The 116,577-nt window shown below is 51.7% G+C and overlaps 5 protein-coding genes across 10 annotated transcripts; 3 read left to right on the forward strand and 2 right to left on the reverse strand.

Annotated features, from left to right (window-relative positions):
* The first annotated feature begins 1,975 nt into the window (after positions 1 to 1,975).
* Positions 1,976 to 16,334, forward strand: PSMD3 (proteasome 26S subunit, non-ATPase 3). The gene is made up of 12 exons (XM_084749348.1): positions 1,976 to 2,385; positions 5,950 to 6,140; positions 6,426 to 6,563; positions 7,944 to 8,080; positions 10,189 to 10,379; positions 10,658 to 10,761; positions 13,621 to 13,735; positions 13,818 to 13,937; positions 14,056 to 14,159; positions 14,403 to 14,558; positions 15,626 to 15,676; positions 15,878 to 16,334. Exons 1-12 carry the CDS (start codon positions 2,178 to 2,180, stop codon positions 15,953 to 15,955), a joined length of 1,593 nt encoding a protein of 530 aa, XP_084605474.1. The 5' UTR covers positions 1,976 to 2,177; the 3' UTR covers positions 15,956 to 16,334.
* Positions 16,335 to 18,636: 2,302 nt separating this feature from the next.
* Positions 18,637 to 23,669, forward strand: CSF3 (colony stimulating factor 3). Of its 2 annotated transcripts, XM_084749375.1 has the most exons (5): positions 18,637 to 21,408; positions 21,497 to 21,669; positions 22,006 to 22,113; positions 22,237 to 22,383; positions 22,683 to 23,669. In XM_084749375.1, exons 1-5 carry the CDS (start codon positions 21,366 to 21,368, stop codon positions 22,845 to 22,847), a joined length of 636 nt encoding a protein of 211 aa, XP_084605501.1. In that variant the 5' UTR covers positions 18,637 to 21,365; the 3' UTR covers positions 22,848 to 23,669. The 2 variants fall into 2 exon arrangements, with proteins under 2 accessions (XP_084605501.1, XP_084605502.1); XM_084749376.1 differs by lacking the exon at positions 22,006 to 22,113.
* A 1,170-nt stretch (positions 23,670 to 24,839) lies between these two features.
* MED24 (mediator complex subunit 24) lies at positions 24,840 to 71,458 on the reverse strand. 5 transcript variants are annotated; one of them, XM_084749351.1, is made up of 27 exons: positions 71,228 to 71,458; positions 49,406 to 49,600; positions 49,228 to 49,310; positions 40,674 to 40,712; positions 40,401 to 40,474; positions 39,047 to 39,279; positions 38,846 to 38,902; positions 37,435 to 37,546; positions 37,188 to 37,338; positions 36,815 to 36,928; positions 36,357 to 36,404; positions 35,710 to 35,792; positions 35,358 to 35,444; positions 33,809 to 33,914; positions 33,208 to 33,350; positions 31,885 to 31,922; positions 31,375 to 31,457; positions 30,930 to 31,108; positions 30,712 to 30,811; positions 30,280 to 30,455; positions 27,862 to 28,126; positions 27,423 to 27,604; positions 27,101 to 27,191; positions 26,664 to 26,763; positions 25,776 to 25,856; positions 25,410 to 25,558; positions 24,840 to 25,313 (listed from the first exon to the last, which is right to left on the reverse strand). In XM_084749351.1, exons 2-27 carry the CDS (start codon positions 49,533 to 49,535, stop codon positions 25,197 to 25,199), a joined length of 3,021 nt encoding a protein of 1,006 aa, XP_084605477.1. In that variant the 5' UTR covers positions 49,536 to 49,600; positions 71,228 to 71,458; the 3' UTR covers positions 24,840 to 25,196. The 5 variants fall into 5 exon arrangements, with proteins under 5 accessions (XP_084605477.1, XP_084605475.1, XP_084605476.1 ...); XM_084749349.1 differs by lacking the exon at positions 71,228 to 71,458 and adding an exon at positions 49,930 to 49,993; XM_084749350.1 differs by lacking the exon at positions 71,228 to 71,458 and adding an exon at positions 49,867 to 49,968.
* THRA (thyroid hormone receptor alpha) lies at positions 61,821 to 88,592 on the forward strand. Its single transcript, XM_084749372.1, has 9 exons — positions 61,821 to 62,024; positions 74,633 to 74,999; positions 77,537 to 77,604; positions 78,685 to 78,785; positions 82,204 to 82,351; positions 82,904 to 83,109; positions 84,255 to 84,401; positions 85,041 to 85,299; positions 85,888 to 88,592. Exons 2-9 carry the CDS (start codon positions 74,947 to 74,949, stop codon positions 86,136 to 86,138), a joined length of 1,233 nt encoding a protein of 410 aa, XP_084605498.1. The 5' UTR covers positions 61,821 to 62,024; positions 74,633 to 74,946; the 3' UTR covers positions 86,139 to 88,592.
* A 952-nt stretch (positions 88,593 to 89,544) lies between these two features.
* Positions 89,545 to 97,198, reverse strand: NR1D1 (nuclear receptor subfamily 1 group D member 1). Its single transcript, XM_084749356.1, has 8 exons — positions 96,538 to 97,198; positions 93,594 to 93,935; positions 93,212 to 93,300; positions 92,937 to 93,081; positions 91,887 to 92,533; positions 91,375 to 91,560; positions 90,694 to 90,904; positions 89,545 to 90,056 (listed from the first exon to the last, which is right to left on the reverse strand). Exons 1-8 carry the CDS (start codon positions 96,566 to 96,568, stop codon positions 89,857 to 89,859), a joined length of 1,851 nt encoding a protein of 616 aa, XP_084605482.1. The 5' UTR covers positions 96,569 to 97,198; the 3' UTR covers positions 89,545 to 89,856.
* Between the last annotated feature and the right edge of the window lie 19,379 nt (positions 97,199 to 116,577).

A 116,577-nucleotide genomic window follows, 5' to 3' on the forward strand; every position in this document is an offset into this window, starting at 1 on the left:
TTGGATGTATAAAGGCCTCCTCAGATTGCTCCCGTGGAGCCTCTGCCACAGAGACTCCACCCCTCCCCCGGTCCCCAGAGTGCACAGCATCCCAGAGCACTTTCCTCTAAAGGTCTCTGTGGTACCACCCCTGCTGTTGTCATTTCAAAAAGATGATGATGATGTGTTTGTCATGTCATACACACACACACACACACACACACACACACACACACACACACAGTGGAGGTCAGTGGAGTCAGTTCCCTCCTTCCACCTTTACCTGGTTTCCAGGAATAGAGCTCACATGCCCTCAGGTTTGTGGCAACACCTTTATCTCCTGACTCATCTTGTTTGGCCAGTTGTTTTGAGTTTTTGAGAGGGCAGCAAGCTCTCACAGGCGTTCCTGGGACTATGGAGCACAGGCCGACCTCCAACTAATGAGAGTTCTCTCAGCCTCGTAAGTGCTTACTGGAGTGGAGCATGCCTGATATTATTATTATTATTATTATTATTATTATTATTATTATTAGTAGTAGTAGTAGTAGTAGTAGTAGTAGTAGTAGTAGTAGTAGTAGTAGTTTTTTGAGACAGGGCCTCTCTGTGGAGCCTTGGCTGTCCTGGACTCACTTTGTAGACCAGGCTGGCCTTGAACTCATAGCAATCTGCCTGCCTCTGCCTCCCCAGTGGTGGGATTAAAGGCGTGCGCCACCATGCCCAGCACATTTTTTTTCAAAAAACAAACAAAAATGTGTGTCTGGCGGTACTGGCTCACACCATTAATCCCAGCACTCACTCCGGAGGCAGAGGCAGGCGGATCTCTGTGAGTTTGAGGCCAGTCTGGTCTACATAGTGAGCTCCAGGGCTACACAGAGAAAGCTTGTTTTGAAAAACAAAACAAAACATTTATATACTGGGGGGGGGGATGGGGGGGGTGAGGGTAAGGAATGCCACAGCCTGCTTGCGGAGGTCAGAGAACAACTTGCGGGACTCGATTCTCTCCTTTTACCACGTGACCCAGGGAACAAGCTCATGTGTTCACACTTGGTGGCAAGCACCTTTACCCAGGTCATATTTCACCTACCCACTTTTTTTTTTTTTTTTTTTTTTTTTAGACAGGGTCTTTCTATGTAGTTCTGCCCGTCCCAGAACTTACTATGTAGACCAAGCTGGCTTCGAACTCTGAGATCGGTCTCCCTAGTGCTAGGATTAAAGGCGTGCACCACCACACTGAGCCTGCTGGGTTTTTCCCAACAATCCTATATGTACTGGCCCTGAGCCGTATAGAAGTGGACTCCTATTATTAAATTTGACTTTTTTTTTTTTTAGATAAGTGTATTCAGTGCTCTGCTTGCATGTACACCTGCAGGCCAGAAGAGGGCATCAGATCACATTATAGAAGTTGCTGGGAATTGAACTCAGGACCTCTGGAAGTGCAGTCAGTGCTCTTAACCTCTGAGCTATTGTTCCAGCCCTAAATTTGACTAATTTTTAAAAATTAACTCTACCCAACACACTCCCAGGCTGCAGAGATAGTATGCCTTATATTCAGCACTATACAAAAGTTTGACAAGGAATTTCAGATGTCATACGGTTGAGCTCAGTTTATTGCAAGCCCAACAACCTGACTACAAGTCCACAAGCTCCTTTTCTTCCTGGTGGTGGAAGCACCTGGCGGGCGTTGAGAGCGCGAGACTGGCGGATTTCACAGGGAACCTGGCCAGCGCAAACTAGGAGAGCTTGCCAAGGAGAAAAACTCACCCAGCAACTCGTGACGTCATCGGATCTGCGCTCCCATAAGCCCTACCCACTTACGTATTAGAGTCTGTGGTAGCCCATGTAAGTGTAAGGGGACCTCTCGCGGACATCCAAAGATATGCACTCGAGAGGAAGATAAAAATCACTCTCAAGCCCTACCAATTCCTGCGGGCTCCTCCCCGTTCCTAGAAGATCCGCCTCCAACGTGCACCTCGGCTGTTGATTTCTTTCCCCTCCCAGGACTCGGCCATCGGCTCGCCGGGCCTGGCATTTCCCAGAAGCCCCAGCGCCGGGAAGGAGTTTGCAGCTGCTCGGTCATCGTGCGGCCCGACGCGAGCCCGCGCTGGTGTGCAGGCCCGGCTCTGTGCCTGGTCTCTGGTGTGAGGGTTTACGCGAGGCCCCTGCCTCGGTCCCCGGACTAGGCCGCGACCCCGGGAGCCATGAAGCAGGAGGGCTCGGCGCGGCGCCGAGGCGCCGACAAGGCAAAGCCGCCGCCGGGAGGGGAACAAGAACCACCGCCGCCGGCCCCCCAGGATGTGGAGATGAAAGAGGAGGCAGCAGCCGGGAGCGGCTCGACGGGGGAGGGAGACGGCAAGGGAGCTGCGAGCGAGCACTCTCAGCGAGAGCTGGACACTGTCACCTTGGAAGGTACGGGAGCCCGCGTCGCGGACGGACCGCGATCACGGGTGACAGCGGCCACGGTGATGCGACTTCTCCCTGGGACCTGTGCGCAGCTTCCACCTTCTTCCTCGGTTCCGTGTGTTCGGTCAATGGGACTGGGGTCGGAAGTGCCCGCCCTGATGCTCTCCACCCCAGCCGGCGACCGACCCTGTTCTCCGGGCTGCGGACTGCGCTCCTCACGCTCACTCTTCTCTTCTGGGCTTGCATCTTGGTCTCAGCGAGCCTTTTCTTCCGCCTTTAATACTGCTCTCCCCATCCGACCGATTTTGGCGCCTCCGAAATGCTATTGATCTCTAGAAATCAGTGTTTGTATTTGTGTCTAAGGAGGCCAGGGTTACCAGATAACTAACTCTGCCCCTCAGTTTAAGAGTGCATCAAAGGGTTCTGTCGCGTTAGCTTCCTTAAGCGAACTCCCTCAGAAAGCCATTCCTGTCTTGTGTTGCTTCCTTTATTCTGTAGTTGAAGTATCTAAACTGTCCCGTTGCTCTTTTCCTCTCTCTCTCTCTCTCTCTTAAGGTCCTTTACCTCTCCTTTCTTTAAGAGTTCAAGTGCATATACACACTTTTAATTCTGACTTGTCTTTTCTTTCTTTTTCTTTTTTAGTTTATAATGCTTACCTGTGGCCCCTAGTCCTAAAAGCTAACACCATCTCCATCTTTTTTTCTTCCAGAGGCTAGTTCTCGGATTCTTACTCCTTTGGGGGGGGGTTGTGTTGTTGTTGTTATTTTGAGACAGGGTTTCTCTGTGTAGCCTTGACTGTCCTGGACTCGCTTTGTAGACCAGGTTGGCCTCAAACTCACAGAGATCCACCTGCCTCTGCCTCCCAAGTGCTGGGATTAAAGGCGTGCGCCGCCCGGCCTCCACTGTTCTCTTAAGTTGCTGTTTTACTTTTTTCCACTTAGTGCATCTTGACCATGTTCGAAGTGGGTGAGGTGAGGCTTCTCACGGTGATCTGCAGTTTTCCAAGTTCTGGTTCAAATGGGACCAGACTCCTTACTAGATACTCATAGTCAGTCAGCCCCTCAGCCCCCCAGCCCCTCCACCCCCCACCTCCCGCCTCTCTCTGCTTAACTGCAGGTATGCTCTGAGTGGTACTCTTGAGGATGTTTGTGTTTTGTTTTGTCTTTTTTGGTTTTTCAAGACAGGGTTTTTCTGTGTAGCCTTGGCTGTCCTGGACTCGCTTTGTAGACCAGGCTGGCCTCGAACTCACAGTGATCAACCTGCCTTTGCCTCCTTGAGTGCTGGGATTAAAGGTGTGTGCCACCATGCCCGGTTCGAGGACATTTGTATGGCATGCATTAACTCCCACTCTAAAAGTTGGCAACAAGATCCCTACACAGCAAAGGTATTTTACCTGAAATAAAAGTCACCAGTGGCAGAGATGTCACCTATCATTCCCGTGTGTGTGTGTGTGTGTGTGTGTGTGTGTGTGTGTGTGTGTCTGTCTGTCTGTCTGTCTGTCTGTCTGTCTGTCTGTGTGTCTTTCATTGTGGTTTGTATTCATGGTAGAAATTTTGGAACATATGAGAATCTTAAAGTAACAGAGTTGGGATTAAAGGCGTGCGCCACCACCACCAGCCTCTGTGTATTTTCAAACTATTCCATAATTGAAATCACTGAAGCACACAGTTTAAATTGGGGTAATAGTGTGTAAAGGTGTTACTTTTTTTTTTTTTTTTTTTTTTTTTTTTTTTTTTTTTTTGTCTGTTTCCATTTAGCATATCCATGAGCGTAGGATTCAATTGATTCAGGAAGGGTTTGTTGACTACTTAGTAGTGACTGAGACTGCAAACCCCAGGATCAGTTTCCCTGTTTGTGTGGGTGACGTTAATAGCATTATCTGTTCTGTTGAGTTACTGTGAACGTAAGAGTGTGTGAACTGTGCCTAGCACATGGTAAGCCCGCAGTAACGAGTGGCTGCTACTGTTTGTAATGAGCAGTGTCGCAGACACCCATTGTTACGTGGGAAACGTGACTAAGAAACTGCCAGTTGGTTGCATTCTCTTCATTGCTGTACATTTAAAGGTTTCCTTGTTTCTTGTTCTTTTGAGTAGTTTTGCAATCATCACTACTCCCAGGCTTTTAATCGACTTGTTTTAGTTTTTTTCTGTTTTTTCGAGACAGGGTTTCTCTGTGTAGCCTTGGCTGTTCTGACTCACTTGTAAACCAGTCTGGCCTCGAACTCACAGCTATCCGCCTGCCTCTGCCTCCCAAGTGCCACCACCGCCCGCCTTAATCAACTTTTAACTATTTAAATGAAGCTTCCCTGCATTTATATGCCTAAGTCAAAATGGATAAACATGTCTGAATTTAAATTTGAGTGTGTGAGTGTTTCGCCTGCATGTTTGTAAGTGCACCGCCTGTGTACAATGTCCAAAAAGGCCAGAAGAGGACATTTGATCCCCTGGAACTCTGGTTTTAGACAAGTGTGAGGCACCATGTGGGTGCTGGGAATGGGTCCTCTGGAAGAGCAGCCAGTGTTCTGAACCACTGAGCTGGCTCTTCCAAGCACGTTTTTCTTTTTTAAAATTTTTTTTCTTATTTATTATGTATACAACATTCTGTCTGGTTGTACTCCTGCAGGCCAGAAGAGGGCATCAGATCACATTATAGATGGCTGTGAGCCACCATGTGGTCGCTGGGAATTGAACTCAGGACCCCTGGAACAGCAGTCAGTGCTCTTAACCACTGAGCCATCTCTCCAGCCCCTGTGCATATTTTTTTTATGTTCTAAAAATCTGATTTACAGTATAAAAGCCCTTTCCCTTTACTGTTTATGTTTCCATTTTTACAAATATTGCTATTTTGGTATTATAAAAATGTTCCCAAGCTGTGCATGGTGGCGCACGCCTTTAATCCCAGCCCTCGGGAGGCAGAGGCAGGCGGATCTCTGTGAGTTCGAAGCCAGCTTGGTCTACAAAGGGAGCCCAGGATAGCCAAGGCTACGGGCTACACAGAGAAATCCTGACTCAAAAAATGGGGGGGGGGACGACAAAAAGGTCCCGTTTTCAGGTCTTTGGATGCTACCAAAATACAGTCCCCATGTCTTTCAGCGGTTTGCCATCTTCTGGCTATGTCCACGCCCACTTCTGTTTTGAAGTTATGGTAGTAGTTTCTCTTAACCAGTTACCTAAATTCCTCATGAGATGAAATGGGAATCTGGCCAAAATTGTTGTAGATAGGCTCATCGTGTGTACGTCTCCGTGAGATGTCTTCACTGGCTACAGACGCTTTCCCTGTTTGGAGCTTTGATAAGTCTCCGTGTGTTTCTTCTACTTCCTCAACTCTTCTTGTCTGTGCCTTTCTGCTCTCCTCTACCCTGGCCCCCCGCCCAGCTGCCTTTTTCCTTGTTTCCTGGTTATGTCTGAAAAGAGTGTGATGCATCCATAAATATTGCTTAACTCTATTGGGCCAGAAGGGGTGAATAACGTACTGCTCCCTGGGAAGCTGCTCCATGGAATTGTGCCCCAGAGCGGTGGGGGAACAGGAGGAACTGGCAGTGACATCTTGTTCTTCTCTGGTCTTCTGCAGACATCAAAGAGCACGTGAAGCAGCTAGAGAAGGCTGTCTCAGGCAAGGAGCCTCGCTTTGTGCTGAGGGCGCTGCGGATGCTGCCCTCCACGTCACGCCGCCTCAACCACTATGTTCTGTATAAGGCCGTGCATGGCTTCTTCACCTCCAATATCGCCACTCGGGACTTCTTGCTGCCCTTCCTAGAAGAAGTGAGTGGGGCTAGCTTCCAGGTGTCTCATAGGATTTGCAGTGGTCCCAGGTGTGGTGGCTTCGTCCTTAACTCAAGCCTTCTGTGAGACTGTGGCAATCTTTATTGTATTCTGTTGTCAGCCTCCTTGACACTCCAGGAAAAGGGTTCTGTTTAATTTTGTATCCTCAGCACCTGGCATATTAGGCGCTCAGTAAATGTGTGTTGAAACACATAGCAGGTGCCCAGGAAGCTGTTGTTGACTGATTTGGCTGCACTTACCCATGGTAACCCTGTCCTCTCCTAGCCCATGGACACAGAAGCCGATCCCCAGTTCCGTCCGCGCACAGGAAAGGCGGCGTCAGCACCCCTCCTGCCCGAAGTGGAGGCCTATCTACAGCTGCTCATGGTCATCTTCCTGATGAACAGCAAGCGCTACAAAGAGGTACCCGGGATGCGGCGGGAGTCATTAGCCAGCCCCAGGGCAGTTAGGTCTCCAGTGAAGTAGAGGGGATCAGTGTGAACCCTCTGTGCCTCCACCTCCCCGTGCCAGGCATGGTGGTGCACACCTGCCATCCCACTGCTCAGAAGCTGAGGCCGACTAGAAATTCTCGGGCCAGCCTGGGCTGTATAATGAGACCCTCCCTCACATTTGCACAAACAAACGTTCTTAGATTTTTAAGAAATGGCAGCCAGGCAGTGATGGCGCGTGCCTTTAATCCCAGGACTCCGGAGGCAGAGGCAGATGGAATGATATAGGGCACATGCATACACAAGTAAAAGTAATAGTTCTTCAAAATGATATTTTCAAAAAGCCAACTCTGTGAGGCTGGAGAGAGGGTTCTGCTGCTAAGAGTACAGGCTGCTGCTGCAGAGGACCCAGGTTTGGTTCCCGCACCCACACAGCAGCTCACAACTCTATGTAACTCCACTCCCAGGAGATTGAACATCTTCTGGCTTGGGCACCAAGCAGACATGCGGTGGGCTTAATATAATCCAGGCAAAACACTCATACCCATAAGATAAAAATAAAATCAAAGCCTCTCGCTGCTCACCAGAAGCTTTTGCTGTATACAGTTGGTGCTTCTAGCTGTATACACAGTGTACACAGAGGGTTGTGGGGCCATTAGCACTAACTTCAAGGACATGTTCCTTGCGCTAGCACACACACCATGTCTGCTAGCAGCCCCTTGCTACCCTCCACTTACCCACAGCACACCAGTGTGCTTCCTGTCTCTGGAAGCTTTGCTGCTTGCACTAATACAAGGTTTAAAGAGTGTGCACAGGGTAATGGCACGGCATGGATCAACAACATGCCACTCTGCTTTCTTTTAACTGAAGATGGAGCCCAGGACATTTACATGCTAGCGCTGGGCAAGCGCTGTTCCGCGGAGCCATACCCCTAGCCTGACAGATTTTATTTTGTTTGGTTTCAGCATTTTACTCTATAACTCAAGCTGGCTGCAGCCCAGCAAGTAGAACCACATTTTTGTGACTGGCTAATGTTCTGAAGAATATGTCTTTTTGTTTGTTTTGGGGGACACTTGTCTCTAGGCCAGCCTAACCTCCATCTGGGTCTTCCCCCTCATCCGCCCAAGTACTGGGATTACAGGCTTGCAGCGCCACCCTTGGTTACTTGTGCGTTCTTCAGCTCCCAAGAACTACTTGGGTCGTCTTGAAGGATGCAGACACTGGCACTTGTCTGTAGCTTTTGTAGCTGTTTCCAGTTCTCTTGGGTTTATACCCAGGAGCAGAGTTGCTGGCTCATGACAGTTCCTCTTTGACCTTTGGAGGAATTATCTCTTTTGCCCCCTACCCCCACCAGGCCCAGAAAGTCTCCGATGACCTGATGCAGAAGATCAGCACTCAGAACCGCCGAGCCCTGGACCTCGTAGCTGCAAAGTGCTACTATTACCACGCCCGGGTCTATGAGTTCCTGGACAAGCTGGATGTCGTGCGCAGGTATGGGTAGCCAGGTCTACGCGGGATCGGAGCCCTGGTCCTCACTGTGGGCCTGGAAAGAGTGCGGCACTGGGGGTACGAGGTTCTGTTTTAGGCACTGCTCTATTCCTGTGAAGAGACACCATGACAAGGCAACTCATAAAATAAAGCTTTTCGCCGGGTGTGATGGCGCACACCTGTAAGCCCAGCTCTCGGGAGGCAGAGGCAGGCGGACTGCTGTGCGTTTGAGGCCAGCCTGTTCTACATAGTGAGTCCAGGACAGCCAAGGCTACACAGAGAAACCAAAAAAAAGGAAAGAGAAAGCTTTTCACTCGGGGCTTGCCTACAGTTTCAGAGCTTTATCATGATGGCAGCAGGCTTGGCTCTGGAGCAGTAGCTGAGAGCTACATTCTTATCCAGAGGGGATAGGGGCTGGCATTGGATTTTAAAACCTCAATGACACACTTCTAACAAGACCACATCTACTCCAAGAAAGCCACACCTCCTAATCCTTCTAAGTCTTTCAAATAGTGCCACTCTGTGGTGACTAAGCATTCAAATATCTGAGCCTGTGGGGACTTTCTTGTTCCAACCACCAGAAGGCCCCAGCAGGCAACAAGGGTCATGGCTAACCTACCCTGAGCTGTAGGAGTGGCAATCCTGGCTAAGTCATGGAGCAGCCCCTGGGCTTTAATGAGCTGTCCCTAGCTCTGTCACAAAGGAGGATGGGTAGAAGGACACCTAGGAATACTTTGGCTCTCTGTTCAAAACCTGCTACAGCCTCCCCCACCCCACCCCTGTGCCTTTGGGAAAGGCCTCCCAGTAGTTTCTGAGAACTGAACTGCCCTACTGCCCTCCTTTCTGAGCCTCCCTTCCCTCCCTGGTGCCCTGTTCTTTCATGAGCATACCAGACTTGCCTCCTTAGAGCCTTGCCTGACCTCTCTGCCTGGAACCCACTCCTCGCCGCCTTCAAGCCCGTGCCTCCCTGTAGCCATCTCAGTGCTGTGGTCACCAAGCTGTGTAAAATCCAGGCCTGGGCCGGTGAAATGCCTCAGTGGGTAAAAGTCCAGATCTTAGTTCCAACCCTGAGGTCCACATGGTAGAAAGAGAAAGCCAATTCCCTAACATTTTCTCTGGCCTCCATATTTATGCTATTGCATATGTGTGTGCCTCACACACAATATTTTTAATATAATAAATTTTTAAAAAATAAAGTCCAACGGCTGCTGAGGAATGATGGCTCAGCAAGTAAAGACACCTGCTGCCAAGCTTGGGCCTGAATTTGATCCCCAGGACCCAGACCATGGGATGAGAGAACCAGCTCCCCGGGAGTTGTCCTCTGACCTTGTTTACACACTGGAACATGTGCACACACAGGCAGTGTATAAAGAACAGCAGCCGAGAGGGACAGCTCAGAACCAAAAGCACAAAGATGACAGGCCAGCCTGTTGTGACTCCTGGGTGCCTGATGCTCTCCCTTGGTTTCCTCTTTTCCTCTGCATTAACCACGTTCTTAACGTAAGCCCAAGTTTTGTCCTCTGTAGAATAAGGCCAGACATAAGTGGATATTGGTAAATAGCACAGGTCAGGGTTGTGTTTTGAGGGGTTTTATTGTTTGTTTTGGAGACCTGGTCTCTCTGTAGTCCTGGCTGTATTGGAACGAGACAAGTAGACCAGGATGGCCTCAGGCTCACAGAGGCCGACCTGCCTGTGCCTCTTGAGTCCTGGGATTAAAGGTGTGCCCTGCCATGCTCAGCTTTTTTGTTGTTTGTTTTTGTTTTTCAAGACAGAGTCTCTCTATGTAGCCTTGGCTGTTCTGGACTCACTTTGTAGACCAGGCTGGCCTCGAACTCACAGAGATCCACCTGCCTCTGCCTCCTGAGTGTTGGGATTAAAGGCGTGCGCCACCACTGCCCAGCTCACTCACCTTTTTTAAATCTTTATTTATTTATCTTTGAGGCAGGTTCACTGTGTAACCCTGGCTGGCCTGAAACTCTTTGTAGATCAGGCTATCCTCAGACTCATAGAGGCTCTCCTGCCTGTGCCTCCCAAGCATCAGGTTAAAGGTGTGAACCGCCAAGCCTCACGTGGTCTGAGAATTCGATATCCCTTTGCTTTCCTGCTCAAAGCTTCTTGCATGCCCGGCTCCGGACAGCCACGCTGCGGCATGACGCGGACGGACAGGCTACCCTTTTGAACCTCCTGCTTCGGAATTACCTTCATTACAGCTTGTATGACCAGGCTGAGAAGCTAGTGTCCAAGTCTGTGTTCCCTGAGCAGGCTAACAACAATGAGTGGGCCAGGTACCTCTACTACACAGGTAAGCAGGGGTCCCCACCCACAGAGCAGGAGGTGGTTCTGGCCGCCTGGTGCAGACTTTGCAGGGTTGTTCCATTTGGCAGACAGCGCTCATCCCAGCTAGGCAGGTGCAGGACCAGCCGGGGCTGGTTAGCGCAATCTAGGCCTGCACATGGAGCGATGTTCAAATCATTAGGCAAGCGAGAGGGTGCAGTATCCCTAAGCCAAGGTGTTTTCACAGAGAGGGTGTAGTGGTGGGTGACACCACACTTGACCCACCCTCCTCTCCTGTAACCCCAGGGCGAATCAAAGCTATCCAGCTGGAGTACTCTGAAGCCCGGAGAACGATGACCAATGCCCTTCGCAAAGCCCCACAGCACACAGCTGTCGGCTTCAAACAGACGGTAAGCCACAGTTACCTTGTCCCTCGTCCCTTGCTGATCTGGTTCCCCTTAGGTCTGCTTTTCTGCGCTGGAGACAGAGCCTCTTGACCCTTGTCCCTGAGGCTCCTCCAGCTGAGTGTCAGAGCCGCCACAACACTTCAGCCCCTGTCAGCTTATGTGCAGATGCATTTGAAATGTCCCTGATTCCCAGCACTGCGAACAGTTAGCCTAGGCACGGGGCTGGGTTGTGCTGAGAAGCCCAGGCTTTTACTTTGTTCCTTAAGGATCTGTCTGGATGAGTGCTTTGTGGCCAGGAAATCCAGAGAGTCTCAGAACTCAAAGCTGAGGGGCTCGTGGCATGTAAACCTTGGCCTCTTCAGAGCCTCAGACACGGAAAGTCCCTGGGTTGACCTTGGTGCTTTCAGCGCCGTGAGTGACAGGAAAGGATGAAGAGGACATCTCTCAGCAGTGAGGTTTCAGAGAGGGTAAGGATGTTGCCTCCAGGGATCGTGGGCCCATGGAAAGTACCAGAGCCCAGCTCGGACCCAGTTCTTCCAGCCTGTGTGCCTGCCTCAGCATGGCACTAGCCTCCATTGCTCCTTTGTCAGAGTGGGTGAGCATAGTCGGTGATGGTCAGTGCTCTGAGGGCGTAGTGTTTCTGCTCGGAAGTTTGGACTGGGTCGACTTAGTTTTAGAGAATAAGAAATCTGCCAGGTGGTGGTGGCACATACCCTTAATCCCAGCAGAGGAAGTCAGATCTCTGTGAGTTCGAGGCCAGCCTGGTCTACAGAGTAAGTTCTGTCCTGTCTCAAAAAAAAAGAAAGAGAAAGAAAGAAATCTTAAATTTGAACTGATTTTTGGAATATTAGTAGGTTTTTCACACAAAGGAATTCCCAGATACACAAGCAGCCTGGTAGATTGCTCACAATATAAGTCAATTCAAGCTTCTTTTTTTGTTTTTGTTTTGTTTTGTTTTTCGAGACAGGGTTTCTCTGTGTAGCCCTGGCTGTGCTGGACTCGTTCTGTAGACCTGGCTGGCCTCGAACTTGTAGCAGTTCGCCTGCCTCTGCCACCCAAGTGTTGGGATTAAAGGCGTGTGTCACCATGCCCGGCTTTCAAGCTTCTTTTAAAAGTCACTAAAAGGTGGGTGTGGTGGTACCCAGTAATCCAAGCAGTTGGGAGGCTGACCCAGGAAGACAGCAGATTTGAGGCCAGCCTGGAGTACATAGTGTAAGACCCTGTCTGAAACAAAAATCCTCACAAACACAGATAATGAAATAACGTGTCACATGCTGGCGAGCTCCATGGAGTAAATCTGGTATCTCACTAAGGTGTAAGGCTTCCGTAGGGGAGGGACTAGGGCGGGATGGAGCAGTGAGTTGGACTGAGGTCTTTGGCCAACATTTAGTTGATGAAGACGCCTGGGACGACGGGCGGGAATGTGTGTGTGTGTTTAAGGAGTGGAGGACCTGCCCACAGCTGCACACCCAGGCACAGGCAAGAGCATTACAAGTTTGAGGCCAGCTGGGACTGTGGAGCAAGACCCTGTTTATAAAGAAATGTATACATTTGTGTGTCTGTCTGTCTTTGCCTGCCTGCCTGTCTCTCTCCGTTATTCCCTTCTCTCTTAAGACGACTCTCACTGTGTAGCCCTGGCTGGCCTGGAACTCACTGTGGCCAAGCTGGCCTCTGCCTCCTGAGTGCTGGGGCTAACGGCGGGCACCATCCTGCCCCAGCCTGCACCTTAACTGTCTGTGAGGTGCCTGAGCTGCTAGTTCATGGGGACGGACTCGTCTAGGAACAGATGAGTGCCAGTTAGCACTGATTACTACAGCTGCCTTTCCACCAAAAACCTTAAAAGACGTACATTTGGAAGTAGACCTAGAAGGAGTTAGAAGAAGGGAACAGGGAACGAATGTGACCAAAATACATGTTATGAACATTTCAAAGAATTAATAAAATATAAAGTAAGAAAAAGCACATAATTGAGCCAGGCCTTGTGGTGTGTGTCATATCCCAGCACGTGGGAAGCTGGAGTGGGAGGGGTTTTTTCTAATTCTATAACAAGTGCAGGGCTAGCCTGGGCTATATAACCTAGACTATATAAGGAGACTCTAGATTTTTGAAAAGGCAAACACAAGTGTGTTCCCCTTCCACTTCTGAGGTCTAAAGCTGGGGGTGAGCTGGGCTCCTTTCTGGGGACCCTGGTGAGTCTGGCATGTTCTCCTTCAGTGCCAGGCTGCACCCTAACACCGCACTGTGTACTCCGGCCTCGGCTTCCCTCTCACTGTCTTACTTTTTGAGTTCATTGGTTGTTTTGGGGTGTGTGTGTGTGTGTGTGTGTGTGTGTGTGTGTGTGTGTGTGTGTGTGTGTGTGTGTTTGAAATAGGGTCTCTACATAGCCCTGGCTGTCCTAGAACTCAGTATGTAGACCAGGCTGGCCTCAAACACACAGACCTGTCTCTGCTTCTCAAGTGCTGTGCCACCACTGCCCAGCACTTTTTTTTTCAAGATTTATTTTTATTTAAATGTGTGTGTGGGTGTCTGTCAGTGTTCAACATGTATTTTTGAGTTCCCATAGAGACCAAAGAGGGTCAGATCCCCTAGAGCTAGAGTTACAGAGTTGCAAGCTACCATATGAGATCTGGGAACGAAACTCCTGTCCTCTGCTAGAGCAGCAAACATTCGGAACTGCTGAGCTGTCTCTGCATCGTCTCTTAAGTTTAGTTAACTTAGCTTATGCATCCGTCTATCTACCTGCTTAACTATGCAGGTCACAGTTTTGCCCGCCCTCCCCCTGGGCATGATGAGACCAGGCCCTGGTCAGTTGTCCCCATGAGTGAGCTCCTGCCCACCGGCTCCTGTCACTCACACCTGCAGGTGCACAAGCTTCTGATTGTGGTGGAGCTCCTGCTGGGGGAGATCCCAGACCGCCTGCAGTTCCGCCAGCCCTCCCTCAAGCGCTCTCTCATGCCCTACTTCCTCCTCACCCAAGGTAAGGCTGAGCTCCCAGAGCCCTGCCCTGTGGCCTCATGTGCCCACCTTACGTCCACTAACCCGCCCCTGTCCTCTCACAGCTGTCAGGACAGGAAACCTTGCCAAGTTCAACCAAGTCCTGGATCAGTTTGGGGAGAAGTTCCAAACAGACGGGACCTACACCCTAATTATCCGACTTCGGCACAATGTGATCAAGACAGGTGTGGATGGGGGTCTCAGCAGGGTGCAGGTGCTTTCTTCCTGGGATGGGCAGCCTCGTGGGCAGGTGGGCGGTGACCCGTTCATGTCCACCTGACCGTCACTGCTCCTCCTTCCCAGGTGTGCGCATGATCAGTCTGTCCTATTCACGAATCTCCCTGGCGGACATTGCCCAGAAGCTGCAGCTGGATAGCCCAGAAGATGCAGAGTTCATTGTCGCCAAGGTGGGGCTGGCCCGGGAGCCACAGTGGCCTAGGATGTGACCTCCATGGCTCTTACAGGGGGCAGGAGTAGAAGGGAACTCGCCAGAGGTTCAGCGGTAATCTGGTCTCTCCAGAAAACACCAGTCACTGTAGCAAAGCAGGGGGCTTGCCAGAAAGGATGAACCTGGGTGTGAGCGTTAGTGCAGAGGACCTGAACAGCAAAGTCTGACCGGAGATGACCTTTCTCCCTTTGGGAGCCCACAGGCCATCCGGGACGGCGTCATCGAGGCCAGCATCAATCATGAGAAGGGCTACGTCCAATCCAAAGAGATGATCGATATCTACTCCACCCGGGAGCCCCAGCTGGCCTTCCACCAGCGCATCTCCTTCTGCCTGGACATCCACAATATGTCTGTCAAGGTCAGACGCCCGTGGCTACTGAGGGTCTCTTGGGCAGTATGACCCTAGCTCCCCTAGGCCTCAGGGAAGCCAGGCATCCTTAGCTGATTAGTAGTGCCCAGTTCTCAGCCTGTGTCTAAAGTCCACTGATGAGCCAGGCAAGGTGGCGCGTGCCCTTAAGGAGGCAGAGGCAGGCGGATCACTGAGTTCGAGGCCAGCCTGGTCTACAAAGCGAGTCCTAGACAGCCAAGGCTACACAGAGAAGCCCTGTCTGGCGGTGGAGGGTACGGAAAGTCCACAGGGACAAAGGACTCAGCCAAGGCCCTGTAGCCCCTGCCAGCTGGACTGTAGGCCTGTTCCTGTAGCAGGTCAGGGAAGTCACCAGGGAGGAGCAGTTCCGAGTTTGCTCCACCACCTCTTCTGAGTCTCAGGATTGCCTCCTGTGTCAGGGATTGCTGACACTAGGCCAGGCTGCCCTGTGTAAAACGGGAGGTGGCATTTAGTTTAACAGGAAGTTTTAACCCCTTCTGTGCCCAGACACTGAGTTTGGTGCTGTTGTCTCCTGGCCTTATCCCTTCCCCCAGGAACCAGAGTATTGCTGCCTTGGGGGGGAGGGGCTCCCCTTTTCTGAGGAATAGGGGAGAGGTGAGGGGAAAAGAGGGAAGCGGGTGGGACCAGGAGCAGAGGAGAGGGGGCTACATTGGAATGTAAAGTGAATAAATAAATTAATTTAGAAGAAATCTACCAAAGTGCACTGGGCAGACACACAAGGTCCTTCGTAGCCTAGCCCTTTCTGTCCTCGCCTTTAACATCTGGTAGTGTAAAAATTCACTTCTAAGTCACTGTGATGGTGCACACCTTTAATCCCCACACTTGGGAGGCAGAGGCAGGTGGATCTCTGGGTTCGAGGCCAGCCAGGGCTGTATAGAGAGAACCTGCTTTGAGGTAGGTAGGTAGAGCAATGAATGAATGGGAGAAAGATCACTTCCCGCCTAGACGGGAGGGTGGCCATGGCCCGTCCATCATGCTCAGACCTTGGTGTCTGGGCATGTGAAGGGCACGCCAGTGACTCCTGCTTCTGTGTTCAGGCCATGCGCTTCCCTCCCAAATCCTACAACAAGGACCTGGAGTCTGCAGAGGTGAGCGAGAAGGACGGGTGGGCCTTCCAGGGGGGAGTGGGAAAGGGCCTGCAGGGCGGGGGTGAGCGAGAGCAAAGGGTGGGCCTTCCAGGGGAGAGTGGGGAAGGGCCTGCAGGGCGGGGGTGAGCGAGAGCAAAGGGTGGGCCTTCCAGGGGGGAGCCGCCCTTCCCTGGGTGAAGCCACCAAGCCCTCTCCCCACAGGAGCGGCGGGAGCGGGAGCAGCAAGACTTGGAGTTTGCCAAGGAGATGGCGGAGGATGATGACGACAGCTTCCCTTGAGCCAGGGCCTGGGGAGGGGTGGGCTGAGTGGAGACTGGCTTTTCGTCTTTTCCCTCAGGGGTCCCCCTGCCCAGGAAACTAGCCTCCTTTCCCCACACACAGCTCATAGACTGCATATGTGCAGGGGTCCGGGATGCTGGGAGCCAAACATCCCTCTCTTGCTACCATGCCTCTCTGTAGCTGGTGACAGTACACTGTGGCAGGAGAAGGAGCGGCAGCCTCCTGGAAGCAGGGCCCGGCCTGATGGCGGTGTAGGCAGCAGGAGGGGCGGACAGAACCATGGATTAGGGTGTGGACTAGGGCCTGGAGTTGGGACATGTTGGGTTGTATGTTTTTGAAGCTTCAATTATGATTTTTAAACAATAAAAAGTTATCCAAAGCTCCTTGTACACTGTGTCAGTTATGCAGAGCATTCCCTTGGCTGTGGTGACAATAAGCCCAGGTGGCTTTATTTTTCTTGGTGTCTTAGCTCCAAGTGTGTTCAGGATCCAGCATATCTCCAGGGAAGGAGGCCAGTGTAAGGGGCACTGAGGTCGTGGGGGCCCAGGTCTGGGGCTCTCACGTGTTGGGCAGATTGATGCGTGTCTGAGGTTTCTCTGCACCAGTCACCAAGTAAAAGACTGGGCTCTGGCCTCTAACTTCCTTAAGTTAAATGAAGAACTTAAACTTCCAAGGGGCAAGCAGAGCGGGGCTGGAAGCCGGTTGGCAGGGTGTCTGTCTGGCATGTGCGTTCTCTGGGTGTGATTCCCAGTACTGCACAAAGCAGGCCTAATGGTGCAAACCCGTCACCCAGACTGGGTTAGGACTTCAGGAGTAAACTGGGCTGCATGAGACCCTGCCTCAAAAAAGTCAAGAAAAGCTGTGCGGTGGTAGCGCACGCCTTTAATCCCAGCACTCGGGAGGCAGAGGCAAGAGAATTGCTATGAGTTCGAGGCCAGCCTGGTCTACAAAGCGATTCCAGGACAGCCAGGGCTACACAGAGAAACCCTGTCTCAAAAAATAAATAAAGAGTGAGCCACTGACCTCAAGTGCTGTACACAAGAAAGTGGGCTGCTTGCTGAAAACAAAGAATTTGGGGTCAGGAAGGGGCTCCCCAGGTAATCCCAGCTACACATGAGTAGGGACACACACACACACATACAGACCCTTGTCACGTGTCCCAGCAGAGGCCCCCACTGTCAGTGCAGTTAGGTCTGTGGTCTGTGTCCCTTTGTCCGTGTTGAGCTCTCTATTGCTTGAGACACCTGGCATTCTTCTGTTCTTGTTGTTTTTGTTGTTGTTTGTTTGTTTGCGACAGGGTTTCTCTGTGTAATAGAGCCCTGGCTGTTCTGGACTCACTTTGTAGACCAGGCAGGCCTTGAACTCACAGAGACCCGACTGCCTCTGCCTCCCAAGTGCTGGGACTAAAGGCGCGCACTACCACTGCCTGGCAACACCTGTCATTTTTGCCTCTTGCTTTCCAACATGGCTTCCTACCTGGCCCACTTGGCTGTCTCACCGGCATCCCTCTGCAGGGCCACTTAGTCGTATTTTTCTGAGGGGGAGGTTGGTGGGAAAGCCTTGTCTTGCCAGCCTGTCTGTAGTTGAGGGCTGCTGGGTTTTCTAGCCCCAGAGGCCACCCTAATGCTTGGCAAGATGGGTTAAAGTATTGTTTGTTGGGGAATGCATATTGACACACCTTACCGGCAGCAGATTTCACTCGACATGTTTTGGTCGTTCCTTTGGTTCCTGATCCCAGCCCTGGTCACAGTGACCCAGCGTTGCTACACCCTTCAAGCTAATGCTCCCTTAGTGTCATACAATGCATGAGGTTGCTTCTGTGAGATGGGACTCCCTCCAGCTCGCCACTCAATCTTCACAGGTATTCTCAGCCTGTGTCAAAGTTGTCCATACTTCCAAGTATTAGACAGTTTTTGTCTGTTGTTTTGTTTGTGAGACAAGGTAGCCTTGCTTGGCTGGGAACTGACTACACAGACTAGGCTGGCCTTAAACTTCCAGATACCAAGGAGACTGACAGAAAAAAAAAATGGCTCACAACAGATTCAAAAAGAGTAAAGACCAGGAAATCTTGGCAAATGACCCAACTATAATAGTGACAAACTCACCAGACCAAGGGAAGGCTTACTTTGGATCAGGTGGTAACCATGAGCCTGTGGTACTGACTGTGGCATCACCAGCAAGAGCTGCAAGTGGGGCAGGTGAGAAAGGCATGGGCTGCTGTGCTTGCTATCCACACGGCCGCATCATAGGAGCGAGTGCCTGTTTAAAGATCATAGACAAGGGGTTTGGAGAGATGGCTCTCTGGTTAAAACTGTTGTGTCACCATATGTGTATTTTGTCAAGCTTGTGATGGGCGTAATGGCCCACACCTTTAATCCTAGCACTCAGAGATAGAGGCAGGTGGATCTCTGAGTTCAGGCCAGCATGGTCTACAGAGAGAGTTCTAGGATAGCCAGGGCTACACAGAAATCCTGGAGAGAGAGGAGAGAGAGAGAGAGAGGGAGGGAGGGAGGGAGGGAGGGAGGGAGGGAGGGAGGATGTTGCTCTTGCAGAGAGCCTGGCATGTGACCATGTACAACTCCAGTTCCAGCGGACCCAATGCCCTCTCCAACACACAGGCAAAACATTCATACACATCAAATATAAATTTTTAACAAATTAAACCAGGGGTGGGGGGCTGGAGAGATGGCTCAGTGGTTAAGAGTACTTGTCTGTTCTTCCAGCGGTCCTGAAGCAAGGGCTTCTGCAGCCAACCTCTCACCAACTATGCTGGGCAAGTACTGTATCAGCAAGCTGCACTCCAAACCTCGCTCCTCTGGTCTTTATTCTCCACTGTCCAAGGTGCGCTGGACAGTGCTGCAAAGTCCAATAGAACAAAATGGGCTTCAAAAGACCACTCACCTACCTATCAGCTAGTTCCCAGGCCCCGGGCAAGGGCTTTTACTTCATCAAGGCTGCCCCTCATCTGTAGCCTACCAATTAGTTGACAGGACAAAATGATAGCAGCGATCCTCCTGCCCTTGCTGCCAACCCGCAACCCCCAAAAAGGCTCAGACAGATTTTTAAAAATTATTTTTATTTTATGTGCATTAGTGTTTTGCCTGCATATATGTATATGTATAAAGGTGTCAGATCCCCTGGAACTGAGTCACAGACAAGTGTGAGCTGCCATGTGGGTGCTGGGAATCGAACCCAGATCCTCTGGAAGAGCAGCCAGTGTTCTTAACTGCTGAGCCATCTCTCCAGCCCTCAGGGAGATTTTTATCTGGTTTTTGTTTTTGTTTTGCAGGGCTGGGGATTGACTCAGGACCTCTGGTATGTTAAGCAATCTACTCAGAGCTACGTCCCTGGCTTAAATCTTTTTATTTATTAATTTTTGCTTTTGTTTTTTGAGACAGAGTTTCTCTGTGTACATTCATTTTGTAGAGCAGGCTGGCCTCAACATCCCCGCCACCCCCTACACCTGTGGTTCTCAACCTTCCTAATGCTGTGGCCCTTTAACAGTTCCTCGTGTGGTGGTGACCCCTGACCATAAAATTATTCTGTTGCTACTTAATAACTGCAATTTGGCAACTGTTATGAATTGTAATGTAAACATATGATGTGCAGGATACCTGATGTGCAATCCCTGGGGGTCACAACCCACAAGTTGAGGACCACTGATCTATACACAATTAGGAGTTTCTGATATATGAGGTAGGCAGCTGTTGCCAGTCAGCATGTTTAGGAATGAAATCTCGCCAAAGGTGGGGCACGCCTTTAATCCCAGCATTTCGAAGACAGAGGAAGGCAGATCTCTCTAAGCTCGAGGGCAGCACCGTCCACAGAGTGAATTGTAAGATAGCCAGGGCTACACAGAGAAACCCTGTCTTGAAAAACTAAAAAAAGAATGGGACTCTCCTGCCTTGCCCTCCCAAGCAAAGAGGGTAGATAAGCAGTTGACGTCCATGGCACGGCATGCTTTCATTTTATTCTGTCATGGTCACCAATGGCCACCAGAGGGCACCCTAGCCCCAGAGATGGCCCCGCCCAGTCAGCTAGGCGTCAAAAGATTTCTATGTTCCTTAGTCCAAAAGGTGGGGGTGAAATAGTTCAGAAAGTGACCGCTTTGAGATGCGATCAGTCAGACAAGGGAGCCCCTCCTCTTTACTCAGTAAAATCTTGTTGGGATTGAGACCAAGGCTGGGATGTCCCTCCAACGCCACTACTCATGACTGGGCAAGACGTTCCCTTCTCTGGCCCAGTGCTCAGGGTTGAAGCCACTGAGGTCACTTCCAGAACTAACACCAGACAGAGTTCTAGCATTGGGGCTACAGCTCCTCCGTTTTGGCTCCAGCCTGCATCGAGCCAGCTCATACTATCTCTTTCTTCTATGGAACAGAGATCATCAGGGCACTGTGTGTCCCAGCCCTTGACGTCAGATGCCCCAGACCCTGCTACGTTAGAAGGCAGAGTAACATGCCAGGAGAGGCAAAAAGGCAAGGTCAGGTGAGCAAAGAGCCCCAAAGGGTCTTGATTCATTCAGGACAGACATCCGGTTTCCTCTGGCCTCTCTGCCTGCCCTGCTGGGATCCAGGGGCTTAAAGAAATGAGTCATAGTTGGGGGGTATTGGGGAGTTCCCAGCTAATCAGCCTGGGACAGGATGGCCCGAACGAACACTGAGCCATGTTTTTTATCCAAATGTGGGGTGGGCACAGACAGCAAGACCCTAGGGTACTGTCCAAGGCTCCTAGCACTACAGGAGGCATCTGGGTGTGAAATGCGGAGGGTAACAAGTTCTTCCTGCTCTAGTGGAATGCTCGCCCCAGGTATGAGCAGCCTGAGACTCACAGATGAAGGCACAGAAGGGGAGTACCCAAGCATGTTTGCCAAATGATGGAGAGAGAGAGAGAGAGGGAGAGGGAGCGGGAGAGGGGGAGAGGGAGAGGGAGGGAGAGAGAGAGAGAGAGAGAGAGAGAGAGAGAGAGAGAGAGAGAGAGAGAGAGCGCAACAACCTTGACCTGGGGCCTGCCTCTTCCCCAAGGTCTGACTGGGTCCCCTGCTATCGCCTGTCACTAGCAGCTCAGCCTTGACTTGGAATAGTCAGTAGGTCAAATTCCCTGGAGTTTTCAGGCCTGGGTGTGGCTGGAGGGGAGGAAGAGAGTTTGGGGGTGGGGTGGGGAGCAAGACGTCAAGGAAGGGACAGAGATTCCACAATTTCACAAAACTTTCGCAAACAGCTTTTCCCCAACCCCCTGCATTGTCCTGGGCCATAGACAAATTTGCATAAATCCTGGGAAGTTATTACTAAGCGTGAGTTGCCCTAACCCCAGGTAATTTCCTCCCAGGCCTTCATGGGTTTCTGTATAAAGGCCCCCTGGAGCTGGGCCCTGGCATAGCCCAGAGCTGCAGCCAGATCACCCAGAATCCATGGCTCAACTTTCTGCCCAGGGCCGCGTGAAGCTGCTGGGTGGTGAGTGCCCAATTACCTGCCCCGGGGAGTGGTGGAAAGGAGGGAGGCTGGCGTAGCGATTGTCTCAGACCTGTGTGTCTGCTCTCAGCCCTGCAGCTCCTGCTGTGGCACAGCACACTGTGGTCAGGACAGGAGGCCATTCCCCTGGTCTCTGTCAGCTCAGTGCCACCGTCCCCACCTTTGCCCCGGACCTTCCTGCTCAAGTCCTTGGAGCAAGTAAGGAAGATTCAGGCGAGGACCTCAGGGCTGCTGGAGCAGTTGGTGAGTGAGACTGCAAAGGGAGAGAGGACGGGGGGGGGGGGGGGGGGGCGGTGGGGTGGGGGGGGGGAGCAAATAGGAATAGGAGCAGGCTAGGGACACACAGTGGTGGGGATGGGGTTTGCCTCGCGCACAAGTATCTCCAGAATACTGAGGAAACACGGGGCACAGAAGAAAAGGAGAAGAGGCAGCAGTGGGACCTTCTGGTTGGGGCAGCACTTAGGGTCACCAGGAAGGTAGGGAGCTGAGGAAACCAGGTGGACAGAGCGATGGGAGGACGTGGGCTGGAGAAACAGCCTGGCCCACATGAGCGCCCCTCAAGTACCCTTCCCCCTACAGTGTGCCACCTACAAGCTGTGCCACCCGGAAGAACTGGTGCTGCTCGGCCACTCTCTGGGTATCCCGCAGGCTCCCCTCAACGGCTGTTCCAGTCAGGCCCTGCAGCTGGTGAGTGTGTGGAGACTAGGAGGAGGAGGAGGAGGAGGAGAAGGGACTACACCTCAGTATCTGGGCTCCTGAAGAGAGGGGGGTGTCCCACTCCATCCCGTCTAACCATCCTATTGTCCCCAGACAAGATGCCTGAGGCAACTCCACAGTGGACTCTTCCTCTACCAAGGCCTCCTGCAGGCCCTAGCAGGCATTTCCCCTGGGTTGGCCCCCACCTTGGACATGCTACAGCTGGATGTAGCCAACTTTGCCACCACAGTCTGGCAGCAGGTACGGATTGTCTGGAAGGTCAAGAGTCAGGATAGGGTCATGCCAGCGTGCTTCGACATCCTGGAGACCATATTCTCAGAGGCCTGGGTGTGGGTAGACACCCACACACACTCACCCACCGGCTTCCTTCAGGCGGAGAGGAGCCGTCAGCCTGCAGGCCTAGAGGCAGGAGGGGGAGAGTTGGAGTCTTGTTTCTGTTAGTGTTAATAGTCAGCCCCACGGGCCAGCTTACCAGCACCCCAGAACTCCCTCACCTGAAGTAAGGGCTGATCATCTTCAACTTTACCTCCTCCTCACAGATGGAAAGCCTGGGAGTGGCCCCTCCTGTACCAGCCACCCAGAGCACCATGCCGACCTTCACCTCTGCCTTCCAGCGACGGGCAGGGGGTGTCCTGGCCACTTCGCACCTGCAGAGCTTCCTGGAGCTGGTTCGCTGTGCTCTGCATGACTTTGCCTGGCCCTGAGCAAGGCCCTTCCCAGCCAGTTTATTTATCTCTATTTAATATTTATCGTTATTTAAACCTACTATTTAAAGACAGAGAAAACGGAGCTCCAAGCTTCTCGGTCTTTCTCTCCACTTCTGAGTTTTGTTCTCCTGCCTGTGGCAGTGAGAGGAAGCTCTTGTGTCCTCCTGTGGAGGGCAGGGAGGGAGACAGGTAAATACCAAGTATTGATTCCTGACTTTGCTCCAGGCACCCAGTTCTGTGGCGGGGACCCGAGAGAGCCACAGTGAGTCCCCACCACTCTGAGGCACCTATCTCAGGGGTCCAGGCAGCTTCAGGAGGTCTCCCTTTTGGGGGGGGACAAGAAATCCCTGTTTAATATTTAAACAGCAGTGTTCCCAAACTGGGTCCTTACATCCCTTGCTCTGCCCAACCAGGTCAGATTTCCCTGTCCACGTAGGAAGGAAGGCCCTAAAGAAACAGCGGCAGCCAGGCTTGGCCCTAGAATTTATTGAATTATTTTTAGGGCCTTGCTGGCCTGGAACTGGGAGTGTAGGAGGGAAACGCAGGAGGGAGCCTATGGGGAGGGTATGGCATGGAAGCCTACCTGTCTGCTCTCCCTCTAGACCCTACTTGCTCACTGTAACCAACCTTGAGAATAATAAAGTGTTTGTGTCCAGTAAAAGTCTTTTTTCCTTCTTGGGCTTGGCTGATGCCTGGCCAGGAGCTGGTGAGTGGCAAGAGAGACCAGATGGAGGGGAAATGGTGCTGGGGGAGGAAGGACAATGTGCCTCACCTGATCTTCAAGGTGCCACTGTGTATAGCCATGAGCTATGTGACAGGGACACAAGAGTGAAAATGCCCACACTGGGCTGGGTGTGGTAGCACACGCCTTTAATCCCGGCACTCAGGAGGCAGAGGCAGGTGGATTGCTGTTGAGTTCAAGGCCAACCTGGTCTACAAAGTGAGTCCAGGACAGCCAAGGCTACACAGAAAATCCCTGTCTCAAAAAACCAAAACAAAACCACAACAACAAAAAAACAAAAAAGAAAGAAAGGAAAAGAAAGTGCCCACACTGTCCCTATCTCAGAGCAGATGGATCGTGAGTCAGCGGGAGAGAAGGCTGTGGCTGGGAACAGGCTGAGCTGCAGCCAGGGCAAACTGCACTCGCACGGGACTGGTCCCTTCACCACCTATGAAAGTCCCTCCACAAAGCTGCCCACCCGGCCGAGTGACCCCATGCCTTTCACAGGCAGGAAGCTGAGTTCTAGGTGACACTGGCTCAGAGCTCAGGTCAGGGTTGCCGGGCTTTCCCAGCTCCATCTCCCCGCCATCACCACCCACTTCCTTGCCTGGCTCACTCCTCAGCTGAAGCAGCCGGGAAGGGTGGGGCTGCGGCCATGGGAGCGGACGGGAGGCAGCTGCAGGCTCCCCTTGGTTCAAAGCTGCCCAGCCTTCCTCCACAGTCCTCCAGACCACAGGCTCTTCAACACCTCCTCACCATTTTCCATTCCTTTTTTTTTTTTTTTTTTTTGAGACAAGGTTTTCTCTGTGTAGTCTTAGCTGACCTCGAACTCACAGCGATCTGCCTGCCTCTGCCTCTGCCTCCCGAGTGCTGGGATCAAAGGTGTGCGCCACCACCACCCAGCCCATCTTCCATTCTAGAGTCCTCACCCTCATCCCTCCTGGAGCACACGGTGAACTTTGGTGGACTGTGACTAAAGAGCAGGACAGCCTGCAAAGCACAGGGGCCTTTCAACTTCCCGGTTTCAATGGGAGCACTACTGAGTCCTCCGCATTCCAGTGAACAATGCCCCAGGCTTTCCACGGCTCCTCCTCCCCACCACAGGGCTGTGCCCGTCCCTGGCTCCGGCATAAGACACTGTCTAACCCAAGCAACACAGCCACCAACACCGGGGTGGGGGTAGGGTGGGGCTCAAAACAAAAAACTCTTTGCAACCTGAAAAAAAACAACAACAACAACAAAAAAAAAAAAACAGCCACCAACAGCACTTAATAGCTATAGGATCTTTATTTACAAAGGAATCAAGGGGTGGCCCCCCTCATGGATTATAAAAATAAATTTATATATACATGGTGGCCCTGAAAAGTCCCTCCTTGGAGTACAGCTACTGCTAGAATTGGGGCAACCATCCGAACTGCTCACAGTCTTTGGGTACTGGTTGAAAGGACAAGAAATTACAAAAGCAACTGGGAGGTGTGGTAGGGCCAGGGTAAGTCAGGGCAGGGTGGGGAAGGTCTCAGACTGTGGGAGCAACCTTGTTCCACAGGATGAAGGGAGGTAGCTCATCCTCACAGCTCCCTGCTGGGATGCTGCGGCTGGGACCCCGTGCAGCCATTCCAGGCTCCTCAGAGCGCCGCGATGGCTTTGGCAGCCACCTGCCGACCCAGGGGCAGGCTGAGGTCTGTGATGGCCAGAACCACTTTGGGGCTGGACATAGCAGACACCTTTACCAGTTCTGATACCTGCCATAGACAGAGACATCCTGGGTGTGACATCCCAGGAGAAAGACACCCCACCCCCTTCTCTGAGGTTACCCCCGTACCGCCTGGGCCACTCACAGTGGTGAAAGGCATGAACTGCAGGATGCTGCCTCTGCTGTCCTGTTCCAGGCAGTCCACACACTCCTCCATGAACCACTGCACAAACTGGGTGTGGGGGCCAGCGGTGCGTGAGCCCAGGATGGAGGAAATGAGCAGGAACAGGTTGGCTGTGCAGAGAGGGAACGAGAGGACAGAGTTCTAGAACAGGTCAGACAAGGAAGAAGGGGACCAAGGAGGGGAAGCAAGAAGCGGTGAAGGCTCACACAGAAAGGACAGGGGGCACAGGAGACGAGCAGAGCGCAGGCAGGCAGCAGTGGGGAAGCGGAGGCAGGACGTCAGGGGCCCAGAGGACTCCTTCTGCCTCTGAAGAGGTGGAGGACTCACCCAGGACTCGGTTCAGAGGGTCCCTCATGTTGACTGTGTGGAGCTGGGAAGCTGACAGGGAGCTGTTCATGGAGCGATCAGCTGTGGAGTGGCAGAGGGTGCTGCATCAGCTCTGACTCTAGGGGAGCCTTACCTGTCCTCTACTATCAGGGGAGTCTTGGACACAGAGGAGCCTGAATCTGGGGAGCAGACAAGGGGAACTAGCCCTGTTGAGCCCCATCAGAGGCCAATCCTGGCACTCTGTGTGACTAAAGCTGCCCAGCCCACTCCAAGCCCATGTTATGGATAGTCTGTTTACTAAGGGCCTGGCTAAGGTCATAGGTCATAGGTGGACAACCCAACATCTTTCCTTTGTACAAACATGTGGCTGGTCCTCTGATCCCTACAAGGCTCCAGAGAAAGTTCTAGGCACAGGAGAGATCTCTAGAAACAAGAAAGATTACATGCCACACAAGCTTTTGGGAGAGGGAAGCCGGCAACAAGGAGAGGATACCATGGGCTGCCCTCTGGGTAAGAAGGCAGGAGGGCGGCCCCAGGTCACAGCCTGGCAGGACCTGTTCTCAGCCACAGGGCATGTCTCTGGGTTAGGAAGGAAGGTAGAGTGGGTGAGTCAATGGTACAAGCTGTGCCAAGACAGTGAACTCAATGGGTGCCTTGCTACCCTTCAACTGCTAATCAGGCGGGGACAACTGTAGGGTTTAGAAAGCTTCAGGTCTTGGGAAGAGTGGTGACCCTGTCCCCACTGGCAGGCAACAGAGCACCGGTTAGGGGACAGAGAGGTGCAATTTCCTGCTCCACCATCTGCAGGCCAGACGGTTGTCAGTTGGGAACCAAGGCAGGTCCTTAGGGGGCAGTCCTAGGCAAGCCCGAGACCGCCCATGTGCTCACTGGGACTTGACAGGATGTTGGCGTCATCCTCATTGGAGCTCAGGAGCCGCATAAGCTTAGATGGCTGCATGTCTTCCACAGGGAAGAGGCTGATATAATCCTGGGGGGCGGGGAGTCACAGTCACACACCCTACTCCCCAAGTCTCCACGGACTGGAGGGCAGATCTGAGTGGAGGAATGAGCTTTCTGCAGTCCTTGGCAAGCATCATCAAAGGTGATCCTTCCCACACCCCAGCCTCTGCCTTAGTGAGCACAAAGGCCCCTCATCAAGGACACTCAGGGGGCCACATCGGCCACTCCTCCAGACCCTGACCAATCAAACAGGCCAACACAACTTATCTTAGCCCCACTCCCTGCCCGGGAAGGTAGCTCTCTGCTTTAAGCGATCAGAAAATGTTTGCTGAATAAGCACGTGAGCAAGCCGGCAGCGGGCCTACCTCGATGTCTTCTCTGTGCCTCTTCTTCTGGCGAGAGGACGCCTGCCCCTTGTGGGAAGAGGAAGAACTCAGGGCGCACCACACGGCTAGTCTGGCAAAGGTTCCAGGAACAAGGCATAGTTAGAGGGCCCCAAAAAAGCTATGTGTGCCCATGCTGAACAAGCCCACTCTATCCCCTGCCCCACCCCCACCTCCGCTCAGCAGGCCCGCCAACCACAGCCCAGCTTCCTAGGGTGGCACCAAGGCTGAGGTGACTCAATCTGGGTGCTAGCTGCTTAGGGCTCAAGGTGGGAGACCAGGAAGGCTCTGGAGAGGATCCTACTTGGCCAGTGCGGTGCCAGGAGGGTCCATAAGGCTGTGCCACTTAGACGAGTCCGTAAGCAGGCCAGGCAGGATGTGGCCCAGCAGAACCAAGGTCACTTGCTGCATGTCCAGACAGAAGATGGAGTAGAGCAGCTGTACTGCCCTCAGGGTGTGCTCCTTGCGAGTCTCCTTCAGCAGCTCCTGAGAGAGAGGCGAGCAGCTACTGAGATGCTGCAAGCGCTCTTGGGCCCTAGGGTGCTGATGCTCTAGCCACCTCTACAGCCAAAGGTGCTATTCAACCCTGACTCTAAGGTGCTTCTCTGAGGTGAGGCTCCTACCTCTGTCTCCCCAGGAGACCACCCACCTTCTAGCAACTTCCCAGAGAAACGTGGCCTATCCCCGCTGAGGACATCTGCCTCAGTCTACACAGCTGCCCACATCAACCCCAGCCCAAGTACCTTAATCAGGTTGTTGCAGAACCAGTAGACGCCACCCATGTGCAGCAGGGTGTCAAGGATGTGGATGGAGCGGCTGTCCACCCAGCCCCTCTCCAGAACCTTGGCAAAGATGTCCGTCAATACCTCCTTGATGGGGCGCTTGGGAGGAAGCAGGTTCCAGTAGGGCATGGTGTCCACACCCGTGGACGGAAACTTGATCTGCGTGGCCGTCTGCTGGAGCACGTCCGCACACATGTGTTCCAAGATTGAGTTCATAATCACCACCCTGGGGGAGCAGGGAGGACATGCAGCCATTACCCATGGAGTTGGGTTACGGAAACATGGCTGAGGAATTAGAGCCACCGTGTGCCGGGGACAGGACACCACGGTACAGCCCACTACTGATGGGGAGCTTACTTGCTGGCATGAAGCCGAGGAGAGGCACAGGGCAGGGACTTTCCCCTCTTACAGGTTCCATCAATCTATTCAGCTTTTCTGTCCCTTCCTCTCCCCTCCAACTTCTCCCATCCCCCAGGCCGGAGCTCTACCAAATCAGGGTCATAAATAAATATAATCACTTCCCTCTGAGCTGAGTACTTGAGGGGGGTGGGGGTCCCGCCCAGGCCTGGCCTCCTCCCAAAGTAAACTATAACTTCCAGGAGTGGCCCTAGGGCCGCCCCACAAGACTCTTCCCGGCCCTGGGTAGCTGGGCAAAGTGTGTACAGCCCGGAATCCTCTGGGAGCATCTGGGGCTGTGAACGCAGCTGGGGTCTGACAGCCTGGAGGCCAGCACAAGGAAGGCTGTCTCGACCTTCAGAGCCCCTCTGTCACATGTACAAGGGATCACAGGATTCTCACTACACACACACACACACACACACACACACACACACACACACACACACACCCCCTTGAGATAAATGATGCCAAAGCAACGTCCCAAAAGCAGGAGAGAGCAGATTTGATCTTTTTGGGTTTTTTTTGGGGGGGGGGGGTTTCAAGACAGGGTTTCTCTGTGTTAGCCTTGACTGTCCTGGACTCGCTTTGTAGACCAGGCTGGCCTCGAACTCACAGAGATCTGCCTGCCTCTGCCTCCCGAGTGCTGGGATTAAAGGCGTGCGCCACTATGCCCAGACTGCAGATTTGATCTTACAGAGCCTCCTCAAACTATGTTTCAGCTGTTTTCACATATCCCTCAGAAAGCTTCCTTGGCAGCTGCCTTGTGAGCAGCCCCAGCACCCACATCCACAGCAGCACTCTCCAAGCGCCCCTGAGGGCAGGATAATAGCCAGGAGGGGCACGCGCATGCAATGTTACTCAGCCTTGAAAAGGAAGGAAATCCTGTCACATGCTACAGTACGAATGACTTTTGAGGAAATTATGTGGAATAAAGTTAGTCACGAAAAGGCAGCTATTACGTAATTATAGTTATATGAAGTATCTAGTGTAGCCTCGCAGAGTGCAGAAAAGCAGCACAGTAGTTGCCAGGAACCCAGAGGAGGGGAGGTAGACCGTTGTTTATTGACTAAAAGGCTCAGATACACAAGATGAAAAACGTCTAGAGCCATGTCACAATCCCAACTGACTTGCTATCCTGAAGATACCCAGTTGTAATGATAAGTTTTCTAGTATGTGCTTCTTGACACATTTAGAAACCAACAGCCAAACAGTTGAGTGAGTGACCTGACACTACTGAACCCAGTGCAGCGGAAGCCCTTGAAACAGTCACCAGGACAGCTGGGGCGGGGAGGGAAGCTATAAAAACTGCAGATGGCTCAGAGTTCCTCGACAGTGACACAGCCATACAATCCCTTTGCTCTTTTGCCTCAGCTAGTTTTCTGGAACTTGGAGCCTTTGAGGACAGAAGTCAAGCCGTTTGGGCTCTGTAATTCCCACACATGGGAGGTGCAGGGTTAAAATACTCTTGACACAGAGACACACAGCAAATACCTGCTGCGCCAGTTGAGTCAATGTGTGAATAAAAATGTGAGGGAAAGCTGGGTGCGGTGGCACAGGCCTTTAATCCCAGCACTTCAGAGGAGAGGCAGGTGGATCTCTGGGAGTTCAAGGCCAGCCTTGTCTATAAAAAAGTCCAGGACAGCCAAGATAACACAGAGAAACCCTGTCTCGAGTAACAAACGAAGGAGGAGGAGGAGGAGGAGGAGGAAGAGGAGGAGGAGGAGGAGGAGGAGGAGGTGAGGGAGTGGTGAGGAAAGAGGGAAACGAGTGACAGTCAGCTGCCCTGAGTGTGTGCACTGCCTCAGCTGTGGGCTGAGCTGAGCAAGGTAGGCTGGTCAGGACTTGGATGGGACAGGAAGTGGCTTGGTGAGCGGCTTCTGAGGAAGGTGAGGGCTGCCGGCGTGTGAGCGAGCGAGCGGGAACCGACTCCTCAGCAGCACACACCTGCAGGGACTGGGCGGGGCAGCCCAGGCTACCGACCTCTCGTTGTAGAACTGCAGTGTGTTCTCGCTGTACAGCGGCCCCGCCAACTGGCGGATCATCTGCAGGGACTTCTCCCGCTCATCCAGGCCCAGCATGCGGACGTGCGCCACAAGCCACGCCACGGCACACACCGCCAGACTGCACACCTTCCCCTTGATGTTATCCGTGATTTTCTGGAGGGAGGAGAAGAAAATGACTCGGGGACTCTCTCCCCTTCCCTGGCCATCGCTCCCATTGCCTCTGGGGGACGCTAAAGGTCACAGGTCGTGTCCCAAGGTACATTTCACACCTCTGCAACACAGATTTGATTTTCTCTCAAAGATAAGTGGGAGGGACAAAGTGGCTAAGGAAGACTAGCGCCAAAACATGCTCTCCATGACCGGCCCCGTGCCTCAGGCAAGGAAGAGGCGCAAGTAAAGACGGAGCTACCTGGATGGACTCGAAGGCCAGAACCCCATTCTCCCAGGCATTGAGGATTTCCAAAATGGCTGCTGAAATGCTCAGGCAGGCTTCATGCCACTTCATCTGTCTACAGAGAGGATTAGGGGTGGGAGAACCATCATTACAAGGGAGCACGAGATGGGATTAGGGGAGGGGGTCTTGGGATGCCCCCACTACTACCCCAGGTCAGGACGCAGGTCACTAACACTAGCTTCATCTCTGAGGAGTTGTTGAGCAAGGCCACCAAAGACTCTACTTTGGTGGAGTCAGGCCGGAAGCAGGGGTGGTCAGGGTTCAAAATCTTGCCCTCCTCAGGCATGCAGGTCTGCATCCAGGTCTCAAAGAAGGGGACTTCCTCTCCTGAGCTTGACTCGGAGAGAATCACCTGGATAAGACAAAGACCGCAGCTGAGAGCAGAGGGCGTGGCACAGCCTGGGCTCTTTTCAGCTCCACCACCATTCCCAGTCTGTCCAGGAAGGCAGACAGGGAGCTTTGCTGCCACCTAGTGGTCCGTATGAATGTGTCACTAGAGGACCTGTGGACCTGCCGGCTCGGGAGAGGAGGAGGGGCAATGGTGAGGTGAGGGAATTGCTGGCTGTTCCCCCCACTCATCTGCTGCCTCCTGTTGGCAGCAGCTCTCATCTCCCTCACCTCTGAGCCGTAGGTCTGGGCCACGTGGCACAGCATGAGGAAGGAGATGTCGAAGAGCAAGGCACGAACGGAGGCTGTTTTGGCTGTGGGAAAGGGAAGGATGCCAGTGTCTCAGCCCAGGGGCAAGGGAGCCCAAGCCCTGAACAGATGAGGGGACTGAAGGCTTCATGAAAGGTAGGCAAGTACGGAGGCGACATCCCAGCTCAGGGTTTCCTGGAGGAAGGTCAGGGACCAAGTGGTTCCTTCAAAGCTCTGAGGCTCAGAATCCTTTTCTTGGGTCTTCATAAGAACATCATCCCTTCCTTGGAATCCAAATTTCCAGAACCCAAACCAGTGTAAAACAGTACAGGTGGGGGAAAGGCAAAGGGTTGGTTTTGGCAGAATCCCCTCCCAGCATCACCCTGTCTCTGGACAGGAGGCCTTGCCTCCCCAGAATGAGCACAGGCGGCCCCTCCCCCCTCCCCTCCCCCCCTCAGCGCAGATGGGATCTGCAGATCCACTCAAACTTACTGCTCTCTCCGCTGCCATGGGTAGTGAACTCGTTCAGACTGCAGGAGGAACAGAAACAGGCGGCATCAACCAGAGCAAGAACTGAGCGACAGCCACACAGGAGGGTGGGGTGGGGGGGTGGGAGGACGCAAGACATCAGAGCCCCAACTACAGGTTATACATAAAACAACTGGTATAACAACAGAAAAGATGTCACTAGTATTAAAAGAATATGGTGGCTCTCATCTATAGTCCCAACACTGGAGGCACTAAGACATGAAGATTTGAGGCCAGCTTGGGTTACACAGTGAGATCTTGATGCAAAAGATTTGTAAGGTTCCCAGAATGGAGCCATGTTCTACATGTCAAACTCTAGGTAAACTCTCGCAAAGCAACAGAATTTAAGAACCCTTAATAGCTGAGCTTGGGGGTGCACGCCTTTAATCCCAGCACCAGAGAGGCTGAGGCAGGAAAATTCTCTGTGAGTTTGAGGTCAGTGGGCACTAGATAGTGAGTTCCAGGGCACTAGATAGTGAGTTCCAGGACAGCCAGAGCTACTACACAGAAAAACCTTGTCTAAAAAGAAACCAAACCAACCAAACGAAAAAAGAACCCCATGCTGATAGCTGGGTGGTGCCTGGGGGTGGAGGCAGGAGGATCAGTTCAAAGCCAGCATCAGCTATAAAACTGAAGCCAGCCTAGGCTACATGAGACCCTGGTCAAAAGGAAATAAATAACTGGGCCAAAGAATTCTTCCATGGGCCCGCTGGGTGTGGTTGCACATGCATTTTATCCCAGCACTTGGGAGGCAGAGGCAGGGAGATGACTGTGAGTTCGAGGCCAGCCTGGTCTACAAAGTGAGTCCAGGACAGCCAAGGCTACACAGAGAAACCCTATCTCAAAAAGGCAAAGGGGGAAAAAATATTTCTTCCATACCTACTATTCAATGCCTCATTTTTAAAAAATATATTTATCTTTTATTCTTACGTGTATGTATATGTGTTTGTGTTAGTTACGTGCCCCATGTGTGTACAAGATCCTGCAGAGGCTGGAGACTGGAGTGACAGGCTGGAGTGAGCCGCTATGTAGGGCCTCTGGAAGAGCAGCCAGCGTCCTTAACCACTGAGCCATCTCTCCAGCCCCTCAATGCCTCATTATCTTATCAAGCATCTTTATTCCTTCTTCAGAGGGAGAGAAAAGAGCTCTGTGAATCACTGAACCTCTGTCATGGGTCCTGGCTAGGACGCTCTGGCCTGGCCTGTACACCTCAGGGAGACACATATGCAGGCACCTCCTCCCTCCACACAGGACCTCCCCTTCCACACAGGGTACAGCTCTCCTCACTTGATGAACTTCCGGGCAAAGGATTTAAGCTTTCCAGTGGCAGCGGCGGCAGCCAGCAGCAAGTCCAGGCTCTTCCCAGACAGCATGTGTCCCAGGACCCCCAGCAGCCCCTCCGGGGACTTGGAATGATCTGCATCCATTGTCTGGGGCACAGCAGGAAATCAGTGAGCAACAGTGAAGACCCCAGACACAGCCAGCCACGTTTTCTCTCTGCGTGTCCCCACTGACAGACACACTGGACCTTGCCACATAATCCGTCACTTCTATCTCCAACAGGAAGATGACTGAGGGAAACTCTTTACTCATGAGCAGTGTACTCAGCTACACTAGTGTGGTGGGCAGGGGCCGGGAGGACCTGGCTGGGGCTTCCCTTAGGTATCTTCACGGGGTGGTGTCGAGAGAGGCGCCAACCGTAGCACCAAGGACACAGCGGAAGGTCAACCAGCATGGGTGGTAGCTACCTTTGCCTCCCCCTGTTCACTCCCCAAACAGCTCTGCATGGAGAGCAGAGAGGTCTGTGGGCCCTGCTCCTTCATCTGGAAGTAGAGGAAAGCTGACAGAAGGAAGGGAGCCCACAGTGGCCCAGGCGCGGCGCACTCACCTTGAGGATGTTTGTGACAGTGGGTTCTGCCCGCAGGATCAGCCCAGGGTTGGGCTGGATGTTAGCGTTTTCTGAAGACTTTAGCTGGGGATCCCGATCTGTTGTGCTAAGGCCAGAACCCAGAGAAGAAAACAGAAACAAGGTCTCACCCTGTAGCCCAGGCTGGCCTCAAACTCAAGGCGACCCTCCTGTTTTCAGCCTCTCGAGGTTGGAAGTACAGGTGTGACCTACCTACCATACTTCGCTAAGAAAAAACACTTGTTTGTTTGTTTGTTTTTCAAGACGGGGTTTCTCTGTGTAACAGCTCTGGCTGTCCTGGTACTCGCTCTGTAGTCCAGGTTGGCCTCGAACTCACAGAGATCCGCCTGCCTCTGCCTCTGCCTCCCAGCCCGAGTGCTGGGATTAAAGGCGTGCGCCGCCACCACTACCACCACCACCACCACCACAGGCTAGAAAAAAATCTTGATACATTTTTTTTTTTTTTGTTTTTGTTTTTCAAGACAGGGTTTCTCTGTGTAGCCTTGGCTGTCCTGGACTCGATTTATAGACCAGGCTGGCCTCGAACTCACAGAGATCCACCTGCCTCTGCTTCCTGAGTACTGGAGTACTGGGATTAAAGTGCGCCACCACCTCCTGGCTTGATACATTCTTGAATCCACTGGGTGTGGTGGCTTGCACCTTTGATCTCGAGCCACTCCAGAGGCAGAACCAGGTGAGCTGCTGCCTTTGAGTCCAACCAGAGCTCCACAGTGAGATTCTGTTTTATAGAGAAAAAAATTCTCTAATCCAACTTTAGAAATAGAAACAAGGGCTGGAGAGTTGGCTCAGTGGTTAAGAACACTGTCTGCTTTTCTAAAGGTCCTGGGTTCAATTCCCAGCACCCACATGGCAGCTCACAACTGTCTGTAACTCCCAAGATCTGACACCCTCACACCAATGCACATAAATTAAAATTAAATAAAAATATTTTTAAAAAAGAAATAGAAACAAAAGCAAAGAGGAGATGGACACAGCATATAGGACACTTGGGGGCTGGCAGTGTAACTCAGTCACACAGCAAACACCTCACATGCACAGCACTCCGGGTCAGACTCTTTAGTGTTAGGGTAAAGTTTGTGAGTGAGAGTGTACCCAGTATCACGATCATTTCAACTTGTTGTTATCATTACATTGTTGTGAAAGTTCAGTTAAGAGTAAAGGAAAATAGCCAGGCGTTGTGGTGCCCGCCTGTAATCCCAGCACTCGGGAGGCAGAGGCAGGCAGATAGATCTCTGTAAGTTTGAAGCCAGTCTGGTCTACAAAAGTGAGTCCAGTACACCCAAGGCTGAATAGGGAAACTCTGTCTCAAAAACAAACAAACAAACAAACAAACAAAGAAAAACTCTGGTCTAACCAAGTCCTGTTCCCCAGACCCAGAGGCATGGACTCAGTCACTTGCAACTCAGACTTCAAAGAGGAAGAGAAAGGCACCAGGGACCAATCTGGTGAGAGAGGGGGGTGGGGGAGAGAGAGAGAGATCAGGGGGGCCCAAGGCAACCTCCCAACATACCGCTTGCCCACAAGGCTCGCAAAATCGACTTCAGACAGAAGGCCCTGCTTGTTACACTCTTGGAGGAGGAAGTTTGTGCAGTCACAACTGTGGAGGGAAGCCGGAGGGTGGACGTGAGCAGAGAGCTGATACAAGGGGAGCCCGTCCAGTCTCCTCCCTCCTTCAGAGTGAGGGAACCCAAGTACCCGAAGGTAGAAGGGCTCTGGGTATTTGGCAACTATGAGCCTGCTGCCTCCCACCCCTGCCAAGCAGTCCAACAGGAAGAGGGTCCCTGCAGCTCATCTGACATGGCGAGCGGGGAAGGACTCAGAAAACCTTCCATAAATCGGGTGAGCAGAGAGAGGGCTCGTACTTGCATCGCTGGTCAGCTTTGTCCAACAAGGGTGTGAGCTTCAGCAGGAACTCAAAAGCACAGTTGACATCCTCAGTGAAGTCCTAGAGAGCCAGAAACTCCTACAGGGTTCTATGTCCTCTGGGCCCCCACAGTCTGAAGTGAAGGCCCATAAGGAGCCTTGCTCGGTAATAGACAGTAGGCTGTGACCACCGCTAGCCCGCAGCAACCAGGCAGGGAGAAGATGGAGGCACCACACTCTCTGTGGTGACCCTGGCCAAATCCCTATAGGGACTCTTTCTGCTGGGGTGAAGGGAGCCAACCTAAGCCACCAAGTACGTGTGCAAGGATGGACACACGTGACCATAGGTACACACAGCCTGCCTCTGGGAACAAGAACACACCACGACTCAGCTGCAGCCTAAAAGACCCAACCTTGTGGCACAGGCCTTTAATCCCAGCACTGGGGGTGGGGGTGAGGGTGGGAGAAGGCAGGGGGATCTCTGTGAGTTCAAGGCTAGCCTGGTCTGCAAAGGAGTCCAGGATAGCCAGGGCTCTGCGTAACAGAGAAACCCTGTCTCGAAAAAGAGAACAAAAACAAAAAGAGGGAGGGAGCCACGCTTTTGCAGACTATCTGCTCCCATGCCCCATCCCATCCCCTAACTCACCTTTTCCCCATGAAAATATTTCTTCAACTTCACCAAAACCTGCGGAATCTAGGACATGAGCAAGGAGAGAGGGAGGTCAGGGAGCTTCTGCTGACCCTTACCAAAGATGAGCCCCATTCCCTGCTGTGGGCTGAGGCAGGAAAGCTCTTCTGACAATGACGGTACTTTCTGAATAAGCCGAAGGTTGCCCGAGCACCCAATGCCTCTTGGCCTATAGGACACAGGACCCTTAACAAGGAAACCCTATCAGCAGCACGGAGCTGCAGTCCAGAGGGCACCTGGGCCACCTTCCCTGGCTCTCTTAGCTGCTCTGAACTAATGTGGCTAAAACGAACTGAAAAAACAGCAGAACCCCCAAGAAGACAAACTACATGCCAGGAGGGGACACACAGGACACGCTGCTGCTTCTCCTGAGAGCTGTCCCTCCGCTGGCTCTTTGCTCCCGTGTCACCAGGTACCTTGAGATAGGTGAAGGCCGTCCACTTCAGCTCCTGCGTACCCTCAGGGGATTCAATGAGTCCCACAAAGCAAGCTTTCCAGATTTCCAGGACAAAAAGAGGGGTGGGGATGTGCTGTGGGAAGTCCAGGGGTGCAGTATAAGAGACTGCCCAGGCCCTTTCTCCCTTCCTCAGGCTCCAGGGACCAGGCTGGGTCTCTGACTGCACATCGAGGTCCCAGGTCAGAACCAGGATCGTGAGGTCAGATGACAAAACTGTGCACGACTGGTATTTATGGTCCACCAAGGAATCAAGAGGAAATCTATCCCTCTCAAGTACCAGGCTCCTTCCCTCTTGGCCCAGATGGCCACCCACTTTGCTTGGCCACACCCACCTGCATGCGCTTCACCATCATCAGCTGCTCCACCAGGGGCTGCGTCTCCCCAGTCAGGTTCATGGTGCCCTCAAGCAAGATGAGCGCGTGGACAGTGGGGAAGCCAGTCTTGTGCAGCTGTTCCGAGTGCACTGACAGCATAGTGGGGATACTGAGGAGACAGACACATGAGGACAGGACTAGGGACTGAAGAGACAGCGGGAGAATGGACCACATACCCCACCTCCCATCTCCTCCAGAACCGAACCTCCTGATGAGTGTGCCACACTGCTCAGCCTGGTTCCGGAGCTGGGGGTTGCTGATATTGGTCAGGATCTCCCCAAGCTTTAAAAGACAATGCTCAATGGCAGTCCAGGAGGCTGATGGGGAAAAAACAAGGGGAAAACATGCTGGAAAGGAGAAGTAGGGACGGTCCCCACTTCCTTGTCGGTGGTCCTCCCTGGGCCCGTGAAAGCACACAGCAAGGCCTTTTCTGAGGATGAGGAATCAGGGTCCTGAGGGCAGCATGCTTCTCTAAGGGGAGTAGGTACCATGGGACAGAGCCCCCTAGAACCCTTACCAGAGGCCTGACTTCCGTGGGCTACATACAACTGACTGGAGACACAGAATCCACCGGAGTGAGGCAGAGGGGTGGGTATAGAGTCCGTGGCTGAGCGGGGACAACGGCTACCCTAGAAGGCTGGCCTCTCAGCAGCGATCACTTCTACTCTAAGCAAGCTAGCTCCAAACACCTTGCCAACAGAGCTTTCTAGTTTCTATTCTTCTAACAGCTTGCCCAATAGAGCCACCTACTGGCCTCTCAAAGGCATGCACTCATGGTCTACAGCACATACTTGGTGTCTGAGGACTAGCCACACATCATGGTTACATTTCCGAAGGGTCACATGATGAATGATGGTACCAGCTAGCCAACTAACCTCCATGGGGCACAGGGGTGAAAGGAAGACAACCAGGCCCTAAGGTCCGTTTAAGAGTAAGCATTCATCTACTTCCTACCAATAAACGTTTAGCAAGTGCTCAAGAAGGCAAAGTGCTGCCAACAGCAACAAGAAAACAGATGAAGAAAAATGTCAGCGCAGCCCATTTTGACACAGTGATCATTCTTTCTGGACTTTTCCCAGACAAAGCAATTTGCACAAGAGAGACTAACGCCCTAAACAAAGTCTCCCACCAAGCCCTAAAGACATGGATGTCACCCACTCTAGCGTTCCTGTGGACAGAAAACAAGAGACCCTCAGGTGGCCCTAGCCACTGCGGCTCAAGCAAGACGGTGGCCTCAGGCCTCTGCTGCTGGGAGAATTCCCTCTCATAGATCTATCTGCCTGCTCTCAGGCTCTGGAAGGTCCCAACACTTAACATCAGAACCGGAGATGAGAGATACAGCACAGTCACAACAGACAGGCACTGAGCTTAACCAAAAGCCCCAGGTCACCTGAGTCATCTGCTTCTAGACAGTAACATGGAGACAGACGAGAGCAGACGATGTGCCTGTCTCGTCCTCGAAGTTCCTCCAGGTGCACGGCATTCGAGTCTTACTCCCCACCAGTGTGTAAGCTTGCTGAGGGCATGGACCCTGCCACATGCTCCTTTGGTAGCCCCCCGCCCCCACCTCCAGCACCTGGCACAGTGCTGGGCACACAAGAATGCTCAGTAAATACCTGTTGGTTGATTGGCTCGGGTGCCACCCTGCCCAAGTCCCTGGGATGTATGCAATGCTTATGGGGAGAGAAAAAAGGAAGTGGGATGATTTCGGATCCTTCTAGAAAGAAGTGGGATGGCATCCTGCCTCTCCCCTCTCAATCAAAGGACCAGCTACAGAAGCAGTGGCAGGCAGGGTGCAGGGGACTCAGGGGACATACAGGCCTCCTCGAGCTTGGCGATATGCAGCAGGGCTCGGTTCTTGGTGCTGCTGAGGGTCTTCTCCAGGCACTGCAAGCACAAGGCAAGCTGCTTCTCCCCCGGGGCTGGATTGCCACCCTCCAGTCCTTCCTGGAGCCGCTCTGCAGAAGCTGTTGTACAACGCAGCAGCCAGTGGAGGGCGCTAAGAAGCGCTCGGCATAGTCCGATGCACTCCTCTGCTTTGCCATGGCAGCTACCCAGAAAAGATGAAAATTTGTATCTATTCCAAAAGCTGAAACCCAACCCACACTAACGTTTCCCTCATCGTCTCTGGCACTCTCCTACTAGAGGACTGTGGAACAGCAAGGTCGGGTGCTTTGTGTTTTGTTTTGATTTTTTTTGTTTGTTTTGTTTTGGTTTTTGTTTTTTTGGGGGGGGGGGCAGGGAGAAAGGACAGAGAAATTTTCTGTGTATCCTTAACTGTCCTGGACTTGCTTTATAGACCAGGCTGGCCTCTAACTCATGGAGGCATGCCTGCCTGCCTTTGCCTCCCCCAGTGCTGGGATTACAGGTATGCACCACTGTGCCCAGCTGGTGCTTTGTATTTGATTGCTAATTATTTTGCTTGCTGTCTCTTATGAGCAAACTACCATGCACCCCAAGTATTGCTGTGTATGTAACCTTGCCTCCCTGTTTGACTAATAGAAGGCCAGAAGTGAGGCAGGAGCTAGGTTTTGAGGGCTGCATGGGGAGGACGGGAGGAGAAAAGAAGGGGCAGAGTCGCCATGGGTGGGTGAAGAACCACGTGGCCAGGAGGAGGGCCTCTGAGGCTCCACACGGAGAGAAGCGGCCAGGCTGGACGGCATAAGCAAGTACTCTGGGATTGTGGATGGAAATAGCCCAGAGAGGAACGACTAAAGCAGATGGCCTGAGGTGGGGGCTGGCAGATAGCGAGGTAGCTTAGGTGGACGTACCTGCCCAGCCACAGGTGAAAATAAGGCTTTTTCTAATATCTATCAGGTGCCTGTGTCTTTTATTGATTATGACAGTGGGCTAGATAAAACCATCATAATAAATAGAGGCTTTTAGTAGTACAAATTAATAGCATATATATTTTCTGCAACAGGACAGAGTTGGAAAGTTGGCAGAATGCTAGGTGAGACACCTAGGCCAGCCAGCTTCCACTAGACCAGATTTTACACCAGCTCTTCCAAATAAAGAAGAGGCACTATGTGGAAGCTGGGTGTGGGCAGGCGCACACAGGAAACATAGGAGCCCACATGGGTCCCCACAGTGGTCTCAGGCTGTCTCTAGACTTTTCCTCAGCACTGAGAGAACGATGGAATGTTCTGGGCTTCCTCATTCATCTCTTACCTAAGTCGATCACAAAACATGTCCATGATGTCCAACAAAGCCTGAACACACAGGTCCCTGGAAAAGTCATCAAACTGTGGAAAGAACAAAGCACAAGGAAGAGGCTACAGTCAACAGCTGTGCCCGGGTCCTCCTTCCAGCCTGGGGGCAGACACAGCACCCTCTCCACGTGGAGAGGGTTCCTAATCCCCAGGCCCCTGGGGGGGGGGTGGCTACAATGCCAGGCAGAGGCATCAGGTGCTGCCTGTCCCCCTCGGGGACACATGGCCATACCTTACTGATAGCAGTGAGCACAGAGGAGGAGGACACCATCTAGAAGGGAGAGAAGGGAGAGACAGACATTCAGAGAAGCCATCTGCTTGAGAAGGGCAAACACTGATGTTTTCTTGGGGGCGGGGATTGGTTTTTTTGTTTTTCAAGACAGGGTTTCTCTGTGTAGCCTTGGCTATCCTGGACTCACTTTGTAGACCAGGTTGGCCTTGAACTCACAGAGATCCACCTGCCTCCCAAATGCTGGGATTACAGGGGTGCGCTACCATGCCCAGCTAACACTGATGCTTAAACTCCTACAACCCCTACCAGAAGCTTCCTCTCAGCTGTTTAAAAAACACACAGTAACACCAGGCAGTGGGTTACATGGTGAGAGCCTGGCTCAAAAATAAAAAACAAAATACATGAAATGAAGCCAGACACAGGGACACGTGCCTGCAATCCCAGCACTATGGGAGGCAGAGGCAGGTGCATCTCTGTGAGTTCCAGGCCAGTCTGGTATACAAAGCAAGTCTGGGACAGCCAAGGCTACACAGAGAAAACCTGTCTCGAAAAACCAAAAAAAAGAAAGAAAAGAAAAGAAATCTTTGGTTCCAGGTCCTGGGTGTGTAGTTCAATGGTGGAGTGTTTGCCTAGCATCCCTGCCTGCAAAATAAATAATTTTTTACTTTATTTTTATATTTTTATTTATTTATCTTGTTTGTTTGTGTTTCGAGACAGGGTTTCTCTGTGTAGCCTTAGCTGTCCTGGACTCACTTTGTAGACCAGGCTGGCCTCAAAGTCACAGCAATCCATCTGCCTCTGCCTTCCAAGTGCTGGGATTAAAGGCATGCGCCACTACGCCCAGCTTTATATTTTTATTTTATGTGAACTGGTGTTTTGACTGCATGTATGTCTGTGCCACATGCATGCAACACCCTGGAAGTCAAAAGGGCATGGGATCCCCTGGGCCTGGAAGAGGTGGCTAGTTTTTTATTTTTATGTTTTGTTTTGTTGAGACAAGGTTTTTCTGTGTAGCACTCTGGCTGTCCTGGAACTTACTCTGTAGACCAGGTTGGCCTCAAACTCAGAGATCTATCTGCCTCTGCCTCCCAAGTGCTGGGATGAAAAGTGTCTGCACTGTGCCTGGCCAGCAGCTAGTGTTGCTAAGTGCTGAGCCATCTCTCTGATCCACAGATAAGTTTTAATTCCTCAGGGATACTATCCTCCATATAAGTGCTGGTAGCCACAGTGCTACTCAGCACAAAAAGAACAATTTCTCTAGTGCAGAAAATCCCCTTGGATCACGTTGCCCTAAAGCTTCTCCACAGCATTAAGAGATGTTACAGGAGCAGTGGCATGCTCAGTCCTAAGAACATGCACTTAAGACTGCTGATGGTGGGCCGGGCGTGGTGGCGCACGCCTTTAATCCCAGCACTAGGGAGGCAGAGGCAGGCGGATCGCTGTGAGTTTGAGGCCAGCCTGGTCTACAAAGTGAGTCCAGGACAGCCAAGGTTATACAGAGAGACTCTGTCTCGAAAAGCCAAAAACAAAACAAAACAAAACAAAACAAAAAAAGACTGCTGATGGTCCTGGCTTCCACCCCCAGCACTGAGGGAAAAAGAAAAAGAAAAGGGAGGCAGAGGATGTTTTTTTCATATGCACACACACAGAACTTCTGTGTGACATAAAATTTAAAAGCCTAAATTAAAAACATACATAATTCTAGCCCGGTGGCTCACACCTTTAATCTCAGCACTTGGGAGGCAGAGGCAGGTGGATCACTGTGAGTTCGAGGCCAGCCTGGTCTACAAAGTGAGTCCAGGACAGCCAAGGTTACACAGGGAAACCCTGTCTCAGAAAAAAACAACCAACCAAACAACAAAAAACATACATAATTATATACATCCCTATTGTAAGACTTCTCAGAACCATAATGTATTTATATACGGTGAGAGATGACTCAGTAGGTAAAGACACTTGCTGTCTAATCTGATGACTGGAGTTCAATCCCCAGAACCCATATGCCAGGAGAACCGACTGTGCCCTACACACACACACACACACACACACACACCTGGCACATGTGTCCCACATCCCAGAGGAGCACAAGCAAGTTAGCCTCCAAAGTTATTTCATCATCAGACCTCATTGAACTAGGACTTCCAAAACACATTTGTAGAAAATCTGCCTGGACAGCAAATCCCTTGGGGACAGAGATAATATGAAATTTATATCTGTTTCTCTAGCACTAAGCCTTGGGCTCATCCTCAGGAAGGTTTCATTGCTTCAAGTAGCTGAATTCTATTAATGAGACACAATCTGAAAATGTTTTACCTTGCAACACATTTCTGCTGGTAAAATATATTCATCACCATAGAGAGCCAGTTTGATAGAAATGAATTGTTCTGAGGGAATCTCAACTCATAACTCAGCAGGCTGAGGTGTACATAGCCCAGGGGTAGCTCAGGGCCCAGTGCCAGCCTGGCGTGCATATGGCCTTGGATGCAGTCTTCAGCCCAGCAAATAACAACAGTGCCGCCGTGTGTGGGTAAGACACGGTGTCTCCATCACCTGAACAGACAGGGCCTAAACACAGACAACCAGCGCTCAGAGCCAGCAGCAGCAGGACATACTGTGAAGCCAAAGCGAGTGTCTGACAGTGATCAGAAAGTTGGGAGTCTGCCTGGACACAATGACCATGACGTTCCCGGCCAGTGTTTGTTTATTTATAACCTACGTCCCCATAGCGAGAACTTGGAGAAGGACTGGATCTTACTGGATGCCAACCTGCAGGGGGAGCTGGAAGTTTCAACTTATAAAAATAAAAAATCTGGACCCCACACCAAGAAGAGAACCCCCCAACTACGAATGTTCTTATCGAGGCTGTTACACAAAATGAACTCCTGGTCTTCAGCTAGTGAACTCTGTGCATTTCTTCTAAGTGCCTCAGCTAAGGAGTGCCCCAGACACACCTGCAAGCACTTACCACAGGGTGACCTGTCTCTCCCAGCAGGACTGAAGGCTGTTCAGTCTTAACAGTTCCACCGACTAGACGCTCAGAGCTGACATGGGGCCTGGAGGCTGGAGGCTGGTGTGGCCGTCTGCACACGTGGCTAGCTCAGGCTGACCTGGCAGCTGTGTCTAATCCGTTTGCTCTTCTCCATACTCAACACCCCAACCACTCCTAAGTGCCCTCTCCAGGCACAGCACTGCATCAAAGAGCCTCTTAACTCTGAAGATAGAATAAATGACTAATTTTGCACAGCACTTGACAGGCCATGAAGGTCTCTCATCTATACTCTCTCTTCAGCCTTTCCCTGTCTTGCCTTCTCATCGGTGTTCATCTACAGCCCAAGAGCCTATTTCAGAGAGAGCTTCCTGGAGACTCCACATTTCCATTTACCCCCCCCCCTCTGTGTTCTCTCCACAGATGGAGGTCTCCACTCTCATGGTCTCCACCTCCACGCCTTCTGCTTGCTCTTCAGGACACTGCGATCACTCCTGTCCTGAGCCCTGCATGAGCCACGTTATCACAGCCATCAGCAAACGCTTGCTGTTAAACCCACGGGCTCTCACTTTTGATGGAACCCAGCTTCTTGGTAGCAGGTGACACCATCAAACACATCCTTGATTTTCAATCTTTCCTTCCTTTTCTTATTACCTTATATGCTCTGGATGGTTTCCTCTCTGCCCTCTTCAGACTGTTTCTTACACATACGCTTGGGTGCTCAGGAGTTTGGCATGGACCACTTCCCCTTCCCACATTCCCCAAGCAATGGCATCCATGCCCACATCCTCATTACCATCAGAGTGTCAAAAGTTTTTTGTTTTTGTTTTTGCCTTTTTCAAGACAGGGTTTCTCTGTGTAGCCTTGACTGTCCTGGACTCACTATGTAGACCAGGCTGGCCTTGAACTCACAGAGACTCACCTGCCTCTGCCTCCCGAGTGCTGGGACCACAGGCATGAGCCACCATGTCCAGCATCTCAGGTGACTTTTTATGCTTTGCCCTCCACAGATGAATGTGTTAAAGGATGGCTTCCAGCTGCTGGATATAACCCTGAGAGCTGATGGATCAATCCCTATATGGACTCATAAATTGATGGGCACTACTGGAAGAGAGTGGAAACTTCCAAAGGTGGGCCCTAATTGGAGGAAGACAGGCATGGTTTTTGGGTTTGTTTTTTGTTTTTGCTTTTTTGAGACAGAGTTTATGTGTAGCCTTGGCTGTCCTGGACTCACTTTGTAGACCAGGCTGGCCTCAAACTCACAGGGATCCACCTGCCTCTGCCTCCCAAGTGTTGGGATTAAAGGTGTGCGCCACCCCCGCTAGGCAACATTCTTAACACCAACACTTCCCATAGGGTTACATTTCCATGGAACCCAAATATTGGTAATATTTGTTGACAGGAGTTATTTGGTAGCTGTGGGAAAGGAGAGAGAACAAAAAGCGAGAGGGAAGTTTCTAGAAGAATAGAAATGTCGTGACTGTCTGCTATTCTGTACGTTGGTAACATGAATACAGAGAATTGTTTTTAAAAAGTCACTGAGGGCTAGAGAGACAGCTCAGCAGTTATGAACACTGGCTGCTCTTCCAGAGGTCCTGAGTTCAATTCTCAAAAACTACATGGTGGCTCACAACCATCTATAATGAGGTCTGGTGCCCTCTTCTAGTGTTTAGGTGTACATGCAGATAGTGCACTCATACATAAAATAAATCTTTTTGGTTTTTCGGTTTGTATGTTTTTTTTAGTTTTTCCAGACAGGGTCTTTCTGTGTTATCTTGGCTGTCTTAGGCTCACTTTGTAGATCAGGCTGGCCTCAAACTCACAGCCATCCACCTGCATCTGCTTCCCAAATGCTGAGATTAAAGGCAGGAGACACCACACCTGGCCAATACATCTTTTTTTTTTTAAAGATTGATTGATTGATTGATTGATTTATTATGCATACAGTACTCTGCCTGCATGTATGCCGCCCCCAGAAGAGATCATTAGATCACATTATAGGTGATTGTGAGCCACCATGTGGTTGCTGGGAATTGAACTCAGGACCTCTGGAAGAGCAGTCAGTGCTCTTAACCTATGAGCCATCTCTCCAGCCCCAATAAATCTTTAAAAAATACTACTACTAATAAAAATAGGCCAGGCATGGTGGCACATGTCTTTAGTCCTAGCACTCGGGAGGCAGAGGCAGGTGGATCGCTATGAATTCAAGGCCACTCTGGTTTATAAATCGAGACCAGGACAGCCAAAGTGAACATAGAGAGACCCTGTCTCAAAAAAAAAACAAAAAACACAAAACACTGAGTATCCAGGCATTTTAGGACTGGTGGTAGGGGCTGGGGATTTAGCTCAGTGATAAAGCGCTTGCTTAGCAAGCACAAGGCTCTGGGTTCAGTCCTCAGCTCTGGGGGGAAAAAAAAAGGACTGGTGGTGAGGCTGGATGGAAGAGCATTTGTTTAGCATGTATGGCCCTGGTTTCTATTCTCAGAACCCACCCCACGATACAATCACAAAATCTGTACATTTTATCCTAATTTTAAACTTACAATTTTTTTTCCTCGTGTGTGTATGGTGTGTATTCCTATGTGTGCTGGGATCTATGCATGTATGTGCTCATGCATGTGGAAGCCCGAGACTGATGTCTGGTGACAACTCACCACCTCATTCACGAGGCAGGTCTTTCAGCTGAACCCAGAACTCACCAAGAAGGCTCAGCTAACTAACCTATTATTAGCTCAGATGTCTCATTTCTCCCTCCAGGCCCTGGAACAACCGGCAGGCTGCCATGCTCACACAGCGTTTACTTAGGTCCTGGGGATCTGAGCTCCAGCCCTCAGACTTCTTTACCCACTGGGCACTCTCTCTGACAAGGAAATCTTTTTTTTTAGTATTTCAAGACAGGGTTTCTCTGTGTGATAGCCCTGGCTGTCCTGGACTCATTTGGTAGACCAGGCTGGCTTTGAACTGACAGAGATCTGCCTGCCTCTGCCTCCAGAAGATTAAAGGTGTGCGCCACCACACCCAGCTAAAGGTTTTTTGGTTTGGTTTGGTTTGGTTTGGTTTTGGTTTTTCAAGACAAGTTTTCTCAGTGTCACCTTGGCTGTGCTGGACCCACTTTGTATATGAGGCTGGCCTGGAACTCACAGAGATCCACCTACCTCTGCCTCCCAGGGGTCGCCATGCCCGGGCTCTGCTGAGAAAATCTTATCTCACTGTATTTCCTCATAACCACCGTGATAAAGTCCATGTTCCTCACATTGCTCCCTATTATCCGCCCTCTACTTCTCCAAACCACTTTCCTACACTAGGTGTCACAGTGACTGACACCTGTAATCCCACGTAGGAGGCTGAGGCAGGAAGACTGCCATGAGTGCCACCAGGCTGAACTAAAGAGTGAGATTCTGTCTCCAAAATAAAACAAAACAAAACCAAAAAACTATACTGCTCTCCTTGAGGTACTAGGCAGCAGATCCTTACTCAAGGAACACTCAGGGTCCTCAACACCTTTTTAAGGGGACTGGAAGCCCCAGCTTTGTTTTTTAAAAGGCTGAGAAGATGACTTAGCAGGTAAAGCACCTGCCGCCAAGCTTAGCAACCTGCTTTGATGCCAGGACCCACATAATCACCTCCCAGAAGCTGTCCCGCCATCCGTGTGTATGTGATGGCCTACACACACACAAACACAAATGTTTCTCAAGACAGGGTTTCTCTGTGTAGCCTTGGCTGTCCTAGACTCACTCTGTAGACCAGGCTGGCCTCGGCTCACAAAGATCCGCCTGCCTCGGCCTCCTGAGTGCTGGGATTTAAGGCGTGCGCCACCACACCCAACGTAAGAGATTTAAAAAAAAATACTCAACAAACAAAAAAACCCATTAAGGGGACTGGAGAGATGGCTCAGCAGTTAAGAGCACTGGCTGCTCTTGTACAGGACCTAGGCTCAATTCCCAGCACCTACATGGCTGCTGCCAACTATCTGTAACTCCAGTTCCTGAGGATCTGGCATCCTTGCACAAACATACATGAAGATAAAACATCAGTGCACATAAAAAATAAGCAAAATTTAAAATAATAGTAATAACCATAATGATGATGATGTATAATTTACCTAACTCACATTTTCCCACAGTTATGCAACGCAGTTTCTCAGAGATTCAATAATGATACAGGGTAGTTAAGTGTGGCAACAGCTAGACTGTCTGTATAACTCAGTAATACAGTTCCCAAATGACCACTTCGAGATGTTGCTAAAAGTATTCACTGCTCCAGGACCCCAGCACACACCCGTGATCCTGCACTCGGAGGATTGAGGCAAGAGACTTAGGAGTCTGGGGCCAAGCTGAACCACCTAGGGAGACTCAGTCTAAAATCAAACAATTACGCATCAGTAAAAGATCATATAAAGATGGTAGAAAAAGGCCACTGAGTGCATATCTAGGTGCTAGGGCACTCACCTAGTGTGTGAGTGAGCTCCTGGGCTTGATCCCCAGCACAAGGAAGTGCAAGATACAAATCAATGGACTTGAATGTAACTGAGTATAAAGGCCTCAATGATGGGGCTCATATGGCCTGTTAAAGTTTAGTACAGTAACAAAGAATAAACCCAGACGTGATGGTGCGCGCCTTCAATCCCAGCACTTGGAAAGCAGAAGCAGGTGGAACTCCATAGGTGTGGTCTACACAGCGAATTTCAAGACAGCCAAAGTTTCGTTATGGAGAGAACCTTGTCTCAAAAATAAAAAGCCAGGTGTGGTGGTGACTTTTTTTTTTTCAAGACAGGGTTTCTCTGTGTAGCCTCGGTTGTCCTGGGCTCACTTTGTAGACCAGGCTGGCCTCGAACTCACAGCCATCCACCTGCCTCTGCCTCCCAAGTGCTGGGATTAAAGGCGTGCGCCACCACGCCTGGCTGTGGTGGCGACTTTTAATCCCAGCACTCCAAGACACAAAGGAAGGCAGATCATTGTGAGTTCGAGGCCAGCCTGGTCTACAAAGCAAATCCAGGACGGCCAAGGCTCCACAGGGAAATGCTGTCTCGAAAGCAAAGCAAAAAAACAAAAAAACAAAAAACAAAAAAAAACACCCAACAACAACAACAAAATACAACCCAGAAACAAGGAGCTTTGGTTGGTAAAGGTGCCTGGCATAAAAACCCTGCTGACAGAGGACCTGTGTGAAAGTGAAGATCAAAACTGACTCCCCAAAGCTACCTTCTTACCTCCTCATGCCTTCTGCGGCTCACGTGCCCTTCACGCTATAATTCCACATAAACTTTAAAGGGTTTTAGCCCGGCGTGGGTGTGGTGGCGCGCACTTTAATCCCAGCACTCGGGAGGCAGAGGCAGGCGGATCGCTGTGAGTTCGAGGCCAGCCTGGTCTACAGAGTGAGTCCAGGACAGCCAAGGCTACAGAGAGACCCTGTCTCGAAAAACAAACAAACAAATGTCTACGGAGAGAGTAAATGAATGCTAATATTCGTCAGGAAAAGAAGTGCTACTTTTATAAGGAAATAAACCTAAACCCGACAACTGTTGTCCTGGTGTTTCACCTCCAAAAGCCAGGGAGCCAGGATGTTTACCTGGGAACTAATGGCGTACTTCAGGTAGGACAGGATAAGAGGATTGGGGGACGGTCCGATCATGGCCTGCTCTAGGAGTGCATCTGCAAAGGAAATTAAAGCAGCAAGGCTCAGTGGTTACAGCTTTTCTGGCTGAACTCATCCGTCCCATCCTTCCTTCCCCCATTGTACGTGAGACCTGCCAGATTGAGAATGTCCCAGGTGGCTCCTTTGGGAAAGAATTTCTTCATGTTGATTGCCCATTGGTAGTCACTCCATCGCTCTTTCCAGGCTTGCAAGATGGCCTGCTTCAGGTTCACCACCTTCATGGCTTCACGCCAAGGAGGCGAGGCCAGCGGCGTCGAGGTGGGAGTTTAAAACGGGAGCCAGAATTCTGAGGAAAAAGAACAAGGGACAGAATGGAACAGAATGGAAATTCGAGAAGACTAAGTAAGACAGAAAAAAAAAAAATAGGCAGTGTAGAAACGGAGGGTGTTCTGTCACCCTCACGCCTTCCGAACCATCTTTTCTTGAATTGGGACAGAAAGTGTGTCAACCGGGCTGGTCCAAAGGGGTTTTAAATCCGGCTCCGGTTGCCTACTTCTGCCCTTCGCTCTAGCTGTGTCCCTCACCACTCTGCCCCTCCCCCACTTCGGCTACCTTCCTCAGCCCCGAAGCTGTAATTCCTTCTTTCATCCACCATCTCCCCAAATTTAAGCCTACCGGACAATCGAGCGCTACATCGTAGGCAGCGCCATCTTGGCACCTATTAAGGAACTCATTTGCTATTGGCCGGCGGCAACACACACCAACCAATAGAAAAGTAGCAAGAGGCAAGTCCTGCCACAGTACCTTCTGGGAATTGTAGTTCTTTCTCTAAGACTTGTCTAAACGAAGCAAGCAAAGGGATTAATCAAACTGGTTCTGGTGGGTTTTCTCTGAGATTATCCGAAGAGCCGAGCTACATTGGTACCAGGAGACTCAGGGTCTAGCGAAGAAACTCTCTGTCTCCCAGTGACGTCACCATCTAACCCTATCTTCACTCATTCTGATAATTTCTTTATTCCCCAGTAACGAGGCACACAATATAGTTGCTATGTTCAGCAATGTGTTCTAACCTGGTTTTTGGTTTTCGTCCTCCAAAGCCTCTGTTGCCACTAGAGTTCTCATTTTCACATTTCTATTCCAAAGGAGACACTGAAGTGTGCACACATACCACCATTTCACCCCAATAGATGACAGTTCTCCCAGAATCCTCTGATCCTGAATACTGTTTGTATATAAAAGGAAGTAAGGAGAAAACCGGGGCTGGGCAGGGTGGCACATGCTTTTAATCCCAGCACTTGGGAGGCGGTGGCAGACCGATCTCTGTGAGTTCAAGGCCAACCTGGTCTACAAAGCGAGTCCAGGACAGCCAAAGCTACACAGGAAAAAACTTGCCTTGAAAAACAAAACAAACAAGCAAAGAAGGAGGCCTGAGGAAACAAAATTTAATGGGCTACTGTGGATGAGACCATCCTGTAAAATACACCTGTAGGATCCCAGCCAGAGTTTTATCACCCTTCTTTTCTTGGCTCCCAATCTCATATCCTGAGGAGACCATTTTTTCAAATTCCCCAACAACATTCCCCCACCCCTGGTTTAATTGAGAAAGGGTTTCTCTGTGTAGCCTTGTCTGTCCTGGACTCTCTTGGCCGATCAGGCTGGCCTCGAACTCTCAGCGATCCACCTCCCTCTGCTGGGATTAAAGGCGTGCACCACCACGCCCAGCAACAACTCTCCTTTGTTTTACCTTCCTTTTTGTACAGCTATGAGAGCACTCTGCCACTGAGCACCCCGAATGAAAAAAATCAGGATACGTAATTGAGAAAGCAGTGCATGGGGGCTCTAAAAATGGCCTTGTAGACATTTAGGAGACTGATAGGCTCCTGGGTACCTGAAGCATGCTATAAACGGGGAGAGCTTGGTTGGAGTAGGATCATCACATCCTTCCTCGGCCCACACACCTCTTAGTCTATTTGTGCCTTCCCAAGGGATACTACTGAAAAATAGTATTTATGTAAAAGAGCGGCCAAGTATGTATAGCCAAAGCTTCCAGAGCAGGAAGGAAGGAGGACTCAAAATTCCTGATTCATAACCTTCAGGCGCCCCCTCCGGACGGACAGCCCTGCGCTGTATACCATCACAGGCCGGCTTCCCTCCAGCCTCACTCTAGCTCTGCCTGTGCAGAGCACCCCACTCCTTTCCCCGTTCACAGCCCAGGACCCTACCACCAGCGCCGGAACCGTTTCTGGGTGCGGCTGCTCTTTTCCTATTCCTCACAGCCCAAACCGCCCTCTTGCAGAGAGGGCTGTCAATTCCGTGAGAGCTCCTTAGTGAATTAGTGAGTGTTGGGTCCAGCCCATATGGGAGGGGGTGGGGATACTTGAGTCTGAGGATGGTTAGGCTCTGAGCTCAAATCCTTCCCGCTGGCGCGAATCCTGGCAGATTTCTGAGAGGGAAGCTGTTCCTCCTCCACACTTTATAATGGTGAGAGGCGGCTTTTGGTGTTGAGCCATCTGCCTTCCCCGGCCCCCTGCTCCTCACCGGCAGCCCATTCTTCAGGTTTGGCAGGGTTTCCCCAAGGACTCAACTCTATATACAAGGACTCCCTTAGGCTCTGGGCAAGGTCCATCGTCCACTTCTCTTTCTCTGACCTTCTGGCCTCTCTGGTTTGCAAACATCAAGCGCTAGCCTTTCCCTATCCCACCTCCTCCCTCCTGGGAACCTTTTTAAGCCTTCTGGTTTACCTACCACAAAGGAAAGACTCCGTCATAATTCTCCCTAAAACGAGAGAAATAGGCTGCACTCATTTAGGGTATGTGCAAAATGTCTTCAGCTCCTCTCAAGCCTCCCACTGTCCTTAGCTGTCCCTCAGAGGCTGGGCTCCCACTTCCCAGCTCTGAGCCCCAGTATCTTTACCATTTATTGATTGATTGATTGTATTATTTGTGTGTGCTGTGTGTGCGTGTGTGCATATAGGTGTTTATGCACACACATATGGAAGCCAGATATTGACTTGTGTCATCCTTAATTGTTTTCCATCCTCCTTTGTTTTTTTAAAAAGGTTTATTTATTTATTATTATATATACAGTGTTCTGCCTGCATGTACACCTGCAGGCATCAGATTACATTAACGATGGTTGTGAACCACCATGTGGTTTCTGGGAATTGAACTCAGGACCTTAGGAAGAGCAGGCGGCACTCTTAACCACTGAGCCATCTCTCCAGCCCCTCTCCTTTAGTTTTTTGTTTTTGTCTTTGTTTTTTCTTTTGAGATAAAGTCTGCAAGCTGGGCATGGTGGAGCACCTCTATAATCCCAGCATGCATAGGAGGCAGCGGCAGGAAGATTGCTGTGAGTTCGAGGCCAGCCTGGTCTACACAGTGAGTCCAGGACAGCCAAGGCTACACAGAGAAATCCTGTCTCGAACAGCGAGAGAGAGAGAGAGAGAGAGAGAGAGAGAGAGAGAGAGAATCTGCCTCTGAACCTGGACCTCAACCTACTCATTTAGTTAGATAGCTGGTCAGTGAGTTCCAGGGACCCTCCTGTTTCCACTACTACCACGCCCCTAGCACTGGGATTGTAGATGTGAGCTGCCTCATCTGGGTACTGAGGATCCACACCCACATTATTGGAAAGCACTTTACTGACAGAGCTAAAAAAAAAAAAAAAAAATTGTATATCTCAGGCTAGCCTGAAATTCACAGCGTAGCCAGGTTAGTTTCAGACTCTTGCTTCAGTTTTCTGAGCGCTAGCATTATAAGCTTGCCCTAGCTCACTTATCAGCAGCTTCATTATATTGGCTGGTCTGGCTGAGGAAGAGAACTAGCTAGAGAAGAGGGGCAGATAGAAGGCGACAGGCTGGATGACTTTGGAAACATCTGGAATTACTGAATAAATAAAACATCCTGGCCTTGCAGTAAGTGGCTCCATGAAACAGGCCTTGAAGACCTGGAGAGAGGCCTTGGGAGTTAGGGGGATTGTTGTTCTTTTAGAAGACCTAGATGTAGTTCCCAGCCCCCACACATTAGTCCATGGAACAGCGACTGGGCAGTGGGGACACGCGCCTTTAATCCCAGCACTTACAAGGCAGAGGCAGGTGGATCTCTGTGAGTTCCAGGCCAGCCTGTTCTACAAAGCGAGTCCAGGATAGCCAGAGCTGGTACACAGAAAAACAAAACAAAACAACCCGCCCCCCCCCCCCCATCTCCAGAAAAAGAGGAGAGCTGGAGAGATGGCTGAGAGGTTAAGAGCACTGGCTGCTCTTCCAGAGGTCCTGAGTTCAATTCCCAGGAACCATGTGGTGGCTCACAACCATCTATAATGTGATCTGATGCCCTCTTCTGGCCTGCAGGTGTATATGCAGGCAGAGCACTGTATACATAATAAATAAATACACAAATAAATCTTTTTAAAAAAGAAAAAAAGGAATAGGGTTTTGTGCCCAAGGGGGAGTTGGGACATTCCTCATTTAGACTAGGGAAACATGGATTAAAAAAAAATATATCAGGGGCTGGAGAGATGGCTCAGAGGTTAAGAGCACTGACTGCTCTTCCAGAGGTCCTGAGTTCAATTCCCAGCAACCACATGGTAGTTTACAGCCATCTATAATGTGATCTAATGCCCTCTTCTGGCCTGCAGAGCACTGTATACATAATAATAAATAAGTCTTTTAAAAAAATATCAGGAGCCAGGCGTGGTGGCGCACGCCTTTAATCCCAGCACTCAGGAGGCAGAGGCAGGTGGATCGCTGTGAGTTTGAGGCCAGCCTGGTCTACAAAGCGAGTCCAGGATGGCCAAGGCTACACAGAGAAACCCTGTCTCGAAAAAAAAAAAAAAAAAAAAACAGGAGCCCTGACACAAAAACCCAGAAGCAGTACAGTCACTTAGAAGCATAAAAGGACCAGAGAATTTCAGATTCCCTCCCTTTCCAGAGGGAAACTGAGTCTTTCTCTTTTCCTGGGTAGAATATTTTCATCTGGAGGCTTTCCTAACTCCTCTCCCATGAGCACCAGCTTTGTGAGGAAAGACAGCCTTCCTACACACTCACATGCTTGATTCTAAACCAGTTCCCAAACTGAAACCACTGCTCTGAAAGGCAAGACAGACTGGATGGCTCCGCAGTTAAGAGCACTCGTATCTCTTCTGGAGGACCCAGGTTCGATTCCCAGCACCCACGTGGCAGCTCCCAACTATCTGTAACTCCAGTTCCAGGGGATTCAACACCCTCTTTTGTCCTCTGAAGGGCCTGCATGCAAGTGAGGCACAGACACACATGTAAGAAAAATGCACATACTAATAAAACAATTCAAAGATTTCTTTAAAGTCAGTCATGGCAGCACATGTCTTTAATCTTTTGCTTGTTTGGTTGGTTGGTTTTTTATTTTTATTTTTATTTTTTTTTTGAGTCAGGCTCACACGCCTTTAATCTTAACACTGAGGAGGGAGAAGCAGGCAGACCTCTGAGTTCGAAGCCAGCCTGGTCTACAGAACAAATTACGGGACAGCCAAAGCTACACAGAGAAAAACAAGTGACAAACAAACAAAAACACAGACAAACACACAAAATGCCCTGTATTCTGTGTATTTGGGGGAAGAGCTAAAGCAAAGGAGCCTATAGGTGATTATCTATAGGTGGCTATACCTTCCTCCAGACAGGCCTTGGGTTCCAACATTCTGTCTCTATCTTCTTGCTAACCCAGAAGTGAAAGGCAGAATGTTCTGTTTTTTTGGAAAAAATGATTGATTTATTTTTATGTGTCTGAGTGTCTTGCTTGTATGTTTGTCTGTGAACTATGTGTGTACAGAGCCTGTGGAGGCCTGTAGAGGGAGACAGAGCCCATGGAACTGGAGTTGCAGTCAGTTGTGAGCCACCACGTGGGTGCTGGGAACTGAACTTGGGTCCTCTGAAAGAGCAGCTAGGGCATCTCCAGCTCCCTGGGTTTTGTGGTTTGTTTGTTTGTTTTTTTTTTAACAGAAATTTGCCATGTAACGGTGTACCCTTCTACATACCCAGATAAGGGTGGAGTTTCAACCAATCTCTGTAAACTTCCTTATAGCTGAAGGAAGAATACCCTCTCCATTCTCCTGACAGTTGAAGAAAGGAAGGGAGGTGCCATAATCTTGAAGCCCCAGCTTCAAGAAAGGGAGGCCAGCTGCTCAATTCCTTTGCACTACCCTTCCCTTCAATCTCCTAAAACTACTCTGTACTGGTAGGGGTGTGTGTGTGTGTGTGTGCGCGCGCGCGCGCGTGCGCGAGCAGAGGACCAGCTTGGGTGTGTCATTCCTCAGGTTCTGCCTGCTTAATATTTATTTATTTACTTACTTACTTATTTATTTCAGCTAGGGCTTCTCACTGGCTTCAGATTCATCATATATGTTAGGCAAGCAAGCCCCAGGGAGCTTGCTACCACACCCGGCTTTGTTGTTATTTTATTTTATTTGGTTTTCTTTTTCCCTTTGAAACAGTGTCTCTCAATATATAGACCTCGCTGGCCTCAAGCTCTCAGAAGTCTGCCTGTCTCTGCTCCTGAGTGCTGGGGCTTAAGGTGTGCACCATGGTACCCAGCTGACACACACAGGTTTTTTTTAATATGGGTTTCCAGGGATTGGTTTTGAGCGCCTCATGCTTACAAAACTAGCAGCTTGCTCTCCCCTCAGCCATCCCTGGGCCTTGTATCCCTGACCTCCACGCAAACTGTGCCGTCCTCTCCTCTAACTGGAGTGGGAGGGCTGTAGGGTGGCAAGCCCCGCACTCTGATGATAATAAATACTGGCCTCTGCCCCACTCTTTTCTCTCCTGTTGGCAAAGGCAGGATGAGGGGATTCTGGGAAAATGAAACCAGACGGTGGAAACATTTGGAGGATCCAATGCCTGGCACACGTTAAATATTTTTTAAAAAGTCAAATGAAGGTCTGGAGAGACGGCTCCGTGGTTAAGAGCCCTGGCTGCTTTATTGCTAAAACTCCTCCCCAGGAGGATCTATAAGCATTGTCTACCCCTTCTCCCAAGCCCTCAGTGACAAACTGAGGCACGGTCCTAACCAAGGTTCATTCTGGGGAACCAATGAGTTTACTGGGCTTCCTTACAAAGCATAGGGGAGGATTTACTTACAGGGGTGTGGCACTCCTTCCCCCCCCCCCAACAAGCCACACCTGAAAGCTTTTACCCAGAGGGTTGAAGTTCACCTATTAGCTGAATAGATGAAGCCCCACACACCAGCCCCACATACATACTCCAGCCCCTCATGGAGACGACTCGTAATCAAAGCAGCTAGCACTGCCTGCGGCAGATGGCAGAGAACAGCTGGATGCTCAGGGAAGGGTCCTGTGACTCTTCTCACCCCTCCACAAGGGGTGTAAATAGTCACTAAGCCAACTAGGATGATCCTTTTGCAGTGGGGGAACACTCCCCCAAGATGGCAGTCCCTCTCTGCTCAAAGCATAGTTATCTACAACACTGCTCAGCCATTGGGTCTGAGTTTGATTCCCAGCACTCACATGGTGGCTAAGAACCATATCCAACTTCTGTCCCAGGGGATTTGATGCTGTCTTCTGGCACCGGGCAGGAATGTGGTACACAGATACAAATGCAGGTAGAAATACCCATGTGAGCAATTTCTTTTTCTTTTCTTATTTTCTTTCTTTCTTTTCTTTGTTTTGTTTTGTTGTTGTTGTTGTTTGTTTGTTTGTTTGTTTTTCAAGACAGGGTCTCTTTGTGATAGCCTTGGCTGTCCTGGACCTGGACTCACTTTGTAGATCAGGCTGGCCTCGAACTCACAGCAATCCGCCAGCCTCTGCCTTCCAAGTGCTGGCATTAAATGCGCGGTAAATAATTTTTTTTTTTGTAAGAAAGTCAAACGAAGTCAACATGCAAGAGGCAGAGGCAAGCAGATCCCTGAGCTCAAGGCCAGTCTGATCTGGATAGTGAGTTTCAGAACAGCCAAGAGGGAGGACATAGCAGGCTCCTGTATCAAAAATAACAAACAAATAAATAAAAAGCCAGGCATGGTGGCATGCACCTTTAATCTCAGCACTCAGGAGGCAGAGGCAGGTAGATCTCTGTGAGTTCAGGGTCAGCCTGGTCTACAAAAGTGAGTCCAGGACAGCCAGGGCTATTATGCAGAGAAACCCTGTCTCGAAAATCCAAAATAAATACATACATTAAAAGATTAATTAATTGTTTAAAAAGGAAAGAAAGAAAGTCAAATGAATGAATAAAAGCAAGAGAAACCTTAAAGAACAGGGAGAAAGCACTGGTTTGTTTATTTTGATTGATTGATTGGTTTTTGTTTTTGTTTTTTGAGACAGCATTTCTCTGTATAGTCCTTGTTTTCCTGGAACTTGCTCTGTAGACCAGGCTGGCCTCGAACTTAGAGATGTGCCTGCCTCCTCAGTGCTGAAATTAAAGACATGCACCATCACTGCCCAGCTTAGTTTATTTTCTCATATCTTCCCTTAGTGCTAACACCAAGGCTCACCAGGCCTGGTCCTTCCTCTGGATCCCTGATGCCACCTCATGGAACAAAGATGATTGATAAGGGAAAATTAGGCCAGGCATGGTGGCACGCACCTTTAATCTTAGCACTTGGGAGGCAGGGGCAGGTGGATCACTGTGAGTTCGAGGCCAGCCTGGTCTACAAAATGAGTCCAGGACAGCCAAGGCTACACAGAGAAACCCTATCTAGAAAAACCAAACCAAAACAAAACAAAAAATAAACAAAAGGGGGGAGGAGGCATTAGTAGCTCTTTACTCAACACTAATTTTAAAGTTTTATTTATTTATTTATTTATTTATTATTTATACACTATTCTGCCTGTGTGTGTGCCTGCATACCAGAAGACGGCAGCAGATTTCATAATAGCTAGTTGTGAGCCACCATGTGGTTGCTGGGAATCGAACTCAGGACCCCTGGAAGAACAGCCAGTGCTCTTAACCTCTGAGCCATCTCTCCAGGCCAACTTCCTAGATTCTTGTCTCTTCTAGCCACCTAGTCCCCAACCACTACATATTGTCCCTTTCTCACCTTCTTTTTCTTCATTTCTATTTTTTTTTTTTAATGCTTCTGCATATAGAGCCTTTCTTCTTCTTTTTTTGGGGGTAGGAGGGGTTTCGAGACAGGGTTTCTCTGTGTAGCCTTGGCTGTCCTGGACTCGACTTGTAGTCCAGGCTGGCCTCGAACTCACAGCGATCCGCCTGCCTCTGCCTCCCGAGTGCTGGGATTAAAGACGTGTGCCACACGGGGCGTGGTGGTACACACCAGGACAGCGAGGGCTACACAGAGAAACCTTGTCTCGAACACCTCCCCCCCCCCCCAAAAAAAAACCAAACAAACGAACAAAAAGATGAAATATGGAGGGTGACAATTGAGGCCTAGGCCAGCTAGCTGCAGGGCTGGGTGGCAGAAAGGCCTGTTGCCTCGTTCATCAAATCGCTAGGGATCTACAGGTTCCCTAGAAGAGGTGAAGGCTGCTGAGTGGGGTTTTGGCTGACAAGCTTTTGGAAGAAGCTCTGCAGAAAGCTATCTCCCGGTTCATAGGGGGTGGAACCCTCAAGAAATCTTGGGGTGCTTCCTAGCAACAGCCTTGGAGGAAGGGAGGGAGAGGAGAAAAAGAGAGAGGGAGGGGCTGGGGCATTGTCTGCTCCCACTGGAGCCCGGAGAACAGTCTGTTCCTGCTGCCTCCTTGGCAACCAAAAATCCAAGCCGGAGAGGAGGGGGCTGGCAGAGAGAGCCCCTCGGAGGGGGTGCAGGGTCTTTAACTAGCTCGCTCATGCCCCCCACCTTCCGTCATCTTTCCCTGTAGGCGAAGGAGTGCCTTGAAGCAGAGATGAAGGTATAGGAAGAAACAGTCTGATGGGGAGTTGGGGACGGTGTTGGTAGTACCCGGCGCAGAGAGAACAGGAGCTGGGGGAATAAACTGAATCTGAGAAGAGCTAGAAGCTTCTGGGAACAGGTGGGCCGGATGGACAGGTGGTAGGAGGGATGATGCAACCTCAGGTCAGGGGTAAGCCCAGACCTAGACATGGGACTGGCATCTGGTGAGATGCCAGCTCTGCAGGCAGCATGCCCTTCACTCTGCCCTTGCCCGGACCTGTTATCAGCCCCATATTACGAGCTCAAGGAAAGGTGGAAATGGTGAATCTTTGCCTTTGAGTTCAGCGTGGCCCCCGCTCTATCCCCAGCACGGGCATGTTGAAGGTGGGCTTGTAGGTGCTTCATTGCCCAGAGCTCTCCTCAGATAATTTAAGGAAGTATCCTCCATCTTTAGAGCCTTGCATCAAGACAGATGTGGTGGAGCATGACTTTAATCCCAGGGTTCACCGTTTGAGTTGCAGAGGCAGGAGGATCACGAGTTCCAAGCAGTGTGGCAGTTAAGGCTACACGGTAAAGTAGTAGCAAGATGCTGTCCTTAAAAACAGACAAGCAAGCCTGGTGGCACACGCCTTTAATTCCAGCACTTGGGAGGCAGGGGCAGGCGGATCGCTGTCCAGGACTGTTATACAGAGAAACCCTGTCTCGAAAAACCTAAAAACAAAACAAAACAACAACAACAAAAAACCCCACTAAAACAACAACAAACAAATAAAAAAGCAAGCAAGCAAGTAAACAGCCCAACAAGTAAAAAGAAAGAAACAAACAACAAGACCCCCTGAACAGAGAGAGAGGCAAGAGTGTCACCTTGGTGTCCTGGATTCTCTCAGTTCTGTCCTGGTCTAGATTACTGGTGAACCCACTGCCTCCCAAGCCCTGCCTAGTTGAGGCAGAATATAATTGTATTTCTCATGTCCTGGGATTATCTCTCAGCTCCTCTGGTACCCCATTCCTAAGAGACTATTTCCATATGAGCATGGCCCCTGAGTCTATACGCTGCCTCGCTCCCCAGGGTTTTAACCAAATCTGATTATTGTTGAGGTGGCTTTAATTGGCAGCCAGCCACCCTCAGTGCACTGACCGCACACTGCAGCTGTTGCATGTCCACTGGGGACCGGGACTGAACAGGTTCATATCCTGCATGCTGACTCTGCACGCTGCAGCCTCGATTCCCCCACTGCAGCCGCCACTGTACAGTGCAGGCTTCCTTCGACCATTGTGTGTGGCCGTCAGTATACACCCCTCCCATCATCAATAACTGTTGGCTTCCCTCATGCCAGCTTCCCTTCTCTTTCCCTTTTGTATTGGAAGTCCCAAGAGAGGCATTCTCTCTTCCCCGTCACCCCTTGCAAACTCATAAAGCCCCTAAGAGAAGTGGCACCGTTGGCTCAAGAGTGTAGGCGGCTAAGACTTAAGACAAGCAAGGGCAGCCTAACTTGGATAGACTGTTGGTCAGCATCTCTCACTCAGCAAACCATTGTACCCAGTATAAACTGAACGGTTAGAAGAGCAGCTCCCCTGACACACTCACTGGCTCCTCCCCAAGAGCAAGGCTGTGGAGGCAGGGCTCCGCCCTGGGAGCCGTGGGAAGGCTATGGCCCCCGCTGGTAAAACTGGGCTAATGACAGCGGGGGAACCGGCGGGGCCAGAGGGGGGTGCTAGGGTAATTAGACCTCTGCCTGGCGGTAGTAGATCCCGAGATGAAAGGGGCTCTGGCGTCAATGGCAAGATTTTATGTCCATGAATGCAGGTGTGTGTGTGTGTATGTGTGTGTGTGTGTGTGTGTGTGTGTGTGTGTGTGTGTGGTTGGCGCACGTGCGTGCGCGTACGCGCGCAGGGGTCCGGAACTGGCATGGAGACCCCCTCCTTTGAGAAAACGAGTCCACTTACACTTGCAGCCACCCTGGAACCATTTGGATTTTTGGTGGTGCAAACACGAGAAGAAATACCACCTCAGTGAACCTGGGAGATAAGAGGCCGTAGCGAGTCTTGTCCGCCGCCCCTCCCCCCCTTCGCCTCCCCAAGCTTAGCACGGGGAGTATATTCCTGGGGAATGACTGGTGGGCAGTGAATGGGAAGAGCCTCAGTGGAGAACAGAGACGTTTGCAAGAGGAGGCGAGGCAGTAGATCCAGCATTAATGTTAGGAACGAGAGAGGAGGCATAACGTGGAACGAGCCTTCAAAAAGGTGAGGAAATAGGATAGCTGAAGTTAGGAGTATTTTCAGAAGTAACCTGTCCAACCCTTGGATTTTAAGCTCTAACCCTGGCAGCTGTAATTCGTTCAAGGTCACGCAGGAGTTGCTTGGAAAGAAGGAACCCGAAACAAACTACTGCTAGCGTTTGGTATCTGGACTTTCTCTTGGATTTATAAGGTGCAGAGAGCTTTTCGATACTTCTCCCCCTACCCCAAGGTGCAAACCATAAAACCCCCAATTCTCCCAGCGATTGAAGGCTATTTGATTTTAACATGCCGTCTTTCTCAAACTGTGTCATGGAGTATCGCTCCCCAACGGAGCCGCAGGGGGTGAGGTGGGCGAGTGTGAACCTGGTAGGGGCCAAGGCAGAGTCCAGGGGCTAGCTAGCCTGGCGGCGGGGGGCGAGGGGCGGGGGCCCGCGGCTGCGAGGCGGCCTGCAGGGAGCAGCCGCGAGCCGGCCGGGCGCGCGGAGCCGGAGCCCCAGCCGGAGCGGGGCGGGGGAGGGAGGAGCCAGAGCGGCCGCCGCCTCTGCCGGAGGAGCCGCGGGGCCGCCACACTCGCCCCCCGCCCCCCCGCGCTCACTCACACTCACACCCCGGCGCTGGAGGCGGGCGGCCCGGGCCCCACCGGCCCCCCATGGACGCCCCCGGCACGGGGCGCTGAGACCCCCGCGTCGTAGCTCTGCTTGGTCCAGCGCGCCAAGCCGAGGTAAGGAGGAGGGAGCGAAGGGGCATTAATATGCAAATGCACCGCGATTGATTATGCAAAGCCGCGGGTCTTTGGCCAGCTCCGAGGCGGGCTGGGGGCGGCCAGGGGGTTCCCGCAGCCGACCTCAGTCTTTCCGGGCGCTCGGGTGACCCTGTCACAGCCTGAGAGCTGGCCACTTAAGCCCTGAGGAAGGAAGGTGCTGTTAAGTGGTCGGTGGGCCCTGGGGTTCACTCGCAGAGATGGCGTCCGGGCCTCCCCTTCGAGGGCCCGCCCGGCCTCTGTCCGGCCGGTCTGCTGCGCATTCCCGGGCTGGGCCCCGCTGCCTGCCGAAGCTCCCCCGCCCGCCGCGTCGCGGTTTGTTTACGGTGTGCCAGAAGCCTGTCGTGTTCCCCCCACCCCCAAACGCCCCAGCTAAAGAGGCCGAATGGCCTTTGCAAAGCTGCTCTGCTACGGAGGGCAAATGTGGGTGCGGCAGGGTGGGGGTGCTTGCATGGGCTGGGGGAGAGAGAAGCCCCCCTTTTCTCCCCGCCTTCCCAGTTCAGCATGGCTTTCTGGTTGCAACACTCCTAATTGCAAAAACGCGGCGGGTGGGGTGGGTGGGGGAGTGTGTGCATGTAGTAGTGGGGGTGTACTTGATGGTCCCTAGATGATTAGAATTGCTGGCCTGTGGTTGGGGAAGAGGAGGAATGGACCCGTGTGTGTGTGTGTGTGTGTGTGTGTGTGTGTGTGTGTGTGTGTGTGTGTGTGGTGTGTTTGCGCGCGCGCGCCCGTGTGTGCATGCTCCCCGGTTCCCTCCCTTTGCAACGTGTCTCCGGTGCCCCTTCTCTGTCTAGGGCCCTCCCTTGTCCAATGTGAAAAGAAGGCCTAGGAAGATGTCAGAGGCAATGGAGAGAGCCACCCATTTTAGGGACTGGAGGGGGAAGCACACAGAAGGAAAGCCAGGGAGATGGGATCCTGCCCCTGAATGCTGGCTCTGGACCCAGGAGGGGGAGGGGATGAAGGGGGCCATTGTCCAAGATGAAGGGGGAGGCAAAGGTGACATGCAGACACAGATATGCCCACACAGACGCCATACGCACACCCAGGGACACCCAGACAGATTCAAGGACAGGAGCTGCTGGACACACCCACATGGGGACAAGGGAAGAGGCAGGCAGGCCGTGGCTGCATAGTGAAGCTCACAGGGGTGGGACACACCCACGGGAGACTAGATGCAGAGAGACGGCCTGTGCACATACCCACGCACAGGGCCACAGGGAGATGCTGTCACACACAAGGGCAAGGAGGAGTCGTCACCCACACAGAAAGTCACTATCCGAATGCATGCACATATGCATGCATGCATGCATGCACCCAGCAATTGCACCCAGCAGCACAATTACAAAAGACCCCGTCATTCACAAGCACATGAGTTCTCACATGTGCCCAGTCATGCAGTTATCCTTGCTTTCCATGTCAGTCACTGTCACTCAAACAAACAAAAAAACAAACAAACAAACAAAAAACCACAGCTGCACATCAGTACATGGGCGCACACAACTTAGCAACAAGTATTTTCCTGGATTCATTTGTGGAGCTGAGGTTCTGTAGACAATAAAACCTCTGCTACCACCGAGAAAAATCAAATTCATCCGAATAAAAAGACTTTTTCTGCATAATGGCGCAAAGCATGCACTCCTGATAATGTAGTATCCTGACTGTGACTTGTCATTCCACCCAGTTACTAAGTGGCAAGCTCCTTGAGACATGGCAGAAGAACCCTGGATCCCACCCAGAGCCTAGCACAGTGTGTGCTCTGTAAACACTTGTTAATTGATTGACTGTGGGAACTCCCGAGCACAGGTGCTCCCCTTTACACCTGGCCTCACAGATGCAGGGGCCATGCACAGGGCTCCGTCTGCAGTTTCCCAGGTCCCCAGCTGCCAGTATCCAGAGGACCCTGCAGATAGACACATTGTAGCTGGGGCAGGGACTTACTTAAATGCACACAATCATAGGCTCTTCCCTCTGGCTTGCTTTCTATCTTTCAGGCTCAGCCACTGTGTAGCAATGGGCTCTAGCCTGCCCCCCCCCCCTTCTTTGGAGGGACAGAGAAACAAGAGCAAAGTGGGTGCAAGGGGGTTCCAGAGGGCCGAGTCATGGGCCCACAGCAGCGTCCAGTGACTTCTAGCAGCTGGGTTTGTCCTGGTTGCTGGGGGAGGGGTGTCTGGGAAAGAGTTGGGAGTGGCTTTCTGGCTCACTCTCATCCCTAGTCTCTAAACTAGTGGGGACCTGGCTGCCCCTGCTAGGGGTTATTTGGCTGGGCCATTCCTGGGGACCCTTAGTTGTCCCCAGCTGAGTGCCTGCCTCCCACTGTGAGTCCTCCGCCCCTTTTCTCACCTCTGGCCCTCCTGTCCAAACTTGGAAGCTTTCCTTAGGAGGCCATAAGCTGGCGAGTGTCTGAGTGAGTGAGGTGTATTTTTGACTTGGAATTTCTCTTCTAACTCTGTCTCTCTTTCTGTTGCTGTCTTGGGGTGTCTACTCTCTCCTTGTTTCTCTGTCAGTCTCTCTCTCTCTCTCTCTCTCTCTCTCTCTCTCTCTCTCTCTCTCTCTCTCCCTGTGCTTGTCTCTATTTCTGCCACAGCCTCTTTTCTCAGAGCTGGCAGCAACATTCTTCATACTTTTCCAGTTGTTAATACTCAGATTCGGTCCCTCTGGCCCGCCCAGCTTTCCTCTGGGGTCAGTAGGAGGCTGGAGGGGAGGGGAGGGGGGGCGGTTGCTTAGCTGGCTGTTCAGGACATCCTGCACTTCCTTAACACTGCAGCTGTGGCTGGCCAGCAAGTTTTGGGGGCTGGGAATGGGGAAAGGAAGGGGAGTAGGCTACTTACTCCCCATGTTGACCCCCTCAAGCTGGCCGGCCCAGTGGGAGCAGTTTGGGTTCAGCTGTAGCTCTTAATGGAGCCAGTGAAGAGGGCTCCTCCCCTGCCTGCCCCAGGCGGGAAAACAGTGCCCCCCACCTTGTGCAGTGGCAGGACCCAGCTGAGTCTGAATTAGAACTCATGACGATGGCCCTTTCTTCATACCCCTGGCAGCCGAGACCCACCTCAAAGATGTCCCCCACAGCTATGTCTTCCTTGCCTACCCTCATCCTTGGTTCTGAGGGTACAGCTGATTAGACTAGGCCGATTTGGGGGTGGGGGAGGGGCTGTAGGCCACACATGAGCACTACAGAAAGGGCGGCTTCTTTCAGGGAGGGAATTTGAACTGGGGCGACTGGTGCAGGAGAGCCGAAAACCTGGGGGAGGGGGCGACTGGCATGCCTGGCTATGCTCCCTCCAGCCCTGGCCGGTTTGGATGAGAAAGGACTGGTGATGATTTTTGTCATGCAGCGCTCATAGACTTCGATAGAAAGATACCCTGAGGTTTGGCATAGGGGATTCACAGCCAGACGAGAAAGAACAAGGTGCTGTCAGTCCAGCAGGTCTTATGTTGTCAGGGTTAAAAGCAGGATTTTTGTTGTTTGCTTTGGAGTTCAGCTGCCTGGGTTTGAACCCTAAATGCCTCTGCTGGTTGTGTAACCTTGAGAAGACCTTACTGTTCTTCTTGCCTTCTCTATAAGCTAGAGATGATAATATCTACCTCACTTAGCTTTTGACATATATATATAGTAAGTGCTTGGGAGGCTGAGGCAGGAGGATCAAGGCCAATCTCAATCTACATAGAGAGGTGAGGTCAGCCTGAGCTCTGTGAGGTATTGTCTCAAACAGATAGGCACATATATAATATTTTCAAAGTGCCCAGGTCCAGGGGCTGGAGAGATAGCTCAGTGGTTAAGAGCACTGTCTGCCCCTTCCAAAGGACCTGGGTTCAATTCCCAGCACTCACAACTGTCTGTAAGTCCAGTTTGAAGGGATCTGACACTCTGATACCGGTGCACATAAAATTAAATAAATTTATTTTTAAAAGGTGTCCAGTTCCCAGCCAGGTATAGTGAGTGGCCCAGAACTGTAATCCTCGGGAGGCAGAGGCAGGTAGATCTCTGTGAGTTCAAGGCCAGCCTGGTTGACAAAGAGAGTCCAGGACAGCCAGAGCTGTTACACAGAGAAACCCTTTTGGGGTTGGGGGTGGGGTGGGGGGGAAAAAGACTGTAATCCTAGCACTGGTTGGAAAGGCTGGGGAAGAGAGAACAGGAGTTGGATTTTTTTTGTTTGATTGGTTTGGTTTGGTTTTTTTTTCCCCCCAAGACAGGTTTTTCCACATTGTAGACCAGGCTGGCCACGAACTCATATTGATCCACCTGCCTCGGCCTCCTGAGTACTGGGATTAAATGCGTGGGCCAGCACACCCAGCTTGAGACCAGGAGTTCTAAGCCCGCCTTGTATACATAGCGAGACTGTTTCAACCTCTTCTCCCACAATGCACCTAGTTAATGCCCAGTGACCCTAGAAGTGTGCTAGAGATGTAAGGCTCCCGAATATTACAGGAGTGGGGATGGAAGTGCATGGGGAACAATGAGTGTCCAGCCCCCTCACCGTTTGTATCACTTCTCCTGCTCACACGTTTTGTTTTCTCTAACAAGAACTCAGCCCACAGCAGGCTTCTCTGCTCTGTCCCCTCTGCCCCCTCACCTTTTAGCTTAAAAGGACTCCTTAGCATCTCATCCTGGGACACACCTCCATAGCTAAAGGCACGTGTGTGAGTGCGTGGCTGTCACCCCATCTCTCTTGGGACAGATCTCTGTGTGGGCAATGACACACAGAGAAAGCACATGCGTGAAGAAAAGCAGCATCCTCTCCATAAGCCTAGCAATTCAGGGAGGAGGGCAACCCCCTGCCCTTCCTCCTCCTTGGTGGTCCCATCACCCCAGCTGCCTACCAGGACCTAGTCCCTGGCTCACGGATGCCAGATTCTCCTATACACGGTGTCCACTATATAAGGTGGTAGCCGAGAGGAAACTGACCAGCACCCAGCCCCTGGAGAGCCTGGGTCTGTCTTGGTGTCCCTTAGTTGGCTGTGGGACTAAGGATCAGGAGCCTCTTTCCCACAAGCCCCGTGTATTCAGCCCCTGCTCTTGAAGGTGAAGTAAGGACATTGAACGGCAGTGTCTGTTAGTGGATTGACTTGGAGCCCTTGGTGTGCGAGACAAACCCAATTCCAGTTCTCAGAGCTGCAGAGGCGCTTAGGGGAACTTTGGAGCCTCTTGAGAGGAGGCAGGTGTGATGTGTGGAAGGAATACTGGCTGGCTGGGAGTCGGGGGCTGGGTTTTTGCCATCCACCAGTTGTATAACTTGGGGCCTGGCTTTATCATTATGTATTATCCACTTAGGGTAAGGGACAAGAACCCAACATTGGGCGTAGGGCTATAGCTTGCACGCAGAACACTTGCCTGGCATGCATGAGGGCCTAAGTTCGATTCCTAGCACTGCAGAAAGGAAAGGCAAAGAAGACAAGGTGTTCAAAGCTGTATTGCTGCTGCCTGGCGTGCTAAGCTGTTCCTGTGGATCGCTCTTCCCACCCCACCCCCCCCACCCCCGAGTCCCCCATCCCCCCCAGGCTGAGGATGCACGTGCTACCAGGAACTGTCTCTCATTGAGAAGTCTGTGGCTCTCATGCAATGGGACACGTGTCATGCATGTCCTTTTGCCTGACAGGCAAGAGTTGGGGTACCAATAGGGACCTCCTTCCTGTTTGTTCAGAGAGGTCAGAAGTTCACAGGTAGACAGGGAGACAAAATAGATATTATTGTACCCGGAAATACTGGAGGTGGGCATTCAACCTGAAGAGCAGGGAGTTAGGGCTTAGCAGTGAGGCACAGCCACACCCACTCCGTGGTGGCCAAGCAGCCGCCCACCTGCTCTTCTTCCTCCCCCTCCCCTTTCGTTTTCTCTTTTTCCAGCATGGCGGGGAGGAGGGGGGCAAGCTTTGACGACTACCAGCATTTTTCATACACACCAGTGAGTGGGCGTGTGGTGCGCGCATCCATGTGAGAGTGTTTTGTGCATGTGTGGGCTGGGTAGGGCTCTGAATATCTCCTGGAACGGGTACTGGAGCCCTGCAGTTCTGCGCATGCGGGGTGAATGTGTGAGTCTGCACGTGTCCATGTGTGTGCCTGAGACTCAGCGGCATTTGCTGTTTTCTGTTCTCTCTCTCTCTCTCTGTGTGTGTGTGTGTCTCCCTCTCTCTCTGTTACACACACACACACACACACACACACACACACACACACACACACGCGCGCGCGCACCCGGACACAATCTCTCTCCTTCCTTCCTTTTCTATTCTAACCCCCCCCCTTCCCCTCTGTGTCTCCTCCCCGGCTCTCTCTCCCTCTCTCTGCCAGCTCTAACTGGGTGGGGGCTAGCTCTTGCCTCCCTGGGGTGCCTAGCGGAACATCCTGTCTTTCTGTCCCTCTACACCGTTCTTTCCCTTCCGAGGTGATGCTCCCCGTGGCTGGCAGGCCATTCCTTCTGCCTTAGAAGTGGGGAATCCAGAAGGAGTACCCCCAAACCGTGTGCCCACGATGCCATCTGCTGCAAGTGCCTTGGCCCCATGACATTCATGCCTCCAGCATTCAGCTGCCCCAGCTCCCAGCTCCAATTACCCCACCGCCTGGGGGTGGGGAGAATACACTATGCCCAGTTTGGTGTTTGTGTGTGTGTGTGTGTGTGTGTGTGTGTGTGTGTGTGTGTGTGTGTGTGTTGCGGGGGGGCAGTGAGGGGGTGCTCCCAATTCTGCTTTCTTGGAGTCTTGGATCTCCTTCTGCATCTTCTGAGGGCAATTGGGGAAGGTGGGGGCGGGGGAGGGGGGTCTGAAATTCTGTGGAGGATGGTTGTACAAGCCATCTGTCACTTTTAAGTGTGGAGGCTGGGCATGACCAGGGAGGTGACCCCTAGCCCTAGCACCCTTTATATTGTATGGAATTAGCCTGAGGGGGAAGGGAGAGAGAAAAAGCAGGTGGGTAAGGCTGTGGGGGAGTGGGCTGAGAGCGCAGGCTTTGATGTTAATACTGGGCATCTGGCCCAAGACAGGGCTACTGTTTATGTCTTTCTGTCTTTGACCTGCAGGGGGGAATTTCCTGTTATATTCTTTGTGGTGGTGGTGGTGGGGGAACGACAAAGGAGGATCCTTTGTTTAAGCAACCAGCCTCCCCATAATGCACAGCACCCACCTAATCTCCTATTCCCTAGTTGTTTTGTTGCTCTTGTTTGTGTGTGTGCATGCACGTGCGTGTGTGCGTGCATGTGCGCGAGCGTGCATGTGTGTGTGCTGGTTTTTTTTTTGAGACACGGTTTCTCTGTGTAGATCTGGCTGCCCTGGACTCACTCTGTAGACCAGGCTGGCCTGGAACTCACATCAATCATCGCCTTCCTCTGCCTCCCCAAGTGCTGGGATTAAAGGCGTGCGCCACCATGCCCCGGTGTGTGCACCTAGTTTTAAGGCCTATTTAGCTAGGAAATCTGACTTCTGGGTCATTGCTCCCAAGTTCCAGAATTCCAAGCAAGATCCTACCCAGAGGTGCTGCCTCTCTGGGTCCCCACCCCAACTCCTATCAAGCCGCGCCTAAGTCTGTGTGTAGTCCTCTGCCACATCACACCTGCCAAATAGTCCCTGCCTTCCCGCCTTCACAATTTCCTGGCACTGGGATAGCAGAGAATTGGGTGGGGCGATCCTGCCCAATCCATACCTGAGAATAGAGCAGGGTAGGGGATCTGTGAAGGAGGGAGAGACCCAGCCCTGGGGGTGGGGGCATCTGTCCCAAAACATAGGGAAATGTGTTGCTGCCACAGGTCCTCAATGACCATGGATGCCCCCAAGCCGCTGTTAGGCTGGTGGCTACTTGTGGGAACCCACGTTGGCACCGGGCACGTCTGCACATAGATACCTGTTTGCCTGTGCATGCCCGTGTGTGTGTTGGAGCTACAGTGGCTGCCCTGGCCTCTCCGCATTACCCTTAATGATGCCATAGTATGGAATCAGGACATCTTCTGTACAGGATGATTGGGAGTGTGTGTGTGTGTGTGTGTGTGTGTGTGTGTGTGTGTGTGTGTGTGTGTTGGGGGGGGTTCTTCCCCTCCCCATCCTAGTAGCAAGCAGAGGGGAAGGGGAGAAGGGAGGTGTGAACCTACCCACAGCACTATTAATAGCCCACATGCCAGGCCACCAAGAACCAGCTGTCACCGTGGAAACCATTTCTACTCCCCCCTCCCCCAGCCTCCATGGGTGGGACTTAGGCAGGGGAGAAGCACACCCCCCCACACCCATCTTTCTTTGTTATTTTCCTTTCTCCCTTTGTCTCTCTCTTTCATCCGCCTCTCCTCCCTTTATCTGTCCTTCCCATCCTCCTTCTCACTGCTCCCTTCTTCCTTTTCCCCCTGCTTCCTTGACACCCCTAGCTCTACCGCATCCCTGCCTCATCTCTTTGTTCTCCCCTCTATATTTTTGTTTTCCTCCTTTCCCATCATTCCCATTATCTGTCTCTTCCTCCTTTTTCTGTCCTCTTGACAGCTCTCTACTTCATCTGTCTGTCTCATCTTCTCTGTCTCTCTCTCTCTGTCTCTCTCTGTCTCTCTCTCTCTCTCTCTGTGTGTGTGTTTGTGTGTGTGTGTGTGTGTGTGTGTGTGTGTGACAAGAATGGCTAGGATTTCTTTGAAGCCTTAAGGGCAAAGTCCAGGGGCCCCAGAAGCATAAAGTCAAAGCCCAGCACAGATACTCCAAAGTATGCCTTCTACTTGCTACTGGATGGCCAGGGGCAGAGGCCCTACTGGTAGCCTCCCCGAGCCCTTTGGGGGTATCCCAGGGATCCACAGAACCGTGGAGCAGGGCAGGCGGCAGTGGGAACCTGGCATGGTGCCCAAGGATGCCGCATTGGCTTCTTGGCCCTGTCCCCCCCCCCCCACACCCTCCTCCCCCCATTGCAGAATCACTTAAGCTTAATGAAATGCTTCCCCCCTTACGGGCCATGCTGCCACCCAACAGCTCTTATCTGACAAAGAAGGAGTGGGTGGCTAGGCCAATAAATAGGTGGGTCCTGCTGCCCTGCTGGCCAACTGTATGCCTGGACCCCATAGCTCCACCCCCTCGGCCTCTTTGAGTCTGAGCCTCCCTCCCTACCCCCCCCCCCCCCCCCGCAAAAGGTATGCTAGAAAGGAGCTGGAGAATATTAAACTGGGCTCCAGGAGGAGGGGAGAGTGGGCACCCTTGACATAACACCCTTTCCCACTAACCTTTTCCTGCCTGTAGCTAACATGGACTCCGTGCCTTCCTGTGTTCTGGGCCTCTGCCTGGGCTCTCTGTAGCCTCAGAGGCACATATCCGTCCTTGGAGAGGTTTTCGGGTGTCCCCAGTGGTTCCAGATTCTTGCTAGGTGCCAGGCAAAAACGCCCCAACAAGTAACGATAGCACCTTGACCTTCTTCCACTACCAGGAGTTAACCATAACCTGGGCTGCCCCACCTGGCACCAGGATACATTCAGCTCAGCATAGAGGTGGGGCAGACAAGGACCCTGCCCCTCCTGCTGTGGGCACGTGCAATCCCTTGGCAGTGCCCAGACACATTTGGAGTTAAAGCTGAGCCAGGGAGGAGAGAGGGGAAATAAACAGGGTGGCTTACATTGGCACTGCCCCAGGTCTGCCTTGTAGCAACTGGTAGTGGTGGGTTGCTGGGGATGGGGAGGGGTGGGGGGGAACAGGGGGGGGAAGGGGGAGGGCACCTCTAGAGCTATGGCCTGAGGCAGGAGCTTCCCATGCCACTGGCTCCTGCTGGGGTTTCCTGCCAGGCCCTGCCCACAGCTGCTAATGCCCATTCCTACACACCCTGGCCTTCTTTGCCTGCCCCCAAGGCCTGTTCCCCAGGGCTGCCCCTCTCTCTCTGCTTGCCCACTCCTGGGTCTGCCTCCTCCCTTCCCTGGGGGCGCTTGGGCCTCCGGCTGGCGAGTGGATTTTTCCAGCGTCTGTAAACAAGTGATGGCAGTATGCCAGGCGGGCAGGAGACAGGCGGGGGCAGCACCGCAGCCAGGGTGTGCCAAGCACTGAGGCACGGGGGTGGGGGGGGTGGCGGGGGGAGGGGGAGCGAGGGAGACTCCCAGATCCAGTGAAAGAGAGAGAGAGAGAGAGAGAGAGAGAGAGAGAGAGAGAGAGAGAGAGAGAGAAAGAGACATTCAGACAGACAGACAGACTAAATGAAGCCTTACTGGACACAGGGCAACTGGAAACAGAATAACCCTTATAGTCCAACCCCCATAATGCCCCTTGCTGTAGCCCCTCTGTTCTAGCTATGAGTAGGCCCCAGTGCCCAGCCCTGGGCATCCCCACCCACTTCTCCTCCCCCCCACCTCCACCCCTTAGGGCTGGCTATGCCATTATAAATTTATAACAGGAATTTCTCCACAAGCCAAGAAAAACTTGACCTACTTTCTTGACGGCTCCCTGGGCTAAGTCTCCCCACTCACTCCCCCACCCCAGACTCCTGTCCAGCCCCCATTGCCCAGTTGTAGCCTGGGGGGGGAGTGTCAGAGAGAGAGAGAGTGGGCCCCTTTTCTGTGCTCCTCCTATTCTCCCCACCCAGGGGCTTGCCTGAGTGCAGAGGCCCCGTCCTGCCCGCCCTGCCCCTGCCCAATGCCCTGCTTTATCTCTGCCCCCTCCTCTTGCCCTAACTCCTTATCAGCTCATGGGGGTGGGGCCGGGGGGCCCAAGGCAAGGTCTCTGGTGCAGCAACCACGTGATGGAGGTGTATGTGGGGAGCTGTCCCTTTGTCCCCCTCCCATATGCCTGCACCTGCTTCTGTGCATGCAGATAGGACAACAGAGGCCTGTAGCCAGGGGACTCCATGGGCAGCTCAGAGGAACTGGAGGTGGGGACCTGGTCTAGCACTACCCTAGTATGGCTCGGTTTAGAGCCAGGCTGTGAAGTTGTAATCCCTGAGACACCTGCGTGATGACCTTGAGGGAATCACCCAGTTTTCTGAGACAGGACTTCCCCTTCTGGAAAATTCTTCTTTTTCTTTTTCTTTTTCTTCTTCTTATTCTCCTTCCCCTTCCTCCTCCTCTTCCTCTTCCTCCTCCTCTTCCTCTTCCTCCTCCTCCTTGTTGTCGTCTTCTTCTTCTTCCTCTTCCTCTCCTTCTTCCTCTTCTTCTGTTATGCTATATTGTTTTTTGAGATAGAGTGTCACTCTATAGCCCAAGCTTGCCTCGGATTTGTGGCAATCCTCCTGTCTTGGCCTCCTAAGTACTGGAACTATAGGGATACTTTATCAAGCCTGGTTAATCTGGGGTAAAAAAAAATGTTTTTTAAAGACAGGGTCTTAGTTGGGTGTGTTGGCGCACGCCTTTAATCCCATCACTCAGGAGGCAAAGGCAGGCTGGTGGGTCGCTGTGAGTTCGAGGCCAGCCTGGTCTACAAAGAGTCCAGGACAGCCAAGGCTACACAGAGAAACCCTGTCTAAAAAAAAAAAAAACCAAAGAAAGAAAGAAAGAAAGAAAGAAAGAAAGAAAGGGTATCTAGCTCAGACTGGTCTTAAACTTACTATGTGGCTGAAAATAACCTTGATCTTCGAATCCTCCTGCTCCTAGCTCCCTAGTGCTGGGATGGCACGCACGCCTGCCTCTCCCATCTGCAAAGTTCTCATGCCCGCTTCAGAAGGCACTTATCTGTTCAGTCAACACCAGCAGATGTTACTTCCTTTCCCTTTTCCCACCTTGACAAATGGCAGCCAGTCAGCTAAATCAGCCAGTTCTCATCCTTAAACTGGACAGGAGGATTGGGGACTTGGTGTCAGGAGATTTAAAAACCCTTAAAGGAGAGGCTGGAGAGATGGCTCAGAGGTTAAGAGCACTGGTTGCTCTTCCAGAGGTCCCGAGTTCAAGTCCCAGCAACCACATGGTGGCTCACAACCATTTTATAATATGATCTGAAGCCCTCTTCTGGCCTGCAGGTGTACATTCAGACAGACCATTGTATACATAAAATAAGTAAATCTTAAAAAGAGATAGAGATATTGAGAGAGAGAGAGAGAGAGAGAGAGAGAGAGAGAGAGAGAGAGAGAGAGACTAACATGCACTAGGAATATAAGCTAGAAGTAAAGCTCTGGCCTGGCATGTACAAGGCCTTGGGTTCACCCCCAAAAGACACTAGTGTAAACACTCACGATGCCTCTATGCAGTCCCTGCCCTACCCTGCCTTTGTGGGGACCCCTATACCTGTCTTGCTTCTGATCCCCTCCTGCCCTATAACACCGATAAACCCTAAGAACCCCTCACTAAAGGGTGGTAACAGTAGCTAATATTTAATAGGCGCTCATAAAGGGCCAGGCACTTGCTTGAACGTGAGTACTGAGACTTGTTCCCTGCTGTACGGAAGACATCATTGTCTCTCTCCATCCCTCCCCGTGTCTGGGGCCTGCGTCGTTGCAGCTCTCCAGCTGCCCCTGTGATATGAGGGTTATTCTGGTCCTGTTCCTATACCTACCCTCGATCCCCGCTGCCATTTTCCTACAGCCCTTCCCCCCTGCTCTGCTCCCCACCCCCCCACCCCACCCCCTGCCAAAGCTCCTAAATATTTCCACAGAATCCTGCTCACTGACTGACCCACCTCTATGGCAACCTCTTACCCCTACTTCTCTCTTATCTCCACAGGTGTCTCCACTCAAGACAAGACTCCGAAGGCATCCCAGCCCCTAGCCCCGTACCACTCACCAACCCAGCTTGCCCCTAGCTGTCCCACCTGCCACTCCCTGGCCCCTCCCACCACCCGCCCTCACCCCCTTTGGGGTACAAGGGCATGGTATGAAAGGCTGAGTATTGAGGCACGTGTGCCATGGGTGCTGTGCCCTAGGGCCTGGGTGGCGGGGGGTGGGTGGGTGGCCTGTGGGCGTGTCGGGGGGGTGGGGCAGTGCGCCCACCCCAGTCTCTTGGCGTGCTGGAGGGCATCCTGGATGGAATTGAAGTGAATGGAACAGAAGCCAAGCAAGGTGGAGTGTGGGTCAGACCCAGAGGAGAACAGGTAATGAATGGGTCTGACAGCCTGGTAAAACCTACTCATATAGCCCCAGGCGTGGGTCGCTAGCTCTCTGGGGAAAAGAGAGCTGGTCTCTGTTTTGAGACACCCCTGGAGACGGTCGTGAGGGCATGCTTACGGGTGTCAGGGAGTTTAGGCACTTGGTTTGAGGGACACTTATTTTGAAGGAGGGCCTTAGAGGGAACAGAAGCATTTCAGGCCAGCAGACACTCTTGCCTTTTCCTCCGTATTGCTAGGCAGTCTCAAATGCACCCCCCACCCCATTGTCCCCGCTCCGTTGTTGCCCTTGCTTGAGCGTGTGTGATCCCAATGGCCTTGCCATTTTCTGCTTCTTCCTCCCAGTCCATTCACCATCTAACCACAAACAAACTGTGTTGTCCACAAGCCACGGTGCATATAACATAACATTTCCGGGTACAGGCACCAATAACTATTGGTCACAGCCCACACTTATTTTTGGAATCTATTGGAAACCCCACACACTCTTCCTCGTTCATGGTCAAAGGCGGGTGCTGCCATGGAGCCCCTCCCAGGAAGTGGAAGTGCAGCGTGTCAACTATGAAGGTTTTGCTTACACATGGATGAGGTGTCACCTTGTACGCACAACTGGGTGGGAGCTGGGGGCCTTACCCCTCATCTGCATCTGGCCCACATCAATTTAGGGGGGTCCCTGCCTTCCCTCTCCACTCCAGGTGGCACGGAGCTCTGTACCATTTGGTATGGTGTTCTAAGAGTGGGGTACATCCTGTGCCTAGAGAACTGTCGGGGTGGGGTGCTCTGGGGAGCAGTGTAGCTAGCTGTTGTCTAGGAGATCAGATCCTGAGCCAGGCAAAACCCTTGTGTCCAAGGCCAGTTCTTTGGAGGGGCAGAAACAGTAGATGGAATTTGCAGTTGAGTAGGTGGGGTAACTGGGTAAGAAAGCCCTCTTCTCCCAAAGCCTTCATCTCATGCTTAGACTTATGAGACACTGTCACCATGTAACTGTCACTTGGAGTTCCTGTATGCCCTAGCCCAGGCTTTTGGGAGAGCCTGCTCTTAGGTCTTGTAAAAGAAAGAAAAAAAAAAAGACAGAGTTGAGTTTCCTAGTCCCTTACAGTTGAGGCACCTCTTCTCCTAGCCCTAGCCCTCCCCTCCCCCATGGCTATGTGCCACCTTGTGGCTATGTGTGGAACTGCGCCCAAAGGCTCTGAGTCTGGTGATAGCTGAAGAGCTGCCTGCTCAGCTACAACCTGACTCGAGTGGTCTGAGTTTGCTTGCGCGAACACAGCCGCCCAGAAGTCAGGGAGGCAAGCATGACTTTCCGGCCTTGTAGGAATGAGACAGGGGTAATCCCCAGGGTGTGTGCAGCATAAGGCTGTCTGTGACGGTGACCCTGGCCAAGGTCACTGTGTCAGTGTGTTGGGAGCCACAGCAGGCTCTCCTAGGAGGAGGGGCCCTGCAAACATGCCACACACAGGGTGGGTGTGGAAGGTTATACAATCCTTGCATGCGTAGAGGCTTATGTAACCTGTGCGTCCTGAAGTTATGTAACACATATGTGGAAAACCTGGCAACATATATGTGCAGTGGCTGAGAGTCGCTAATAATACCTTGCATGGAGCAGCTCAGGGTCCTTTTCCTGGCTGATTCCGGTGCATGGTGTCACAAGGCACGGATGGCACCTCAGTTTTCTGGTCTGTTAATGGAGGATGTGAACGGGACGGTCCTAATGTTCGCAGTCAGCATGGATTAGTTAGCATGTGTGCGTGACCTAAAAATTAAACAACGTGTTCACGCAGGAGAAAAGGACGGTACTGTTAAGTGCCTGTCCGGAGGGGTTCTATAACACACGGGCACCTCCTAGAAGTCATATAGTACTTTTGAGAATGCCCTGAAAGTTGCATGATATTATAGATCCTAAAGCTCATTACCATACTTGGGTTTATACTGAAGTCTGCATAGTTATTCACATGCGTGGGTGTCATATTGCGCATATATATATATATATATGTGTGTATATATATATATATATATATATATATATATTCTCTAAAGGTTACATAGCTTTAAGAATATTCCAAGGAGCATTTCAGCATATTTCACATATATTAAAGGCCTAACAATGTGATTGTCCTATATATTGTGGGTGGAATGTGGATGTGTGGATGTGTGCCTTGGAGCAGTGCCTGCATGTGAAGGGGTGTGTGTGTGTGTGTGTGTAGAACACTGTTTGTATGTGAGGTGTCTATGTGTGTACTTTGGGGGGGGTCTCATAGCGATGCTTGCCTGTGTGAATGTCTTGGGACCCCCCCCAAAGATGGTTTTGTCCTCATCTAAGCCCCTTACCTCCCATTCAGCTACTAGATAGCTAGATCTTTCTACACTTCTTCAGCTGAGGTAGGGGTGGGAGGTGGAATAAGAACATAAAATGGGGGGCAGCCAGGCCTGGGGGGGGGTTGGGTGGGTGGGTTGTGGAAGCCTCTTAGCTGAGAAGGGACTTCCCAGAGACTACTCTGTGATTCTGCCTACTTTGCCCCATGCAGTGCCAGGTCACCAGATGGAAAGCGAAAAAGAAAGAACGGCCAATGTTCCCTGAAAACCAGCATGTCAGGTGAGCCTGGCTACATGTACCCCTCTCTTTCTACGCTCGCCCCTGCGGAGCACGCATGGCCTCCTCCAAGGCTAGCTCTGGACCTCCTACGTCTCTGGAGGGAACAGCCTACAGAACATGGGTTGGATTTGTATGAGGGTGAGAATGGCGATTCAAAACATATCCTGGCCTCTGAGGAGGAGGAGTTAGGTCAGGAAGGGGCCTTTTCCACCCTCCCGTCCTCTCACTGGAGGTCCACCAGCTCAGGGTATCTGTTCTAAGATAGGTTGTTTCTTCTCCCAACCCTCTGTACTATTCTGTCACTTAGATGTAACATTAAAACCCAGTAATAAAGCCAGGCATGGTGGCGCACACCTTTAATCCCAGCACTCGGGAAGGCAGAGGCAGGCAGATCGCTGTGAGTTCAAGGCTAGCCTGGTCTACAGAGCGAGTCCAGGACAGCCAGGGCTCTGTGACACAAAGAAACCCTGACTGGAGAAACTAAACCAAAAATTAAAAATAAATAAATAAAATAATAAAAGCCTCAGCCAGGCCGAATACAATGGCATCTACCTGCAGTTATAGCTGTTTGGGATAATGACGTAGGAGGATCACTTGAATCCAGGGGTTCAAGGCCTGTCTAGGCAACATAGTAAGTAACACCCAGGCTCAAAATTAAAATACATGGGCCAGGCGTAGTGGTGTATACCTTTAATCGCAGCACTTGGAAGCCACAGGCAGGCAGATCTCTGTGAGTTTGAGGCCAACCTGGTCTACAAAGTGAGTCCAGGACAGCCAGGGCTGTTACACAGAGAAACCCTGTCTCAGAAAACCAGGAAAGAAAAAGGAAAAAAAAAAAAAAAGTACTTGGAAGGCAGGAGAGGCCCCGAGTGGACAGTCAAAAGAACGAAGATTCAGTATAACTGAATCCCGCCACAATATCTCCAGGATTTTTCCTTCCTACTTTGAGATAAAGAAGCCTTCCGCGCTCCTGGGCTAGGAGATGAGAGAGAATTGCCAAGTTGGGTGGGTTACCCTATAGGAGCTCCTCCACCGGGCTCCGCACCATGCCCACTGCCTCCACCCTTTCCCCCTTCCCAGGGTATATCCCTAGTTACCTGGACAAAGACGAGCAGTGTGTCGTGTGTGGGGACAAGGCAACCGGTTATCACTACCGCTGTATCACTTGTGAGGGCTGCAAGGTATGGACAAGCCATCTCCTGTCCCTTTCCCACTGCCCGAACCCCTTTGGGTCTCCGCACCTGGCATAACAGTCGATCTCTATAACCGTGTAAGCTGAAGTGTACCTGTTAATATCATTTTTTCTTCTTCTTCTTCACGCCTCCATCCATTCATTTGTTCATTCATAACCCTTGCTGTGACACTCATGTGCCATTTGTCTAACGTCTGTGAACCTCAGTTTCTTCATTGATAAAAGGCGGGTAATTACGCTACCTTTATTATAGAGTTAATAAGCAAATTAAATGAGATAATGCATCTGGCACGGCTGTAAATAATTGCAGAGGGGTGGGAAAAAAAGGGTATGGCGGAGGTAAGAATTAGGACTGTGATACGGTCTTTAAAATAGTGCCAAGCACATAAGAACACTTAGGGCCCAGACGTCCGTCCTTACGGTGTGTTAGGAAGGAAGGGGTGCAAAGCCAACTGTGGGAGACTGAGCCGCAAAGGTCACGAGTTCAAGGCCACCTTGGGATGTATATTTGGTTCTGGGCCAGCCTCAGCTACCTAGGAAGACCCTGCCTCAAGAGAAAAGAGTGTCCAGAATTGTAGCACACACCTTTCATCCCAGCACCCTGGAGGCACGGGCATGCTGATGTCTGGGAGCTGAAGCCAACCCAGTCTCCACAGTGAACCCCACAGCAGCCAGGGCTACAGAGTGAGATCCTGTCCCAAAACACACACACACACACACACACACACACACACACACACACACACACACACAAAGAGTTGGGAGAAACGGTATTCTCCAAATGCTTGCAGTCTACCAAAGAAGCAGTCTGCAAACAGGAATCAGTGTCTTTCAGACATGCATCATGGAGGTTCGGGGAGTCGGCCCGGGGCGGGGGGGCGGGGGGATCAAAAGCTGCCCAAGTGTGAGGATGTGAGCTCAGACCTCAGCTTCTGTAACCTAAAACTGTGAGGCAGAGACAGGAAGATCCCTGGGGCCTCCTGGCTAGCCAGCCTAGCTGGTCAGCAAGCGCCATAGTGAGAGCCCGTGTCAGAAACAAAAGGAGATCAAAAAGACGGAGAGTGACTGAAGAGGGGAACACTAGATGCTAGCCTCTGGCCACGCCGTGCACATGTGCACACACTCGTGTGCATACACACATGTACACCTATGATTCCTGGGCCACCTGCCGTACTACACACACTCAGTGCATATTCCCAAGCTGTGCACATGCCACCTGCTTAGTCCAAACCTTGGTGTGGCGGAGTCCAGGAATCTGCTTTTAACAGGAGTCCCGGGAGCTCCCAGTGTACCTGAAAAAAGGAGACCCTGTGCTAAAGGGTCCTGATGGGGACATAGTGGAGTAGATGACCAAAGGTTCTTTCTAGCGGAGGGTCAAAGGCTACAGATTTGGAAAAGCCTAGTAGATTCCACCTGTATGACTTTTCCGGGGCCACAGCCTCCTGAAAATACAGGTCTTTCCAGAAAGAGATCATTTAAAAGTAAGTGAAACCAGACATGGTGGTGCACGCCTGTAGTCCCATATTCAGACGATGAAAACAGAAGAGTCAGAAGTTCAAAGCCATCCCTAAGCCAAACAGTGAGTCTAAAGTTAACCTGGACTACACAAGACCCTCTCTCAAGTCCAGTGGTTGGTGGCACACACTTTTAATCCCAGCAACTTGGGAGGCAGGGGGTGGCAGATCTCTGAGTTCGAGGCCAGCCTAGTCTATAGAGTGAGTTCTAGGACAGCCAGGGCTACACAGAGAAACCCTGTCTCAGAAACCAAAGACCCAAACAAAACAAAACAGAAAACTACCCTCTCTCAAACTAGCACGCAAAGGCCTGCACACACAATGCTGAAGCTTGAAGTTTCTCTTTGTATCAGCCAAGCCAAATCGAGTTGAGATTGCAAATTTCAGAACAGTGTCCCTGGAAATAATGGTAGCCACATAGCCAGGAGCAAGGATCCTCACCTTCAAGGACATCTGGGTCTCAGGGGGACGTCCCCCAAAGACAGAGGTGCTCTTCCCCACTTCGAGAGTCAGCAGGTAGCCCTGATCGTGGCTGTCATCCTCAGTCTTCAGGTTTTCCCTTTAAAACAAAGACCAAAGCAACAAATTGGGGGGAGGGGAGGTTGTGGGTTTTTAAATTTATTTTTATTTAATGTGCATTGATGTTTTGCCTACATGTATATCTGTGTGAGGGTGTCAAATCTTGGAATTACAGACGGTTATGAACTACCATGTGGGTTGCTGGGAATTGAACCCGGGTCCTCTGGAAGAGCAGTCAGTGCTCTTCACCACTGAGCCACATCTCCAGCCCCGTTTTTTTTTTTTTTAAATAAGCTGTTAATGTGCCCACTCAGTGCATTCTCTTGAATATTGCTCTTCCTATTTTATAAATCCCATCTGCACAGATGATGGGCAAAATATTGCAGATAAGAATGCTTCTGGGGTCAGCATTCCTCTTAGTGCCATTAAGCAAGAGAGCCACGAGAATAGTTGGACTTTCTAGGGCTGGCAGTGTAGCTGTATTGGTTGACTGCTTGCTTAGCATGCGTAAATCCTGGGTCCCATCCCTAGCCCCGCACAAACCAGCTGTGGTAGCACATGTCTGTGATCCTGTCACTCCAGAGGTCAGAAGGTCAAGGTCATACTTGGCTACATAGTGAGTTTGGGAACCAGCCTAGGCTACATGAGACTATGTCTTGAAAATATATAATACTTTCTTGTTTTGTTTTTTTTTCAAGACAGGATTTCTCTGTGTAGTTTTAGCTGTCTTAGAACTTGCTCTGTAGACCAGGCTGGCCTCCAACGCACAGAGATCTGCCTGCCTCTGCCTCCCAAGTGCTGGGATTAAAGGCTTGTGCCACCACCACCTCCTGGCATAAAAAATAATTTTTTTTTTAAGATTTATTTTATTATGTATACAGTGCTCTGCCTTCATGTACACCTGCACACCAGAAGAGGGCACCAGATCTCATTATAGATGGTTGCTGGGAATTGAACTCAAGACCTTTGGAAGAGCAGCCAAGTGCTCTTAACCTCCGAGCCATCTCTCCAGCCCCCATAATAAAATTTTTTTTAAAAAATTATTTAAAGTAGATTTCTCAGGCCTCATAGCACCCCACACCAGCCCAGGCCCAATGCTGCCTACTGCACTCACTGCTCTTGCTTCTGCCACCACAGACATCTCCCGTCCCTCCGCAGCCTGAGGGTAAGGGAGTCTTATTTCTCAGGTCTTTGGGCCTGGCAGGGTCCAGCAACCCTGGCCTACAAGTGACATGAGGATGCCAGGTGACACTAGCTTCCCTTGTCCCACCCCTACTCGGTGAACTGTGTGGTTGGGTCAGGAAAGAGAAGTCATAATGATGGAACCCCCACTCCATATGCCTGCCTGCCCGCCCCCCCCTCCCCCAACTCTAGGGCTTCTTTCGCCGCACAATCCAGAAGAATCTCCATCCCACCTATTCCTGCAAATATGACAGCTGCTGTGTCATCGACAAGATCACCCGGAATCAGTGCCAGCTGTGCCGCTTCAAGAAGTGCATCGCCGTGGGCATGGCCATGGACTGTAAGAGACGCCCGTGGGTCGCCGGAGTTCGGCAGCTGTGGTGGGGGGGGGGGTAGGGGGCGGAGCGCAGTCTCTTCCCGCGGTACCTTCAGGGCAGGGTGAAAGCCAATTCCGGCTGACTCTAAAGTCTTGATCCCAAACCCCAAAGAAGCAATGTGGAGCTTTCTTGCCGTTTTGAGGACCTCAGGGAGGGCGTCGTTGAGTCAAAACTCCTGCATACCCAACCTGGCAGAGTTCCTCTTCCCCAGGGAAGGCACCTCTAAACAAGGAGGGGCTCTTTCCTCAACTGTGGGTTGGGTAGCAGGGTCAGCTAGCAACTCCCCACATCGTACGTAGCTCTAAGTAGAACATAGTGTCACTTAAGCCCAGCCTAGTTGGGGTTTACTTGGTCCCCAATAATTAAATGTGGTTCGTATTGTGGCACCTTATTGCTGACCGCTTTGGGAAGCCACTTGACCTTTGTACTAGAATCAGACCTTTCTGAGCAGTGGGGGGGGGGGGTGGCAGGTGGGGGGTGCCTTGCCATGCAAAGTGTCTTTTGTCTGTCAACAGTGGTTCTAGACGATTCAAAGCGGGTGGCCAAACGCAAGCTGATTGAGCAGAACCGGGAGCGGAGGCGAAAGGAAGAGATGATCCGATCCCTGCAGCAGCGACCAGAGCCCACTCCGGAAGAGTGGGACCTGATCCACGTTGCCACGGAGGCCCATCGCAGCACCAATGCCCAGGGCAGCCATTGGAAGCAGAGGCGAAAATTCCTGGTATGAAAGCGTTGCCTGCCTCTCCCGGAAGCCCCTTTGGTTTTAGCCCAACCCAAAGCTGGGAAGCTGGCTCCCCCTGTACCTGTTGGCAGTTCTGATGTGGTTGGTATACGTGCCTTTGCTTTCTGAGGCCTGCCTGGCCCATCCAATGGGGGTGCTGCTCCAGGAGGCCCAGACCCTTCTCTGAATTCCAGGGCTGGGCTAACCCACAAGGGATTGAGGACATAGTCACCTAACAGTAGTTTGAGATAGCTGCAGGGGCTCCAGGCGTGGTGTTGAACCCTCACAAAACTGACTGCCAACCCGGCGAGGTGCCTCAACGCCCGGAACCCCAGCACTTGGGGAGGCAGAGACAGGCAGATCTCTGTGAGTTCGAGGCCAGCCTGGTCTACAGAGAGAGTTCAGGACAACCAGGGCTACACGGAGAAACCCTGCCTCAAACAAACAAACAAAAAACAAAAAACAAAACCTCAAAACTGACTGCTGAGTGGATGGATGGTCCATTTGGAAGGAAATGGACCAAAGGGGCCTAGCTCCCTGCTAGAGGATGCTGGGGAATGGGGAATGCACTAGGAGAAAGTTCCCCAAGCAGATGTGTTTGCGAAGGACTACTGTGTGGCTCTGGCCACTCTGCTTAGCTGTGCTAGGTCTCTGTCTTCCACACAGATTTATGCTAAGGATTAAGAGGAGCTCTGTGGAACAGGTAGACAGCCTACAGACAGCCTGGAGCCATGTGTTCAGTCATCGTGGCTGCGTTTTCATTACAATTTAGCAACAACTGTTCTCACCACTATCACCACTGGCACAAATGAAACGCTCACTCTGGTCTCTCCCATTCCCCAAAGTTGAAGCCTTGAGGGTGAGGCCGCAGCTGTACTGCACTGTCATGTTTGGGACTGGTCTTCCCCCCACTCCCACCCCCCAAGCTGACTTGGAGCTCCCCCTGGTGGGCAGGGAGTCTCAGTGAGTGGTTGGAAGGGGTCTGCAACCCCAGCTGACCTCTCTCTCTCTCTCTCTCTCTCTCTCTCTCTCTCTCTCTCTCTCTCTCTCTCCTTCTCTCTCTCCTTTCCTCCCTCCCTCCTTCTCTCTCTCTCTCCCTTCCTCTCTCCCTCCTTCTCTCTCTCTCTCTCTCTCTCTCTCTCTAGCCGGATGACATTGGCCAGTCACCCATTGTCTCCATGCCGGACGGAGACAAGGTAGACCTAGAGGCCTTCAGCGAGTTTACCAAGATCATCACCCCGGCCATCACCCGTGTGGTGGACTTTGCCAAAAAACTGCCCATGTTCTCCGAGGTGAGTGGCAGATGGAAGAAGAGAGTTGCTAGACATAACCTAGGGCCACTCCCCAGGTCACTCAGACTCACTGGGTGTTCCTCTGATGTTCTCTGGACAGGGAGTAATTCTTTTTTTTTTTTTTTTTTTTTTTTTTTTTTGCTTTTTGAGACAGGGTTTCCCTGTGTAACCTTGGCTGTCCTGGACTCACTTTGTAGACCAGGCTGGCCTCGAACTCACAGCGATCCGCCTGCCTCTGCCTCCCGAGTGCTGGGATTAAAGGCGTGTGTCACCACCGCCAGGCAAGGGAATAATTCTTGTAGAAAAATAGATATTTAACATATGAATGCACACACACACACACATACACACACACACACACACACACACATACACACACATGCACGCACGCACGCTACCTCCAGGCACATGACTCATCTCTTCATTCTGCATAGCGCTAACTGGGAACAGGCTGCTGTACTAGCTGTGGGACCTTGGCTAAGTTACCTAGGTGCCCTGTACTTCAGCTTTCGAAGGGAAGAATGAATGACAGGACCTCACTCTTAGATGTATCTGCGAGGTTTAAGTGCAGTAGCGCCCAGGTGACTGCGGGGCTTGGGGAGGATGTACTGAGCGGTCTGTGGTCCTGCCGTTCTACAGCTGCCTTGCGAAGACCAGATCATCCTACTGAAAGGGTGCTGCATGGAGATCATGTCCCTGCGGGCAGCTGTCCGCTATGACCCCGAGAGCGATACCCTGACACTGAGTGGGGAGATGGCGGTTAAGCGGGAGCAGCTCAAGAATGGCGGCCTGGGTGTAGTCTCTGACGCCATCTTTGAACTGGGCAAGTCACTCTCTGCCTTTAACCTGGATGACACGGAAGTGGCTCTGCTGCAGGCTGTGCTGCTAATGTCAACAGGTAGGTACCTTGCCATGGCTGAAAATGTTCTAGAAGCTCTCTGGGAGCTTTACAGTTGAATCTTGACCTTAGGATTCTTGCTTGCCTCCTTCCTTAATCTTGTGTAGATACTGTCTCATTCCTTCACTCCGGAGCTCCTTCTCTAACCCAGATCATCTTCTGCCCCCCTAGACCATGCCCTAATATATATATATATATATATATATATATATATATATATATATATATATATATATAATATATATATGACCACCAATCTTTTCGCAGCCCGTTCCTCCTCTGTCCCCAGCTTCCCTGTCCTCTCACTGCCAATCTCTCCATTTCTCTACCCTCCTTAAGGGTTGCTTCATATCCCCGGGCGCTCAGTTCCTCCCTGAGCCCCAGTCACCTCCTCCTACTAAATGGCTGCTACTTCCCATGTCTCCCCCTCACCCCCCACGGTCTTCCCCTGATCTCTCTCAGCCTCTCTGCCTCAGTGTCCCTTTCATGTCCTCCTGCGTTTGTTGTTGTTTTGGTTTCTTCCTCCTTGGGTTTTTCCTCACACCCTCAGCGCCCACGCCTCACGCCTCCTCTCCCGACCCCCTGCAGACCGCTCCGGCCTGCTCTGCGTGGACAAGATCGAGAAGAGTCAGGAGGCGTACCTGCTGGCGTTTGAGCACTACGTCAACCACCGCAAACACAACATTCCGCACTTCTGGCCCAAGCTGCTGATGAAGGTGACTGACCTCCGCATGATCGGGGCCTGCCACGCCAGCCGCTTCCTCCACATGAAAGTCGAGTGCCCCACCGAACTCTTTCCCCCGCTCTTCCTCGAGGTCTTTGAGGATCAGGAAGTCTAAAAGCCTCAGGCGGGCCAGAGGGGTGTGCGGAGCTGGTGGGGGAGGAGCCTGGAGAGAAAGGACAGAGCTGGGGGCTGAGGGAGAAAACCCCCCCCACCTCTTCTCTCTCTTCCTCCCATCCTTGGATAGATGCAGGCTCCCATACCACCCCTGCACTGCCCAGTCCCCTCAGAACCTCCAGCCCTCTTGGACAGGGCAACCAATGAACTTGCTATGAAAGACAGTGTGGGAGGCTGGGACCCTAAGTCCTAGAGTTTCTGGGAACCCACCCCTCCCCCGCCCCCAACCTCTAAGAAAGTAGGGGAAGGGAGGGAGAACTAAGAGGGACAAAGCCATCTTGACTGTAGGGTCAGGAGGAACGAGGAATAGAGGCAGATGCCCTTACTCACCCCCTATACACACAGGAGAGCCCTGCCATGTTTCTTGGCCTAGATCTCCCTTACAGGCCACAGGTCTCTACTTCCCCAAATACCTGGGTCCTGGGTGCAAAGGACAGCTTGGCTTGGCTTGGCTCCTCCCCTGGAGGCTAAATATGGTAGTCATCCTAACTGCACTTTGGAAACCAAGCAAGGGGAATATATAAATGAAGAAAAACCAGACAGAGAAAAAAAAAAAGACAAAAAAGAGAGCGTTAGAGAGAGAGAGAGAGAGAGAGAGAGAAATGATATTAAGTTATTAGTAGCTGAGGCTGGCCCAAGGGGAAGGATCCTAACCCCCCCCCCCTTTTCCTACCCCCCCATGCACTTTGAGAGCTGCCCTTCCGACCCCCAGAGAGAACCACCCCAGCAGACCTACAAGGGTAGAACTGCTGATCTGAGCTGTGAGGTGACACAACAGGGTCCTGGCACCGCCCCCCCTTGCCTTGCCCCACCCTTGTGCCCCTTTGGCACTGCACCCGAGTACTTCCTCTGCTCTCTGCCACTCGTGCCCGCTGAGTCCCATCTACCTCTCACGCTGGATGCCAGCTGGCCCCTCACCAGCCTGCCCTGTTGCCCACACAGCTCCCCTTCAAGTGCCCAGCCCCAGGGGCCCTCCTGTCCCCCCTTTCTTCCTCTACCTTGGCACCCACACAGGAAAATCTGTGGCCCAGGCTCCTTCCCTCCTCAGATCCTGCAGTATTAGCTACAATCCAGATGCTGCTGCGTAGGGAGTGGGGTGGAACATGTGTGTCTCCCGGAAGCTCCACCCCTGTGGGACCCTTGTTTCCTGTCTCTTTCCAGGCTCCCTTCGCCCTCCTTACTGAGTCCCACTTGATGAACTAGCCCAGACTTAGGTCAGGTTGGCGTGCAGTGGGAATGTTTCTATCTGTGGCACTTCAGTTGGGGCCCAGGGGAGGAGGCAGTTGGCACACTCCTCCTGTTTTCGTTGAAGCTCTTTAGGCCAGCCACCCCTCTGCCCCTGGGAACTCTTTTTTTCCCCCCCTCTTCTTTTCTAATTCAGGGACTTTGGCCTGAGCCACCTCCCACCCTGTGGTGAGGAGTGCTCTGTTGGTCTGCACTTGGGTGAGCTGCCCTCCTTCTCCTCCTCCCTTTGGCTACAGCCCACTCCTCTGCAGAGAGAAGGAGGGAGGGAGGGAGGGAGGGAGGAGGTGGCCCTCCCATGGGTGGGAGGGAAAGGGAGGAGAGGGAGAAACAGAGCAGACCAGCGGCCCTGGAGTCAGGGCTGCATGTCGGCAGGGATGGATGGGTGGACACAGATGCCCCCCCGGAAGCCATGGGGAATGGGGCAGGGGGCGGGGGAGGGGTGCCAGGGCTTCCTGCGCTTTGCACTATTGGGGCAAAAATGTCTTAAGCAGTGGGGAACCTGCCACCTCACTCTGACCCCCAGCCTGCCACAGCCCCTACACACACACACACACACACACACACACACACACACACGAGGAAGGCAATGCTTTGCTGTCCCCAGGGCAGTGTCCTCTGCCACTGTTCAGGTGTTCCAACTGGGCAGAGGGCTTGGAGGAGCATCTCCTGTCACCTGTGCATGTGCCTGCCCTACCCCTTGGGGCCCCTGGGCCACCTGTGCTATCTTTGTCTCTATCCTCTTTCTCTCTCCTGGGGTACTGATTTCTGTACCCCTCCAGTCCCATGGATAAACCCTCTCATACTTTCCTCCCATACCTGGGGGTGGGGGGGGCCCAGTGGAGTTCCTGACCTGCCTGCTGTCTCCCATCTTTTCCTGGCTCCACTCCAGCCCCCTCCCTCCCGTTCCCATTCTCAGCCGTTTTGGGCATGGCCTCTTACAGGCACTTGGGAATTTCCCTCCTCCCTTCCCCAATCATATGAGCTGTGAGGCCCCTTCCCCCCTCAGCCTTTCCCCTTGCCCTCAGTGATGTGGAGTGTATGTGTGTGATCCTATGTGTGAATGTATGAGTGAGTACACGTTGTGGGGAGGAGCCAGAGAGACTCAGGAGTGCCACGCACCTGCTCTAGAGAGGCAGCTGTCCCAGTCCCTGCTGCGGAAGTGGGGGACAGGGCCCTCTCCTGGGGGCCATTGGTGCTAATGGGGGGATGGTCTTGGCATGGGTGCTTAGCATGCCTTCCCCCAGTGTTGGCCCGGGGCACTAGGGCAGGCCGGGTGGGGCAGCAGGTGCAGTATTGGTGGGCAGATGGGTTGCTGGGAGAAGGTTGGGGGGGGGGGCCAGGCCAGGACAAGGGGGTGCCAGAGCCATGACCACTACCCTGCCCCTACCACTGCCTCTCCATCTCAGTATTCCCCCCCCCTCCCATCACTTATAACACACATTACCTCATCCAGCCTCCTCCCTGCTCAGACTTGGGGAGGGTAGGGGGAGGAGGAACCCCTACCCCTTCCCGGGTGGTGGGTCTACAGGGCTGGGAGAGGGCAGGGCAGGGCGTGTGACGTTAAGACACCGTCCATAAGGGGGAAAAGCACTTCCTGCCCTAGGAACTCCTGGGTGGAGGAGGGGACAGTACCCAGAGGCGCTACTGAATGTATGAGAAGCTGGTGCTGGGGTGGGGGGAGGGGGGTGTGGCTAGAAACAGGGAAGGAGATAGGTCCTTTCCCCAGAGATGGGTGGGACCGGTAGGGGTGACTTGAGGGGCTCCTACTCCTGCCCCACAGTTGACAATCAGTATGTCTGTTATGTGCGATTTTTCACCCCGTTGTGTTTTGGGTCAGGATTTTAAAGAAAGATATTTTTATGGTAATTGTTGCTCGTCTATTTTACTATATATTTATGTAATAAATATATGATGAAAATAACCCCCTTGGGCACCCCCTCTCCCTTAGCCTTGTGTGCTGTTTCCCCATATCCTCCCATCTGCTGGCAGAGTACCCACCCCACAAGCTGACCAGATGGAGAGGCGCCCCCCACCCCCAGCCTTGGCAGTAGTCCCCTCCACCCCCCACCCCCCCCAAACGAGCACACATCACAGAAGCCAGCTCAGCTGTGAACTATTGGATTTGAGACAGGAACTGAACAAATCGGGCAGGGGGGCAGGGAGGGGTGGGGGGACGTCCAGAGGAGGGTGGGAGAGCAAGAGTGGTTTAAATAGGGGAGGGTGGGAAGTGTGGTGACCGGGGTGGGGGAAGTTATTTACAAGAAGGCTCAGGGGGCCAGAGGCTCATCTTGGAATATTTTATAACAATATAAATAAGATTCTGGTTTGCTTTTCCTTTTCGTCTCGTAAAGGAGAGAGAAGTGCAGAGTTCGATTCTGTACAAGGGGGCAGCGGCAGAAGGCCGGCCGGGCGGGTCACTGGGCGTCCACCCGGAAGGACAGCAGCTTCTCGGAATGCATGTTGTTCAGGGTCCGCAGGTCCGGCAGCTTGAGCAGCAGCTTGGTGAAGCGGGAAGTCTCCGAGGGCCGGTTCTTCAGCACCAGAGCCCGAAGAGCCCGCAGCAGCGTCTCCTGGAGCTGCTCCACAGAAGCGGAATTCTCCATTCCCGAGCGGTCTGTGGGGAAGACGACAGCAGTGAGGCAGGCTCCCTGAGCTCCTCTTCCTCTGACGAGGACACGGAGGTCTGCAAGGACCTGGCAGGCAAGGCAGCCTCTCCCTGAGGCCCCTTGGCGGGGTAATGGGGGATGAAGGAGGGCGCTCCTCCTCCTCCTCTCAGGCCTCTGCCCCAGAGCAGGGCTTGCCCAAATGCTGGGAGCAAGGCCACAGGCTGGCCACCTCCCATGCCTCCAGGCCACCCTCCTACCCTGAGCAGGCCACACATGGTCAAGCTCCCTTGCGATTTGCTCTGTAGTTCCCTCTGCTTGGGATGCCCTTCCCCTGCCCCGCCCCCCCCTGCCTGGCAATATCTTGTCCCTTGGAGGCCCCTACTCAAGTGTCACCTCCTTCTCCAGCTCTCCCAGGCAGAAATAGTTGTCTGTGCTTACTTGGTTCGTGCTTCTAGTGTGACACTTATCTCACTGTTTTATAATTAGTCGGGCATGAGTCTGTTTCCCAAGCTAGACTGTGTCTGAATCCTGTCTGTACCCCAGCGCCCAGTGCAGGGCCTGGCATAGAGTAGGTAACTCCATAAAAGGTTATGTTGAATTGAACTGCGTGTGCCTCCTCCAGGGTCAGGTGAGAACTTGGCCTACCCGCAGACACAAGCACCACTGCGGTGAAAAGGCCCAGCTCCTCCTCGGTAAGCGCCAGGGAGTTGAGCTTCTCGCTGAAGTCGAACATGGCATTGAGCAGGTCGCCCATGCCCATGGCGCCGAGCTCCTGCAGGCTGTAGGTTGTGCGGCTCAGGAACATCACTGTCTGGTCCTTCACGTTGAACAGCGATGCAAAGCGCACCATCAACACCTGCAGTGAAGCACAGTCGTTTGGAGTGAGGTGGGAGGAGGCGCATCGGCCAAAGGACCCCCTAGAGTTGGCCCAAAAAAAACTTCAGGGGTGTTGCCGTAGATTGCCAGTAAAGCGAGGGGCGGGGGAGAGTGTCTGGCTCTGAATGACCGTCAATGGGGCATCCAGGTGGAAGTACCCACTAGTTCTGGAATGCACATGTAAACAAAGGTCAGCTGCTTCCGTAGACGCTGAGAACTGTGCATCTTAGGTTACTCTGATGCGGTGAGTTTAGGGTAGACATCAGCTTAGAGGCCCGAGGGCCCACAGACCCAGAGGTGGTGGCCATGGTAGGAGTTCCAAGTCCTCGGTCAGAGAGGTTAATTAAGACCGCGGAAGTCTCTGGGAGCCCTTTCCCACCCTAGTCACCCCACTATGGGACTGGGGCCTCTCTATAGCCAAGAACAGAGAACACAAAAAGCGTTGCTCACCTCAAAGGTGCCGGCCTTAAGCAGGGTCACCTGGTCATGCTGGGAAAGGTCACGGAAGCCGGGGATGTGCTTGGCGAACTCTACCACCTCCCGCACAGCAGGCGTGAAGCTCAGGGAGAAATCTTCCCAGATCTCCTGCACGGTCCGGCCGCTGCGTCCATGTGGATACATGTTCATGGGACACGCCTAGTGTGTGTGGGGGGGGCAGGGAATGGAGTGAGGAGGAGCACGGCAGCCAGGTGGGCTCCCCAGCGGGACTGGTTTCGGGGTTCTGCCTGGGCTGAGAGCTGTGGCCCTTGAGGATGGGCCTCGGGCCTAAAATAGCTATCAGGTGCTCAGGTGCCGGTTGGTGATGAAGGATTCCCAGGCAGAACCAGGCCCTAAGGGTAGAACATCCTTTCCCCGGGCAGAAGGCATCCCCCACCCTCAGCCTACAGGAGCACTGGCCGCCTCACTCTAGGTCTACTCTTCCAGGCCCCCTCCCTCTCTCCACACTGGCTCCATGTCCTCACCAGCAGAACATTCTTGGTGCTGCCTTGCCGTAGACCATTAGCAGGTGCCTCGCCTTCTGGGGCCGAGTATACGTGGGTGGGGCATAGACGGTGCCCATTGCTGTTGGGTTGGTGGCAGCTGTGGTGGGCAGGGCCAGAGGGCCAGGTAGGAGGGTAGGAGGAGGGGCCCTGGCGTAGACTGTTCAGGGCTTCATTATGACGCTGGGCCGCCAAGACGCTGTTGTCGTTGGGGGTAGACGGGCATCCCTGGCTCTCCCAGCGGTGTGGAGTAGTCGTCGTCGAAGGACTACCCGATGCATGATTGGCATTCAAGTTGCCAGGTGAGGTGCCTAACTTGTCATGAGCGTAGGTGAAAATCTCTCGATGGGCCCGGGCCACCTGGGATATCACATCCTCCACGGTGGGCTCAGGACTAGGGGATCTGGGCGGTGTCAGCTGTTGCGGGAACTGGGAGAAGCCCACCAAAGGTGTCGGGGCCGGTGCAGGTGGCGGCGAGGGGCCCACGGAGCCTGAGGTGGGGTGGGGGGTGGGCGAGGTCTCTAGAGGGCACAGGCTGCTCAGCTGGTTGTTGGCCAAGTTCATGGCGCTCTGCATCTCGGCAAGCATCCGTTGCTTCTCTCTCTTGGGGATGCGCCCAAAACGCACAGCTGCAACACAGGGTGAGAGTAGCGTCAGGAAGTTCTCACATACTCACGTGCCTCTCTTCCTTCCTTCCTCCCTCCCTCCCTCCAAAGGGCAAGTCCCTGAAAGCCTGGGCTCCACTTCAAAACTGAAACCAGCAAGGCCACACCCATTCAAAGGGTGTGATGGGGGGGGGGGGTGGGGTGGGGAGGTGGGGGTGGGGGTGGGGTTAACCTGGGGAATGAATAGGAGGCTGGGGGACAGACAAGGGTGTGTTTGTCCAAGAGGTTAACACAGGGGTACCCTCCATGCAGACGACATTCACTGTACCGAATGTTTTGACTTGAGGCTCTTTTTATAAAGGGAGGCATCAGGGCAGAAGTTGGGTGGAAGGGAAGGGGGCGAGGAGACTTGGGGGCACTACCTTACCATCTCTAGACATGCCGACGGAGAGACACTTCTTGAAGCGACATTGCTGGCAGCGGTTGCGATTGATTCGAACGATGGAGCAGGTCTCGTTTTTCAGACACCGTTTGTACTGGATATTCTGTTGGATGCTCCGGCGAAAAAAGCCCTGGAAGGCAGGGGCGACTGGTGAACATCTTCATCTAAGTTGAGTCTTGACATCAACGGGAGGTGGGGGAGGGGGGGCAGAGGATGAAGGGGGGGCATCACCCAGGTCCTTGACCACAACCCCGCCTCACCTTGCAGCCTTCACAGGCATGCACGCCATAGTGGAAGCCCGAGGCCACGTCCCCACACACTTTACACAGTAGCACCATGCCATTCAGCTCTGTGGGAAGAGACAGGCCAAGGGGTAAGCAGAAAGGCCAGAGCAGCTTGGGACACTTTCCAGGCTGAAGATTCTTAGGGAGCGGGGAAAGCTGAGGGGCTCCCATGTCTAGGAACACTCGGGTGACCAAAGTGGACTATATGACTGAAGTGGACAGGAGCTAGTACGACTCGTAGGAGAAAATTCCGATGGTCACGACATAGCCCACGAGAGTTAACTGTCAGGTGGAAATCAACTATCAACTAAATCCTGGATCACTTCCTTTCCCCTAAATCACCTGAGCATATACTCACTGGTAATGTTGCTGGTGCCCTTGCTGGGGGACACTCGGCTGCTGTCTTCCATGGCCACTTGTAGACTTCCTGGGGGGCTCCCATTATAGAAGGAGGAGGAGGAGGAGGAAGAGGATGACGAGGATGCAGAAGGAGAGCTATCATCGCTGAGGCTAGGTGGTACGGTCCCGAAAGAGCGGGCAGGGTCCTGGGTGAGGGAGCCAGTGGGCGAAGGTGGGAAATAGGCGGGACAGCCTTGAGTCAGGGACTGGAAGCTGCCATTGGAACTGTCACTGTAGAGGGACTCCGGGCTGGTCCGGCTGGGGGAGGAGCCACTGGAGCCAATGTAGGTGATAACACCACCTAACAGAACGGCAAGAGGAGGGAGGGTATCAGCCATCATGTCTGTGGGTCAAGGGTACCACGTGATCATCGCCAAGCTAATGTTTCCTCTTAGCCATGCAGAACCCCTGACCTTAGGATAATAAGCAGTTCTCCCACATACACTAGACACGGCATGGTTGATGTAGTCACCCACGACATACAATAGCCACAAAACCTCCCATAGCCATTTCTTTGCACAGTACATTTAGCTTCTGCTTTGGCTGCGAGGCATAAGTCCACAGGGCATCTCATACATGGGACCCCACCCACCCACCCCCGCTGCCACCCTAGGGACTTAGTTCCAAGGGGCAGACTTGGGGATGGGCAGCTGATACCCATTCACGAACAAAAACCTAGCCACCTGTTCTTCTATCTAAAGCAGCACCTATCCGGTGATGGAGCCTGGAGCGTGAAGGGTAGCTAGCCAGGAGGTAAGAGAACAGAGGTCGTACAGAGGTTAAGACAGTCGCCTTTCCTTCGAACCCAAAGACACAGCCTCATAGGGGTAGGGCAGGGAAGGACTCTGTTCAGCCTGGCTCCCCTGGCCTCCGAAAGATGAGTCACAGTGACTCTTGAGTCCAAGAAAGATGGAGAAGATAGTGAGTCGCTGAAGATGAATGGAAGAGACAAATTGTCCAGTCTGGGGATTTAGGAATTCCCCTTTCAGGCCTCAGCCAGGTGATAACTTTAGCTCTATGGCCACTCAGCAATTTTGTCCCTCTGGTTACATTGCCAACCAGGTGATTCTGAATAGCAGAAGAGAAGGGGGTGACTTGCCTGCCACACCTCTGCCAAACACTTCGCTTGGCCTGCCATGGGTGGAGCAGGCAAAGGGAGGATCCCCAGACACGTGTGTGAGCTGACACATGCCATGCCACCGTGTCTACAGAAGCACATGTCTTGCTCACCCACTGACACACACTCAACTAGGCAGGGCAACCTTAAAATAGCTCAAGGTTGGTCAGGGTGAACCCAGCTGCCTTGTAAAAAAAAAAAAAAAAGAGTTGCAGAATTGGCTAAGCGGCTACGGTTTCACGACCGGGGTGGGGGATGGGTTATTTATGCAGACCTAAATGAACTTGACCTAGTTTATCCATCCTGAAAGAGGGCCTGAGAAAGTCACTCAAAAAAAGTCTTCCAACTTTGAAGTGACGGGCACTGCTCAAAGGACCCCAGTTCTAAAGCTAGATCTGTAATCACTACCAATTTGCTTTCCAACCTACAGGAAATCAACTCTTTCTCTCTTGGTCTCAGTTTTTCTTTCTGTGAGAAAAACAAAACAAAACAAAAATACCCACCCAGTATGATGGAAAGTAGTATCATGTCAGCTTTGAGTCTAAGGTGTTCATGTTTTGGGGGGAGAAGACATGCATGCCAGGCAAAGAGGATAACTTGGGGCACAGTAAGACTTTGGGAATGGACATGAAAAAGCTGGGTCTAAAAGCAGTAAAGTGATGTTATGCGAGATCAGAATAAAGGGGATTAAGGAGGATGTGGTGTGAGGTTTCCTTGGAACACATAAACTTGACGGGTCAGGGGTGGTCCCATCTTACTCAAGCCTGGGTCATAGAGCCAGGCTAAAAGAGCCAGGCAGTCTGAGAGGAAAAGGAAGGCAGGCGGGGGGTGGTGAGTCAGCCCAGCTTCACCCAGATCTGGCGGAGAAGGGCGGGGCAGGAGCCTGGCCCTCAGCTGGCCTCACGTCCCCGCTCCACGTGTGCCCTTCGCACGTGGCTCCCCAACGAGGAACCCCGAACTCGAAGCTCCGCCTTCTCCATTTCCCGTCTGTCTCAAGCAAAAACCCGCCCTCGCCCCGCCCCTCCCCGGCGTCCTGGGTCGTAGGCTGGGCCCTAAAACCATTCTGGGCCGGGACAACTGAGGGGGAGGAGATAAGGGAACACGCGTTGCTCCGGCAACTTGAGGGGCGGAGCTCATTATGTAACGAGGCCGGGAGGTAATGGCCAATGGGATGGCGGCCACGGCTTCTACTGAATGAAAACAAATGCAGCACGTGGGCCTGGCTCTGCAGCCATGTGAGCCCTCCCCAGGCTAAGGCGCTGTTGGGTGCCCTGCCTGGAGATGAGCCCTAAGCACCCGAGTCCTCAAGTGTAGCTCCCTGCTGCCATTGAGGATTCCCCTCCAAGATCTGACCCATTCCCTCAAACCCAGTAGCCCATAATCGCCCCCAGACTTCCCTGGAAGTAGGCTAGAACTGGAAGAAAGGGAAAAGAGAGAAGTATACTACAGGGGTAAGGGCTGGACGGATGGGGACGGTTCCAGAGATTGCTTCAAAGTGTTCAGTCTCCCTACACTCTTCCACTCGCCTCTCGTATCCACCCTCCATTACATCTGCCCAAAATTGGAGTCCCTCGGACTCAGGGGAACTCAGAGGGGAGGTGGTGATGCGTTTTTTAGGTACATTCCCCACCCAGAATAACCCTCTCTGGAAATCCTACCTAGTGGCTCTCAGCACAGTAACCAACACCAGCCAGAGGGAATCCCCAGTCCCTTAGAAAGTTCCTCTCATAAGCTGTGGATGGAGATGGAGACAGTGACAGAGCGAGGATGATAAGCATCTCAGTACCTGTGTTGTTGTTGGAGTCCAGGGTCGTCATGTCTTCACCAGCTGAGAGCGGTCATTCAAACTGGACCTTGACACAAACTGCAGGTGGCGATGGCCTCTCTCTCGGCCCCCCGGGGCGATGGCTGAGGGAGACAAGTGGGTCCTGCAGCTCACAATCAGGATCCAGGCACTGAACAGTAAGGTTTTGGGGTGGCTATGCTGCAGCCCCGAAGAAGGTTAGGACACGGGGGCAACCGAGATCTGATTTGCATGGGAAGAGCAGACAGAGTCTGTGAGAAGAAGAACCAGCCTGCAGCAGTTCTGGCTATAAGGTGGCAAGGAGGGTCTGCTCCCTGCAGTGCACCGGATGCCACTCCTGAAGGCTCCGCAGAGAAGCCGGGTAGCGAATCTGGAGCTCCGAGTGCAAAAGTCCCAAAGGGAGAGAAGCTGCAACCAGGAAGTAAGTAGGTGATGGAGAAATGAGGCACCCAGACGCGAAGAGAGACGTGTGCCCTGCTACGTTCCCTCAGCAGTAATATTTCACTCTGCCAATCTCAACCGCCTTTTGCCCGAGCCTTTCCCTGGGACAGAGGGCTCTGCGCAGGCGCCAGCAGCCCAGGGTTCCCGGGCCGCACGCGGCACTGGAGCAGGTACCATGTGATTCCAGGGAGCGCCTCGTGCCCCAGTGACACACTTTTCCAGCAGCCGGCACGTTGAACCCTATGCTTCTGCGCACCGCCAAGATTGTTGGGATTTGTAGTCTACTGACACAAAGTGGGCGGAGTGTTGACTATTCCCTTTTTCTGCTTTGCTAAAGTGCTTGCTGGCAGCGGGGAGGAGCTGAAAGTGGACTGGGGTGGAGTTTTCTGAAGAGTCAGGGTGGCGTGTTTGGAAAGCCTTGTATGGCAGGAGCATGTGAATTCCTGGGGAGGGCCTGGCAAGCTTTACTGCTCCATGGAAGATCAAAGCTAAGAGGCTCTTTCTGCAAACCTAGCAAACGTGAGAGCTTCACGTGATTGCAGAACTGACCTCACTCTGAGGTTATTGGTAGCAAAGGGGAGAGAGAGAGACAAGCTGCCGAGGGAGGTTTCCCTGGAGTCAAGAACTTAAGCCTTGTTTTGCTATGGTGACAAAGCAAAGCAGGACAAGCAATGTGATCCCCTTTCCTTTCTGCCCCCTTTCCCTCGGCCCCGCTCCCCCCTCCCACCCCCCCAACCCCCCACCCCCGTGACCGAGGGAAAGGAGTGGCATAGCATGGGGAGATCCCTAGGGACTCCCTGTTTGCTTATGTGACACCACTCTGCCCACTCAAGTGACTTTGAAGTGAGTCATTTCCCTTTGGGAAATAAAAAGGACAACCACCACCGAGGGAGGCATCATGGCGAGAGTGCTTTGAGGTCCTAACACAGAGGGGTCTGCTCTCTGCCGAGCTTCATGGTACCTGGAGCCCACGGGTTGAAAGAATAGGAGGACAGCACTCGGGAGGCAGAGGCAGGCGGATCGCTGTGAGTGAGTTCGAGGCCAGCCTGGTCTACAAAGCGAGTCTAGGACAGCCACGGCTACACAGAGAAACCCTGTCTGGGGGGAGGAGGGGAGGCCAGGAGGATCATTAAAATCCTCCCTCCTATTGGCAGGGTGTAGTGACTTATTCCTATAATCACTGTACTTAAGAGTCTAAGACAGGAGGATTGCCATAAGTTTGAGGCTGGCCTGAGCTACAGGCCAGGCTACATAGGCAGTAGGGGTGAGGGGGAACTTTCCTTCTCTTCCTAAAGAAGAAAGGAAGGGACTGGGCCAAGGTCAAGCACCCGTTGCTTGTTTCTTTCCTTTTTTTTTTTTTTTTTTTTTGTTTGTTTGTTTGTTTTTTGAGACAGGCTTTCTCTGTGTAGCCTTGGCTGTCCTGGACTCGCTTTGTAGACCAGGCTGGCCTTGAACCCACAGCGATCCGCCTGCCTCTGCCTCCCAAGTGCTGGGATTAAAGGCGTGCGCCACCATGCCCGGCTCCGTTGCTTGTTTCTTAAGAACACCAGAGAGGGGAGCTGGAGAGATGGCTCAGTGGTTAAAAGTGCCACCTGCTCTTCCAGAGGTCCTGAGTTCAATTCCCAGCAACCACATGGTGGCTCACAACCATCTACAATGTGATCTGATTCCCTCTTCTGGCCTGCAGGTGTACATGCAGGCAGAACACTGTTTATATAATAATAAATAAATCTTTAACAAAACAAAACAAAACACCACAGAGAAGATGGATAGATGTGCAGATGAAAACTTTCCTTTTATTTTTTTCCAGAGCAGCAATTGTCTCCCGAGTAAAACATGGGTCTGAGGAAGAGGTCCATCCTTTAGGGCTTGGGTTGTAAGGAGAGATGGTAGCATCCCTGAGCAGCCAACTGAACCTAAGCCACCTGCTCCTCCCTCAGAGTCCTCCCTAACCTCAGTACTCAGGGAAGGGTTTTCTTCTATTACCTAAGACCTTTCTTCACTGGCTCTTAGGCAGCTTCAGAGAAAGAAAGTGAGTCCAAGACAGCCAGGGCTACACAGAGAAACCCTGTCTTGGGGGGAAAAAAAAAAGAGCCAGACAGGCATCGTGGCTTGCCCCTGGTTCCTTGGGAAACAGCCAGGGGGACTACTTGAGCCCAGGGATTTGCTACTTAAACAACACAAGGCCCTTATGTCAAAGCTGGACTGAGGAGCACCAAGGGGAAAAAAAAAAAGCTGAAGAGTTAAGGCCAATGGTGTTGGCTGGGCAGCAGGCTCAACCTCTGGCCATTGGGAGGCTAGGCTAATTTAGCCCTGTTCCCTCTCACACCTCACAGGCTCAGGATGGAAGGGCAGCAGGCTTTTCTCTGGCCCACCCTGCCTCTTGGGTCTCTAGGAAGATGCTGCAGAGTACCACGGGAGGAACTGGGAGGAGCTAGGACAAATGAGGCTAGAGGCTTTTCAGGAAACCGTGGTTTTGAAGTCAGTGTCCACTCCCTCGCCCTCCGCGCCTCCCCCGCCGCCCCCCCCCCTCCCCAACTAGACTTTGTGGAAAGAGAACAAGAGCAGGGAGATGCCTGTGCTTGTGACCTTCCTGATTAGGTTAGAACCAGAGACACCTCCCACCCCCCACCTCGCCCAGGTGTCCGTTAGAGCTTCTCAGAATCCCAAAACTAGACCTTCCACCCCATCTAGTCCCAGTGTTACCTCTACCACAGCTCCCCCACCTCCCTTTAGTTGCTCTGGGTGCCCCCAAGGCCCTCTGCTCTGTTTGCAGATGGGGTGATCCTGCCCATGTCCTCTGGATGAGCATGTTTCCATTCTCAGGGAAGGGCTGGAGATCAAGACTCCCTCCTGGAGTTTGCAGCCAGTGAGGAGGAGGGAGCCAGAGCCTAAATCAGTCAGTCTAACTGTGCTCTTGGCAGAAGCAAGGTTGTTTTGTAGTCTGTGTGAGGTATGAAGGCAGAGGCTGAGAGGAAGGGAAGGAGGGGTGTTGCCTCTGACCCCTGTTTCCTCTGTACTTCATATAGGGCTCCTCCTCTTCTCCCTGACAAAGAGCTTTTTTTTTTTTTTTTTTTGGTTTTTTTGAGACAGGGTTTTTCTGTGTAGCCTTGGCTGTCCTGGACTCACTTTGTAGACCAGGCTGGCCTCGAACTCACAGTGATCCCCCTGCCTCTGCCTCCCGAGTGCTGGGATTAAAGGCGTGCGCCACCACGACCGGCTGAGCTTTTTTGTTTGTTTGTTTGTGTTTTTTTGTTGTTGTTTTTTGAGACAGGGTCTCTCTGTGTAGCCTTGGCTGTCCTGGACTCGCTTTGTAGACCAGGCTGGCCTCGAACTCACAGCGATCCGCCTGCCTCTGCCTCCCGAGTGCTGGGATTAAAGGCTTGCGCCACCACGCCCGGCCTCCGGCTGAGCTTTTTTATTTTTATTTATTTATTTTAAGACAGGATCTAGTTTTTTGTTTTGTTTTTCCCCTTTGAGACAGGGTCTCTCTGTGTTAGCCTTGGTTGTCCTGGAGTCACTTTGTAGACCAGGCTGGCCTCGAACTCACAGCGATCTGCCTGCCTCTGCCTCCTGAGTGCTGGAATTAAAGGCATACGCCACCACACCCAGCTGGCCTTGCATTTTTTTCATCTTCCTGCCTTCTGCCTCCCCAATGCTGGAGTTTACAGATGTGTCACTCATCACCAAGTCAGAGTGAGTTTGGATAGACCCGCTGTCATGGGTGGGAGGATATAAGCCCACATCCCACTCTGTTTCTTTTGTTGGATTCCAGGGAGTAAAATGAAATGTAGGGCTTTTTCTTAGCACTAGAAAGCACTAATCTGTAAGCTGTGCTCCTTTCTTTATCAGAAGCTTCTGGAAGAAGTGGAGAGGAAACAAGGAAACAGGGCCACCAAAGGAATGTGCTATCTCACCCAAGGGGGACCCAGAGTAGATGCTTGGCCTCTCTTTGACCTAAGCTTTGGCTTAAGACAACAGGTGTAGGGCTGGAGAGATGGTTCAGCGGTTAAGAGGGATTGCTGCTCTTGCAGAGGACAGGGGTTCAGTTTCCAGCACCCACACTGCAGCTCACAACCACCTGTAACTCCGGCTCCAGAGGCTCTGGTACACTCTGCTGGCCTCCGTGGGCCCCCAGGAACACACATATGTGCAGGTAAAATACCCACACGTGTAAAATAAAATTGAAGTTAAATAGAAATAAAACAGCACTCAGGTGGCAGAGGCAGATGGATCTCTGTGAGTTCGAGGCCAGCCTGCTCTACAAAGTGAGTCCAGGACAGCCAAGGCTACACACAGAAAGCCTGTCTGGAAAAAACAAAAAAAACAAAACAAAAAAAAAAAACAAAAAAAAAAAAGAGAGAGAGAGAGATACAGACACACATACAAATGCAGATACACACACTCACACGCAGACACAAATGTACAGATACACACAGACACACATGTACAGACACACAGAGACACGTACAGATACACATACACAAACTTAGACACACAGGTACAGATACACAGATACACACACTTACACACACACACATAATAATATATGTAGAGCCAATTTTAGGCCCCAGAGGTCAGACTCAATGAATAACATTCAAGGGAGCACAGCCCTGGATCCATATTGTGCCTACTTGCACTTGGTTCCTTTGAAGTCTGCGATTCTGAGGAGCTGACCTCACTCTTTAGATACTTCGTTGGATCCTCTGTTTGTATTTTCAACTGTGCCTTTAGTTTTCTCAGGATTCTCTGAACTGAGAAACACAGCAGAAATAGAAAAACAGGGCTAGAGAGATGGCTCAGCAGGTGAGGACCCCCGGAGTTCCAGGCCCTAGCACTTAGATGGTGACTCGCATCTGAGTGTAGCTCCAGTTCCTGGAGATCTGGGTGCCCACTTCTGCCTTCCTCAGGCACCAAACATGTGTTTGATGCACATACATCCAGATAGAAAACACACACATACATATAAAAAAATAAATAAATTTTAAGAAATTTAAAAAGAAGCTCAACAGTGGTGGCATAGGTCTGTAATCCCAGCACTCGGGAGGCAGAGGCAGGCGGATCTCTGTGAGTTCCAGGCCAGCTTGGCCTACAAAGTGAGTCCAGGGCAGCCAAGGCTGACACAGAGAGACCCTGTCTCAAAAAACAAACAAAATAAAACAAAAAATAGAAAAAGGGAAAAAGATCAAGGGCTCTCTGCTCTGATTAGAGCTCCTCTGTATTCTGGGAGGCTGAGGGCTCTGGGGGCTCTGGTGATGAGCACGAACAACATCCTTACATGTGTACGTGTGCAGCGAGTGTAGATGGTTGGGTGGATGTTTGATCCCAGAGCTATTCTCCTTGGCCGTAGGGTGTTCTGGGTAACAGGGCAACACCCTGTACAGATCTTGAATGGCCTAAATCTTGGGCAGACTGTTTGACTGACTTACGGAGGGTGGGTCCCTACCGAAAATAGGTCAGGCTTCAGGCTTTTCATCCCCCTCCTTTCTCACCAAGGACTCATTTCCCAGGGTTTAAGAACCTGTTGGCCCAGGTGATGCAAACCTGGGAAGGAAACCCAAGGATGACCCGAATCAGGGAGCCAGCCATTTACCTACAAGAGGCTCGTTTCCTGCTTTTCTGGATGGTTTTTCTGGTTTCTACAAGGTCAGCTGGTTTTCCCTACCCGACTCAAAATCTCACCATTTGGGGAGGACCTCAAGACAGGAGGGGACAAAGTCTTGAGTTGATTTGTTATTACTACAAAAACTTGGGAAAAGAGAAGATAAAGTGGCTGGGTGTGGTGGCGCATGCCTTTAATCCCAGCACTAGGGACAGAGGCAGGTGGATCATTGTGAGTTCGAGACCAGCCTGGTCTACAAGGTCAGTCCAGGACAGCCACGACTAACACAGAGAAACCCTGCCTCAAAAAATAAAAAATAAAAAATAAAAAATAAAAAATAAAAAAAATAATAAAGAGAGAGAGAGAGAAGAGAAGAGAAGAGAAGATGGAGGCTGACTGGATTCAATGGATGTGTTTTTCTACCTTTACCTCACTACAGTTCTTTCCACGGAAAACAGACAATAAGTTTCATATTAAGTACCAACTGTATGCCAGGCACTGTGCTAAGGACCTTATAAACATCATCTCCTTGGATTTCCATAGCACATCGGCGCACTGAGGATCACATTCTCATATTTTGGAGATCAGCAAACTGAGACTTAGAGATATTTATTTTTATTTATTACTTATTAATTTTTTGTTTTTTTGTTTTGGTTTTTTGAGACAGGGTTTCTTTATTTAGTCTTGGCTGTCCTGGACTCACTTTGTAGACCAGGTTGGTCTCGAACTCACAGAGATTCCAGCTCTCTGCCTACATGTGTGTCCGCACACCAGAAGAGGGCAGCGGATCTCATTATCAATGGTTGTAAGCCAACATGTGGTTGCTGGGAATTGAACTCAAGACCTCTGGAAGAGCAGACAGTGCTCTTAACCTCCGAGCCACCTCTCCAGCCCCCTAGAGATATTTTATTAACCTGGCCAGGGTGCCAGAAGACACTAGGAGATTTGTCTTGAAGCTGTATTTACAGAACAAGACCAAAGAGTTAATAGAGATTATTGGAAGTGCAAAGCTCCCTAGCCCCGATCGGGAGAGCGACTATATACCTCACTATCAGCCAGCATGGCGACGTGGGGGGTTCAGTGCCAGGCCCGAAGAAGAAATTCTACTAGCAAGATTTGCCTTCCCACAGAGAATGGGTGCTGTAGGGAGTCCATCTACAGCAATGGTGGTGAGGAAGGGAGGTGTAGCACCAGGAAGGGAAACTTCTGTTCCCTCCCACACAAGGACCTCGGCTTCCCAGAACCTCGCCTTTAATCCCAGCATTTCCTCTTCTCTTAAACTTTCTCCATCCTAAATTCCCCTCATCTGATTGTGCAGGGTAGGTATGGAGCCGAGTATAGAATGCAAACACCAAACCAGCCAGCAATAAAAAAAAAAAAAAATGAAGAGCTTGAGCTGGAGAGATGGCTCGGTGGTTAAGAGCACTGCCTGCTCTTCGAAAGGACCCGGGTTCAATTCCCAGCACCCACATGGCAGCTCACAACTGTCTGTAACTCCAAGATCTGACACTCCCACACCAACGGACATAAATTAAAAATTAAATAAAATGTTAAAAAGAAAAAGAAAAAAGAAATGAAGAGCCTTCCACATAGCCGGGCTCGATGGCACATGCCTATAATCCCAGCACTCTTGGAAAGCAGAGGCAGAGCAGCCTGGTCTACAAAGTGAGTCCAGGGCAGCCAAGGCTACATAGAGAAACTCTTGTCTCAAAAAAAAACAAAAAAGCAAAATAAATAAATAAATAAATAAATAAAAATAAAAAGGAAGAAATAACAACAACAACAAAACCTTCCACATGGGCTGCTCCAGAGGTGAGGGACTCGAGCAAGGGTTTTCTTCAAGCCCCCTAATTATGGGGTCCACAGCTGTTCATGAGTGGGAAAGGAGGGTGGATGGGCGGGGACCTTCAGGGTCCCTTTGTGCACTTCCAGGATGTTTTAAAATTTGGTTGAGCCAGGCGTGGTGGCTCTCACCTTTGCTCCTAGCTTGGGAGGTAGAGGTATGAAGAGTCTTGTAAGTTCCAGGCCACCCTGCTCTGCACAGGGAGTTCTGAGCCAGCCAGGGAGACCCTGTCTCAATAAACGAAAGCATTAATGAAAGAGTGAGCTGGGTTTGCTGGGAGGCCATCTACAACAGAAGTGGTGGCTTTCCCGTTTATCTGCCTGAGACATGTGGACCTTTAAAGCCACCATCCATGATCAGTGATACTCAAAAGATGGTCCTCTGAGCCCAGGATCTACGTCACATCACAAGATCCTGGAGGTGGTGTGGACTGTCCTTGGCTGTGCAAGAGATGCCCAGGTGACTATCCAGTAGAGTCCGTCATCCAGCTGGGAGTGGTGGTGCACACCTTTAAATCCAGCACCTGGGAGGTAGAGGCAGGTGGATCACTTCGAGTTCGAGGCCAGCCTGGTCTACAAAGCCAAAGGTTGCACAGAGAAACCCTGTCTCGAAAAAGGGAAAAAAAAAAAAAAAGTCCATCACCCTGGCTAGGGGGACAGTAATGTTTAGCATTTGTCAGGATGATGTCACCTATTCATTCTTTGCTATACCATTGCTGCAGCCCATTGGTGACATCATTTTCCAGGCCCCTGTACCTGCCCACTGGCTGTCCTTGAGTTGAGCCGCTGTGGACTGAGATGCAGAGACGCGTGTGGGGTGTGTCCGTGTGAGGAGGCGGGGGTGCCTCTGTGGCTGCCTCATCTCCATTCTAAGCTGCACCTCAAAACTCCCTTCTGATCCGGCATCTCTTATTCTCTGGGCCTCTGCAGCTCTCTGTGCAGCTGCCTAGGAAGCCAGAGAGGCTCATGACAGTCCTCGTGAGAAGGATGAACTTCGGAGAAACTGGGGCCTGGACAAGCACTGGGGGGCCATGTGTAGCTTCTGGGAGGCTTACATAAACACTGGCTGGGATGAGGACGGAAAGGAGGGTGCAGTGGACTGCGGCGGCAGGGGTGTGGGGGGGCGAGGGGGGGAGCGCGCGACGACCAACCCCCGCGGGGCCAGCTCAGCCTCTGTGGAAAGAAGGAATAAGGCTCACGTTCCAGTCCCTCCTCCCGTTCTCCCCCCCCCCCTTGTTTGCAGCTGTTGGGTTGGAAGGTCTGCAGTATGAGGGGGGAGGGAGGCAGGGGAAGGAGGGAAGAGATGCTACTTCACAAATGTAGGATCCTTCCCTCTCTTGTAAATGGAGGAGGGGGGCGTTGCTGAGATTTTCAATGCGGCAGGAAGGAGCTTTGGCTCATTAGAATGCTGCGCGGTTTGCACGGGGTGGGGTGGGGGGAATCTGCTGGTTGCAAAAATGCAGACGTGTGTAGGGGCCCAGCGGAGAGATTAAAAATAAATAAATAAATAAATAAATAAAAAATAAAAAGCGCCAGCTCTGCAATGCAGGATCTGCAAAGTTTTTTAGTGCGCAAGGAAATGTGGGTCGTGTTCATTTCGTTTGCTTGTTCCTGCTAACCTACTGTCCGCCTGACTCCAAGCAGTCTCACATCGCAGCGGGAGGCACTGCAGTGCAGAAACAGGGTCACCCGTGGACAAGGGGCAGGGGCCGTGAGCTGGAAGCAGGGGGCTCCGGGGTTCCAGTGCCTGTGAGCAGGGGCAGGGGACGCCTCAGCGACCGACGAAAGCTAAACTTGTCGTTTACCCAGTTGCTTTCCTGGGTCTCCAGCTCCTCCCCACCACGGACGAGCAAAAGGGATTCCCCCTTCCGAGCTACTGGCCCCTCAGCCCGCTGCGGCAGACGTGGTCTTAGCTTCCTGTCCTCCTCACAAATCTCTGCATTCTCCTTGCTCTCATCTTGGAGTGGGCACTAGCTGCGACGAATATGTGACGTCCTGTCCTCCTTCCTAGAAAGAGGGGATGGGGATACCTATTTTGGGGAGGCCAGCCTACAGGGAAAGCAGGTCTCAGCCTGGAGACCAGGACAACCTGAGAGATGTCCTTTTGACCTGGAGAGGCCCTCTGTTATTTGGGGGAGTTGGGTTGGGGCGGGGGTGGTAAATGCCAAGGGGCTGTTTAGGAGGTGAACACGCTGGAGAAACCAGGCTTACTTTGCTGATGACTGCACTACCGGCAGCTCCCCGAGAGGGACACAGCAGAAAACAGGGCAGGAGATAAACGAGGCGGCCCAGTGGCCTTTCACTTCTTCCCCCTTCATTCCTTCCTGCTTCTCCGGCCACTGGAGGACAGGGCCGAGTGTGTTTGTGCTGTCTTGAAGCTCACGCGGGCTGCCCGGGGTCACATGGCCCGGGCATGTGCAGCCTGCTCCATTTCTACCACAACAACTCGCTCATAAACAGCCGGGCTGCTGCGGCGGTGGCGGCGGAGACATGTGCAAGCGAGGGGGTGGGGCACGTGGCCCTGCCCGAGCCAAGGGACGGACTGGATTGCTCTGCGCTGCCTCCACCCGGGGCCGCCACTGGTGCTGCCTAGCCACAGGAAATTCCTAGTGCTCCCTCGCTGTAGCAAAACATGTTTTTGGGGGAAGTGACTTTCAATAAGGATGGAATCAACAGACTAAATAAAAAGGGCGCAGATAATCAGTCTTAGATTGACATGCTTGCCCTCGCCTTGTGTGTTGGAGGGTCTACACAGATGTTCCTTCCTCCTACATAAAATTGAGACCAACCAGGTCTTGGAGGCAGGGTGGGGGGAGGGCTGGGGTTCCCTGAGGCGATGATTCCCAAATCAGTAATGGAGACTGTCAGCAATACTTGGGACCCTGTGAGAAACGGAAATTCTTAGGCTCATCTGAGGATCACTGACTCAAGCCTGGGGACAGCTCAGGACGCCCTCCAGGGGATTTGATGTGTGAGGAAGCAAAGGCAAACACAGCTCTAGGTACAAGTTCTCTCCTGGAGATACAGCCATGATCGGGGTATATTTTTACCTTTCTCCAATGTGGGGCAACATCTCAGAGTTCAGCCAGAAAGCATAGTCAGATTTAGTTTGACTCTGCAAGACCCACTTACCGGGTGCTTCCTGTGCGCACCAGGATTTCTGGTAATGACAAACGGCAAGACAGGAGTGGGCTAGTGGGCTAGTAAGTTACTGCCTTCTCAGAAGGGACTAGAAGGTATTGGGGGAAGAAATAAGAAAAAGACTAGATCCTCTGATGTCCTGCCCCTTCCTCCCACATACCCTTTTTTCCTGTTAGAACCACTGATTTGGGACCTGAAGAGGCCCCTCAGCATACACAAAGCCATGGGTTCAAGTCCCAGCAGCACTAAGACCAGATGAGGCAGCAGACACTAAAGGAGCAGCCTTGGTGCACACCATTAATCCCTGCACGCAGAGGTGAAGGTAGGTGCATCTCTGAATTTTGAGGCTGGCCTCCCCAACACAGTGGTACCCTGTCTCAAAAACAAACAAGCAAGCAAATCAACAGCCTCCCCAAAGAAAATCCTCCATGATTGTGGCTTTAGTGTTGTTGTTTTTTTTTTTTTAGGCTAGAGGTAAAAATTGTTCTCTTATTTCTTTTTATTCTTCTATTTTCTATCTATGGGTGGTTTGCCCCTGTGTCTCTGTTCTGCATGCATGGCTGGTGGTCTGTAGAGTCCGGGAGACAACTGGATCCCCTAGAACTGGAGTTACAGATGGCTGTGGGAATTGAACCCAGGTCCTCTCAGAGAGCAGCTAGTACCCATAACTGCTGAGCCATTTCTCTAGCCCACTGCCCCACCCCCCCACCCGACCCCCCCTTTTATTTTTATTTTTATTTTTGGCCAGGCCTGGAGACTCAGAGCTAGTTTTAGCCGTAGGCCGTTGGTTCCTCTGGGTGAAACTGAAGGGGTGAATATACATTTACTCAAACTCACATACTCCAGGGTAAGGGTATGAAGAGGCAAGAACAGGGCTAAGAGGGTTGGAAGGTCCCTTGGGTAAAATGAGTTTAACAGATAACCAGCAGGAAAAGGTTTTCAATAGGCGAGGGTGGGGACAGCGCTTCCCTCCGAGACCCAAAAACTGTGGCCGGAGGAAGTAAAGGGTCTCTAAGGAAAGCCACAGAGATTCCTGAGAAAGCTGAGCCTGCAAAGTGACTGGAGAACAGAGGACAGGCCCCAGAACCAAAGGCCCCGTACATGGGCAAAGGAAGGAAGAAGAAGGGAAGCCAAGAATGGGAACGGACCTGGAGGTGGTGGCGCACGTCTTTTAATCCCAGCACTCGGGAGGCAGAGGCAGGCGGATGGATGGCTGTGAGTTCGAGGCCAGCCTGGTCTACACAGTGAGTCCGGGACAGCCAGGGCTACACAGAGAAACCCTGTCTCGAAAAACCAAAAATACAAAAAACAACAACAACAAAAAGCCCCCCCAAAAACCCAACAACAAAAACAAGGATGGGAGCTTGCTCAGGAGTCTCTGGTTTCCCCTCCACCGTGGCGAGCTCACAGGCTGGTGTTCCTGTTAGACCTCAGCTCTGACCACCTGCCTCCCGCCCTTCCTTGCTTCGTTTTCTTCTTCATTTCCTTTTTTTTTTCCTTCTTTTTAAGGGGTGGTGGTGGGGTGAGACAGGGTCTCTATGTAGCATTGGCTGTCCTGGGACTCCTCTATAGAGTAGGCTGGCCTCAAACTCAGAGATCCACCTGCCTCTGCCTCCCAGGTTCTGGATGAAAGGCCGCTGCCGCCGCCGCCACTGCTGCCACCATCGCTGCCACCACCACCACCACACGGCCCTGCTTTATTTTCTGAGCCATGTATTTTTGTCTGAATCTCACAGAACTCTTCTGCTTCTCTGCAAGACTTCCTCTGGGCCTGAAAGGCTCTGGGCCCAAGGAGCAGACAGCCCTGCAGGCTCAGCTGCGGTGACCTACATTGGCTCTCCCCTAGGCCCAGGGCTGTGGGGGCTGAAATGTCCAGATAGGAACTCGGGAATCTGGCACAGGTCTATAGATGATGACGTCAGGCAGACTGGCTGCAAGAGTGGCCCTGGGGATCTGTGAGGCAGGGGGCGCCACCGGACCGAATTCTCGTTTCCTCCTACTGGGGGCCTTGGTGGGCATATCCGAAGACTGTCCTCCCACAAATGCAAAAGAGCATTTTGAGCAGGGAGCCCCTTCAATAGGACAGAGAGGTCCCTGTCAGACTTGGCCTCTATCCATGAGATCTGAGAGTGGTTTTTGCGGGCTCCCCACTCTTGCTAAACGCACCCCAGCGAGCTGCATTGGGCTGCAAAGATTTCCCGTGGTCTTGATCTGGACGAGTGAGTTCAGATTTCAGCTGATTGATTTCAGGGAAATGGAGGCCAAGCCAAGGTCAGGTACTCAGAAATTGGCTTACTCCTGGGTTTAACTACACAGGGACTTTAGACCCGCAGTTCTGAGAAGGAACTTGAGAGGTTGGATTGGCGTTAATAACTGCTGGCCTGAGACCCTGACAGCTGAATCCCTCTTTCCAGAAACATGTTCCTGGGGCTGGGAAGGCTGGTCCTGAAATAGGTGCCTCCCCTGCCACTGTGTGCCACAGTGGTGAGCATGACCGCCCCGCCCCCCAGATTGTAGCTGTTTTGACCCAGGCTAGGAAATCCTACTGGGGTGGGGGAAGGAAATTAGATTGTGGTCACAAAGAGTGACTTCAGAGCCTTTTCACTTAGTGGAGGGGGGTGGGGGGTGGAGGAGGGGAGGCAGGCTGTGCAAGACTGGGGTGGCTCTGTGTCCAAAGGGCTTCCCTTGCCAAGCCCCACCTCAAAGCCCAGGAAGTGCACAGCTTGGCACCCAGCCAAAGCAGAGCATTCCTCAGCCTCCTGACCGGCTGTGGGATGGTTCCCACCGGAGGATGGAGGAGGGGAGGGAAACTAGTCACGGAAGAAGTGCCCCCCCCCCCCGTGGTGTGAAGGGTGGGGGTGTAAGATGGAGAGTGAGTCTCCAGTGCCTCAGTCCTCTTTTAGCGAAGCCGAGCTTAGATGCCCGTCCAGCGGCTAGGCTAAGGGGCTGCAGCCTCAGAGCCGAGGCTCCTGGCGTCAGTCCTCCTCTGTTCAGGGTCATCCCTGACGTCCAAAGCTGTCCTCTACCAGCTACTTTAGTCTGCGTGTTTTCTTGCTCCCTTACTCTAGTTGGGTTTGGGCGCTCCCAAGTGGCTAAAAGCAGGAACTGCAGCTAGGCTGAGGGTGGGAAGGGAAGTCTCCATTTGCTTAGATGTCTCCGCCCCTGCCTTTAGCACCTGGTAATGGGAGCAAGTGGCCCAAGCCAGAGTTTTCCGACTTGATCGCTTTGGGACTCTTTCTCTTAAAAGTTGGTGCTCCAGGATGGGCGGTGGTGGCGCACGCCTTTAATTCCAGCACTCAGGAGGCAGAGGTAGGCAGATCGCTATGAGTTCGAGGCCAGCCTGGTCTACAAAGCGAGTCCAGGATAGCTAAGGCTCCACAGAGAAACTCTGTCTCGAAAAACCAACCCACCAAGCCCGGCGTGGTGGTGCACACCTGTAATCCCAGCACTGGGGAGGCAGAGGCAGGCGGATCACTGTGAGTTCGAGGCCAGCCTGGTTTACAGAGTGAGTCCAGGACATCCAAGGTTACACTGAGAAACCCTGTCTTGAAAAAGCAAAAAAAAGAAAGAAAGAAAGAAAGAAAGAAAGAAAGAAAGAAAGAAAGAAAGAAAAACCAACCCACCCACCCACCCACCCGAAAAGTGTAAAAGTAGGTGCTCCGGGCCAAGTGTAGTTGTAGTACATACCTATAAGCCTAGCACTTGAGGTCAGGGCAGGAGACGGGGAATTCAAGGCTAGCCTGAGCTAATAAGTGAGACCGTGGGAAAAGGGAGGGGGTTAGTGGTCGGGTCTCAGGACTCTTTTCTTTTTTTTCTTCTTCTTCATCTTCACACTTCATTCCTTAACATGTCTCTGTGTTGCATGTTTCTTGATTAAGATAAGGTCCTTTTTTTGGGGGGGCTGCCAGGCTTGCAACTCTTGGGCTATGACCTCTATGACCTTAGAACTACAAATAGCCCCACAATCATTCCAATTTTATTTTAATTTTTTTTCTGGGGTTGGAGAGAGAGAGAGAGAGAGAGGGAGAGAGAGAGAGAGAAGAGAAGAGAAGAGAAGAGAGAGAGAGAGAGAGAGAGAGAGAGAGAGCGCTTGCTGATGGTACCTGTGGAGGGCAAAAGGTAGCATTGGATCCCCTGGAACTGGAGTTACAGATGTTAGCCACCATGTGGGCGCTGGAACTCTTCCTGTGGAAGAGCGACAGATGCTCCTTAAAGCTACTGAGCCATCTCTCCATGCCTCTGCCCCTAGTCTTTCTGCCATTACCACCCCAGTGCTGGCATTGGAGGAGGTTTGGGTCACTGTGCCAACCTAGTAAATTAATCCTTCCTTTTTCACACCACTTAGCTCTTCGTTTTTTTTTTTATGAACATCACCTACAATGTACCACTCCCCACCCCGTTCTACAGCAGCAATTTCTTGTCTGACTTTTTTGCTTCTACTTACAGAAAAAGGGTTTATTTTTTTCCTCCTGTTGTATTCTGCCCAACGTATTACCCCCAAAATAAAGTTGAGAACCATGGTGTAAAGTGGAGAGAGACTGGCCAGGTGGTGGTGGCGCACGCCTTTAATCCCAGCACTTGGGAGGCAGAGGCAGGTGGACCTCTGTGAGTTCGAGGCCAGCCTGGTCTACACAGTGAGTCCAGGATAGCCAGGGCTTCACAGAATCCCCGTCTCGAAAAACCGAAATAAATAAATTAAGAAGAGGAGAGACCTAAAAACAGGGTCAGTGAGCACAAGAATCCCATCCAACTATTTTAATTTTATTCCATTTAATTTATTTTTGAGACAGGTTTTCTCTACGCAGTCTTGGCTGTCCTGGAACTCGATAGATAGACCAGGCTGTCCTCAAACTCACAGAGATCTGCCTGCCTCTCTAGTGCCACCATGCTGAGCCCTGGGCTAAATTTTTTTTAATAATTTTTTTTTATGTGCAACGATGCTTTGCTTGCCTGTATGTCTGTGTGAGGATGTTGGATCTTGGGGTTACAGAGTGAGCTACCGTGTGGGTGCTCGGAATTGACTAGTCTGACTGAGCTCATATAGAAGGAACTTACAGTGCTGTCGAGGAAGGCCGTTTATGTACAGTTCACCCAGTGCTGTACCCATGACCCAGTTCATAGTTAGGGCTCTTTGTCAACATTATGAGCTCTAAGGGAAGTAAAGTTGGGGTAAAGGTTGCCAACCTGCATCCAGGAAAATAAAACTACTAACTCCACACCAAGAAGATTCTCATTCATGATAACTCTCTTGGATTTGTCTCTTTTCCTTCCTTCCTTTCTCTCTCTTTATTTCTTTATTTTTTGCCCAGACAGGATTTCTCCTTGTAACAGCCTTGGCTGTCCTGGACTCACTTTGTAGACCAGGCTGGCCTCGAACTCACAGAGATCTGCCTGCCTCTGCCTCCCGAGTGCTGGGATTAAAGGGGTGCATCACCATGCCTGGCTTTGTCTCATTTCTTAGAGAGGGCATGGGGGATTGGACTTAAGGGCTCAGGCTGCTGATACCCTACCTTTCAACTGTGTTTACCACTGAGCTACATTCTCAGCCCTTTACTATTTGGAAACAGGGTGTGGCTACATAGCCCAGACTGGCCTGTAGTTGTCACCACCCTATTCAGGTCCTCAAGCTTAGAAAATCTTTGATTTATCTTCTGTGTAATCCTTAAAGTTATTTTTCATTTTAATTTTGTTGTTGTTGTTGCTTTTTGTTTTTCGAGACAAGGTTTCTCTGTGTAGCCTTCGCTCTCCTGGACTCACTTTGTAGACCAGGCTAGCCTCGAACTTACAGCAATCCGCCTGCCTCTGCCTCCCGAGTGCTGAGATTAAAGGCCACCACGCCTGGTTTCATTTTCATTTTTACACAGGGTCTCACTATGTAGTTTTGGTTAGTCTGGAACTCGCTATGTGACCAAGCTGGCCTTGAACTCACAGATTCCCTTCACTTGGCCCCCTCACTACTCCACCACGTTGGGCCCCAATCCTTAAAGTCATTAACCAGAGGACTCTGTAGATAGATAATAAAGTCATTTTAGGCTGAAGCAGCCACGTTTACCCCTAGTACCAGAGCTCAGGCTGCTGTCCCAAAGTCACCCAGTAGAGGGCACTTTTGTTCAGTGGCTAGCGGATATGCCAGCTAAAAGAGAACCCGAGGAAGGAAGCATAACAATTGACCACGTGTTAGGGGTGGTTCTCGCAAGGGTTGCTGGGACAGGGAAGGGTGGTCCACGTGGAGTGGGAGGGACACTCTGAAAGTTTTGGCGGGGCTGTGGCTGATAGAGATTTGGGGAGGGGGGCTGTGACCCAAAACCAAACCACCCAAATTTGAATTGTGATGTTATCTTGAAAGGAGTTGAAAAGAGCAGGTGGGTGTACCCGTTCTTGGAGAGGCCTGGGAGACGGGGACTCCCGCAGGTCTTGGGACAGAGGGCAGGGCTGATGGCCGAAAGCACCCTGAGCCCGCAGACCTTCGGTGGAAGCTTCTGGTCCGTGCTGGTTGGTTTCCTAGCAGTAGTCTCAGTTGGGTACCCTGTGGGACCTGAGCTAATGTCAGCCACGGAACTCCAATTTTTATTTACCCTTCTGAGCGCCTCGGTCCCTGGAGAGAAGTCAGGACAAACGTTTGCTTTTTTACTGTTATGTGCTGCCCCGTTAGCAGCCTTCTTGTCAAAGATGGTTGGGACCGGAAAGATGAGCTGCTCTAGTTTTCCTTATTTGGGGGCTGTGGTGAAGGCAGGTGTGGTGTCTAGGAAAACCAAGACCGGGGCAAGTAAAATGGCCTGCGGGAATGCTTTTTCACACCACAACCATGCCATTCAAGAAATGGAGATAGCTGCTGGGCGTGGCGCACGCCCTTAATTCCAGCACTCGGGAGGCAGAGGCAGGCGGATCGCTGTGAGTTCAAGACCAGCCTGCTCTACAGAGTGAGTCTAGGACAGCTAAGGCTACACAGAGAAACCCTGTCTTGAAAAACAAAACAAAAAACAAAAAAACAAGAAAAGAAAAAGAAAAAATGAAAAGGAGATAGCAGGGATGGAATTCTGCTATTCTATAAACCTGGCCAGGAGGTTGAAAGACTTCAAACTTAGAGCCACTAGGCAAAGTGGTTACCATCTCATTTAAGAGAATAGTTCGGGGACTGCTGCTTTTAGGTTCCCTCGAAACCGACTCTGCTTTTAGGTTTTTGGGTTTTTTTGGTTTTTGTTTTGTTTTGTTTTGTTTAAATCGTAGCTCAGCATGGCCTACAACACATCAGGGTGAACTAAAGATCCTCCATTCTCGGCCTCTTGCAGGGCTGGGATTAGAGGAGTGTCCTGGCCTTTACACTTTGTGACCTTTCTAATATTTTTTTAGTTCAGGGGTTACCACAGCTGAAAGCTTGATGGTTTCGAAGCAAGATTGATTATTTATTAATATTTATTTATTTTGAGACAGGGTTTCTCTGTGTAGCCTTGGCTATCCTGGACTAGCCTTGTAGATCAGGCTGGCCTCAAACTCAGACTGATGCAGCTGCCTGGATTAAAGGCATGTGTCACACGCCCGGCTGCTGAACCAGTCTTTTTTTTTTTTTTTACCACAGTCTTTTTTAAGAGCAGCCAGTGTTCTTAACAGGTAAGCCATCTCTCCAGCCCTAAAAATTTATAATCTTATCTTAAAATTTGCAGCTGTTGGGCTGAAGAGATGGCTCAGCACTTAAGAGCACTAGCTGCTCCTGTAGAGGACCTGGGGTTCAGTTCCCAGCACCCACATGAAAGCTCACAACTGTCTGTTAACTGCAGTTCCAGGGAATCCTTAACACCAGGCATGCACAAGGTAGACATGTATGTACATGCAGGCACAATACCCATACACATAAAAAAAAATGCAACTATTTCAAACTCTTGGTTTGTGACAGGGTCTCACTATGTAGCCCTAGTTGACCTGGAACCAAGTAGATCAGGGTAGCCTAGCACCCATGGTTATGTACCTGCCTCTTCCTCCAGAATGCTAGAAACAATTCTAGTCTGTGAGACATAGCAAAAGGTGTTGGGTCGGGGGCTGGAGAGCTGGCTCAGTGGTTAAGAGCACTGTCTGCTCTTTTAAAGGTCCTGAGTTCAATTCCCAGTAACCACATGGTGGCTCACAATTAGCATGCACACACACGTACAAACAAGACACAGACACATAGATACACTTCAAATAAATCTTAAGGGCTGGAGAGATGGCTCAGAGGTTAAGAGCAGTGACTGTTCTTCCAGAGGTCCTGAGTTCAATTCCCAGAAACCACATGGTGGTTCACAACCATCTATAATGTGATCTGATGCCCTCCTCTGGCCTGCAGATGTACATGCAGGCAGAGCACTGTATACATAATAAAAAATAAATCTTAAAAAAAAAAAACCTGCCAGGTGTGGTGGCACACACCTTTAATTCCAGCACTTGGGAAGCATAGGCAGACAGATTACTATGAGTTCCAGGCCATCCTGGTCTACAAAGCAAGTCCAGGACAGCCAGGATAACACAAAGGAACAAAAGGACCCTGGTTCAAGTCCCAGCACCCATAGGGCAGCTCAAAACTGTAACTCCTGTTTCAGGGGCTCCAATACAAATTTCAGATAGTAAAGTTATATTGGAAAAGAACCACGTTCACGTTATTCACTGGGGCTGCTTTTGTATTGCAATGGTAGCAATAGTGGGGGAAAAAAATAAGCTCTTATAGCCATTCAAGCATAAAAATGTCACTGTCTGGCCCTTTAAGAGTAGGTAGGAGGGGCCTGGAGAGATGGCTCAGCTGTTAAGAGCACTGCCTGCTCTTCCAAAGGACGGGGTTCAATTCCCAGCACCCACACGGCAGCTGGCTTCTGACTGTAACTCCAAGATCTGACACCCTCACACCAATGCACATAAATTAAAACTAAATAAAAGTTAAAAAAAAAAAAAAAGAGTAGGTAGGAGGGCTGGAGTGATGGCTCAGAGGTTTAAGAGCACTGGCTGCTCTTCCAAAGGTCCTGAGTTCAATT

Source organism: Acomys minous (genome assembly GCF_964271855.1).
Source record: "Acomys minous genome assembly, chromosome: 12".
Taxonomy (NCBI): domain Eukaryota; kingdom Metazoa; phylum Chordata; class Mammalia; order Rodentia; family Muridae; genus Acomys; species Acomys minous.

Coding starts and splice junctions, on each gene's coding strand:
- CSF3 (XM_084749375.1), top strand. CDS start 21,366: ATGGCTCAACTTTCTGCCCAGGGCCGCGTGAAGCTGCTGGGTG. Junction 22,114..22,236: donor CCAGTCAGGCCCTGCAGCTG/GTGAGTGTGTGG, acceptor TATTGTCCCCAG/ACAAGATGCCTGAGGCAACT. Junction 22,384..22,682: donor CCACCACAGTCTGGCAGCAG/GTACGGATTGTC, acceptor TCCTCCTCACAG/ATGGAAAGCCTGGGAGTGGC.
- MED24 (XM_084749351.1), bottom strand. CDS start 49,535: ATGAAGGTGGTGAACCTGAAGCAGGCCATCTTGCAAGCCTGGAAAGAG. Junction 40,713..49,227: donor AGTACGCCATTAGTTCCCAG/GTAAACATCCTG, acceptor TCTCCCTTCTAG/ATGGTGTCCTCCTCCTCTGT. Junction 37,547..38,845: donor CCGAGCCAATCAACCAACAG/GTATTTACTGAG, acceptor TTTCCCCATCAG/CCTCCTGGACTGCCATTGAG.
- NR1D1 (XM_084749356.1), bottom strand. CDS start 96,568: ATGACGACCCTGGACTCCAACAACAACACAG. Junction 93,082..93,211: donor ATGCCTGTGAAGGCTGCAAG/GTGAGGCGGGGT, acceptor CCTGCCTTCCAG/GGCTTTTTTCGCCGGAGCAT. Junction 90,905..91,374: donor TTAAGGCCGGCACCTTTGAG/GTGAGCAACGCT, acceptor GCTTCACTGCAG/GTGTTGATGGTGCGCTTTGC.
- PSMD3 (XM_084749348.1), top strand. CDS start 2,178: ATGAAGCAGGAGGGCTCGGCGCGGCGCCGAGGCGCCGACAAGGCAAAG. Junction 13,938..14,055: donor GCACAATGTGATCAAGACAG/GTGTGGATGGGG, acceptor CCTCCTTCCCAG/GTGTGCGCATGATCAGTCTG. Junction 14,160..14,402: donor CAGAGTTCATTGTCGCCAAG/GTGGGGCTGGCC, acceptor GGGAGCCCACAG/GCCATCCGGGACGGCGTCAT.
- THRA (XM_084749372.1), top strand. CDS start 74,947: ATGGAACAGAAGCCAAGCAAGGTGGAGTGTGGGTCAGACCCAGAGGAG. Junction 82,352..82,903: donor CGTGGGCATGGCCATGGACT/GTAAGAGACGCC, acceptor GTCTGTCAACAG/TGGTTCTAGACGATTCAAAG. Junction 84,402..85,040: donor AACTGCCCATGTTCTCCGAG/GTGAGTGGCAGA, acceptor GCCGTTCTACAG/CTGCCTTGCGAAGACCAGAT.